Source organism: Anser anser (genome assembly GCF_964211835.1).
Source record: "Anser anser genome assembly, chromosome: 2".
In the NCBI taxonomy this organism is placed as follows: Eukaryota; Metazoa; Chordata; class Aves; order Anseriformes; family Anatidae; genus Anser; species Anser anser.
Genome location: NC_139721.1, coordinates 154164162 through 154308340, shown reverse-complemented (window position 1 = coordinate 154308340; position 144179 = coordinate 154164162). Strand labels below are relative to the sequence as shown.

The 144179-nt window shown below is 40.3% G+C and overlaps 1 protein-coding gene across 6 annotated transcripts; it reads left to right on the top strand.

Moving 5' to 3' along the window:
* The first annotated feature begins 43790 nt into the window (after positions 1–43790).
* Positions 43791–142987, top strand: RBM33 (RNA binding motif protein 33). 6 transcript variants are annotated; one of them, XM_083827364.1, is made up of 19 exons: positions 43794–44010; positions 53482–53560; positions 58480–58528; positions 60553–60629; positions 62714–63014; positions 64129–64236; positions 70586–70757; positions 77653–77861; positions 79870–80026; positions 85241–85299; positions 101011–101170; positions 102035–102366; positions 103244–103492; positions 104298–104585; positions 111938–112576; positions 126146–126355; positions 127745–127933; positions 139515–139603; positions 139790–142987. In XM_083827364.1, the coding sequence occupies exons 1-19, from the start codon at positions 43983–43985 to the stop codon at positions 139836–139838; spliced, it is 3444 nt and encodes a 1147-aa protein (XP_083683490.1). In that variant the 5' UTR covers positions 43794–43982; the 3' UTR covers positions 139839–142987. The 6 variants fall into 6 exon arrangements, with proteins under 6 accessions (XP_083683492.1, XP_083683490.1, XP_083683489.1 ...); XM_083827363.1 differs by having other exon boundaries at positions 79720–80026; positions 126149–126355; XM_083827362.1 differs by having other exon boundaries at positions 79720–80026; positions 139790–142727.
* Positions 142988–144179: the final 1192 nt, after the last annotated feature.

Sequence of the window (144179 nt, the reverse complement as noted above, 5' to 3'; positions counted from 1 at the left end):
TCGATAGTCAGTGCTAGAGATAAGGAAGCCACATGCACAAAGGACCTGATAAAGAGATCCAAACCTGTTATGTTACAGGGCTCATCACACTGCCACAACTACTTGGAACGAAGACTTTATTTTTATTAAAGCAACAGGTTTATCCCTATATGCTTTGATCCCGCTTGCAGGGTGACAGTGTCTGGTCCGTGCAGAACTGGGGCTGTAAAGCCTTTGCTGAGCGGTGGGGTAATGGCATCGAGCTGATCCATAGGCAGCTGTCTGGATGGGGAGCTATGCATTGCGCAGGAACTGCAAGCTACAGACTGGAGCAAGGAAGGGAAAATTGCAAAGCACATCTGTGTGATGCCTAGGGGTCATGGAAGAAATTTCATGCTGCCTGACCAGTTTGCTTTGCCATTTGAACAAATAAAGTTCCAGCTTGCAAGTGGAAGCAGGAAGCCTACTAGGGTTTTACTAGTCACCTCCAGTTTCACCTCTTATAAGGTATTTTTCTCTATGAACAAGGCCCAATTTCCTTTGAAATAAATGCAGTAATTCCACCGAACCCAGCAAGGGCTGAATCAGGACCCTGTCATCTTGACAACTGGCATTTCACCCATGGGAATGCTGCTAATGTCTCCACTGGAAAGAGGAATATAAACGTTCACTATCTCCTGGTTCCTTGCCCTGACCAGATGGATCCATCTAGATTAAAAACAAAATCTTCTCTTTCTTGAAGAGGGAAAGCTGTACAGAAGTGAAATATCTCTGCTGGCTTCAGACTTTTCACTAAAGAATCTCATATATTGGGGCACAGCACGAAATGCAAATATAACTTTTGAGTAAGGGGAAGGAGGGTTTGACAGCAGAGCCCTTCTGGAAACTCTTCCAGCAGAGGATTAGGAGCTGTGGATGGTATTTCCATAAGCCCTTGTTTTTGGCCTGACTTTGACTCCCAGAGAGGCTGATGGTAAATCCGCCATTGTATCCAAGAGGAACAGACTTGAGACAGCACTGAGCAAACGGAAGATCCCAGCCTTTGACTCAGTAGAGTAAATATTTTGCCTCTATAAGCAGAGATTAGTAAATTCAGGGCTGTTATTCAAAACACAATTTGGTGGCTGCTTCACTGAGCAGTACCCATACACACTGAGTATACTTATCTCTCGCGGCCTGAAAACTGCTTCGTGTCATTAAGAACAAGGACATAAATCACAAAGGCAACAGCAGTCGGTGTCGTGGGGGGTAATCTCAGCACAAAGGAGACAAATGGGTCTCAGATGCATTGTTCCCCTTGCACCCATGGTGAGGGCCCCCCAGAAGGGTGCGTGGCCAAAGGGATGGGTGCTAGGACATGTGGACGCTGCTCTTGGTTGGCACAGGGGCCTGATTCTGCTTGACGGCTACTAGCTCTGTTCCCACGTGTTCCCCATGTGCTATTGCTAACGAGGATGGAAGACAGCTGTGGGGAAGAAAGTAAATCCATGTGCATACTCAAAGTCAGAAATATTGTTGTGGATAGAGGAAGTTTAATCCACTCTGTAGAAAAGGCCCTGATTGAAAAGGTATCCAATAAAGATGTTCGGATCTGCTTAAGTGAGTCAGACAGTGGATTTTCTGCAGTTTTCTACTCAACGTGGGTAGCAAGGAACAATGTTCAGGAAATGGATGCAACTTGTCTTACCTTGTAGCTGTAGCAGAAGCCAGGGCAGTATTCACAGAAAAATATCCACAGAAATTGATTGCTTGTACCCACAAAATGCTTCAAGACCTCAGTGCTCAAGGATGAAATAACATTCAAGCCTGGCATTTTAGATCATCAGGAAAATGCGTTTGTGCTTTCCTGTAACATTTTTTTGAGTAAAGCAGCTTACAGATCCATACACTCTTCACGAGTGTGCTCTGCTTGAGGTAGGAAGCTCTCCTGCCTTATTACTAAGGGTTGGAATTTGGTCATTCGTTGAAGGATCTTAAGATATTTCTTGATTTTAAAGAATTTCTATAATTTTATATTTTGAGAGTCACGAGGACTCTCTATCTGTCTTAAAGTACAATAACAGGACTCAACAAAGTCAACTCAGAGAAAGTCCCTGATTTTAAGCACCAGTCTGAAGTCTCTACTGATATCCGAGGGACAGAAAGTAGAGGTCAACCCACACAGTAATGTCGGATACAGGATAGTGCCCAAAGGCATGGTCTGCAACTTTGTAGGGATAGAATAAAGGCTCTTTTTACATAACAACATTTTTAATTTTTTGAAGCAATCCAGTAGCATTGTAGCACAGAGTATTGGCACTTTTGCTCATATATTTTGCTCTTTATACCAGATCTGACCCTATGGTTGCATTTATCCCGCCTAGAATATTAGTTCGCCAATAAGCTTTCATGTCATGCTCTAGAATAAATCCTGAGAATTGAGTTTACTGAGTGCCCAAGACAGTATGAAGAAGTAAATCCATCTCTGTACGTTGATCTGATGAACTCTTGCCTCAGTGAGTTTTTGCAACAGAAATCTTTATTGAGAAAAACAATCAATCAAAAACAAGCAAACAAATAAACAAAAACAAAACAAAAACCTACAAACAAGCAGCCAAAAATCCAGAGCAAAGACAGCCAGCCAGAAAGAAATCATCAGAAAACGTATATAACAGAAAGGGAAGAACAGTAGCAGAGGTTTTCATCTGCAAGGCATTTATCTGAGAAATGACCCAAGCTTACGAGAGCTCATTTATTCTCATTCACCTTGGGTCTCGATGCATGGAGAGAAAATCTGCCAGCAACCCACCAAAGTGAATTACGTGAGCTGGGATAGCTGCTGCATTTAATTGATTTTAATGGAAGCATCAGTGACATCTGCCCTTGGCAGCAGTGCGTACCAGGAGAGCACCTGAGAAAAGGGAACTTCTTCCCTAAAACTGAGAAGTTGGTGTACCTGCCTGGGGCCGAGCTGACCTTCTTAGTGTGGCTGTACACTGCCCGCCAGACATGCTGACACCAACGGCCCAAAAAAGCCTGTCACACCCAGACTTGCCTCGGGATCTCCATGAATCCTTGATCCAGCTGCTGAGAGCCTTCTCATTATTCCGGAGAGAAATTCATGGCTGGAACTAGGACTTCAACCACAGCTGGCACCAGTGCCACAAGAATGTGTCTCTTCAACAAGTGGGATGCTCCACCCAGACTGCGGTGGGGGGAACAGACGAGGAAACTTCTCCCAACCCCATCTGTTGGCAGAGGGCAAGATGAGGAAGGGACAACAGGAACGGATGTAAAACCCTCACATGAATGTGGGATCAAACATACTCTGCAAGTTTCAATGAAAACTGGGTTTCTGTTTCTGTGAGGAGACTTGTTTTCCTGTACAGGTCACCACAATATCTGTTAACTTCCTTCTGAAGTGACACTTTGCATCCATTAGTGTTCATCTCAGATCCACTTCCTCGGCTCCATCTTCCCGTATTTAGAGAGAATTCAGGTTCCTCCAGAAACTGGTGTCTTGGCGCTTGCTCCAGCAGCCCTTTGAGTTGAAAACCCTGATTAAAATCCACAATAACTGCCCGATGACTTTCTCTCCCTTAAAACCTACTCAAATGCTGCCACGGACCAAAAAAAAAGAGAGGCGTTTGTCAGATCAGAGGGAGGGGGATCGGGGAAAGCTGCCCTCCAGATGCAGAGGGGAGGTGCCGCGGGAATGCGAACACAAGCCTCCTGTGGGAGCAGTGTGGGATGCGGAGCCCTGCTGCTCGTTCCCGATCCACACAGCTGGGGGCCGGACAGAAGAAGGATTGTGCTGCCTCGACCTGAAGCAGCTGAAGCAGGATTTCATTCACACCCCGGCATTTCCATGGATCGCTTGAGCACAGGAATGGCGAAGTTTTGTTGCATAACTCCGGAGGATAGCTTTCTGGACAACATCCAGTGGTGCTGGTCTGAATAAGCTTAAATGTAGCCGTTTTTCCCCAAATGGGAAAATAATCCTGCTCCAGCCCCTGGGTGTGATGTAGGGCAGGGCAGAGGTGCCTGGGGCCAAGTTCTGCACCCTCAGGCTTTGCATTTGACCTAGTTACCGCTTTATCCCCTCGCAGCTCAAAGACTGTCCATTTCCATATGGTTTGTATTCCTGCCAAGTACAGTAAGTTGATTTTCGTCTGATGTCTGATTAATCTCAGCTTTTGCTCTATGACTTTCTGCCTCCCAAGGAATTCCCCCTGTGTACTGGCACCAATGCCCGGTCAGAGGCATTGGCAACCTCCTGTCTTCTTCATCGTGTTGCCACCCTGCACACCACAATGGTGACAAATGCCATCCCTGGGATTTGTCCCCATCAGCCCACCTCAGGAGGGAGAAAGTGCAATTCTCTCCAAAATGATTCAAGTGACTATTCGTTTCCCTCATTTCCAGGACACTGAGCTTGTTCTCCTTCCCTAACACACATGGACCCTCTGGGGTTCAAAAAAGGACCCGGGGTTCCCCCCCACGGTTTGGGCATGCAGGGAAGGGACAGGAGAGGACAAAGAAGCTGGAATGGGATCACTGGGATGGGATCACTGGGATGGGATCAATGCCACTTGCTCTCTACCCTTTGGGGAGAAACGAAGCCGAAACTCGGCCGTGTGGATTTGGTGCCATCTTGGACAAGGTTTCTCCCACTGAAGTGGCAGCCAAGGGACTGGGACTGCCCTGGGAGCTGACTTGTCTGCTGTCTCTTCCACCCACAAAAATCAAGCCCAAGCAACCCATCCCACACTGCCATGGGACCAAACCAGAGGGCTAGCTTGGCCTGCCTCCCATAAGGAGAGCATCAAGCATAAAAATGTTTCCTTCTCCCTCTGCCCAACAGCCCAATTTTCTTTGTGAGCCCTGCAGGGGACCTGGTCATGATGTATACTTTGGTGGGAAAAGCCAAGGTAGACAGAACTTTACCTCAAAATATAAGCAATGCTCTGCCTTGTATTTGATAAAAGCTTGAGCTCAGATGTTAGAAGTTGAATTCTTTCCTCAGAAACAGTTTTACAGATTGAAACCCTGACCCAGTCTCCACCATGGTGGTTTGGATGATGGCCATCGGACTGGCCTCCAGACTTTGCTTGCCGGTAGCCCATGGTTTGATTGATGGCTGTGCTGTCATGCAAAATTTTGGCAAATGCAGCCAAACCAGAGGAGCTGGGAGGGGTGGGGGTTTGCTCCTGCCTCCAGCCTCCCCGGAGGCCACTGTAGGCAGTGTCTCTTGGCACAGGAGAGGCATCGTGCCCTTAGTCCTGCTTTAGATAAATAACGGCTACCAGCCTGCTGCTCATTCCGAGAGCAAAGGTTCAGTTTTAATAAAACCAGTGCTCAGCAACTCTGCCACAAAAGTGCAAATCTGCCTAAATCCCACCTAGTTCCCCTCTCTGCAAGGTGTGTGCATTGTGTTACCTTCAGCCTGCCAGAAAAACAGCTGGAAAAAGCATCCCTGAGCAACATTCCTTCCCGAGATGAGTCCGAACCTGTTCCCTCCTGCAGCATCGCCCGCCTCGTCACTGCTATTACCGCCAGAGTGAGTATGTTCAGAGTGCCACTGAAATGTATACCGGGTTGACTTCAAAGGGCCAAGCCAGTGCAAGTGTGATCAGCTGTGGTGAGTGAGCCCTGAGCACTCCTGGCTGGCTTTCCCCTCTGGCTTGGGCTGGGTGCGTGGATGAGGGTCTTATTCTCATTGTTTTCTGTTACAATAGGTCTCCTTTAGCTGATTCTTTTTTTTTTTTTTTTTTCTAACCTCCTCTGACATTTAGGGTTTGTCTATGCTGGGGATTTAATTCAAATTATTCGAGGATGTGAATTTAGAGAAGAATAATTATTCTTGATTAACTCCCCATGTGGACACGCTTGTTCCAAAATAAAAGTGCTTTATTTCAAATGGGTTTAAATGGCTCCAAGAAAATCTGGAGATTGTTCTCCCTCAGAAAAACAGAAATGGAGGAAACAAAAGAAGCAAACATTTTTTCCCCACTAATATTTGTGGAAAAATGCGAGGACTTCTGAACGTTATGAAAGTTTTAAGTGAAAATTGTTGTATGTTATTATGTATAATTTGCACCTTCAATAAACTGCACGCTGTTAAAACTATTGTTCCATGAAAATAATTACTCAGCAGCCAACATAATTAGACAAGCAACACAAAATCAGAGGCAGAAATGTAGGACGGGGCTGGGAGGCTATTTGTGGGAATGCTGCTGTGCATTGTGCTTTATCCTGTCCACACGCTCGCATCCAGCCTGATTTGCTGCAACCAGAACTGATTACAGAGTGTAATGAGCCTCACAAAAGCTTAATCAAAACAAGTTTCTTAGTTTTAAGATGTGATTTCTGCTCAAAACCAAGAAGAAAGGCAAATCCCAGAATGATCGATACTCCGCTGGGGAAGATCAGGGATCAGGGTGCCAAAAACTGTCAGGTCAGATACCCCCAGCCACGGAGGTGCTGCTGCTGCTGCTGCCTGTGGTACCTGAAAGGAGAGCCAGAGTCAGGAAAGGCTCCAGCTGCCAGTTATCGTAGGATCATTAGGGCTAGAAAAGACCTCCAAGATCATCTGGTCCAACCGTCCCCTTACCACCACTATCACCCACTAAACCATGTCCCTAAGAACCACGTCCAACCTTTCCTTGAACATCCCCAGCTGAACACCACCTAACTGCTTCTTTCTAAATAACTAATAACTTATAAATAACTCTAACTTATTTAGAAATAAATATATTTCTAAATAACTAATAACTACTTTCTAAATTCTTATTTCTAATAAGAAATAACTTTCTAAATATCTTTCTAAATAACTGCTCTGTCTAGGTGGCAATCCAGTGCTGGACATAAATGTCCTCCTGGAGCTAAATAAAAGTGTTTCTTTCCAGGGACAGGAAGCCACTTCCCACCCAGGTGCAATTTGCAGTGAAGGACGGAGAGGCAGCCCCATGAGCAGCCACCTGTCCAGGCTTAGCAGCTCTGATTTGGAGAACACATAGGGGCAAACAGGGATCATGATAACACTGCTGTCTATGGGACAGCTCATGCCCCTAAAAGCATGCATTGCTCTGCAGAAACAGCACCTAGAATTGAAATTCCTGCAATCACACCAGGAGAAGTGGGAATCTTAAAATTAAATCTTCCAGTGAAGGTTTTTTCTCTGCTTTCCTGGTACTGTTTTCAATATAAGGTTTTACTGCTCCCTTTGTGTTTCGTTGCCACAGTGGAAGAGAAATCAATAGATAAGAGACAATTATACCACTCTTTAAAAACCTATTCTACATTTTACATACTTAGCAGCTCAGCTGAGAGAAGATATCTTATATCCATCCATCCACTCTCTACATTCACTTTAAACACATTATGGACTCCTACTCACTCAAGTTGCCCAGGGAAGTAGTGGTGTTGCCATCCTTGGAGGTATTTAGGAGATATGTAGATGTGGTGCTTAAGGACATTAGTGGTGGGTTTGATAGTGTTAGGTTGATGTTTGGACTTGATTATCTTAAGGGTCTTTTTCAACCTAAATAATTTTATAATTCTTTACCAAGCCAAACCTTTCCCGTATTTTTGAAGAGCAATATTCTGATAAAAATGCTTTCCTCTAATTGTATAACCTGTAGGACCAAAATAGGGGCCATGGCCCAAAACCCTAGAAAGACTAATATTTTGAAAGCACTGCAGTAGGTTGAGCTTCCTAAACCTCACAACCATGGGACACATGGGTTGCATACAGTGAGGGCAGGTATGCTTTGCTGCACCCTTCCCTGTCCTGGTCACCTTCACCAGGTCCAGAGCAAATGCGAACAACTGCAGCCCTTTTCCAGCCTGCACACCCGCAGATCTTGATGGGAAGGAAGGTGATGGGTGCCCAGACCTTGCTGTAGGATGGGAAAGGGGTATGGCAGAGACATACCTCTGAACTCAGGAGCATGGGAAAGGTCTCTGATACAACACTTTAGATATAGCATTCGTAGCTTTGGAGACTTTCAGTAGAGCTTGGGCTCTTTGAGAACTGAGCCGTTCTGAAAATAGGACTTCCAGATGCTTTTGTAAATTGTAGTCAAGGTGAATTTATACTGAAGTCTAAATCCACAGTTAATTACAATGAAGTAGAAATTGTTCTGAAGAGATTAGGGATGAGCTTTTGAAGAAGGCCTCTGAATTTTAAGTAACTTGTTCTCATTGAAAGTCACTGGATTTGGGCATCTAACTGCCTTATTCACTTTTGAAGATCCAAACCGGGATATAAAACTCATTCTGTTAACAAGCCCGCCAAGATTTCTTTCCTGGGAAAGCATTCTTTTGATATCCCAAAATTAAGACAACAGAGGGCTACATTTCTTGTTTTATTCTCAAACGCTAATATTGAAACAATATAGAAATCAACGTGAAAAATAAACTACAGCGATTTAGATATTTAGTTTTCAAATCAGTTGACAGGCATAGCAAGGAAATGTTTTTGCCTCTGAAGAAATAAATGTAATAAAATACTGTTTAAATAATGTTTAAGTGATGTGGTGAAAGATGGGTTCGCGAACCCTCTGTTATGTTACCAATCACCAGTGTAGGACATGGATTTTGTTTAAGAAATGTGTACTGCTAATACTGGGGTCAACATATGAATAAACACGAATGGCAGTATGCACTACAGACAGACTTCATTAACGTGCTTAATTATCTGTACTGCTTTACTTCTTGCACCAATCCCAACTGCAGTCATCTCCCTTCTGTTCATAGGTGGTTGTGGACACCCATTTGTTCTCTTGCTCATGTTCAGGACATCATTTGTGCACTAGGACGACTTTCTTGCCCAAGGTGAGGGGAGACACACACACATATTAGCCCAGTACAGGAGTCTGACACCAGCCCAGGCTGTTGGAGGCAGCTGGACCCAAGGGTGCTGACCTGGGAGCACCCAGCAGCTCTCACTTGTTCTGCTACAGACTACCCGTGTGGTACCGGGCAAGTCACTGTGCCCTCCTTCCTCTTATCTGACCATAAGCTGGTCTCTTGCTGTTGGCCACGTTGCTGACTGCAATGGTACCCTGAGCCTGAAGATCTCACTGACAGTAAAGATAAACTTCTTGGAGTTACACTTGAGAAGACTCAGACATCTTGGACAGCTTCCAGCTCATCTTCTCTCCAGCTACTTTGTAAAGCTGTGGGCTCTTTCCAGACATATCGTCGGACAGCTTGGTCCTCAGTCCTTCTCGGTGATAGTTTGGGAATAGACGTGCAGAGCCAGGCCTGAGAAGTGTCATCTTGAGAAGGCTGCTGCCATTTACAAAGAAGCAGCTTTCATCTTTATTATGCATTAAATACTCTCTTAAGCCTGTTAATTTACAGACAGAGATGATGGAAAAGTCCTTTATCTGAGTCAACAACAATCCACTGAAATATTTGCTGAATGACCTAGCTCACCAAACACTTCCAGAGGCTTTTCTATTTATACGTCTCTAGTATGATCTGTATTTTCCATGCTGCAAATCACATAGAGTAAGACAAGCTCTGCTTCTGGAAGCTGGCAGCATGAGGCCTTGCTCCAGCAAAATGTTGACCACTCTCACTTCCCACCATGGGCAATGAAAGTTGAAGGTATCTGGCACCCATAAGAAGCCCATGGCTGTCGACAGGCACTACTCAGACTTCCATTGCAATGCCTCATTACATAAAAGCCTCTGTTCAGGTAGTATATGTATTTTCACCCTCCTATTCTCCCTTTTTCTTCCTCTGTCTCAATAATGTGTGTAGCTCTGATTTATTTTTTATCAAGATTAACAATGGAACAATACTGCTTCAAATATTAAAAAGGCAAAGAAATGTAGGTACTAAAAAGGAAGGAAAATACCTCAATTTCAAGCCTAAAGATTACTTTGGGTCCCAGAGGAAGCAGAAGCAATTTAGTGGCTGATACCCTTAGCAAGAAAAAAGGTTGTAAGATTAAGACCAACTGCTGTTTGGATAAGTGGTTGGTAATTGCACATATCAGCAATTATGTGCTGTCATATCATTTTTCTGCTACCTTACTCCTCTCTTGTGTCCCGTCAGGGTTTACTTGGAATGACCCTACATCCATGGCCCTCTTTGGATTCACCTTCTTAATGTCATACAGCAGCGCCTCACTAGTTCAAAGAGAAAAGAAGTCATTATTGCACGAGATGCCTGGTGGAGGTGCTCCTCCTCACTGATGTAGCTGGAGGCTACTTCTGTAATAACACGGCTTTAGGAAGAGAGATAGAAGAAGGCCTCCCTGACCTGCAGAAGGCCTCCTAGTCCTCCAGCCTCCTGTGGGAAGAGGTGTGTGGGGGGATAGTTTTAGCAGGGAGAGGACTGGCCCTGTGTGTGGTTCCTGTGGCCCAAGCTAGGTGCAAGGAGAAGGTCACCCACAGGACCCTGTGCTGAAAACATAGCCCCACGTGGAGATGGGTGCTTGGGTGATGCTGCTGGGGGTCCCAGCAGCAGTAGGACCCCAGGGCTTGCCTGGATCAGGACAGCACAGGCTAGTAGGGCCAACGAATCCTCTTCAGACATAAAGCAGGAGCCAGCCGCGGGTGTTTCAGGGCTTTCAGAGGTGATCCTTGAGCCAGCAGAGCTCTCTTCCACAGCCTGTCAGAGGCCTTGCGTCATTCAGAAGGGTGAATGCCATTACAACCACCTTTTGTCTCTCAGAAGTAGCTGATTTCCCCACAAAGTGTCAAAAGATAACAAAGTCTGTTAGAGCTAACCTCATCTGCTTATTGCCTGAGGGAAGCCTCCAGCTTATATGGCACTGGGTGCTCCCATGGAGCAGAAAATATTTTGCTCACTAGTCAGATTCGGGTAGGAGACGTAAGTGCTGTTGTCTGCACGGTGCTCGTGCTGTACCCAGAGAAAGCTGGAGGTTGTTGGCTTGCTGGTGGCTTGGTACTGACCCACGGCAATGCCCCTGAGGTCTGTGGCTTCACAAGGATGCACAGGAGGACAGAGTTGTGCACAGGGACCCTACTTCATATGGCAGAATGTGTCCCAGCACTGCAAGGGCCTCTGTGTTGAGCAGCTCTGGGAAGGACCAGAAAAGCCCTGGGTCAGGATTCGGGAGCCGAACGCCCATGTCTAAGCAGTGATAGCGAGGTGCCACGTCACGGCATGTAGAAGAGCTAATGCCCTTTGAAAAGCGGCTAAAAGATTCATCAGCACAGATGAAGATATGAGGGCTTAGGATTAGACAGCCTGTAGCTCCTGCCAAGAAATTGCGTGGAAGGTAGAAATTAATTTAAAAGGTTGAGTGGGGGCCAGCAAGTCAATAACTGAATAATCCCACCCAGATAGGAAACCAAAGCATAAACAAGAGTCTCCACATACTGACGAGTTAGCACTGGTTGCACTCTGGAAAGGATCCTAAAATAACAGAGATTCCTGGAGACAGAATAAACACATCTCTCAGTTGTCATCCCGAGCAGGGGTAATTGCCTGGATGTCTGATTGACTCGCTGCTAGAACCAAATATGTAGCTCTCTGACATGCTGTCACCCCGTCTCTGTACACTGGAGATTTTTCAGTAAAGCACATCAGGAATCAAAGCAAACGTCCACGAGAAGAGATGCACCTCGACCTTGAACTTTAATCACCAGCAAAAGGCTGAAAATGAAGTTAAAAAAAAAAAAAAAAAAAGAAGTGAAGTGACTGCATTCCTGAGAGCATTTAATCCCCAAATTCCCTGGGCTGGTGCATGTTCGATGCAGCCCCCAGGAGAGATGGGCATAAGGTTGCCTGCCTGAGGGCTGGGCAGTGACTGGGGGCCCTTAACACCCTGACACTGAGATATTCGTAGGGATTTTCCATCAGTCCTGGAGGTGCAGGGCATGGCAGGACTGCTAATGTCATTGGTTTTAAAAAGTTAAAGAATGACCTGGCTAAACTCCATGCTGGTCTGTGTCAGGGGAGAATGGCACAATGATTCACAGATCAATTAATAATGGACATGGAAAGTAATATGCTAAATTTAATGCAGTGTGAACTCACGGAGGTAACTTTGTTAACTTTAACAGGTAAGAGACTTCCATAAGTTAATTTAGACAGGACTCTGTGATAGCTCAGGTACTGGACTGAAAGGAAAATTCACTTGGCCCATCTTAAGTGAAAGGAAAATGTTAAATAACAAGTCTTTATATATATATATATATATATATATATATATATTAGATTAATATGGTTCTTGAAAAGTCCCAGTTTTCAGTCCTCCATCTTTCATATTATACATCATTTGAGGTAAAAAATATGATTACCATCAGCAGATTTCAAAGAAGGCACAGCCATTGGACATGTGATTCATTGTAAAAAGACGATCCATTGATGTGGAGGGATCTGTGTCACTGGGGAGTTGGGGTGGCCATCTGTGTGATCAGGCACCAAGCAATTCCTGGGCAAAGGAGGGATGTAGGAGAGGCTCCACACAGGCTTCACTGAAACCAGCTGGGAGCAAGAGCTCAGAAAGGAATAATAATAATTAAAAAAAAAAAAAGGAAAAATCTGGAAAAGGCAGAGGGGAGAAGAAGGGTTCTGTCACCTCCCACCGGGGATGGGTGAAACTACCCCCAGCTGGTACTCAAGCTGCCTTTTGCCCTCTTTCCTCCTCCGTCCCTCTCTTTGGGAAAAAGCAGCCTCCTACCTCCACCCACCCAAGGACACCTAATACCAAGAGCTTCTGCTCTGTCCCTGCATTTGAGGACTCATCCCAGTGTGACCCAACATCTAGGTCAGAGCCAGCTTGTGTGGCTGGTTTGTAAACCTGTCGCCTCCCCTCCATCCTGCACAAAAAAAAAAAAAAAAAAGTGGTCTCTAACAGAAAACGCAGCTGAGCTATCACTTTGTGAGCACTACAAATACCTGTATACAAAGCAACTTGTCTAATTTATGTTCAAGATAGAAGTTTGAGATGTCAGAGAGTTTTATCTGAAAGCACCAGGCATTCACGCACAAGAGGATAACTTCGAGCCTATCTGCCTATCTGCTCAGCTCTAAGCTCAGGGTAGATAGAGAAATCAAGCGGAAGGTAAAGTGGGCAGAAGAATGCAAAATGATTTCTGCAGGCAGAAAAGAACAGGATGTCCCTAGCAGTACTGCCAGACTGAGTTTTGGAGAGAAAAAGGGCAATTACATAGCCTGTACCTCCTGCCCTCACACGCACAAGGAGCTGAGTGATGCACCCAGCTGAGACAGACAAAACCTGCCCCGAGGGACAGGGATGGCACAGGGCTCTGCTTCAGCCCCTTCTTGCTCTACCACCACCATCTTTCTCTTCTCTTTCCCCACGGGAAGAATATTACAACAGCAGAGCGAAAAACAGACTGGGAGGTGTGTGAAATAGATAGGAGGAACCCAGCCCAAAGAGCAGAGCTCGGGTGCTGGTGGAGCCCTCCAATGTGGTCGGGGCTCATTCAAACCAGATCAGGATCTGGTCCCACTTCTGCAGTCCTCTTGGTCCAATATTGTGCTAGTGATGATTAGAAATAAGTGCACAGTGAATTCCTTTTTTTTTTTTTTTTCCCCAAATTATATATAGCATCAAGAATCTGTGCTCATGGAGACTGCAAAGCCAGAAGGCTCTCTGCATTCACTTACTTATTAAAACGCAACAGATGATGAATGAGGAGGAAATTTCTGGAGACCGGAATGGCAGTTTTTAAATTTATGTTTACTAATTTTCCTTTTGCCCAATGAAGTCAATGCTTAATTGCATACTGATTGTTTCAGATACCTTTGTAAGCGGTGCTTTACATCACCCTGTACTAATAGCTGGCACACTGACTTAAAGGGATTTAAAGCAGCCAAATGGATGAGATAACGCAACGTGAAGGGAGCCTGCAGGCAGCCCCACCGTTTCAGCCAGGCTGTGTCTGTCTGCCTGCTGGAGCAGAGCTCTGTCCAGGATCTGTGCAGCACCTCGAGGTAGCCTGAAGAGATGGGTGCTGCCCCCATGCCTGGCCAAACGGGGCTTCTCCTCTGTTTCCGCAGAGTGGGACAGGACACGCCATCCCTCTCTTCCCAGCTGCTGATGGGATGGGTGCTCTGTCTCCCCAAAATCCCTCTGCGCGGAAGTTGAATCCTGGGGATGATATTTTAAACTTTCATTTTCCCTTCAAGTGCCATTTGGATTTATTTTTTCTCTCTCCTACGTTGTATCATATTAAGTGCATTCAACTACAGGGAGTATCAGAAAATATTACCTAAGCTTGAGAATAGATTTGCTCTCAAGTGACATCTTCCAATACTACTGATTTATACCCTTTTCTTGCATTGATCTGTTGGGAGCCTTCATCAGCTATATCTGACATAAACACTGTATCATTCTGTATTGCCTTATACCCTAGAAATCCACTCAAATCCCTTTGCTCCTCAAATTAAAGCAAAATGCATTACAGTGTCCTGATTTCCTTCTATTCTTGCATTTGCATTTTTGTATCATGCTCTAGATTACTCACTCATATTTTGGCATAAGCATCTCCCTGTTCATTTAAGAATACTGCCTTTAATCTTTTTTACACCTCGAAGCACACAAAACCCCTGCCCGAAGTACAAGTGGCGACATTTGGTTCCCACAGTGGTTGAACTTCCAGGAAAGTTATTTACAGCAAAAGTCATGTTGCTCAGAAGCCTTCTTGCAGGGATGTCCCATGGACACCCAGGATGGTCTCACAGCTCCACACAGCACGTGAGGTTCATCTGCAACACTGCACTTTCGTGAAGGGACTTACCTGCACAGACTGCAGCTCTGTGGCCAAAAGGTTTTAGCGATGTGGCTGTGCTGGGATGCCTGGGCTTCTCAGCAGCTTACCCACTCTTTTTTTCTTTTTTTTTCTTTTTTTTTTCTTTTTTTTCTTTTCATTTGCCTGCAAGCAGCTTGCTGATGGCAGAAATAGAGCAGTAGCTGCAGGTTGTACTTTAGCTGCAAGAGATTGGGTGGATTCACTATGTTTTTCTTACTTACTTTGAGCATCTATTTCTTAAGAAATATAACAATACAAAAGTACACCTAATAATAATGCTAATAATTTGGTGGTTTGGGTGGGGTTGGACTTTTTGTTGTGTGTATCTACATTAATTCTCAATTTTATCCTATGCTGGGACTCCATGTAGGTCCCATGTTTGCCCCACCCAGATATTAATATGAGTATATTGGAAATGTATTCAGCCAGCCAGAGCCCCGATTCCAGTAAAACTACACAACATACATGGAAGGACAGAATTTTTCTTGAAAGAGGAGTTTCAAACTTTTCTGAGGTGGTATATGTCAGACATGGCGGTTCAGAACAGCTCCATTTGTTAGCCTGTCTAGATAACCTGGCATACTCTTTATTCTAGATTTTCCCACATTATTACATACACACACGTGTGCACACACACCCATCAACTGTTTGCTAAAGTAAAGCTGGTAGAAGACTTCTGTAATTTATGGACACATCATCCAATGGGTGGGAGGGAACAGAGAAGGTGTAGACTTTGTTCCAGTTAAGGCTGAGGCTGCCACATTCAGAAGTGACCCTATGATTGTTTACTCTGAAGTTCAAACAACCACCATAAGATATCTGAGACCTGACTCAAAGATCTGAGCACCACAGGCCCTAAAGGCAATCAGAGCACAGGGACACTAAAAATGCCCACTCATCTGGGCTCAGGACAGTCTCCCAAAAAACATCTTGAAAGCTGGAGTCCCAAAAAGCAGCAAGCAACCCGCATCACCAAGGGTATCACTGATGTACCCATGAGGAGAACATCTTCTGGAATCTCCCACAAAGTACCCCTTGCTGGCCAGATGGCATAGAAGAGTAAAAGATGTTATAGCTGTTAAAAAATAACAAAATTTTACATCCAGCCCAATCAGAAGGGTTCCATCCCTGCTAACATCCACTGGGAGAGGAGCACAGACAGACAGAAAGACAGAGGGATAACAAAAACATCTCCAGTGTGCCCATCAGAGCCAGCAAAATGCCATTGTATATTCATTACAATATTTTTTCTAAAGTTCAGAAAATTCCCTCCAGTAATATAATGGGTGATAATTCAATGTATTTATGTTTTTAAGGCATGAAGACTAGCTTTAACTTTCCTCATCTGCGCCTCTATTATTATTAATCTACTTATCTTCTATAAAGATCATCTAAACTACACTTCTATGGGGAATGTGATCTTTGGCCATGTAGGGCTTTGCAATTATCCAGTTCTGAATGAACTTGTTGTTAAAACATTTTTTAAGTCTAATGAAAACATTAGATCAATTCCTAGCAGTGATAGTTGTCATTAAATCAATAGCGTGGGTAAGTCCATTACACTGATATTTGACACGAACTGCTGAAGGTCTGCTAACAACGAGACCATACTGAAGTGTGTCCTCTGCTAAGCATATTTCCTACAAGATAAAAATCTGTTAAGTCTACAGTAACTGAAACTTTTCTTCTTTAACTAAAATAAACAGATATGTGAAATGTTACTGTAACTCACCCGAGGACCACCATGATCACACAGGTTTTGGAGCCAGTTCTTTTATCACACCTCTATCACAGCTGCGCTCCCAAATCAGTTACAAAGCCTTTTTGATTGTTTATCTGTATGGCTCACAAAGCATTTTCTAATGAAATTCTGCCAAGCATGGAAGACCCAACCCTACCCCCTCCAAAAGCAACGGCGCTGTCACTGGTTTCAGTGGCAGTGGGACCGTTCCTTGAGTGCCTGGGAAAGGAAAGGTCTTCACGAAGAGGAGGTATCTTTGCATACCCCTGTAGCGGCTTGCAGGGGAATGAAACAAAACCAGACCCATTTCCCCATACAGAATAGTAGGGTTTTTTTTTGTATGTACCATTATATTGCAAATGGGAAAGACTACTGAAAGATTTCTGGGCCTTTAAACATTTTTCCAGTGGCCTGCAAACACACTACGTACTCCTAACATGGGTGCCTCCAAAACAGTCTTGCTATCGACTCAGTGCTGCAAGAGTTTGACATCTGATGTACTTAATATATATTGGGACTGCTACCATGAAAGAAACAGAACACTTGAAAAATTAACTATTTGATGGGAATGCTGCAGTTCAGATAAGAGCCTTTCAGCATGACTTTTCTTACAATTTATAAAGCCAATAATTTTCCAGTAGTGGTATATGGCATTTGCTCACTGGCAAAGTTGCTGTGAGTACACAAATGTATACTCACAAATATACCAGGAAACAATGGTCATTGACAACTTTCTGGATTAAAAGGCCACTTTAAAATGAAAAATTAAACTATTTTATTTGAAAGATGCTAAATATTTACTGAGGGGTGGGCAGAGGATTAGTGAAACTTCAAACAATTTTAGGAAATTTTTGTCCTCAGAAATCGCTTTTTTTTTTTTTTTCTTCATAACAAATAAACTAATTGATAGGGAAAAAAAAAAAAATCACCTGGGACATTCTGTGAGACTTTGGCTTCTGCAATTCCTGCAGCAGGAAATCCCAGCCAGTGCAGAAGTGGGGGAAGTACCCAAGCAGAGGAGGGTCCTGCCCTGCTCTATGCTATGGCTCCCACTAATGGCAGCAAGGGAAAGCTCATTCCGTCCAAGCAGTAGAGAGAGAAAAAAAAGAAAAAAAAAAGAAAAAAAAAAAAAGGCTTTACAAAATATTCTTCACCCCATTTTTAGTTTTTATTTCTTAAATATCTAAAAATAGAGTTGCCAACCAGATGGTCCTGAATCGTTTCGGTGTTGAGAACGTAAGAGCTAAAGAGAAAACAATCTGAACGCCGGTCTCTTTGGGTGGGTTTTATCTCGCCCTCAGACATGTGCAACTTAGACTTCTGGAGCCGAGCCACCCCACTGCAGCCTGGGGGAGATTCGGGGGTGACTCCTGTTACAGTCCCACCTATTTCGGGCACGGGATGAGTCAGGCTCTGGATTTCACCGCCGGCTCCTGCCTGTCCTGTCCGTGGAGCTGGGGCGGCCACTTCCCGTGCCTGGGGGAGGTTGCCCCAGCGGGACCATGCAGGAGGCAAAGCCCTCCTGCTCCACCAGAGAGGAGGGTGGGGAATGAAAGCAGGGTGTTTGTAGGGATCCCCTTTAGGGAGTGTGGATCAGGGACTGGGAGGTTCTTGTGGGTCATGAATTGGGGACCGGGAGGTTCTTGTTTGCCTTTGAGGAGAGCTTCATCCTCTTCACGTGACGCTGGGGGATTTGTTTGTGTCTATGTTCCAGTTCTGTTGCAAGAGGGGAAAGTCCAAAAACCTCAGGTGAGAACCAGTAACTGCAGGAGCAGATGGACAAATGTGTTTGTCTTACATTTCAGTTCCGAGCACGACAGAGATTATCAAAACAGCTGAGTAATTTTCTGTCGGTAATGCCACGGAGATATCTCACCACAATCAGGCACTGAGACCAGGTGCAGGCTGTCCTTGGGTCCCACTTCTAAACCTCAGATACATTTTTATAAGGCCCCTGACTCAGGGAATAAACATGAGAGGATTACAGCTAATCAGATAAGTATGTCTTTATTTAACTGTAACATCAAAAATTAAGCTTGCGGTATGTTCTTAAGAGATAGAGTCTTCAATCTAACACAAAGATTATTTTAAAAGATTTTTTTTTCATTGTAATTAAATCGTGTTGATTTTATTTGACATTTGATTTCGAGAGAAGAGCCAGTGTTTCTCTCTGTCACTGTCTCTCATGTGTTCGTATGCAACTTGTCACAACCAAAAGGCTACAAAGCTCCTGTATTTTAGCTTCTCTGTGGGCTACTCCCATCCAGTTCAGCCACAAGCCTGTGTGCAGGTCAGCTACTCAACCATTTCCCTCGGAAGAGCTGGTTTTCTGCCTGACATGCAAATAGCATCATGCACTCAGAGCATGCATGCACTCATGGATGTGTACAAGCAGGGAACGTAGATCTACTTGTCCCTATGCACTGATCCATGACTGTGGGTGTATAGACAAGACTGGTGGCTGAGGGGAGGAAATATCCCTCCTTTTCTGCAGCTAGTGTATATTGTGATGTATTTTCTGGTTTATGGGTGAAGGCCTGGGTCACTTCTGTGGTCCGGCTCCCCACCGCTGCAGCACATCCCCACGCTGGTGGCACTGGAGGAGGTGGAAGAGCAGAGCTTGTCCTTGTGATGGCAACGTGCAGGGCTACAGTGGCATAGCTTCTCATGGTGCCCTTTGGGGACATCCTTCAAAACAAGCATGCATAACTGCAGAGTCCAAGAAGGAACTTGTAGAATTACTCCATATGTTAAAAAGGAGCATAAGCTCTTCAGAGACTTGGGCTGATGTGCCAAGCCATAAAAGAGCTAAATAAACAGTGCTGAGCTATACAGAAGCAATTACACAAATATATCAAGGTTGCAAATCAGGACCTCATAAACCAGAAAACACAGGCATTGATGTCGGCTGGGAAAGAGCCTGGTGTCTACTGAATTCCCCTCTCATTCCTTGCTGAATCTGGAAGCAACACAGTGAATGAGGCAGGAAATTTGAGGAGGAGAAAGAAGACATGATGAAGGCAGCTGAATGGTGTCCTGGGGAACTGGCTGCTATCTCTGTCCCTGCTGAAGAGTTTCTCTGAAATACTGCCAAGTCATCCAAGCCATACATCGAAAGCTTTGTCTCAGTAATTGTGTGGGTTTTATTTTCTGAATGCATAAATTAACGCCCCAAGTTCTGATTCACAAAACTGCTGAGCACTCGGTGCTGCGAAAGAAAACAAGGGCACTGTCCTTCCGGCGCATAAAGTGCTAGAGAACGTGAAGTGTTCTGCAAAATCAGGTCATTAGGCATGCAAATTGGGTCATCAAAATTAGTGGATCTTTTTGACATTAATCTCTCTAGACTTCTTCCTGGGAAAACAGGGAGATCCCATACCCTACAGGAGAGTTGTGAACTAAATTAATTTAATGTTTGTTTCCCCACCAGCTCCCACTCCATCTGATGCTGATGCTATTTGCATGTCAGGCAGGCTGTTTCCATTGCTTCCTCGTTTGCTGCAGTCACTGAGGACATGGTGGAGGTGTTGATAGTTGCTGTACTGGTGCGGAGCATCACCAGCCCCGGACAGGCTGGGATGGGGAGCCCTGCCCTGGCCCCACACCCACGCCAGGCACCAGCAGCAGGTGGGGCAGTCTAGGTGCTGAGCACAGCCATTTCCAGCTCCCAAATTTTCAAATGCGGTCATAGTTGAGCATTTTTTCACAGGCTCAGAGTATCGTGAAGGCCAAGATGACCTCCCCGCTGCCAAGCTTTGCTCCAAAAGGTAGAGCTCTTAGCAGCACAAGCAACCTTTGGATGCGCCTACTCCTCGAGGTGCTTCTGCCAGCTCTGTTTCCATTTAGACAAGCCCAAGTCTATTATCCCCAAAGTAAAACACTAAAACTCGCACCACAGATGTTTAAAGTAAGCAGTTCTTGGAACAAAGAGGTTATTCAGCTTGAAAAGACTTAATACCTACGGAGAAGTGCTAATGGCTCAGCTCCCCACTTCTCCAGTCGCTGGCATCTGCGGGCCGTCTCGGTGGCTGCTCAGCCTGCCGCCCCGAATCCTGCTGCTGGCGGAGGAGGCAGGGTGGGACCTCTCAAAACTGTTGGGCTTACATCACCCAAGGCTTTGTCAGGGGATTCGGGGAGGGAGGTATGGCTGCGTCTGAAGCCACGGCGTTCATCAGGGAGGACTTATTTCAATATGTTGTTGAAGCTATTTGATGTCAGGTTATGTGTCTCAGGGGGACACGTGTTTCTTGTAGTTTGTTATGCCATCTGTTAAGAAATGCAGCCACTTGTCTCTCTGCTGCACGACCACAGATGGGGAGTTTTTCCCCCTGTGTGCATTACTGTCAATATATGCCAAAGCCTTGTTATCTGGAGCCAGGTGGAATCACCACCAAGACGAGAGCGCCTTGGAAGAAGGGTGCTGCCGGGGTGCTCCTGGATACCAGGGCTCACAGCACACAGGCGAGCTTCGTGAACAAAGCCAGCCTACCACGGCTGGGTCAGATGTGTCTGCGAACCCTTCAGCCCACCCCCGAAATCCTTCCTGCTTGCACGGCTCCAGAAATGGAGCTTTAGGAGAAGGTCATGCATCTCCAGTGGGGAACGTGCAACATGGCGTGCAACCTCGCTGTTAGGTTTGGGTTGTGACTCTCCTGTGACCGGACAGTGCTTGCCCCAAATAACCATCTAACAGACCAGCAGTGGCAATCTCAGATTCACAGAAAACACAAAACTGTAGCTGCTGCCTCTGTGGAGATGGTGCAGCTCTCAATAAGCTCTTGGTGTGCGCTTAACTAAACATCACGTTTCCAGGCCTCCAGACTGCAGTACGCTGCTGCCTGACCCAGCGAGTCCTGCAGGGGAATAAGCAAACACAACGGGCACAGAAAGTCCCCCAATGGCCATAAGCAGCTATTGATTTAAGCATCAATACCACTCCTTTTCCAGGGTTGATTATCACACCTTTTAATATTGAGCTGACACTTTTCCAGCGTGACTGGATCTATTCCTGAGTCTGTGGGCTGCAATTTTTAAAGGGGAGCTTTACAGAAGGGGGACTGTAACTAAAAGTTTTATTGAAAACTGGAAGTTTTACAGAAAGGGGACTTTCATTAGGAATGAACGTTTTACAGAAAGGGGACTGCAAAGGCATCCAGTTGGGATCACCCTCGATTTGCTGATCTCTTTCATGTCCTTGGGGAAGGCACAAGGCAGCATCAGGAGCAGCAAAGTGCCTGAGCTCCTCTCCCTGGGGACAAGGAAGCACTCTGAGGCTGGTGGCCATACCAGAAAACTGTGGTCATGTCTGAAAGCTGAGCAAAAAGGTAATTTTTTTTTCCAACGGCATTAGACACATCTTCCCTCTCCATCCCCAGCTCAGTTCCCAGATGTGGCTCAGTACTTCAGAAATCTGGTGTACAAGCTGTGGCCTGGGATGATGATCAGGGATAGGGGGGTCCTGGAAATACCAAATCATGGAACCATAGAATCACAGAATCACGGAATGGTTTGGGTTGGAAGGGACCTTAAAGATCATCTAATCCCAGCTCCCTGCCATGGGCAGGGACCCCTTCCACCAGCCCAGGCTGCCCCCAGCCCCATCCAGCCTGGCCTTGGGCACTGCCAGGGATGGGGCAGCCACAGCTCCTCTGGGCAGCCTGGGCCAGGGCCTCACCGCCCTCATGGTAAAGAATTTCTTCCCAACATCTAATCTAAATCTACCCTCTTTCAATTTAAAGCCATTACCTCTTGTCCTATGACTACATACCCTCACAAACATTCTCTCTCCATCATTCTTCTAAGTCCACTTTAACTGCTGAGAGGCTGCAGTAAGGTCTACCTGGACATATACTTGTCCGTCCTGGATTTTTACAGACAAATGCAACTTTTGACTGATGGCTCCCGCAGTGGAAAGGCATGTGCTTTAGGCAAAGTTCCCACTGGAGCTCAAAGAGGATGTCAGGATCCATCCTCCCTTGTCACACTGCAAGGCTGGGGCTTAATTTACCAAATAACATAAACAAATCAAGGAGTTAAAACACTTTAATATAATACTGTGACTAATGGAAAGGACATCTTAATTTACAGATATCTTCTTTTTTTTTTTTTTCTGCCATAATTTAAATTCACACAGGCCCATATCAAAAAATAATACACAAAACCACAACATCTTTCAAGACAATTTTCACAAAACCAGGAAAAAAGTTACCTTCCAGCATACACGCATGTCTTGGAGGCACATAAAGCCCTGTACCTAGAGCAGCCTCCCGTGCTCTGCCTGCCGTGAGCTCTGAGCAGGGATTTCCCATACACATTTCTGGTGAGAGCCCACACACGGCACCTGCCCCTCTGCTGGCACTGCAAGGAGGCAGCTGGAGGATCCCCCAGCATGGGGAGGTTCAGCTGTGGGTCCGGACACCAAATTCAGCAGTTCTTACGTGAAGCCCCGCACAGCTGAAATTTTCCCCCGCGTCCCTTGCAGCTGGGAGGCTGCCAGCCCTACATCTGCCTCTACCAGCAAGGGTCCCCTAACAAGTATTTGGACTCCAAAAAAAAAATAAAAATCAGGGCCTTGGGAGAGAAAGGATTAGGCACAGCCCCCCCCCCCCAAAAAAAAAGTCTTTTTGTTTTAATATCCTCGCTCATATCTCTGGGGAGCTGCCCAGCTTTGCAGACAGTACTCGGGGAGGGGGGGACAGCCACGGGTCGCCTCACCATGGGGACAGCCTCTGGTGGAGGCTGAGGTGAGGCATGGGCCCTCCACCCCGAATCCATACAGCTCCCCAGACAGACCCAGGCTTCTGGGTTTTGTGGCTGCAAAAGCACCGTGCAGCAGCTGGAGGAGGCTGTGAGGGACATCTCTTCCAACATGTCACTGAAAAAAAGGAGGTAACATGGAAGAGAGAGAGTAAAAGCAGTGGGGAGGCCAGGATGGAGGAGGGGGGAATAGAAGTAGTGGGAAAGAAACATCAGCTTTCCATCCTGAAAATGAGTGATTTTGGAGAGAAATAATAATTTTGCTTTTACAAAATAAATAAATAAATAAAATAAAATAAAACAGCACACAACCAAATGGGGAAAAATACTAGGCCAACTAAAAGTCATCGCCTCCTCATTTTTTTAGGCAAATGAGCAGCAACACAGCAACTTCTGTGTATCGATCCTTAGGACACAGCACTGCCCCCATTCCTGTCAAAGGGGACAGGGGATTAGCTCAGGCGCTGAGGAGCTGACATAGGCAGGCCCTGCTGCTGGCAGATACAGGCCAGTTTATGACTGAGGCTGGAAAAACACGGATGAAAGCAAATTTGTAAGAAAGATGCTCTAATGAAGATGTATAGAAGGGTTGTAATGCCACGAAGCCTCCTGATAGCTAAGGCCCTGATCCTGCAAATTAAACTAAGCGGTGAAGTTAATCAGATGCATAAGCGTTTGCAACATCGGTGTTTTTTTCCCTTCCCCAAATGAGCTAAATTCAAAAAGGCTCAGTTCAAATTACGCGGAGATATTAGCCACGTCGGTTCTTTCTGAGAGGCGGTTTATTCATTCAGGGCGCACGGCGCGAAGCAGCACGCCTGGCATGGTTAGTGATGCATGAACCTGGAGGGGGAAAATTCCCTTTGCATTCTATTCACAGCCAAGTTTCAAAACAACCCAGGCTGCTGTCTCAGCAGCCAAATGGGCAATTTTCCAAGCCTAAAAGTCAGCAACAAACCAAAGTGTTAATGCAGCTTTGTTTTCCCTTGAAGCTGGCCGCATACACTTGGAGCGTTCCCTCGGATGATGCTTCCTCCTCTGCGTCTTCTCATCCTTGGCAGTCTCTTCCACTCCAAGAGCAAAACCATGATGTTGCATTTCCTTGCTCTCCACCCAGAAGCGAGGGGTGAAAACCTCAGGGTCGCCAGAGGAACGTTTGGTTCATAGCAAAGCTATAGGAGACAACAAAACTAAAGCAATGCACCTGTGGAAGAGGAGAAGGAAAAAAATTAAGGCTCTGTGACAGCTTATCTCCTATCTCTGGGGTAAGTGAAAGCCATGGCAGCGTGCAAATTTGTGTTAATGGCAGTCGTGGCAGGGAAAGTACAGGAGCCACCCTGTGCACATCTTTGCGGCAGGGAAGGAAATGTACTTCTTCCCTAGGTCAACACAAAAAACCCTGCTTGCGGTTTGTACACCTGAAAGCTGCTGCTGAAATCCTCCCCTTTGCACAACACAGGCTGTCGTGTTCAGACAAACTGGCAGAAGCTGAAAAGGCAAATGGGACTGAAAAGCGCTCTCTGGAGCAGGTAACGTTGATCTTAACACAATGTGAGCAAGGCTCCGAGGCCACGGGACCTCGCTGCCCCCATACGCAGCCATCAGTGTGCTGGTAAAACCTTCCACATGGATCACGCGAGTGGTGATGGTAGTTTCATGTTTCAGCAAATTTGTGCAGAGCACAGCAAAGCACCTGACCAGCATCCATTAGGTGAGCTGGTAAGGTGTGTGGGGTGTGATTAAGGGCTGTCTCCCCCAGCAAAATGCAGGCGATGTTGGGATGGGGTGGGTAAACTATGCTGTAATACACAGCAATGCATCAGGACTGCAATAAGGGGCAAAACTGTGTAAAACACTTTAGAAAAAAAAAGAAAAAAAAAAAGCATTTATTCAAACAAAAATACAACACCTGGGGCAAGAGGGATACAAAGAGAAGAAGTGAACAAGAGGCTCTTATTTTTTTCTACCATCTTTAAGTGGTTGAAATGAAAAATTTAAAACTTTTTTTTTTTTTTTGCAACTAATTTACAGTTTTTCTTGATATGAACCCTTTCCATTTTCTCCTGGTTCTTTGAAGATTCATTTCACATCCAAGCATTCTGGCAACTTCCTTGACTACTCCTGTCCATCTAGCAAATATTTCCATCACACACCAAAGCTGTACTTGGGTCTTTCACAGCCAGTCTGTGCTGAATGATTATAACACATTTAGACACTGAGAATGCCTATAAAAGTTTCACTGTGCATAACCTGAATTTAAGGGAAACCCCGCCAAAGTGGTCACCTGTGGTCACTCATGACTTAGATTTTGCAGCAGGAGCAAAGGATCTAAACTTGTCTTTGAACCTGGGTCCCATACCAGCCAAAGCAAGACAGCATTACTTGCATAGGTATCACTTCTGGTCCCCCAGCCACAAACCTTTGGAAAATACTTTCAGTAATGTAACTGCTCTTTTTCCCTTTGTTGGTCTTGGTTCTGTGTATCTTACTGTCAGTCTTGGAGGTAAATCCTGTGTTAGATGGACTCTTGTTCTGACACAACTTCTTGAATGGCTGTAGGACCAAGACCCAGCTTTTCAAAACTTCAGAGGTTTGGGAGCACTGCAAAGGGAAAAATAGAAAAGAAAAATAAATGCTATCAATCTAGAAATGTTTTTAAACTTTCTCCTTTTTTCCTTGTGCCATTTTTAATAACAGAAAAATATTAAGTAACTACAGAGCGGCAAGAGGAAAAGCAGATGGAAAGGGGAAAAGATAGCCCTAATATCTCATGTTAGCTCCTACAAGACAAAAAGAGGTGAAGTGAGTATGAACATTTTCTTAAGGAATGAAAAGAAATAAACGGCAAGAATGATTAGAAAACAAAATGCTGCCCTATTTCAAATTCACAAGAGGAGAACTGTTTTTTTTTTTCTTTTCTTAATTCATTAAACACAAATTAAATCAGTTCAGTGACTTCATGAGGTAACCTTTTCATTCCAGTCTAACCCCTCCGCATCACAGTGCCGGATGAAGGGGACATGGAAGGAAAGGAAGAGGGGGGGTTCCTGGAGTGCTTTGTGCCGAGGCTATTTTGGGTTGCATAGCAGCCTGTGGACAACCGTGGGCAGCAGCTATGAGCTATAGCAATGCGTGGGGTGACTGCTGGCAGGCACACCAGCCATTTTGCCCAGAAATGCAAAGACATCACGAAGCTGCTTTTGCCCCCGCGTCTCGCATTGAGCTCCTGGGAGGCACCAGACAAGACCTGGCACCGACTTGCTCCTTGGTCTCTATCAGCCGAAACTTCCACATCCAGAACTCAGAGACACCTGCCCCACGTACGTGTTTTGCATTCACAGAAACGGACCCACATTTTTCAGAGACTGCTCTTTTCTTACAGTCAGAATTACAGCAAATGCTGCTTGTACATCAGCACTTCATAACAGCCGCTGGACCAAGATCAAGTTGTTACGCAGGATGCTGAGTCCAGCAGGGCCTGGCTTTCAACCAGAAGTGTTCCTAGCTTGCAGCAGAAGACCCCTTTTGCTAAATTCAGGCACTAAGCAGCGCTGCCAACGCGCTTTGTTTGCATACTCTGAAAGCACCTCTTTAACACAACTTCCACACCTGCTAATGTAACTTTACGGGTTTGGGAAAGCACAGGCTTGGAAACTGGCTGGAACTTGTGCTATCAGTGCCTCAGATGCTTGTTCTTGAGTCAATTCATACTGACAATGCAAATATATAAATGAGCAGGCTCCAGGACATCCAATGCAAGGCAGTGCAGAGGAGGGCCCTGTGCAGGCAGCTGTGTTTTGTAGCTCAGCCCCCAGCCATCCCCAGCTCCACCAGCTGGAATTGCCACTTCACCCAGAGCCTCGGGATATCTCTGGCAAACCCAAATTGCTGGGGCTGGACTCAAAGTGCTGGTTGGTGAGAGGCTCAGCATCCTTCCTCCCAGGGATACCTGCAACTGGCACGAAGCAGCACTCGCTGGCCTGCTCCTGCTGATGGGAAGGGCCGGGAAGGCCGGTGCCCTGCCCGCGGGGCCCCAGGCAGGTAGCACAAGGGCGAGGCTGGGGCTGGAGTCACCATGGTGAACTACACGGAGAAGACCTCACAGGAGACTTCCTCCCTATGGGATTTCTGGGGAATGCAGGGTGAAGCTTATTTTGACGCTAATTTTGTGACAAGACTGTGGCGTGAGGCCTGTGGCAGCTGCTGAGGCCTGCTGGTGGCAGGGCTAGTGTCCTGCCCCTCAAGGACTGGGAATCCTCCTTTGGGTCACCAGCAAAAATAAAGTCTTACAGGTGCACTACCAAGACGTTTGGTGATGAGTGGTGTCCTTTTCACAACCTTACCCTGCATCAATCCTGTTCGTGATTTGACTTCCTCCAGTCTGTGTGTTTAAATACACCCTGAGCCCAAGGTCACATAAAAGACTTATTTCACACTCACTATCATTCATTTGCTTTATATTTTCTTGCCTAAATCTCTTACATTGGTTATTTCCCAGCTTTTCTTTCCATAGGTCTCCAAGATAGGAAGGGACTGTGACAATTATTTGATTTCATTTCCTCCATTAAACAGGCAACAGAATTTCGTCAAGTCCTCTGCCGAGTCTATTATTTCTGGCTAAGCTAGAAAATATCATTAAGTAAGCAACCTGTTTCTGATTTAATGACTTCTACTGGTGACGAAGCCACCACCTTGTTAGGTTAAAGCAAATACATACATTATGTGTGGACACATTTCTTTTTGAGATTACAGAATTTACAGATTTTCATATAGGAATGACCTAAGAACATCCAGTCCACGAAGGAATTGTAAGAGAAGCTTCTGGAGTTAACTGAAATAAATGGATGGAATATGGATCAAAAGCCCACTTCAGATCTTGCTCATGAAATAACTGGTGTCCTGGAGTGAGGGAGTGGGCTCCCATTTATGTTAATGACCACAGGTTGATCTGAATGGTCTGTTTGGGACTTAGCTACCAGCAGTGCTCCCAAGACAAACGCAGTCCCTTATTCTTGAGAGGTAGGTGCAGAATTGCTTCATAACATGCAAAAATAAAATAAAATAAAATAAAATAAAATAAAGCCAACTAACAACAAAAAAATCAAATGAGCTATGTTGCCCAGAACAATTTGGAGAGCTACAGAGGAGTGAGTAAAGGTTTCATCTATCTGATTTACTAGACCTAATTCAGTACTCTAGATTACTTAGTAACCTAGTTCCTGGTACCAGAAACAACAAGATCCATGAGATATGCAAAGAAGTCAAAGATGTTCTTACTGAAGAAGTAAAACATATGCGGCTATGGGAAGGTTAAGTGAGGGCTCACCTACAGAAGATGACCTGTGTCTTGTTTTTACAGGATTGCCCAGGTTTGGAGAGAAGGCCAAGCATGCAACCATTAAGGAAGCTAAAATGATGACCAAACCGCCACCTAAATGTTCTAAGTAGTTCGCCTCTGTACAAGTTTATCAACAGTTCAAATGAATGTCTCTGCATTGTTGACATGAAACTATTTGGTTGTAGCAGAGGTGGATTCTGTTGGGAAAAATATGCATTTTGGTTTCTGGAAAATACTGAGTTTATGCAACTGGGTTGGGTTCTCAGCACTACAACCTGTGCTAGCAAGTTGCTCTTCAGGACTGCAAGATCATAGATCGACAGGACAGGGCAAAAATCTCAAGTACACACTTGTAAGACATTCTTTTCCTTTTGAAAGTAGAGGGGTGCTGATTTCAGGACTTAAAATGACTTCCCTATCATCCAGCTTTAGGTGTCAGTTTGGTACCAAACTCTGAGAGTGAATAAACTATCTCAAAAATGGGCTGTCAGCAGAAATCACACCAGAAATGAAAGGAAGTCACTGGATCAATCTGGCTCGCCCCTCGTTAGTGATAGACGCTACTGCTAGATAGCCCTAAATGCTGCCAGCTTGTTCCCTGAATATTTCATCTTTAATATCTAGGAGATTGACGCCCACAAATCTATTGCCAGTGTTTGAGTTATATTGGAGGTGACATCACACTTCTTATAATCTGAAGCAAGCAACATTGCCACTTTAAGCCATTATTTCCTTTCCCATCTTTGTTTTACCCGTCAGATTGTCATTTTGTTAGGACAGGAACTGCCTTACCCCGAGCTTGTGCAGCACCTCATGAAATGGGATGATGCTATAGGTAAGCCTTTTGATTAACACTGGAATGTTAAGAATAACACAGAGAAAATGGAAATCTAATGTTAAGTGTTGAACACTTCATTTTTTCCCCTACTTTTGAAGGAAAGTTGAAGACTTCATTTCCCCCACCTTGGCTTCCCACCAAAGTCGAGTCAAAGGATGTTACCGCAGCTGCGAATCTGATAGCAGACCACACGAACAGCCACTGACCAAACAGCACACAGCCAGCTCTGCTCCTGTCCTAGGACTGCCCAGGGGTGCAAGGTATGGGTATTTGTCCCCCCAGGTCCCAGCCACCACTGCTCTCCCCTTATGGCATGGCATGAAGTCAGCATGCTGGACAGCAGGCGCTGCATAGTATAGTCATACAGTCTCCATATGGACACCTCTAATCCTCCAGTGGCTCTTAACTCATTCCTTTTTCTTCTTTAAGCAGATGAGAAATGTGTGTGTTTGCTTACCTAACAGGTAAAAATGAAGCTTGTTCCATACTCTTAAAATATTTTTTAACTGTCTTGCAGCTATTTAAAAGAATTTTCAAGGTATTTTGCTGTTTGAGGTTGAAAGCGTTCCTGTCTCGAAATATTTTGTCTAAGCTTAGTTTCTTTGTCTAACTAAATCAGTAAACTGATGTGTGACCCAAACATAATGACTGCATTCTTACATCAGTAAAACTTCAAAGGAGCACGTTCATTGCAGACTATAAAACTGTCCTAGAATATTCACTGACATACTCTACATCAGGAAACACATACATATTCATTAGTAGTTTTTATTTATCTTCAAAACACTACAGTAATTTGATTCTGAAAGAGCAAATCAACTAGTAGGCGAAAAAAAAAAAAAAAGCCTTTGTATTCAGCCAAGACTCTTCCAGAGCTTCTCAGGAAATGATTAGTATTACTGCAGTTGTACTGAGTAGACAGGATTATTAATTAAGACATATTGGTTTGCTCTGGTGCACTCTATCCTCAGCAGAAGATCTGTCAAGTTATTGTAGTTTGTACAAAAGTTTTCTGTGCACACTAATTCTCATTTTTCTAAAAAGAAAACTCACCTGAGGTCTTCACACTTTTAAAGATCTCAGGGCTATGTTCACTGAAAACAACAGCAAAATTCCTACTGACTGTAATCTGAACAGAGCCAATCCATAAGTATATTTGTTACAGGCTTGAAAGTATCTTGCTATCCCCCCAGTAGATAACCACAACAACTGTTTTAGGGTCCTTCAAGTCTGGGAAAAATTGCCATTAGTCTGTGAACTGTGGAGCAAGGGCCTTCAGGAGACTTATGTTTGATTTGCCATAGAAAGGAAACCTAACGTCCTAAAGAGAGGAGGAATGATTCCATGGTATTGTATAAGGCTGTGATGCAGGACTGTTCTCTTGTTTTTATTTATTTTATTTTATTTTATTTTATTTTGTTTTGTTTCATTTTGTTTTGTTTCGTTTTGTTTTGTTTTGTTTTGTTTTGTTTTGTTTTGTTTTTGTTTTGTTTTTGTTGCTTTTGTTTGTTTGTTTGTTTATTTTAAAATAATGATCGTATGTAACCAGTATGAGATTTTGCTTACTGAATAAATGGTCTGTGACTGTTTCAAAATTTCGGTACTTCCAGAAAGTATTGATGCCTAATAGATGGAAATTTCTATTTTCCCTACACCAAAGCTACAATGAATTGGAAGACAACTATTTATAACTTAAACAGATTTGACCCAGACTTTAATGATAGACAGTAAACAAGATATTTCTTCTGTTTCTTGAGCTACTTTTTCTAGTAGCTGCTCAGATTAAAAGTGCATCCTGATTCTTAACCTTCAAGCTTTGACCAGAGTGATGCTCTAATGAGGCATCTTGTATTTCAGTGCGCCTGGAGACTCTTATCAAGAAGTGGATCTGTATTTTCTTAGCCTTTGAGACTGTCCCTACCTCAAACACCTCACAATGTCAATGTACAATGCAAGACAACCAACATACTTAAAAAAACTGTCCTGAGGATTACAAAGCAACAGAGGGGTAATTAAGAAAGTTGAAATATTCAGTGTCTCAGCATGTTGACTCTACATAGTAAAGTGAGTTTTGTGCTTTATGACCTAAAGTAAGCACAGCCATTTCAGCATTCCTGAGAGGTACTCTTCTGAGATAAGCACAAGCCGTAGCAGGGTGAAACAGTAAATAATGGCCATCTCTCTCATTTTGGAGAGAATAAGGAGATGAGCCTCTACAGCTGACCACCTGCCTTCCCCTCAGCCCTTGCCTAGCCACTTGGTCGGACTACATCTTCTCAACATGAACCATTCTGGAGGCAGGGAGAAGGAAAGAATCCCTGAGAAAGAGGGGTCCCCTCATCTTGTGAGGTTTTCTGTGCACGTACTGGAGGTGACACCAGCACCTCCAATTCCCAGAGGGTTAGGGACCCGAGCCCACCATCTCACGGAGCTCCTCCAGTCCATTCTCAGGAGTTGCCTCCATCAAAGCACCAGCAAAAAGCTGGGGCCTGCACTGCCCAACACACACTGTTTTCTGAGGAGAAAGACTCGTATTATTTCTCATTTACTTTCACACCAGGGCACAACTAAGCCTTTGCATGTTGTGACCTGGCCCCTTGTGCAGTGATGCGCCTCTTCTTTTTTCAGCTAGAGATGAGAAGGTTCTGTTTTAGCTTTGGGGGCGAGAGCTAAAGCATGTTGCACTTGCACTCTCTGATTAGGCCTTGGTCTTCTGATAGATTTCTGCTTCTTTCACATTTACATCTTCACTTTATCATGTGTCTACTTTTTTGACTTGGTTTTTCCTTGTGCTGCTTGGAGATAGATCTTGCTGGTGTTGTTCCATCAGACTTTGTGTCCTCGCTTTTGCTGGAGCTGTTTACTGTGGTGTCATTTCAGTTGGACTGAAGTTCTGGTGATAAACTGATGTATCTGACAGCAAGAACTATTCTGTCACTTATGCACACACATTCTCTCAATGCTCAGTCCTTGGCACTTTATATATATATATATATATATATTCTTCCCTCAATGTTAGGAATAACGTACTTCTCTCAATGACAAATATCCATGCATTTAATTGATATTCTTATCTTTTCTCTGCTAGGTAGAAGTTACAGAATATACAACTCAAAACTCTGTGTCCAGCAAAAACCTCAGTTACCATCAGCAACCTGACAGGGCTATCTATGGTTTGAGTTCCATTGTGCTTAGCTGGAACTAACATCTCACTGCAGTTTTTATACTTCTTTATTACTATTATTATTACTATTATTATTATTATTATTATTATTATTATTTTACCTTCTTTACTCATAATTCTTTTGAGCATCTTTTTCTTTCTTTAGATTCTCCATAAGAGACTCCTCATAACCTGTAGTGCAAGGACATGCACAGAACTGCTGCGCTTTCAGCTAAACTGAGGCTCTGATCAGCGTGGAAGTTCCCTCTGCAATACTGGTGATCTTTGAAAAGTGAAAGCTTGAGCCTAGATGGATGGTGTAAAACACTCTGTGGAAAATATTATAACTCTTCCAATTAAGATGGGTAGCCTTCATACACTGTCTAGCAGAAGGAATAAGACTTTCTCTTCATCTTTATTGAAAGGTTCTTCGCAGGTCTGTGCTGAGATAATGTATTTTGTTTTTTCCTGCTTCAGCAGATTTAAGGTTAAGCCTTAAAAGCAGAGAGATATCCAAAGCAATGCAGGACTAATACAGAACCTTCTAGAGAGAACAGCCTGTTGGTTTCTTTTGGACTCCTCTTGGTGGTATGGTGTATGACTGGTGATAAAGATTTGCACAAACCAAAAATGAAACAAAACAAAGCAAACCAAAACCAAACAAAAAAATGTTGCTTTGAAATGATGAAAGTGTTTAAAATTCCTATGAATAATAATTCCACAAAGAGTTAACAACACACCCAAAGATGGGAAGGAACTGGAAGAACAGGGAGGTGTTGTGTCTTGAGGGATGTCACCCAGGAGGTCAGCAGCAAGACTAAGAACAGAAACCAGGCGTGTTGGTTGGGGCTTTAGGAGCAAGAATCATAGAATCATAGAATCATGGAGTCATGGAATTGTGGAATCATGGAATCATGGAATCACAGAGTGGTTTGGGTTGGAAGGGACCTTAAAGATCATCTAATCCCAGCTCCCTGCCATGGGCAGGGACCCCTCCCAGCAGCCCAGGCTGCCCCCAGCCCCATCCAGCCTGGCCTTGGGCACTGCCAGGGATGGGGCAGCCACAGCTCCTCTGGGCAAAAATCATGACCTCTCTTCTAATACAGTTCACTCACTCATCTTAGCATAACGTTGAAGTAACCACTGAGGGGACAGTGTATACCGAAGCATCAGATAGATATCTTTTCCAGGAAAGAAACTCCTAGAAAATTTGGCAGGTATGGAGTCAAATGATTTTTCTCCCTGGAACACAGCACCAACGTACAGTTGTGTCACTTTGAACCTCATGGCATTGTATCTGCAATGCCTGTCAATGTCTTTTGAAAAATTCCCTTGCATTAGATGGCACTTTCATATGCACCCAGCTTTGGAAGCAGTAATAACAAAATTAACAGCTATGGAGTCAGCCCTTACGGACTGGCCATTTTCTGCAGAACTGTTTTTAGAAGTAATTGCAGCCAGTGTTTTTCCTTCAACTCTTGTTTAAAGAGTAAAGGATTTTTTCCCTCATTATTTCCTTATATTATACAAGACATTCTAACAGCTGCTGGAAGTTGAATACCGTGTTAACAATACATAATTTAGTAAATATATTCCCAAATTGACACTGAAAGAAAACTTGAGATTGCACAACCGTACTGTGTGTTTTTATTATACTGTAAGTACAGTTTCAAACATAATAGGATTTATTCATAGCATATTTACTCCACTGAAGTGAGCATAAATATGGAAATGTCTAAGGCTTAGACTGGGAATTGCCTACTGCTGCTTTCAAGTCATGCAGCACTCTCTGCACTCTAAATGCAGGCTGACAGCAGAAAAGGCAGAACTGTACTTCCAAGGAAAGTATTACAGAAGGATCAAGCTTGCATATCATTACCTTACCCCTGAATTCTAATACAGAATGACAGTGGACACACAGTTGTAGCTTTCACACTACTCTAATGGAACAACTACACAGAGAGAGAGAGAGCGCAAACATTTCTGACTGGGGCAGCTCCCACTGGAGTGCGATTTGGAGGAATAAAAATCCCTGTTTATCTGAATATACCATTCAAATGCATGAAGGAAAATATTTCTGTGTCGAAATACATATAAATAAAGGGGGTTGGTTCTGTTCGCCTGGTGTTGGAAAGGAACAGGACAGCAGAGAGCCCGCGAGCAGCGCTCAGATAAAATCTTTTCTGAGTGAAATAAGCATGAAGTATGTGGTGGGAAAGTTATTCTGCTGAAGCTAGTTGATGCAGTTCTGTTGGCTGCTCTGCACTACGAGCCATCGGAGACCCGGTTCAGAGGCTAGCAGGCATGAGAGGCTACACGAAAGCGAGGCAACTCTGTATGGGGTACAGAAAGGTGAGGGACCGTGCTTATCGCTTTCTCCAAGGCAGAAAGCTCAGTCAGTTTTCAAAGTTGCAACTAAATAAATAAAAAGACACGGTAGAAAAATTGCTCACAAAGCAATTACCGAAGAGTAGTTGGAGCAAGAGAGAATAATCCCGGCTTCGCAGCTGGGATTTCGAGTCTAAGCAAATATCTGAGTAATCGTCTTTAGCTGTGTACACATTTTAATTCACACCTTCCCACTCACTTATTGCTTCTGTGCTAGATACTTTTAAAAAAGTGAATCAATTGCCCATAAACGGTGTCAGATTGTCAACAATGGAAATGAAATCCCCTGCTTACTGAACAAACAGACTCAGAGCAGCCCCACAAACTCCCACTCACCGCCTAGGCAATTTGCCTCTCGTGTAACCTGGAGGGTCTCATTATAACTGGTACTTGGTCCTGGCTTGAATTGCTCCGAGCACTTCTAATACAATCTGATCCCTTCAGACCCTGCTTTACTGCCCTTGTTCAAGCATGAAGAATTCAAGCTGGAACAGGTGCAGGGCAGGATGATTAATACAATCTGGGAACAGGGAGTCTTTCACAAGCAGAGCTGCCAACACTATCAATTTATGTGGTAGACAACTGCTTTGGGCAGTAACCTACTGGATTTCCAGTATCTGGCAGCTCTGGTTTTTGGACACTTGGAAATTCAGGAGAATTTCACAGAGCACTCACAAAGCAACTTGACATGGAATAAACAGTGAGCCTGGTACCTCCCAGGTCCCTGAAGTGGTACAGAGACAATTCGTGTTTGTCACTTTATGGACCCACAGACCCATACGAGGGCAGCTTGGATTCCGACACAGAGTAAAGGCTGACTGCTCTCCATGCTCTTCTTGGGATGGGAAGGAAGAAATGCCACTTATGCTAAGAGATAATGTCAGCACGTAACAGCTAACAAGGACGGATTGGCCTGGGATACAGTCACACTGCAAACTGGAAGATCTCACGTAACTGAGTATAAGGATGTTGCACCATAGCATTCCTGGAAGGGAGGGGGAGGTAACAGCCTTGATACTTCTAAAAAAAAAAAAAAAAAGTTTATGAAAGGATTATAAAAAAGTGTCTGTGACATTAGGCGTTAAATCTGATAAGTCCAAAGATCCTGTTCTGTTTTCAACCATGCAGTAGTCCTTAGGTGTCTTTGTCGTATAAACCTTCTCTTTTTTTTGTCTGGCATTTCCTCTGTGTTCTTACCCACCGAGCGTCAGCACTAGTATGACTATGTGTTTTCCACTGAATTTTTCTTATTTAAAAGTGTCCGGTGTTTTTATTAGCATTAATTTCTTTGTTTCCTGCTTATTATGTCTTCAAGTAACAAAAGTGAAAGACCACAGATCTTGGCATCATTCAGCTGAGCTGACAACATGACCATTGAAAGAACTGTCTTGAAATTAAAAGACTCTCTTCCCCATTTTCTTCTCTCGTGCAACCCTCATTTTTTCTAAACTTTACAACATAATCATAATTGTAGTGCTCTGAAATCAGCAATGAATTAATTTCTTTTGTGTCCATGACATCACAAAGTCACTGGAAAATCTCCTGCAGATCAGAGGCTAAATTTCCAATTGAGCTTTGAGCTGGTACACCGTGAATAAAAAAACACTATATAAATCCTATTAATTTCACCCTGTGAAGGCCACAGGTAATATTCTTTCCTGCTCCAGCCTCCCTTGTACAAGTACATTTGAATCTTTAATACTAAGCTATGAAGAAAAGACAACAACCTAGAACTTGAAAAGAAGGTCTTTTCAATTAACGATTTAGAAGCAGGGGAAGGAACCTTATGTACCTTTTTCTTATCTTTCAGATAAAGACCTCTTGGGTAAGCTTGGTAAATCCTTATCTGCTAGATAAAGGACCGCTACGATGGGCCTTATCGCTTAATTAAATCCTGGTACTATGTACAATGAAGTCAATAATTTGTTATACAAGATAGCACTTCCAACTGTGCCTACATTGGCTAATGCATCTCTATCGGTTCCCTGTACCACAGCATGCTGAAATGGGTCATGTTCCATAACCTGCTCCTGGCAGCAAGGAACTCATTACAGAAAAGGTGCCCAGCTTAGTTTGGACAGGCTGTGATAAATAAATCTGTTGGATCAGCTAGATAAACTGAGGTCCCAGGACGAAACTGATTTGATATGTAAGGCCTAATTCTGTCTGTGTAATTTCCTTGTAAGGAAATGAGTTGAATGTGAAAGACTTGTGGATTTTAGCCCAAATAAAATACTGATACCATAGATCACTGAAACAGAAATAAGGTATAACCAAATTTAACGTCAGAAGATCTTCTGAAACCTGTGGAACAAACTCTAGCAGAAAAACACATGATAAGGTCTAAATCCTGACCATCCTTTTACTCGTTAAGGTTCAGGTCACTTGATGCATTTACATCCACGCATATGGCCGTGAAAAAAGGAAAGTGGTCAATAACAGCTATAGCAGCTATCACCAGAGTTCACACTGGCAAGGTCTTGCTGAATACTAAACCCAGTCCAAATTTCCACACAGACAAACATTTGCATAAAGAAGTCTAATACATGCAATGCTTCATTTCAGTAATTGGCTTATTGGTAACTTGCTAGGATGATCTGTTCATGAGCTTCATTGGCAACAACAACTTTGTACATATGGATAATCCATAAAATGAGGTATATTGTACCTATGAGCCTCTGAAGGACTCTATTATAGCCTAAAACCATTACCCATTAGGCCCAGCAACACAAAAATGTTTTGGCCCTGCAATAAGGATTGAAGATCTGCAAGCCAGGAGTATTTTCCTGGTAAATATGGCAAATTTCAGACCTGAGATCTGCTACTGCCTTTAGTTTTACTCATCCCAATCAAAATATAGACTATGTGACTGGGATTTTTTTCCCTTCTCTTTCATCAAGACAAATCTCCCATAGCTAAGATTCACCACTTAGCCCATTTAAAGTAAAATGAGGCATCTAATGTTTAGACAGGTAGAGCTGGAGAACATTTATCTTTCCCTTGGGAAGAATCCCTGAGGAGTGCCTGAGCATGCAGCTGAAGCAGTGCTATGACACTGATGTCTGTCCACGAAGGATGGGACATGAAATTCTTGGGTGCTCAGCAAGACAAAGATCAAGACATGGATCTTGTTCATACCGAAGATGACAATAGCTTTGAAGTGTGTTATCTTTACTTATTTCTGCCAATGATATGCTCAGAACCACACTGTCGATGTTAAGCAGAGACAACTCCTGGCCATGGGAGTAACTTGCTACTGGGATAAAAAGGAGTAACCATGAAACGTCTCTAGATTATGCCAGTCAAACCTGTTAGGGCTACTCTGTAAACTTGGAGTAGCCTTTTATAAATCTGAGGGCAACAAAACCGCTTCCAGGAACCACTGGTATCAAGGGCGGTCTAAATACACTGTGAGTTGCTAGAGTCGTATTCAGGAGTGCTTGGATTTCACAGCTGGGTACTTCTAGCAAATTGTACTCCTTTCTATGTGTAGTCCCTAAGGATTTCCCCATAAATGCATAGACCCAGTTCTTGCATGTCTGGCAAACTCTTCCTGTATGCTTGCCAAGTTTTAAAGGGCAAAGAATCAACAGCTGATAATTTATGCCAGGAACCAACAATGATCCAAATTCACCCCCTGTGTAATTCTAGAAAAGCCAGTAGAGTTCCAGGGGAGAAATTGTTGGCTTAGCAAAGTAAATTTTCATTGACATTTGAGGAATACACAGTATCAATTAAAGCAGAGCTAATTATTGCTACTATTATTTGCATTGCAGTAGCTCCCGGAGGCCCTTAACAGGATTATAGCCTTCTGGTATGAGGAGTTTTTAGGAACATAAGCTGTGATCTGGAAGTTCACGTATTAGAGCTAACATTTGGTACCTATGCAGAATGTCTCTAAGTTCAAAGGGGCTCCAGACAGCACAGGGCTTTGATCACAGGTATGGGCCACAAGATCCTGGGCCACTAACACTTTTGTGATGCTTTGAGGTTTGCATGGAGTCATCATTTGTCTTTTCACTCCTTACCCAGGAGTGATGCAGGCCAGCTTGTGTCTGGAAAAAGAAAGTCCTTCCCAAAACTCAGCATTTGGGCAGGGCCAATGATGCCTTACATTGGCACCTTGTCAGGAAACCTCAAGAAACACTTATAACCTTCACTTATCCTGATGAGTTTATCATGGGGTACAGCTCTCTTGCCTAAGAATGGGACATTTTAGACATTTTACACTTTATTCTGAGTCATTCTTGTGAGGAAGGACTGCCTTACATGTGTCGGCTACACTCTGATTCACCTGCTGCCCCTGACACCAGATGGCTTCTGATGAAACAAGGCAAAGGCTTAGTCAGTAAGACTTTCGGGGTCCAAACTGAAAAAAAAAATACAAATAACATTCTATAATACATTTCACACCTAGGTTCCTCTGTAGTTTCTTGATTTCTTTTGTCTAGATCACTAAATATTGCAAAAACTGATGTCCAAAGCAATACCCACAACCCAGAGCCTAAACCTCCCTGTGGCTGCAGATGTCCTGCTGCACCTTCCCCTTTGGTTCACAGGGAATCAGCCAAGGGATGCATGTGACACAAATGTCACGCTGAGTTAAATTTGTGACTGTGCTTCTTGGATATCTAGAGGCCAGTATTACTTCACTCCCCTTCGCCTTGCTCGCTGGCTGCTGCTATCAAGCCCAGACTGTAATTTATGTCCTTCAGCCTGGGTTGGTGCTGGTAATAATTTATATATTTTACAGCCTACTTCAACAGTGCATTCATTCTGTTGAGATTTGGATCTTCGGTGGCTGACCAGCTTTCCAGGGACTCCACACAATACACATTAATAATACACTTGACAGACACATCGCTTGTTTAGACCATTTCTCAGCACAGAAGGCCTCCTATTCTCCTCCCTAGCAGCTGTTTCAGCAGTCCTTGGGTCATGTTGCTCTGAAGAAATCGTAACCAAAATAAGATGCGTCAAGTAGATCGCAGTCAACAAGGTAGACAAGCTGCAACAAGTGGGTGAATAAGTAACAACAAGGGGGAAAGAAAACAGTGAAAATTGCAGTGATAACAAAAGCTGATCTACATGAACACCGACTGCAGTTCCGAAACTAGGGTTAGTTTGCAGGATATGATACGCTTAAAATGATTTCTGTTCAAAATTTATCACAACTTTTTTTTCTTATATTTTCATTGTTTTAATCCTCATACTATTCTCCTTCATGAAGACATCTATGTGTTTTCAAAGTCCTTCCTATTTACATCTCTGCTTTTGCCCTTCTGCAGAGTATGTTCAAAGAAAAGACTTATTTCATCTGTGTATATCTTTGAGGAGGTACTGCAGGCTCTGAGGACTGCTGCCTTTGTCAATAGGTCTTACACGAGGAAGGCTCCTATAAGAGAGCAAATATGCTTTCACATCCCTTGTCTGAAAACTTTAAATGCAGAATTTCCTGTCAGGTGCAACAAAATATTTGCTTCGTTCAAGGACATTGCTGAAATAACCAAACATCGGTGTAATGTCTGATTTGGAAAAATGAGCCTGAAGACAGGCTTAACTTCACACAGAGAGAGGTGCCTCAGAGTTAGACACCCCTTTGAGAGGCAGGAGAGGCTCAGCACAAGAACACTACTACCCAACCCTACAAACCCATCCTGCCACGCTACGGAAACCAAGATGTGCAGCCTGGTTTTGCCAGACCGAGTGGGACTAGAATGACAGCTCATGAAGAGATCACTGTGGCAAAAGATAAGCCAGAAAGATATTTTCTCTAAGGAATTAGGAGCCATTTGCTGATGATAACATTGTTCTTACTTTCTTTATATTAAGCATTTAATGGAATTAAACTTGGAATTGTGCTTTACTACATTTCTGACTGATGGCTTTTTAACCACAAGCGTGCATGGAAAAAAAAAAAATAAAATAATTTATTTATTTAAAAATAATAATTTAAGTGAAAACCAAATAAACAGATCAAAAATAAAGCGTCCATTCCAAAAATAAGTTACTGAGTTTTGGAAAAAAAAAATAAAATCCCAAACTAATGTAAATAAAGCCAATAGCATCTACTGCAGTGGAAACAGCAGCTTAATACAGAGAAGTTAGAACACAAAAAATAATTGGGAAGATCTCAATCAGAAAAAAAAATAATTTGGCATTGTTCTCCCCATTTTTCAGAGGGAAATCTCTGATGAGATGCAGCAGATGAAAGGTAACATGCCCCAGTAATGCAGCATGCCAGTGCAGAGCTGGGGTTACAGGTTTCTTGAGTTCTGGCTCACTTGTTTACTTAATCCTGTTGCAAGACAGTCTGTAGGATTCCCAATCACAGCTGGAACTGCTTTGGAAGACATGCTGACAAACAAAAACTTTTATGCAGAACTTTCAGAAATATTTAATGAACTGACAATCAGTTCACATGAAGCCACTTTCATTCATGGATTTAAAACTTCCAGAAGGTGGCAAGAACGCCAACCCCCCCCATTACAGAAAGGACTCTGGCATACTTGCATTTCATAGCACAGGTTAGATAGTATTGAGTTGGAGTTTTTTAAGCAGAATTCAGAGCAATTATGGCACCTGGAATTTGAAAATTCACAGAGATGAAAGCCCTGAGTGAAGATGAGTAGAGCCACTATACTTCTTTTTGTCATTGTAGGTTGGGTCCCTGTTCCACATCTGCTGATCAAACATCTGGGAATGGACACTTTTTTTTGGTACCAGAGATGTACAAAATGATTTAAGGACCTATATACTAACAAACTGAGCTATAGTGAACTATCCTGTTATTCCTCTTTAATACTGAATAGCTGTGTTAAGCATATGCAAGGAAATACATGGTAACTTGATTTGCATTTGGATTGATAGTCACAAAAATCAAATCAGCTATTAAAATAAGCATAAATATAGAGCATTGAATACCTATCAAATATACTTTTACATATCTGAATGTCACTCAGATGCTCACTGTGCATACTGCTGACATTTAATATTTCATTTCCTATCCTCAGCCAGAAAGAACACAGAGAATTATGACAAGATAGTTGTGAATTGCAACAAATCTACTTCTGAGACTGGCTGATTCTTGCCATGCAGCCTTTAAAAAGATCACAAAACTCCCTCCCATGCCAGGAAATCCTTTTGTTTTGCAAAACAGATACCCAAAAGAAAAATGAATACCAAGATGTGATGACTGAAATACCAGTCCCACTGAAATCACCCTAGTTTTTACCACTGATAATAGTGTTCGCATTTCACTTACTACCTCCATGTAAGGCAGTCAGAGCTGGACAGATGGACTACGTATTAAATTACCAGCAACTACTGATGGTCTGTTTCCTAAATTAAAGTCAGAATTTGGCTGTGAGTTTGCAGTAATATATGAAGAATAAATCTCTAGCCGTACAGTTGTGAAGCAAAGCTAAAAAATGAGACCAAATGCAATGCAGAGATGAGTCTGCAGGGAGCCTGGAACAAAGTGACATGAGAACTTCTCTATTCTCATAGCGTGGGTTTAATCAGATAATGTTGATAATTTAAATACTAACATTGTTAATTATTTCCATGAGGACTTAGCCACCTGGGAAAGTTTTGCCGGTTACTTGAACTAGTCTTGTTACATGAGGCTCCATTAAATTGCTTTAGTTCAGATTGGGCTTCTTCACAAGTAGTATAAACTAAGTTTGTTGTGTACCAAGGCTCATTGTTATACTGTGTTTAGCGTGGCGTGTGGGTAATGCTGCAAGTTCTGTTCCCCCATTGGAAAGAAAATGAACAGCTCCTTTTGGTGAGTCAGTTTCCTTTGGGATTAGTGAGTTAGTTTCCTTTGGGATAGGTGAACTGATCTGCCCTGTTAGCACAGGAGCGCTAGGCCTTCAGAAAAGGGGAGCACATGGTTAAGCTAAGAGAAAAACAAGTACTTAATAGAAAGGGTGGTGGAAAAGGATGTTTAACCTGCAATGAAATTGGATGTAGCATGTTATGACATTGAACATGCAAAGTAAAAACATGTACAGAGGTGAGGTGTGAGGGTAGATGCAAGCAGGATCTACACAAATGATCAACTTGTTTAACCAAGCCTAGCTTCCCTATACACTCAAACCCTGGAAGACAGAGGGCCACTCATAATAGGAATTATTCCTTTTGGGGTTTATTTTAATCCTGTTGCTAATTATTTTTCTTCCTCGCGAAAGAGGCAGCTGAAGACGGGGTGTCATGCAGAACCTACAGCCTACCGAAGCACTGGTGTAACCTAACACGAACAGGGCACTTCAGCGATGCCCCGCACAGCCTGTACAGGCCCTTGTGCCACAGAGGCGTGTGAGGAGCGAGGTGCAGCACCTCTCCTCCCTGCCCTAACCCCACTGCTTGCCCTCTCAGCTCCAAGCACCGCAGCCAGCAGCAGGCTGAGAAGCCAAGGAAGGGGAAGCCGAGCCCAGGCACCTCAGAGGAGTGGCCACAAGGGCAGCAGGGCGGCCTGCAGGGACACCGAGCCGAGCAAGGCAGCGCCCAGCCCCATCCCCTCAGCCCTCCCCATGCTCTGTTGGCCCTCCGCGCCCCGCGGCCGCCATGACAACCGCCCAGCCCCTCCCCACACTGCGCATGCGCGCCCCCTCCCCTCCCCGATCTGCCTCTCCCCTCCTCTATACGCCCCCTCCCCTCTGCTCCCCCCTCCCATCTGCACATGCGCACTCCCACCTCCTCCACCCGGCCGGCTGAGCCGAGGGGAGGGAGCGAGGCGCATGCGCACAAGGCCCGGGCTGACCAACCAGCTGCGCCCACCGCCCTCCCCCCTTTCCCCGCGGGGGCGGGGCCGGTCCGCCGCCGTCCCGGCGTGCAGCGCGGCAGCGGCGACAGCGGCGGCGGTCGCCATGTTGTGGTAGTTTGTTGTTCTCCTGCGGCCGGGCCGCGCCGAGGGGCGGCCGCCGGGCGCTGAGGCCGGGCCCTTCCTCGGGGCCTTTCTCCGTCCCAGCGCTCCCGGGGGCGGCTCGGAGGAGGTGTCGGGAGCCGCCGGGGTGAGGCGAGGAGCCATGGCTGCTGCCCTGGGAGGAGGCGCAGGTGGGTGGCGGCGGGCCCGGGCCTCGCCTCGCCTCGCCTCACGGAGGGGTGAGGGGTGCTGAGGGGTGCGGGGCCCTCGTCTCCTTCCCCCTCATGAACGCTTTTCAGCCGCCTTTTTCGGCTCGGGACCGCCGGGTGGGTGGGTGGGTGGGTGGGATGTGTTTTAGGCTCCTGTTTATTTAGAGGTGAGTGGTACCGTGGTTTTACGCTCCCCGTGCGGGTGTCCTGATCGAATAATTGATTTCTGACCTAAGGAGTAACTAAAATTTTATTTCGCAGATGATCCTGAAGCAGAGCGTCTCGGTTGGAACGCGTAAAGCAAAATCAGTGCGTGGTCCTAGGGTTCTTGGGTGCGCCACTGCTCTTCCGTTTGGCTCCTACTTGCAGTATTTGAGTGACAGGCGAAAGCTAGGGCTGTTCTGGTTGGTGCGATAGGTAGACTTTAAAATTAAAACACTCGATCGAGTGATTTTAAAGAAAAAAAGACTTAGATCCCCTGTGTGACCTATCTTCAGGAGAGATGTAGTTCAGAGAAAGTATCTATTTCTGGTGTTCTGGGTCCTCCTTTCACAGGACTAACAGGTTAGTTAAACGCTTGTTAGGGTTAACAGTATCTTTCCTTGTCTGTACTAAAGTTTCTGATGATTTTAGTTAGTTTTTCTTGTCAGCAGCTGTTACAGAGAAGAGCGTGGCTGGTCCTCAGGATCCCTTGCCAGGGTGGTCAGTCTGCTACCAGTTAAGCAAACAGTGGTGAACAAAGCATGTAAATACAACTGCTGAAGGTAAACGTTGCGAGGAAATTCCCAAATTTCAAAATTGAAAACTTTGGGAAGAAGGCTAGAAAGGACAGCGCTAATTGGTAATATTCTGAGGATGTTGAGCGTTGGCTTAATGGTGTTAATTACATTGTAGTGTTAAAGTTATTTTACAAAAGTATTTGTGCTATTAACTGTGGTTCAGTTACTTTTGATGTGGAAGTAAACTTTGCATATATGTGCTATATCTGAAAGTTTTTTGCTAGTGCTATGAGGAAAGGGTATTTTAAAGGAAATGTCACTTTCTAAGCACTTGAATTCTTGTGTTTATAAATGCTGCAAGTTGAGTGAGCATGTTTTCATAGCGGAGGACTTGTGTTAGGCCAGAGGTTGGACTAGGTGATCTCAGAGGTCCGTTCCAACCTAGATGATTCTGTAAATGTGTATGCAGCAGACAGCCTTGAACCAAGGGCTGCGATTGTAGTTCCTAGTTTATTTTTTTGTGATGGAATACTGCTTATGTCTAACTGAATTAGGATCCTTTTGCACTAAATGGGTGCAAGCAGTTGTTTGTTCAGAGTTAATGCTGAGCTCATCAATAAAATAGCAGTCAATTAAATATGATCCTTGCCCCATATAAATAGTGGTGGTTTTAATCTGGGTGATCAGTGTGCAATGCTTTTCTAAATGAAGAGAACAGAGGTGTCACTTTATGTTAATCTGACTAGTCAAGTAAAATTCCTGATGGAAGTTGCTAAATACACTTCAAAAACCCACTAAAAAAAATGGCAGTTACAGTACAATGGTATATACGGCTGTACTTGGAAAGAGGCTGGTATCTAAAGTCAATAGTGGTAATAAATGGGGGGAAAAAATGGAATCCAGGAATATGTGATTACTGGGCTTAAATGTTTTTGGTCAGTTGAAGTCCTACCTTTAGGAGCTAATGTTTTCAATTTAGTTCTCAGGGTTTCTTGTTTCTGTTTTTTTTTGTTTGTTTGTTTTAGAATGGGCAAAGACTTTAAATTATCGACATAATAGCAATACAGAGCTTTCTTTTAAAAAATTGGCTTACAAACAATTGGTAAAGAAGTGCAGAATAAATGGAATGTTAATTTGACATAATTTCAAGGTAATAGTTGGCAAAGTAAGAGAGTTTTGTCGTTGAAGATACAGATTAAATTTTAAGTCTTCTGTAAAGAGATGATGCAGGGCTGAAAAATGGCTTTGTCTGCTGAACACTTTAAGTACATTTGATGGGATGGAAGGTGATTTGTCTGTAGGACAGTGTGTAGGCTTACTGGTCATTTATAATTTTTTTTTTTAAGTTCTTGGGAAGTACTGTCTTGATTCTTAATAACAGAGTACTCATATGTACCTCTGTATCTGTAACCAGATACTAAGAACGATGATTAAGACTATTGCAGTGATAGATTTCACAAACATAAACTGGAAAGTTTTCACGTGGTGGCCTGTGAGGTCTCTGGGAGTGATTCACAACTTCATATTAACTCGCAAGTTCCTTTGCCATGCGGCCTGATTCAACTTGCTGCCTATTCTGGAGTGTCCGTATCGAAACACGTACGTTCAGGATGCCTCTGCTAGTGGTGATGCGGAACTCTGAGGGCTGGTAGTTGCTCATAGTTGCAATCATCAGTTGATAACGGTTAAGGCAGTGATTCCCAAGCTTGATGCAAACTTGCGTGTAAAACCAGGACCAGAGCAAACATGTTGAGTGTTGAGTCCAACATCATCTGCGTATAATACACCAGCTGTGTTGTATAGCTGCTGAATTTCTTTCTTGATGTGTAAAATGTAGCTGTAAATTGATGGTAGTAATCTTACTCAGTGAGAGGTGGTTACAGCAGAACTAAACAACAAACCCTCAAAACAAGGAACGCTTCTTGATAGTCTGCCGTCTGATAGCACTGGAACCCATCCAGCATGAACCAGGGGAAGCATGAACCCTCCCTTACTGAGGTAAGGGAAAGCTGTTGTAACTTCTTTTCTGGTTGATTTGCTTCTGATGAACTTTACTCTAGAAAACTTTGAGTGCAGATATCTTTGGAGTGAATCCTGATGAGCTGGTATAGAGTGTGGGAGACAGAAACAGCTGAAGAGGGTCCCATCCATACGTGTCTATCCCATTTTCCTCAGAAGTCCTATACCAAGAGTAGCTGAATAGGTGCTTCTCTACCTCTGGGACTGTTATTTCTCCAGTTTGAACTCAAGCTGGCATTGTTTTAATTTCATTTAATTAATCTGAAGGCCGTTGTATTCTTAGCAATGAAGTGGCGTTAAAAACCTCTTGTGCTGCTGTTAATAAAAATTGTTAAAAAGCTAATATTGCTAGCACAGCAAGCAGCTTCCCCTGCATCGTGGAGTCACTATCCAATTTAAAGACAGTAAATATTCTGCAGTCTGAATGAAATTGAATTTGTTGTACTTCAGGCTACTTGACAGCAGCACTCAGGGACTGGAAACAAATTCTACATTTATGCCTGGATGAAAGTGGGTAGAGCGTTGGCCATGGTTGAGTTTCTGGATATTGCGCTCACTAGGTGGACTGATGCAACTGGCCACTATAACTTAAATTTGTATTGGAATGTACACACACAGACTCCAAAGTGACAAAGGCCTACACAGTTCGCAGTTTGTGAGGTACAAATACATGGACTTCTGTATCAGCTGAGGGCTAGTGCCAAAAAAAAAAAAATACTACTTGAGTGAGCTTGTGGCAGGCAGATTTGCTTTTAAACACAGCAATTTAAAACATTTTAGTGCTTCCTTGAAAAGCTTTCACGAAGAGCTACATTTTTTCTGAATATTATCTCACCAAAGGTCATTTAAATTAAACATAACCATAGCATCGCTTGGTTTTAATGAAAGACGAAACTGAACCATGCTTTATTGCATCAAATACTAAACCTCAGATCTTAGGTCTTACGCAACTTATTGTCTAGAATACTGAAGGTGGTGATTGTCACAGGCTCAACCCAAAAAACCTCCAGATAAGTAGTGGGTTTGGTCCTGTGTTGCATTTATTATGCTCTGCTGTTATGCAGCCTCAGTTCCAACTGTAACATTTGGTGGCTATGAAAGATGCTGGAGAGTAGATGTTTCTCATCAGTGTCCAAAGCCATTTGGGAATCGAGCTCATGTGGATTTCATTTAAACTCTTGGCCTTCATTTGCTGCTCAGTGTGCTTGTGAGGCAGGGAACCATGACACTTTTAAAACGTATTTCCAAAGCAAATATAGTTTCAAATCCAAGAGGGCTTTGGAAATGTTTTTTGTGTTTAGATGAAGTCCTTTTTTATTTCTTACTTTCCCTTTAAGATATTTTTTGCAAGCACTGAAGACAAAGACAACTTCAATTCCTAGTGGCACATCGTTGTTAGTTCTGTTCTTGCTTATAGTTAGTGACTTGTTTTCCATCATTACAAACTCTGAAACAGATTTTTAAGAAGGTAAAAACAACTTGTCTCCTGTAGAAATTCATTTTTCTACTTTATTTCTTTCAGAAACCAAAACAATATTCTATATGAATAATTTGGAAAGAACCCCTGAAATACAGTAGTGGAGGGCTGTGTTGTGCAATTACTATATTGTTACAAACACTTAGTCACTGAATACTTAAGGCTTGAATGAGTAATTGTTTACCAATATAAAGACTATATGATGGCTGTCCCAGAACACACAAACCAAAGTGTTGGTGTTTGTCTGGTGTATTTCTGCATGTGTTTTCTTGTGCACGAAGCGGTCCAAGTGAATATGTTTTTTATGATGCGGTAGTGAGCTGGATTCATAGCTTGCTTCAAAATGTTTGGCTTACATCACAGGCTTCAGTTCGGGAGTTCGTGTTATCTTGAGTTTTTACTGCTAGACATTGTTGTGATTAGTTACCACAAGTTTTTGTTCTACCGGTGTTAATAGAACAGTTACATCTCTGTCCCTTGTTGTAGACATTTCTCTATATGACATGGTGAGATACTGACGTTGGCTGTTAGGCTCTGCATTTAAATGGTGTACTCAGTTCCTGGAAATCTGGGCTTTACAATACCTGTGTATTGGGTAACATCTTGCAGTGCAATATGAAGAAAAATGCTCTGTACAAAAACTGTTGCATAAAGAAAAGCTGTTCTTAATATGGGGACTCGTGCTTGTAATGCTGTCGAGTGTTTTAAATAAGATGTTGGGGAATGGGATAGATCAAGATGAAATTACTGCATTCAGTGTTATATCTAGGCATAGAGAAGTGTTTTGCCATGTGGTAAATGACTTTTCCTTTTTTCATTTCTTTTTCCCCCTTCTTTTTAATAGCCCCCTTCTGTTCTGCCCAGAAGCAATACAGCATAGTTACTTTAAAAGACCTGTTGGGTAAGCAGCGCGTGATGCTTTTTTTTTTTTCCATTGAACTATTGGATCATTGTTGCAAGAAATAGCTTTTCTCCATCTTGTTTAGGTTAAGGAGACATTTTTGATGCTTTCTCAATGCCTAAAAGTAATGGTAAGTTCCATATTCATGGTAGTGAAATATTGAAGTGGACCAAAATACAAAATCTTGAGCTGCTAAGGAGGTTTACGAGGTGTAGTTAGTGTTCCAAAAAGCGTGCAGGTGTATTTGTAGCAAGAGCAGTGCAGTCATCAACTGTTTTTCCTAGTCGAGAAGTTTTGGCCATCTCATTGCAGTAAAATACTCCATCTTAGCAACAGTTGCTATGTGGGACTACCTTTTTAGGCTACGCTGGTACCATTTTAAGATGTGTAAGAGCTCTGCTCTGCAGTGTTCTTGCTGATTCACCTCCTACGCTTGTGAGACTTGACTGTGTAGCTAAGGCTTCCATTTTACATGGAAAATTATTAGCGTAAATTTTATTGAAAGGGAGACCAGAGAGCAGGAAACTGCCATCAGTATAGCCAAAGAAGAAATAATTCTGTGGATTTCTAGCGTGGATGAGCTGTTCTTTGTAAGCAGGGGAAAAAAATAAAACAGAACCAACAAAAAGCAGTTTTGGTCATACATCATAAAAGCAGAAAATAAGCTGTAGTACAGCTTACAGCACTGCTGTTGCTGCAGCAGGGTAAGTACAAAGCAAACAGAAACCTTCTTAGTGTAGGGAACCGAGTGTGTTTGGCACTCTTTGTACTTAGGTTTGCAGCTGCCCGGAGCCTGGGGAGGCAGGCGGGTCTAACAAAGCAGGCAGCATTGGTCAGTCTCTGTTCCAACTTTTCTGAAGCTTCTGAAACAGTGTTTTTCTTAGTACTGCAGTGAGGGAGAACCAAGTGTTGGATTATTTCTTTTGTTTTCCTGCATAACTGGTTTTTCCTGCTTCCTCGTTCATCTAGTGCTTTTTTGGTATGTGATAGGCCTTGGTTTTTTCCTTACAATGTTGCCTGGAAGTTGGGGGGGGGGGTGGGATCAGTGTATTTAGTGCTTGCCTGTTCGGATCTTCCTGGTGATACTCAGCTAATCCATGCACATCTTGGTGACCATGTTGAACTGAAACAAGGAGCCATAGGCATTGTACTGCAAGTCTCAGCAACAGCTGTGATGTACAACTACCTTCCTAGGCTGCAGTGGTACTACTGGAAGAAGTACAAAACATTTCACATCCAAAGATGGACATCTTCCTGCTTAAAAGGATTATGTGCATGGATTTCCCCCCTTCCCTTTTCTCACCTCCAACACAGTAGAACTGAGAATTAAAAAAAAAAAAGTGTTTGGCTGTTGCTCTCAGTGGTTTTGTGCTCTGACTGATGATGAGTTTTCTGAGCACTTAACCACGTGTGACACAAACGTTGAATTCTTCAAGGAGAAACATCCATACATGTTATGCTGATTGTCGATCGCTGGTATTTTCCAATGTTACTTCCTACACAGAAGAAAAATGTAGCTTCAGAAATGAAAAAAACCCTGTGCCTCCGTGAGGTTTTGTAGGTATCACATAGACACCAAGGCCTTACACCTGCGGTGCTGTTTTAGTGCTTGCTCTCTCACCACAAAGCTGGAACTGAATGCTCTTTGTAGACGCATGACTATTGTAACCTGCTTTTCTAAAGGACAGGTACGGCCTGCTTTGGGCTCTGTCAGTGCGCAAGGGCTTAATGGCATAATTTATAATGCTTGTTGTCAGCGTCAGCTGTCACAGAACAAATAAATACAAAGCCCCAAAAGAAAAGCTTTCTCCCTGTGACCCAAAGATCCTTGTGTTGTAAGTGGGTGATGAGACAGACGGCAGCAAGGAGGTGGCGGGGACGTATGTGAAGTGGTTCTTAGGAGCCCCACTCACTGCACACAGGCCAGTCAGTCATTTTGGAAGCCTTTGTTTGCATCCTGCCTGGGGTGGCTTGTAAGAAGGGCTTTGAAGGGATGTAATGCAGCTTCAGATTTTGTTAGGAATTGCTCTTAAATAAAGAGCAGAATGGGAGAATTTGGGACATGTTGTAAGAGATGGAGGGAGGGTGGAGGTTTGTGTTGCTGGCTGAGTAGGAGTCCAGATCTACACCAGGAATTTGGTCCCTCTTTTGGTATTGTTCTTTAACTGGTCGTAATAAGTTGAAGCACTTTTATGGCAGTGAAACTTAACTATCAGGACTGGAAAAGTTGTGTGAATTGTATTGAAGAGCGTTTCTTTCGCTGTAGAGAAATGTCAGCAGAGAATGAGGTTTTGGCTTGTAGCTTTGTCTAGATTTAAACCTGGCTGAAGGTTCATCTGTGTAAGAGTTTAGTGCTGAATTGAGTCACGGCAGAGCTAAGATACCATCCTCAAGTTGTACTGATTTATAATACACTGCTCTGCACTCCTAGTAGTGGTGCCTGGGATGCAAAATTGCAGTTTCTTGCCAAGGAGCAGGCAAAGTGTAAGAAGTTACTGCCTTGCAGGTGGTGATTGTTGTCTTGAGGTGTGTTAGTGTGCAAACACTCCTGCTTTGGGTTGCTGCAAACCCAGTCACGTTACCTTAAACCACCTTTAGAGGTGATTACATCAAGTCAGTGGTTACTGCAATTCGGCTGTAAGAACAACGACACTGCAGGATGTTTGTGCCCTTAAAACAGCAATACACTAATACAATCCCTGCAGCATGTTTTTGAGTGTAAGGAGAGCAATGTGGCATTTTTTACAGACCACAAGGCTGGATAATTTGGTGTTCAAGCGAAGATAGTAAGTGCTTGGGTGTCTGTCTGGCTTCTCCCTATGGTTGGAAAAGGAATAGGAATTGAGGGAGGTTGGGATATGTACATGTTTGCGCAGAGAAATGTGAGGTTACTGTTTGTTTCAGTGGCATTAGTCCATATAAAGTAGCGAACATATAGCAGCTTTGTGAAAATACAGAATTATCTACAGGGAGTAAGAGGGGAACCTGATGGAGGGGAATTGTTTTTATCTACTGTTCCAGAAGAAGCGAGTTGCCATACACGACTTGTATGGCATTATAATTCATATTGAGCAGTCTTATTTTTGTATCTACGTATGATTAAAAAAAAATCAGCTCTGGCAACATCGTTAAACCAACAGCTTTCAAAACAGAAATTTTAATTTTAATGTCTTTCTCTCCTTTTAATTTTCAGTTGCTCACAACACCTGTATTTTGCTTATATGAAGTGAATAGGTTTGTCATTGCATGTGAGGAATATTCATTAAAGGATGTTGCAGCTGAGCTTAAAGAACTGAAGGCTTTTTTTTTTTTTTAAAGCTCTTAAAAACACAAAAAAAGAAGTTTATCATTGGCATTGTATTTGGTCAAAGATTTAAGTGCATATTGAGCCAGGAGATTGACTGGATATATGGCATCTAAGAGTTCATCAATTCAGACTGGATGGCTGGAAGGGCTGGGTAGTTTGGCTTCCTGTATTTGGAGATCATTAAACTGCAGACAGTTTCTCTTTGTCTTGAGCATAACTTTTATTTGTCCATTTATTTGACTTTAACAAGTCATTAATTGCTGAAAAAACACTATTTCTAGTCTGCTTTCTCTGTTGGGCTGTAGTCAGAGGATGGGGGAGCGAGGGTTGAGGTTCCGAACGTTGTGTTGCCAGCGTGCAGATGATGTGTCATCTGGATGTCTGCGCAGAGCAGATGAACTTTGAATTTCTATTGCAGATAAATGGAAGATTTCATCTTTTTAAATAGTGAAATCGTCATTTAAAAACTAAGCTGCGTAAGAATAATTTGTGACCTGGCGGAGTAAACTGAGGTTACTTGGTGAGAGAAATATATGGAGCAGTAGTCTTGTTTTGGAAGGCACGTACAAACTTAGGTATACAGGGTGACCTGCTTCTAGGTTTTTTAAAGCCCCAGCTGAGGTATTGGTGGTGTTTTACACCTGACTTCCCTCTTCTTTTTGGGGGGTTCTGGTACCTCCCTGCCTTGTGCCGTTTCCCTGTCTGCTGCCATTTTCAAAGTACTCTTGCAAGAGCTCAGTGTGGACAGATAGGCTTGTTGCACCTAAGGTGAGCAGAGGACTGGCAAACTTAATTCCCTCCGTTTTCAAATGTACTTGAGCTTTATGAGCTTTTTTACACCATTTTTTTTTAATTATTGAAACAAGTCGGTATTTATCTGGTTCTCTCATTAAAATAGAAAGTGAAAAAATTATCGTTGCATCGTATGAAAAATCAAACAAAACCATACTGAAGTGGTTGCTTCAGAAACCTCCTTGAATTTCAATAAGGATTATTTCATGTAGTTGCCTTTATTTTTTTTCCCCTACAGATGACGACTTTGATCAATTTGATAAGCCTGGTGCAGAAAGGTCTTGGAGAAGAAGAGCTGGAGATGATGACTGGGACAGGTGGGTAGAATATTTTCATGTTTAGCTTCTGTATGACATTGCTGTGTTTTGCTGTTCTGGCATTTTGTATTCTAATATTTACAGTAGTGCACTTTCAGATACTAATGAAGATGTTGGTTGTTATGCATGTGTCAGCAGCTGCTAGACTGTGCCAAATGTATGTTTATCTTGAGGAATTTAGAGTGCTCTATGAAGAGATGCCATTTAAAATTAGATAAATATAAAGCATTTGTGGTATGTAATTAAATTTACAATAAAAGCCCTGTTTTTCCTCTAAGTCTTTAGCAGGGTCTTAATGGTTGGCTTAAATAGATTTTTTTTTTCTGGTACTTGAATTTGAGAGGTTTTAATGTTTAAATTCTTATTCTCAAAATATAAGAGTAATTGAGCTTACATACGGGCTGTTATTGAAAACACGACTGCTATAACGATTTAGAAGTATGCACGAACTTGGTTATTTTTGGGGAGAATAAGTGCATATCCTTTTATGTGAAGGCACTCTAACTGCAAAAGATGAGTCTAGCTGCTGGCTAAACTTGTCCTTTCTGGCAGGAAACTTTTCACTTGTTAAACTGCTTTATTGTTAGTCCTATTTAGTAGCAGAGAAGCTTGTTCAAACTTTGCCAGAGGTCAATGTGTTTCACTGTAAAAAGGGAAAAAAAATTGGAATAGAACTTGTCTTATCTAATAATCGCCCCCGTGACTCCGGTAAACAAATTGTACTGTAAGTAGTTTTCCACTGAGCTGAGCCCTGGGAGTGAACCAGCTACTGTATGCTTATTGTCATTCCAAAGGGATTAGTTTCCTCTTCCATGCTTTCCTGCTAGGTTAAATAGTTTTCACTGCTGTAGGAGGTGAGGAAGAATGAATAAGGAACTCAGACAATATCTTGAATGTACAGTTTGTTCTGCTGCTGTGAGGGATATCTGCTGCTTTGTCAAGCCAGCACAATTGTTTTGTTAAGTTGGATGGTGAAAACTGCATCAAGGAACTGATCTGCTTTGAGAATGCAATTAAAATAATTCGTTCAAGCTAGGTCACTGTACTGTGCTGCCTCCCAGCCCCAGAGCTGTGGTGTCATGCTTGAGGTAGCACAATGCACCCCAGAATACTAAAGCCTGTGTCACAGGCAAATGCTTTTGTATTAAAATACGATTTTCTGAACTTTTTGCCTGTACAACTGACTTCATGGGGTGAATAGGTGGGCTTTTAAATGTTGGTTAGTCCCATTATTTTTAGCTGCCCTACTCTTATTACCATGGAAAACGTGGAAGAGTCAAACAACTGTTCTTGGGGAACAGTTCTGCAGGGAAGAAGTTTTAAACTTACTGCTGGAGGTGAATGCCCTGTGACAAAGCTCTTTTTATAGGACTTGAAGGCTGTAGGGCATTTTCACCAAGTTGAGACTTTGAAGCACGCAGTTTTAGAAGAAAGTTCTTTCATTTATGTGCTTGTTTTTCTTGCTATTATTAGCTATGTGTAATTAGAAACGATGAATTATCATGTTTTGTTTGTTCTTGAGTGCAATTGTAAGGGAAGTGGTTTTAGGTGCACTGCTAGAGATTCCAGAGTTTCATCTTGCTGATCATTGGAGAGAATTTTTTTTTACAACTTTATCTGATAGAATATTATTTCATTTGCAAATGTGTTGGAATTATTGTTTTAGTGATGTTTCTTGCTAGATTGCAAAGCTATCTTTTGGATGTGTTAAGTTTTGTGGTTGCCTGGGCAGCTGTAAATGCCTTACCCCTGGGTATGTTGTTGCGTAATGTAGTTGAGTTTTTCTAACTACTGTCCTAGTTCAGTATAGGGCACAGGTTATTGAATATGGCAGGGGAAAAGAAGCTGAACGAACACAGTCGACTTTTTGGTCCCTCATGCTTTGTTTTGCAACCTAAATTGATTTTTTGGGGGATGAGGGTGAGGGAGTTACGCAGTTCGAAAAGAGTTGATCGCTGATACGTTGCTTTTTAACTGAGTCCTGTGTCCCAGACATATAAACCATTGTGGATTTCCAGATCTCTTACTGTTCCCAAACACTGGAGGGTGATAGCTGAGAGTTGGAAGGCCCCTGTTATTTTGGAGTACAAATGTAACATTGTTCTTGGAGAATTTTTCCCATTGCCCTTTTTTATTACAAATTCTTTTCCAAAACACTTGTTCCTGCTAATGCTCATGTTTAATGAGGCATGCTCATGAAATCGGGGGCCAGAAAGGGCCATATAGTCTGATGTGTTTATCACGGGCTGTTAACTTAAATATTTATCTCTCTAAGTAGCCCAAAGCTTGGGTTTGGGAAAAACGTGCTGTTCTGGTGCTATTCTGTGAGATGACAGGAGTGATTTAATAGTTGATTTTTGTAGAAATTTCTTTGTTCTGACTCTTCTCTGAGACAGTTCATTTCTCTATACTGACAGAAAACCTTTCCCTTTTTGTTGTTTCTTTTTTCATGTTATTTTCTCATCCTGATTTGATGAGCTGAGTTTATTCAGTGAGGGGAACATTGAATATTGGGAGGTGAGGAAGGGCAGGCAATGGGTCTGTCTTTTCTGAGAGCAGTGAACTAGATTATTTTAGCCCTGTTTTCCTAGAACTGCAGTGTTGGAAAGACCTTTGTGTCTTGGTGATAGTGAGGATTGGTTGCCTTTGAAACTGTCACAGATGTGTACTTTTATTCCAGTTTAATTTGTATTGTATGGCTCTGTGCGGTATTGGCTCCCAACCATCTGTTTTTCTCTGCTAACTGAAGATCTTCTAATATTTGTGTGTGTTTTTCCGTTTGTTTCTTTAAATAGATCTGGTAGTTCTGGTCCCTCTTTTCTGATATATAACTTCAGATTAAGCTATGTTAGAAGAAGCTTGAGATGATGTCTGCTTTACTGTTCAGGCTTTTCACTGTTACTTTGGTTCAAACAGTTACCAACATTGATTTTTCTTTTAAATTACCAGTGCAAATGGTGAATACCATTGTATGAAAAACCTTTGTTTCTGTTGTCATGGGCTTCATTTATGTGCTCATACACATTTTTTGGTCTGTCATGTAATAGGCCAAGGATTTAAAAACAGACAAAAAAACCTAGAATACGTATGCAATTACTTCTATTGACCAAATGTCTTAAAAAAAGAAAAAAATTGCATCAAGGATTTTTTTAGTTATATCCTGAATAGCCCTAATTATATTTAGATAATGAATTTAATTTTTCATTATCTCTATCATTCCTTCTGACTTGATCTTCTTCCTAGCTGAACTTGCATTTTGTCTTTGAATGTTGCTACAACACATGCTGTTGCTGTCTATTTGAATTTCTTTTGTGCACCTTTACTAAAAGCTGTCAGTGGTGGACCATGGTGCTGGGAAATCTTCTCAAATCTTTGTGCTTTTGTCAGATTACTGATTCCGTGCTGAAGAGATTAGTGCCTTTTTCCTACCTCAGGTGTGGCTAAAAACTCTTCCAGAACCAGTTCTGTTACATAGAATTTTCTGTCTCTGAAATAAAGGCCTTAAATGCTAACCATTTTACTCTTTGGGATATGTCTTATGTCCCAATTTTTGTTTAATATTGCAGTGAACACAGAGCAGTTGCTGGTTGTTAATGTTCAGACATTCCTGGAACTGTTTGAGATCAGTATGGAGAAATACTGTGTGCTGCTGATAACATCCTGTTCAGTGATGATGTGGAATACAAGCAGTTCTCTCAGACGATTTTCTTCATGCATTATCTGTACATTAGCTAGGTCTTAAAGACATGTACCTATCAATGTCTAGCACTAATTTCTGTCTTGGGATTGACTACCTCAGTTATTCCTCTGTCATTCCAGGTATTCCAGTGTCATCCTAAAGACCTCTTACACATAATTACTGCAGTATGAATTTCCTCTCAGCTGCTATAAAAGAGTAGCAAATATGCCTTTTCTTGTAGGTTCAGGTATGACGAAACCTTAACTTTAGTTCCCATTCTCACTTTGGGGTATTTATTTTTATGTAATATCCAAGGCCCATGTTGTTTTTCTTTTTTAAGGTCTGCCAAGACATGCAGGTTAAAATAGGTTCCCATTCTTGAATTACAGCTCATATTTCAAATCACTGCCATCTTATTTTAGTATTGGGATGTGTGCGTTCTGATAGGAGCATTTGTCAGTAATAAATATTTTCTATAGAAGGGGGAATCTCTTTATTCCTGGCACGGGGCTGAAGGCAGAATGAAATTAAGTAATTAAGATCTTAAATAGTGAGACTGTAGTTCTTTGTGTTGCATCTTCTTTACGGAAGAGACTGTATGTGATGGAAGAAGTTTAGTAATAGTATGCCGGGTATTTTTGTTTCCTGAATTGTTAGTCGCTCTCAAAGAGGTAGTGAGCCATATATTTGATTTCTGTAGCCCAGCAAATGTCTGTTTGACTGACCTGACTTTTCCTGTTCCTGAATTCGGGGGCATTTATGAAAGATCTGGGCCTTACCACCTCCCAAGCCAGGTGGTCTCTGTGCGCCTCCTTCCTGAAATGCAGCTGGGACCACGTGGTGGCCTGTAGGCTGAGTTGTGCCTACAGCATGTCACTGTCCTACCTGCTGCTTCTGTACGGAAGTAGGAAACAATAATTTGGACAGTGTGCTCAAATGGCCCTGACGAGGAGGATCTAGCTGTGTCTTATATGTCTGCACTTTGTCTAGGTCTGTGTACTGTATCATAATTGGAGGGATATGGAAAGGAGATGGTCTGAAAATGAAGTGTTTGCACAACAGCAGTATTTGTGTTTTGTCTGATGCATTTAACATCTTTTTCAGCTTGCTAAATGCTTTGTTAAAAGGAAAGCTTTGTGTGGAGTCTGTGACAAATCTCAAGTTAGTTTTTTAAGGCACATATGGTGCTTATTTCTGTTTTCTAAGGTTCAACTTTTTAAAATTTGTTAATATTTTCCAGTGAACTTGATGATGATTTGCTTGGAGAGGATTTGCTCGCTGGCAAAAAGGTAAGAGAGATGTATTAAAGTGAATTGTTACGGATATTGAAATGTGAATCTTGTTCAGCTCATCCACTCCAGTTATTTGATACGGCCTTTTACGTATCATACGGTCACCTCCCTGAAGCCTGAGAGCCACATTGCTCAGGTATCTGATCTGCTGTCTTGCCAGAGCACTTTCAACCCAAAGCTCTGCTGCTTTTGTGAAATACTTCCAAGTCTGGTGATTTTAATAAAATTTGAGTACATTTTTTCCTGAGGTAACATTTCTCCTTGTAACACACAGTTCAAAAGAAAAAAGAGATGTCTCTCAAAATCAATTTATCTGAAGCTCAGATTGACGGAATTAAAATATATATATATATATATATATGCATGTATATATGCTTTCTGCAGCTGGTCAGGATTCTTGAGAATTCATTTCAACTGCCAGTTTCCTGGCTATTAAAAGCTATTTGTCAAAATACCAGTAGTGTTTTGCTGCTCACTCCCAGCAGTGTTATACAGAGATCTGTTTGAGGTGCTCTGGTACATTCTGGATGGTGAGTGATTTTAAAAAAAAAAAAAAAAAAAAAAAAGGCAGTCAGTGGTGTCTATTAAAGATCCACCCACTGCACTTCATTTGCTGCTACTTTACATAACAAGTAGGCAGAGGATTTTCCTTTCTACAGTAAAGGAAGGATGTGGGAAGAGCTAGTGTTGGAGAACATAAATGAGCTTCCTTATGACTGCTCTAGACTCTTCACTCTGTGGTATGTGTTTCCAAAATGGAACTGCACGAAAGATTGGATTGCCTGTTTGGATTTGCCTGATACCTGCAAGAAGAGGCAGGGCTTCTGTTTGGGAAATCAAAACTGGCTGGTCACTTCTTTCTCCTCTTTATTTGCTAAATGAGTTCAATTAGAAAATAGTTCTTAAAGTTGTAGCTGGAGATTAATAGGTTTAAGAAGCACAGATCTGGTGAAAGTTGAGTTTTAATTGATGTAGCTTCACACTCTAAATGTTAGAAGCTAGCTTTGTGAAATTGTTCTGTAAGTAATCCCCGTTAAAGATAGGAAACCCTGTGACTAGTTTGCTGGTTATGAAAAATGTAAGCACTTAACATTAAATCTTTGTAGTTGAAATAAAGTTGATAAAGCTACTCACTAAAATTTGTCTGTATGAATATAAATTGATACTAGATTTCTCCAATGTATTACGTGTTCTTTTGCTTTCTTAGTCTTATTTTCAGTTTTCCAGAGCTCTCAGCAGTATCTCTGGGTATGGACTTATATGGTGGAGTAATAATAGGTTTCTCAGGAAGTTTTCCCTGAGCTATTTAGGCTAAACTTGCTTCTACTTAATCTCATCCAAGTACTTTTAGATAAGTCTACCCTTGTGTAACCTTTCTGCCCCCATTACTTCAGGGGGATGGAAATAATGTTGCTGAGCAAAACTGTAGTTATCTCTTTTACAGTGTAATTATTTAAAACAAAATAAAACAAAATAAATGCATGAAGCAACTGAAAATATGATCGACAAATTAGGAGGAGTTCAGAAAAGGCACAATATTGTTTTTAATTCACTTGAAAACTACTTTGTTTTTCATATCATATATAAACATTTTGTCAATGTTCTTAATATCATTATATCATTTTTCCAGGCTCCTAAGTATCTGCTCATTAAAAAGAAGAGCAATTCAGTGTTTTTTTTTGACTTGCCTAATGTATCAGGGTCACAGGGCAGTTAAATAATGCTAACCTTTCTCTCATCCTGGTATTTCTTTAAGTGAATGGTCATTTTTGGCTATATTTGGAAATACCTCAGTGAATAGTCTTGATAGCTGGGCAGATTTGAGTTTTGGAAGTTTCTGTTCAACCATCAAACATTTATTTACAGATTTGTTATCTTGAGTGGTATATTTTTTCTTGTGGAGCTGGGCAATTTTGTTGAAGATCCTCATTTAAAAAAACAAACAAACTTCTGAACACTAAGTAGTTTCTATAGTTTGTATCCATATTTTATGCTCATGATTGACTTTTTCTGAAACCTAGAATCAGTCAGACTTGTCAGATGAGGAGTTGAACGACGATCTTCTGCAAAGTGACAATGAAGAGGAACAAGAATTTGGGTATCTTTTCTAAATCCAGTGTTTTGAATAACTATTACGCTATATGTATAACCTATAAGTTTTTGACGACTACTACTGATAATAACTCAGTTTAGTAGTTACTAGTTACATACGTTAAGTAGTTTTGCTTCTTATTCGATCAACTACTTTCTATGTGTATATATGTGTTCAGTGGCATTGTTAACGTGTCAGTAAAACAATGCTTATTTATTTGAATCTAATAAAATGAACATAACCCAAAACTATAAAAAATATCCAGAAAGCTTAAAGAAGAAACCATATCATTTCCTATGCTATTTAGAACTGTTTGCAAGTACTTACAGAGCTCTTGTTCTGTGCTTTTTCTATTGTTGTAGGCTTTCATCTCTTGTTTTTTTTGCTGCCATCCTGCTTTTAAAAATGTATCTTACCTCCTGAGACCTTGAGGAGGGGATCTCCGTGGTTTCTAAAGCATGAAATGTGGCTTAAATATTTGTGTACAGTACACAGCAGGAAATTTGTACGGGGTCTGTACAGTTGAGCAGGGTTTTACTTCCATGGGAGTTTGGTGAGGAACCTGCCCTGTGAATACTCTGTGTTGATACGGATCCAGCACTTAATTATGGGTGCTACAAATCAAAACAAAAGTCCTGATAGTTTCACTTTTCAAGCTGGACTAAAAGGGATTACAAGATGCTTGTGATGGAGAAGTGATGTAGTATCACTGCTGCATTTAATGCTCTCTGTCTTTCCTGGCTGCTTTTCCTTGATGTCGTGCTGTGCAGGTGTATGTTCTGAAGGGGTATATTCATGTTGCTCCGAGATCTCTGTTCTATCCTTGGCCTGGATTAGGACGAGGGACATCTCCCTGTATTGGATTGATGAAGGCAGGGTGAAATACCTCACCATTGAGACCATCAATCTCTTTACTGGCTGCTGTTCTCTTCCCTGGAGGAGTGAGAGTTTGAGTGTTCCCTTCAACGTGGGGAGTCCCAGTTAGTCCTTGCTGTTTCTGCTCTGGATTTCCTCTTTGTGGGCCATGGGCAGCAGGGATAGCCGTATGACTGCACTAGTGCTGAGGAAGTACCAGGAGTGTGATAATATTACCCAGTAGAAGCAGATCTCTGCATTTTTAGCAGCTTTATTGCCAGGATATGAAAGCCTTGGTCCGCTCCTCTCCCTTTGTTTCCATTGAAACTCATCTGTATATTCCTCTGTAGTTGGGAGGATAATGATAATCCTGCATAATGTTTTGGTTATTGTATTACATCTTCTCCATCTGATAGATGCAAATTGCTCAAAGCTGCCTGGAACTTGTGCCCCCAGACTTATGAAAATAGTAAATAATAGGAATGTAATTTAAAAAACAACAAAAAACAATCTTTGTTTTCCTTGTACCCAGAACTCTCAAATCAATAAGAGCTTTTTCTCCCTGCTTTTATAACTAGTCTGCAGTTGGTGAGTCACTCTTTTATGTGTTGATGACAGTAGCTATTGTAAACAGTAAATTCTGAGTTTTGCTTTTTCTCCAGATAATAATCTTTGTTTTTCATTTCGATTGCTTTTTTCATTGTCTCTGCCAGTGCTGTTACTAATTTAAAGTCTTACGCATACATATATATTTGTAAATTTGACTATATATTTTACATAAAGTAGAACATGAAATCTGTCATAAAATGTAAGTTTGGATTCAAGGTAATGAAGAAGGAGCGATATTAATGCATTTAATAAAAAACTAATTCACCAGTTTATTTTGAGAGATTGGGAAAACAGATGCAATTGTAGTAATTTTGTGGATTTTTTTGTTAGTCTTGGAATTAAAATTAAATCCAGCCTGCTTTGGTTACTGAGCAGGACTTTTGCCAGTTTGACCTGTTAAACCATCTGGTTGGTTTGATTCCCCTGGTCAAATAGCCTGCAGTTCGTGATAAGCTGCAAGACAGTATGCGTTATGAAAGTATGGCATGGAGTCAAATAGTGTGTGAGGTATAATTTTGTCTACCAACTTAGAGAATGTGTGTCTGTTGGCTTTGTTTTGCTAAGTCTTTGTGAGTACACTTGACTGTTATATTTCAACCTTTGAATCTTTTTCCCCTATGCTGTAGTTCCCAAGGTGTCACAGTTAGCCTCGACGCTACATCTGGCTTACTTACATCCTACGAACTCTCTGAGACCATCAATGATGAATCAATAGAACATGAGTCTGAGTATGACCAAGGGGAAGATGAAATTGGTTACGACAAATCTGAAGCACCTGAAGAGTATGCTTCAGAGTATGCAGAGGAAGGACATTATGAAGGCAACGATCCTGAACTGACAGAAGACCAAATAGAATATGGGGAAGAGCCTGGAGAAGATGATGAAGTGCTAGACCTTGAAATCAATGAACCCCTAGATGAATTTCCAGTGAGTTTCTTTCTATTGTATCTTCAAAGATAACGTTGCTTCATGTGCATAGGGTTTCAGACTGATTTGAAATCTGTTTACCTCCCTAGGGAGTAGGGGAAATTAGACCTATTATCACTGTCTGCCAGTTTCTTTATCTAGGCTGTGACAAAGTTTGTGTTGACAGCTTGTTTGGCGGTAGGTAATGCTCCTTTGTCATGCTGGAAGGCAGTTGAGAATCATGACCTTGAGGATTGTATCCTTAAGGAAGAAAACAGCTTTGTGTGGTGGAGATACACTGCCAATTGTTAGAAGTACTTAATGCAAAAGCTTTTATCCAGGCTTTAGACAAGATCTGATAAAGTCCTTCGAAGGTGAAAAGATTATTGACCTGCTAAAGACATCTTTAAGGTGCTAATATCCCAAAGTGATTGATGTCCTGCTTGTTCATCCTTTTTGTAAGTGAGAACTGTCTAAACCTGAATAAAGAGATTGGAGGTTAGTTGAGAAAATGTCACCTGCATAATTTGGAATAATTTAAACTGTATATTAGAGAACACATGGTGCCTTTAATTGCTAGTTAAATGATTCAATTTTAATTAAAACTGTATGTGATCAGTGAGATTCCTTAAAATCTCAGCAAACTTTTTCTCTACTTTATTGTTGAGAATTGTAGAGAGTTGCTCAGGATTGTGCAGAATGTAACTCAAATAATTAGAGAATCTTGTAAGCATATTTACATTTTTGATGAGCTGAAACCTGATATTAACATATACGTGCTATAGGTGCATATTTCTTTTAGAAAGAAATTACTGCAGTTTTTGGTTCTTGAATTTGTAATCAAAATGAAATACAGAAGTAGATGGGCTAAGCAGTAATAGACAGGATCTTTGTGATGCCATTGCTGGGATATAAAAATGTTTTGGTTATAATTTTGGTAATATTGAAATTGTCCAGTTAAAAGCCGTGGTAATGGTATATAATCTGTCACTTATAATTGAGAATTCTGATAGATACAATACCTCTCTTCCAGTTCTGGTAACAATAACAATGCATACAGACACCTTTTCTTGACAGGTTTGTGTTGCTGTAAAGTTTGCCTATGTCTTTTCATCTTCTTGCATTATTCCTTTAGGACGAAGATTACATGCAGTCATATAATGAGCAAGCAATGGAAGAACAAGAATATACAGCTGATGAGGAGCTGGAAGAACCCCAGACAATAACAAATGAATCAGAAGAGGTATGTGGTGAATTTAGTGGACAATCAAATTAATGATTTTTCAGAATTTGAATTTCTGGAATTGTGAATATTGGTGGGTAAGAGCTGATGCAGCTTTGCCAATGTTGGATTATCAGTGGCATTAGTGTTTATGTAGGATGAGTTGCAATAGCATCTGTATTGTCAGATATTAAAAAAAATGAAAAAAAAAAGTCTGCCCCTTGGGCTGAAAATCATAAGGGAGAGTTCAAAGTGACAATGTTTCATCTTGGCTTCAGCACTAGAAACTTCAGGGATGCTTTTCGGTAGGAGAATGATAGTAACGCTATGTCATATTTAGGTTGTCTGTTAAAATCTCAGGTAGTTACGGTGCATTGTTTTCCAGACAGATAATTCACTGCTGTTGAGAGTGTATAGCTCTCAGGTAGCCCATTTTGAGGAGTGTGAACATGAAATGTTCTGTATGTCAGAACGGCAAAGTTCCGTTGTCAGAAACGCAAAGACCAGATTGTTGTTTTGAAAGAAGTTGTATTGGGACAGAATTTTTTATGAAGTTTATTTTAATTCTTCGATTGGGAAAGAAAATAAGTTCCATCATTTGTGAGAAGAAAGCTTATGCCAAAAGCTGTCAAGTATATGTTCACTCGTTATAGCCTGAAACAGTGGTATCATACCTGTTCATAATTTGCAGCAAGCTTTTGGTGTGGATTGCAAAGGGATTTTTTTTCCTTTCCCCACCAGGAATCCGTTTTCATATTACTTTTATCCAGTTCTTAATTAAATAGGATTGAGTGTAATACCTGCTGAGAAGTGTAGTCAGAGTGTGTTCCCTCTTTGGAGCCTGAGCTCATCAGAAAATTAATTCCTCAAAGACAAAGCAGCATTCTTCTGTAAGGTTCTAACAAATGGGTGTGCTGTGATATTCTTCAGTTGCATCAAAATGGTAATAAACCAGCATTCTTTGGCAGAGGAACAGAGACACATTGAAAGGAACCCACCTATGTTGTTCACTCTTTTTCTGTGCAGTCGTAACAGTCTATACCAAATATACCTTAAACATAGTTTATTTCCTAAAAATTAAATCTACTCTTCCAAAAACCTTTACAGCATTTAGAGATCTATTTTTTTGTCCATTCACTGGATAAATGGTTTCCTCCTGGTGTTTTATAAGCAGTCTGATGCACTTGTCCTGTCTGCAGCCACAGGCTGAGAGCATGGTACATTATGTAAAATTAAGTACATAGCTGTTCTTCACTGTCAAACTGACTGCTCTAAAAAAACACGGCTTCGTTTTTAGACAATAAACTAGTCAGTTCTGTAATAAATGTTGTCTAAATTTGTCTAATTCAGAGTTAAATTCCTTTCATTTGAAAGGCACCATTAATGCGTTTTTAATTGACTTCGTTAATAGAACTTTTAGAGAACTTGTTTGTCATACAATGGCAGTGTGCTAGCTTCATCTTTATTCTGTTGATCTCCATTCTGACTTCATTCTTACACCTTGCAGATTTCCACAGTTTTATTTCCAAAACAGTACTATCTTTTAATTCCTGTATTATTCCAGATGTATCGTATTTACCCTTGTTTTTAGGCTATCAGTTGGAATCTTCCGATGAGGATACCACAAAGAGAACCTTTGCAAAGTATGCGCTCTCGTATGTGACACTTAGGGCTCCAACGCCAATTTTTTTTATTTGAATGTTACATAACAGGCACTCTTCATTAAATCTCGTAACATTCACATTTTGTAAACAAGGGTAATTGTTGGCATTCTCCTGTAGAAAATACAGGGCAAGAACAAAGCTGTAGTAGATGAGGTTACAAATAGCATTGTTACTTTTTTGACTGAGATTTGGCATCTGAATAATGGGGAGAGAGCTGATAGAGAAAAGTGTTCTGCAGCGTTGTATTTTAAGCAGTTTCCACATTACAGAAATAGACAATTCCATTATACTTCATGAAGAATTTTTTTTTAAGTCAGAAAAGCTGGCTGGCCATAGGATTGGAACTTGTTGGGGGAAACTGATGAAGCAGGAAAGGGAGAGACCTGTTAGGGGCACTCAGGTGGGAGGTGGGAGAGAGGGGCAGGAAAAATTTATCCTTGTCTAGATCAGTTTCAGGGCATAGTTTTTCACTTGATATTTCATTTGAAAAGGTGCTTAGAACTTGGATTTTGAATTAATAAGAGTCTTCGTGGAGCTTCCTTGAAAACCCTAGCAGTGCTTCAGAAGATGTTTTTGCCTTTGTAAGGTACAAAGGAAATCTCAACACCAAGATGTTTCAGCAGCAAATAGATTTGGTAAAACTGTCAGTTACATGAGTTATCATGTCCTAAATACTTCTTAGAAGAATGATATCACTAATGATTTCTATGAAATATTCATAAAAATGTGACCTCCTAAAATCAAATTCATATTTTCTTTGTCATTTTAGTATTGGAACTAATCTCCTGTGAAGTCTATGATGGTGGTTTCTCATTGTATAAATTTAAACCATGTCTTGGCTTGTGCTGATAAGAAATGACGAGGACTTTGATCAGGAACATATTTCATGAAGAAACGCTGCACGCTTGTTTTCTTTTTATAAAATGTAGACCAAAAAAAGCCAATGTCTGTGTTTGTCATAAGATTGTCCCATCTGTGTTTAACCAAAACTCTTGCATTTTGGTTCTTTTGTTGAAGTTTGAAGATAAAATCTTTCAGCCTGGAAGTAAATGATGAAAAAGTGCAAATCAGAACAGTCAAATTTTGAAGGTTCAGAAAAATATTTAGAAACTCTTTGGTTTGTTTGTTATTCCCATTTTGCATCTGTGAAATGGACTTTTCCTTGGAATAGATGTAACATCATCTTATCTGCTCTGTTTATCTCTCAATCCCTTAGGATTGAACAACTGCTGCTGCCTCAGTGTTAGCAAACAACCGGGGGCTACCATAGGCCAGTGATGTCAAAAATGTTTTTGTTTCTGATTTGTAATGTTCCATGTGGAAGGGATCTGGTTTAACCTTATGACACTCAGCCTGGTTTATGCATCTTAGCACTCTGGCAAAAACTTGCCAATCCCATGCTTAGGATCCTGTGCTAAGATGAGCATTTATCACACTGATTAGCGTTTGCTCCTGCTTTCCTTGGGCTTTCTACGTCTGTTATCAGTCCTGCAGCTGCATGGTAAACTGGGCAGGAGCACTCGTTCTTGCTCTGTAGCAGATCGTAACCCAGCATGGGGAGTTCTGGTGAATGACTGGGATTTATGGCATAATTATCTAATGAGTGTGGCAGAAAACTTTGACCTTGTGATAGGGGAAAGGTCACTGCTTTTTCCTCATAATGAAAAATCAGTAAAGCTCTTTGATAGCTTAGTACAAGGTGTCATAATGGGAAATGTTAAGCTCCCTTTGAGGAGAACTGCTAAGAAGCCTTGGCTGACTAGTCCAGTCAAGTGACCTCAAGTGGCTGTTCAAGGACTGTTGATGTACATGCAGAGATATTCATGATTAGCTAGTATTAAATAGAATCCTTCAAGTGCTATTAATTCTGTGCCTGTGCTTGTGTCCTTTCCTGAATGAATTTCTTCTGAAATTCTATATGTCTATATTACTGTAATATTGGGAAAATAACTCCTATTATGCTGAATGATAGAAAAGATGATCAAAAGAAGTCTTGTATGCTACAACTATTGTACAAATCGCAGGGGAAGGGGTGTATGCTCCTACACAGCTCAGATAACCTTTCCTGTAGCTATATGTAGAGAACATATGGTTGGCTGTCAGGCATGTTTGTGTCTCCATCGCAGCTAATATAAATCCCTCAATAATACGTATAATCAGACTTGGACATGGGTCAGTTAGCGTTCTCAGCGTTGCCTTTCCTTGGTGCTTGTTTTTTCATTAGCTCCTTTGATTTTTTGTCTTTGATATTTAATGCCTGCGTGGTTGTTGTTTGGTAATAGGTGGTGAATAATGTGAGGTACACCCGAAAGACTACAGAATTGGTATAAATGGCTAAGAAGAATAAAGTTATACTGGTGCAGGAAAGTTGAATAAATATTTTCTTAATGTTGCACAGGAAAGAAGTTATCTTGTACTCTGTTACAACTTGCATTTTTTTCAGAATGTTTTTTTTTCCCTCCAGAATAAATAAATAGTGAAAGGCAGCAGTTTCCACAGGTATTCTCTGTAGCATTTCATTAGACCACGTCAAGATTTCTCAGGACAGTGCAGACCACGTTAATCATTCTGTAGTCTGAGCTACACATAGAGCCTTGCACGAGTAAGTTTTGCACTCATAGAGGAAATTATGTAACTGAGACCTGGCTTTGAGGAATGAAAAGTGTAATCCCAGCACAGCCTTAAAGAGGCACGAAGGTAGAAAATGGATGTGTCTGGGGTTTATGTTCTAAAGTAAAAGCAGGAGGCTCAGAGCAGCGAGAGCTTGTTTCACAAAACAGCTGCTTCGATTCAGACTCCCAAATTGAGATCCTGAAGGGAGAGACCTTAAAGACGAGCATTGGAACAGTGAAATTACAGGTTTTATGATAGTTTAAAACATAGATTTGATGGAGGTTTTGCTACTCCTTTCCCTTCTGGGAGTCCCTCTTTTGAAAGTAAAATTCTAACTCTCTCTCTCCCCCTCTTTAATTATTGTTTAATAAAAACAAACAACGTTAACATCTCTTCCCTTTCTAACATGACTCCTTTGTTCCACAAGTTTCAACTGCCTTTCCTCTGAGGTGCTTTGATTTTCCATGGATATGTTAATCAGACCAGTTGTTCTCAATTTGGGTTTGCTTTTGAGGCTTGCATTTCTTTCAGTCTTGAAGGATTTTCTTTGCCTGCGATCCTATCTGTTGTTTTTAACTGTGCTATTTGATGATAAAGTGTGTTTATAAAATATCTCTTAACAGATATAAGGCTTAAAGCTTTGTGTAAATGTAGACTGTTACGTTAGCTATATCTTTAAACATTTTTAGTCAGGAAGTACAATGCTTGAATATGTGCTTAGAATGGATAAAATACAATCTGAGATAAAGAGATGGCAGGTTGAAAACAAGGTGGGATCAGTAGCCCATTGAAGACTGGTAACTGAGCATACAGATTGTGTCTTCACCTGGTGGAAGCTGCTGAAGCTTTGAGCTTGAGTTCTTAGTGTGTCGCCTTTTACAGTTGAGACTGTCTTGCCAGATCCTGTCTCTTCTTGTATCTTGTTTCCTGTGTTTTTGTGAGGAAATTTGCAGTCTCTTCTACTATTCTGCTATTTATTCTCTTTCTTGGTGTTTGACTTAATATCTGTCTACATGACTGACACGCTTTGCCTTTTTCATATAAATTACTGCACTGATCTGGTTAATTAGAAGATTAAACCATTTCTCGCGTGTTACATTTCACTCACTTCTTAACTGTCCTCAAGCAGCATAGAAGTTGTGATCTGTTTAGCAGCTTTACAAAGAATTAGATTGCATGTGCTGGCTCTAAGAAATGAGCAAGTAGGCTTCTACAAAAAAAAAAAAGCCAAATCTACAGTAACCAAATATTTTATGGAAAACCATACTGTTTTAGAACATTTCTAATTTTCAATTCTGGAAATCAAATATAACTTGTGTAACGTTCGGAGCATTAATTTTATCTTGCCAGCACAGGGCAATGACATTTATTTATATATTTTAATTTGAAGGTGAGGAATCCATTTTCATTTGGGAATTTTCATCTGAATAAATGTTCTCCGTTACAGAGAGAATTGGAAAGTAAATGAGGACAAGGGAATAGCATTCCAATATACAAGTTTACTATATTCAAATTTTATGCAATCCTTTTCTCCGTTCTCTTCATCATTTGCTGAATTAAAACTCGGAAATAGTCAAGGAGTGGAAAAAGTAAAGACAAGTACAATTATGTGTACCTGGAGGAATAAAATTGAGAAATGTGAGGTTATCTATATTTTTCTACAACATGCTACTTGCAGTTGTTAGCAAATCTAAAAAAAAAAAAAGATTTAGTGTTTGGATTCCGTGAATCTGGTTGTATCCCAGGCTTGCATCTTAGTCAATTCAGTGATGGAATGTCACTCTGTGTGCAAAAACAGCTACTAATCAGGTGGTGGTTCTAATTGGAGATTCCACCTGCCCTAGAGCATTGTATCAAAGTAAGTTTTCTTGGTAGATGTTACACAGATGCAGAACATATAATAAATTGTGTGTGTGTATATATATATATATTTAAATTGCTAAAGCTTTAATATTCATTGAGTTTCTATAATATATAATACCAGTAAAATTTGTACAAAGGGACTTTTAAAAAAATGCATTGTCTTCTGAATCTCACTGATCACAAGAAAGTAGATTTTTCAGTTTGCATATCCTCTGTATTTTGTGATTCAGGCAGCTATTGAATCTCTGGAACTTCAAGATGAGACAAAAGAGGAATCTGATGAAGAGGAGGATGATGATGAAGAATCTGGACGATTACGTTTCAAAACTGAACGGAAAGAAGGAACGATAATTAGGCTCTCAGATGTGACAAGAGAAAGGAGAAACATTCCAGAAACTCTAGGTGAGATTCTGTGGCAATGGACTATATTGAAGAGCTATAATATAAAATAAAATAAAAGAGGCTTTCTAGAACTTTTAGGAATGAGTTTGGCAAAAGATAGAACAGCCTTTTTCTAACTTATACTGGCATAAATGCAAATTATCCAAAGTCATTTGTAGTGTCTGTCTCCTTGGTGGTAATGTTTAAGCTTACAATATTTTGAAAACTAGCACAATGCTTGTTCCCTGACACTTTTGTGGTGTCTTTAAAACCTTTCATGTTTTCAAGCAGCGGCCATCTGGTCTTTGTTTCACTGCTTATTGTGGTGCAGTGCAATTTAAGGAATTCCTTTAGACTTTATTGCCTGGAAGATTTACACTTTATAACACAGATCTTGTTACTTCTGTTCTGTCAAATACCTGTATTTTTTGCAATGTTTCCCCTTAGGAATGTGAGTGTGTTACGAACCTATCGTGTTCCCCCTGTTGGTTTGGCCTAGAGAAGTTCTAACTTGCTGATCTGCAAATGTACTTACAGTGTTAGAAAAATATAGAACCCCCATCTTCTCTTTTCAGGTTTTCTAAGGTGGAACTATGGGAGTGTCTCCTACTGACTTGATTCTATTAGGCAGCATCTAAAAGAGTAGTTTTTCTTCATAGGGGAGTGGTGTAACATAAGCTCCATGTGGCTAATGAATTTGACACTTATTTCCAGAAGAAGCAGTAGATATGCAACTGTCTTACAACTGCCAATTTAGTTTGTAAATAGAATGATACTGGTTTGTTTTTTGAGAGCTCAAGACTTTCCGAGAGTTCAAGACCGGCTGTGTGTCTTGGGTACTTGAGTATTTGATCCTTGAGTTTTAAAAACTCTGACATGTTCTGTCCTACTGGGGATACCCATACTGCCCTTCATGATGTGCTTACAGTGGTGGTAATGCTCAAAAAAAAAAAAGTTAAAATGGTGATAGTGAGATGGGTAGAAGTTAACTTTTGCTTTCAGAGGGGTATGCTATTCTCATAGTTTCGGTGTTGAACCAAAGTATCAATTTAAAAGGTCAGATCTTTTGAAGAGAATCAAGGTATGCAAGAGAGAGAGTTGAACTGGTAATGAAGGCAAATTGTCACTTCGTTTTGGCTAATTGCCAGATATCACTGGGAGAAGATATCTTTTGATGGTATTTATAAGTTTTGCCAGGCTGTAGGCATGAATTCCTCATGCAGGATTGCTGTAAGATGGGTCCCACACAGCCCAAACTTGGTAGCTGGGTGCTTCTGCTTTCTTTCCAGGTGAGACAGTGTCTTTGGGGCAACAGGGCATTTTGAAATTTCATTTCTGGAGCGCCTATTTAAATTGCTAGGACCTGTCCTGATTAAATTTTCCTTTTCCTTTAAAAGGCTTGCCTTAAAAAGGGAGTCAGTTCTAGGGATTTTTCTCTGAGCTGCTCCTCCTTCTCCTCCTATAATATGCTTGCACAGTTTGGGCTTTTACTGTGCACGTGAAAAATGAGAAGCCTTACGTCTAGAATAAAGGTGTTGTGGCTATGAGGACTTATTCATGAGCAACAAGGAGTCAGCTGCAAAGGCTGAACCGGCCTTTCACAGTAGTATTCCTGTTGTGCTCTGAGACATCAGCGCGTGACTTTGAATCAAGGTCTTTTTAATCTGTTGTTTGTATTTATTGTATAGTTTTTACAGTTTCAGGCAAAGTGTGTATTGTAGGCCTTTATTTAACTTTTTTTTATAAGCAGGTGTTGATATTGACTAAAATAAGCCTTAAGGGAACCATCTAGAAGGGTTCAGACACAAAAGTAATATATAGGGGCAAGGGATATTTTAGCTGAGGTGTATTCAAAATGTGTTTTCAACCATAAAACCGTACAGGCCGTATCCCATTTATACAAAAGGTGCTGGTAGTCTTACAAAACAGGATCATCTCAAGGTAAGAATACACTGGAATAGCCAAATCTCAGCATGTAATTACAAGGTAAATGACAGTTCCATGCATTTTTATATATCTATGGGTTTACTCAGTAGTGTAACGTAAAAACAAGACTAGCCAAGGAGAAGAAACTCTGTAGTAGAGCTCAGCTGTTAAAAGAACAGTGATCAGAACAAGACTGACTTCTGTGGGTGATCAGGGATGTTGCTCTGATGTAAAAGGTGATGCAAATGTACGTGAATCTGTAAACAGCTTTTTTTAACTGGTCCTTGCAAAAATATAATCTTGCTGTTGTGAAAAGATTTCTATTTAGTCTAGTTTTTTGTTATTTTGTTGATAAGAGACCAAATGCCTGGTGGAAGGTTAAACAGCAAAAATGCCTTGCCTATAAATATCAGCTTTTGAGATTATAGAACAGGTTTTTAGACACTACTGGTTTAAAAATGAAACTTCATTGGAGAGCTACATCTCCTTACTTTAAAATCTGAACATAGTTGAGAAAACACTTATAGAGAAATTAACATTTCAGTTGAAGTTACAAACGTAATTTCCATCCTGTCACATTTTGGTGACCTTTTGTGACAGCTTGTCTCTATTGGAGGAGTGCATTCTTACTTGCTGATTAAAGATGTCATTTGAAACCATTTTATTACCAGGGATAGTGAAATTAATCTTGACACTTAGAGACACTAGAAAAATAATTGCTGATTCACTGCATTAAATATGTGCATGTGAGAGAACTGTACAGTCAAGATTAGAGCAAGTGTGTGCTAGTAAAACCATGCAAAAATACAGTGTATTCGCATAAATGTAGCTGAGATTTTTCCTAAATATTTTGTTATCCAAGATACAGGAGTGCTATAAAAAGTTTAAAGGAGAGGTTTTGTTGGACAACTGTTAAATTGATTTTTCTAGAGGTGCTGAGTTTATCATTTTTGACGAGAATCAAATAACTTACAGTGGATGTGATTGAATTGTTGTCGAGTTGGTGTTGTAATTATGCTGTGGATCTACTCATAAAGAAATATGAAGAAAAAGAAGAGACTTTGGCATTGCCAAACTGAATTGTTCTCTCTACAGCTAATTAAAAACAAAAAAGCAAACAAACCCCTACACTTATGCAGACTCCCTTGCAGGCTGATAACAATGGTTTATATATGTGGAATTACTTCCTGTTATGTTCTGCTTCGTTTTTGTTTGCTGATACCTACTGGCTGAGATTTCAGGCAAGACTAGGAAATTAAGATGAGTGGTTTCACTGTCACTCTGTTGCACTGTGTGCAGAAGAACAAGGTGTAATCACATTACAAGTCTGCATGATGGGGAGAAAAATAAATAAAATGGGAGAAGAGTCCCTCTCTCTCTGAATCCCTCTTGATTCAGATGGTACATGTGCATGTATATATAAATACGTGTATTTTTTTTATGGCTGTTGTGGAATGGGATTTGTGCTATAAATCTGTACATTACCCAGAACAACAGGGGTTCTGGGGTTCTGAAGCCTGGGCATCTGAATTGAGAGCTGTCCAAGGCAGGTGTAGCAGCAGAGACCTTTGTTCAGGGCTGATGCAGGCAAGAGCTGGTGGCTGGGGGGGGGACAGGGCTGTGTCCAGCCTGGCCCAGCATGTGTTGATGACGATGCACACAAGCTCACAACCAGGGAGAAGCAGTGGCCTTTTCACAGGAATCCCTGGGTGTGCTTTAGAAGAGACTGGGGAGGGAACGATGATCTTCTCTTCGTCTGCGTCTGACTTCCTTTCGGGGCAAACGTCTTAATTTTTTCAAGGAAGACATTTCCCTGCTCCCCTCCCCGCAAAATCTTCTTCCATGCTATTTTTTCTCTTAGGTCTTTGCATGTGTGGCACAGTGCTCTGCAATGGGATAAACTGCCCACCTCACAGTTGAGCGGTCTGTGCTTTGCTGCATGGTGATAGATAGCAATGTGAAGAGCTTGGGGTGTTCATGGGGAATGAGTTTAGTTTTCACTTTTGTAGCCTGTCTCTGAGGCTCTAAACCTGCAGTTGTGTGTGAACAAAATTCTTTACAGGTACGCTGTTTTCTTCAGCAGCACATTGTGGAAGATGTATTCTTGATGTGTTAATGTAATTTTATATTCCTTTGTCTCCCAGTCAAGTGGTTATAATGTACTTCTGTGGTCAGAGGTGTGGTGTGTATGTAATGGTGCTTACTGTAATGAATTCGTGGGGGTTATGTTTTGGGTTGGATGTTTTTTTCCAGGTTCAGAGTTTCATCTGTCAGAGTGAAATTGTGTGCAAAACTGAAACTGTGTGCAAAACTGGATACAGTGCCTCTGATTTAAAGACACTGCCTTTAAAAGTTTTTGAGAACTTTTGTGTAAAGTGAGAAGGGAAATAATTTATTAGTCTTCATCTTGAAGAGAGTGAAATGTACATACATGTTTAAGGTCATCAAGACTGACTTTGACCAGGATGCTTTCATCCCTTCCCAGAGCATAATCACCATAGCTCTCTGAAGTCATTTTGTTAGGGGAAACCCATCCTTCCTTCTAACATTGTTTCTACGCAGTGTCCTCCAGTGCCTGCTAAAGAGGTTGAGAGACTCAGACATGGTCTTGTAGGAAGCCTAGCTGCCTTCCTGGGTTTTTGCTTTCCTCACGTGTGACTTTTAAGCTGTTTAACAGGAAACAGTGTTTTGAATGAATATCCGTGATAGGTACTTGCTGCAATGACTGAGCATTGCTTTCCAAACTAACTTGCTGAGTTCAGGGTTGTAGAGCGGAAAATAGCAGGAAAAAAATGTCCTGCTTGTCCTGTTTTTGACGAAATAAGAGAAAACTTTCCAACTGGCAGCATGCCCAGGGTGGCTCTGCAGGATTTGGATCCCCTCTGGTTCAAGGAAGGGGAGCTGTTGCTTTGCAGTGTAGTGGCATTATTTCTGACTAAGTATGTGGTAGTCAGCGAGCGTTCTTTCCTGCAGACCAACTAAAAGCCAGTGTCAGCCCTTTCACACTTGTAAACCTGTGAAGTTGCTTCAGGCATGGACAGAAAGGAGGTTTGGAATGAGAGCTGTTTTTTCCATTAAACCAGCTTTTTCCATCCTTGACAGCAGAGGATGGATAGGGTGACTGTTTTAGGCACATCTAATGCTTTAGATTGCATTGGATGAGAGGATGGTTGTCTTAATTTTCCTTGCTAATACACAGTGTGCACATTTAATACCATACAAAGACTTTAGGAGTGTGATTCACTGCCCCTTATCTAAGCATGCTAAGAGATTTTGCTGATCAGCTGGGGCTCTGCTGATCTCCTGAGGTGGTACTAGGGCAGAAGTAGCATCTTGTAAGAACATCTGATGCAGTTGTAACTTGAGCTTTTGTGTCACGTAATTCCAGTGTCAGAGAGGGGAAATGAAAGGAGGCAGACAAACCACCAACATGCAGAAATGGAATAGCAAACTATAGGACAGATTCTGGGATTTTAGGCAGTCTGTCGTGTTTGCTGTGTTTTTGGACTGTCAGCAAGTTCTAAGCTTTTCTTCTAAGAACCGAGAAGCACCAGTTTTCTGCAGGTGTTGAATACCTCTGAAAATTGGGACATGCAAATTGACAGCCTTTGTAGCTCCATTGTGCTGGTAGTACCTGCAGGTAGCCAGGTAAGGACAACTGCGGCAGCAGGACTATGCTGTTCTTACCCTTCCGTGCCCTTTTGTCAATCCTCAACTTCACAAACTGACTGAGATTGCTTATAAAGATGTTTAAGGTGGTGATTCAGTAGCTTTGGCTATTGCACTGGCAAGAAACGTTAATAGTTCTCTAGGTCCTTAATGATATATTCCTGATGGAGGATATGTAGCTGTGCAGAGGTTTTATTATAGTGTCTTATAGCTGCTTTAAGAGCGCTGTGAAATGAGAAATATTTCTATTCTGATCTTGAGATACTGCAGCTTTTACTTGTAGTATTAGCAAGTAACCAATTTCTCCTGAAAAATTGGTCTCTATACCCGGGTTCCTTTAAGAGCAGACTTCATTTTAATAGAAAAATGGAATTCTTGCACTACTTGTTATTCATATGAATTCAAAATATGTTTTTATAGGTCAGGAATGTGTTTCTTGTAGACTAGTTTAATTTTTCACTGTTAAGTGCAAAAGTCAGTTTCAGAGGTAATGAGAGATGTGACTGGCACATGGCAAAATGCTCAGCTGCAAGTCTGGGTTCAATGTTATTCCCCTTAAATAACCAAAACCTGGTGAGTGGCACTGCTGCTAGTGTCACAGTGTGCTTGCTGAATTCTGTTTTGGATTTTCTTTCCAAATAACTTGATTACCCGGGTCTGTAACTGCATAGTTTTCTCTTAATTTTATCAGCATTGTCCCAGATTTCCAACAAACTTGGCAGTTTTTGTTGAGTGCCATCTGTTCTCTGGTGTCTGCCTGTCGGGTGGATTGGGTGGGTGTTAGCAGTGGTTATGTATTTGGCTTGAGCTGAGCACACAATTTAAAGTGTGCTCCAAGTGGCATTATCACTTGTGAAGCACAGTTGGTTCTTCAGCCATGTACAAGAAATAAAATAAGCAGTTACTTACTGCAAAAAAACACCTCATCGACCAGAAATGGAATACGCCCATGTGCAAAACATTCTGGTGGGTAAAATCTGTTCTTATGGAAGACTCAACATATCCTTGATAGTAGAGTTTGCTTGGGCATTCATTTTGCTGCCTGACATTTCTGTGGCTAAGTGAGAGGAAAAACAAACCTTTTTGTTCATGTTTGTTTCATTCACCTGCCAGTTTTTGCCTGTGCACCAGACACAAGTATCTGTGTGTTTTTTGCTGCTGAAGGTGTCTTTAATGAAATGTTAACATGCCACCTAAAGGAGATCAAAGTGCCTGCAAATTTTGTCAAGTTGTGGGGATGCTTCTGTAGTTTTAGTGTTTTTCATGGTATTTTGTGTGTTTTCAGCTTGAAGCTAAAATATTTTTCTCTTTTTTTTAACAGAACTTTCTGCAGAAGCCAAAGCAGCATTACTTGAATTTGAAGAAAGGGAAAGGCAGCTTAAACAAGGACGGTATGGCTCAAGGAGAGGAGGGCGAAGAGGAGGCTCAGTCATGTGCCATGGAATGGGAGAACAAAGGAGAGACAATAACGATAGGGGAAGAATGAAGGATCATAGGCCTGCACTGCTGCCAAACCAGCCATCGACAATGGTACCTTTTAACCCTTAGTATTCTTTGAATGTACTTGCAAGGAATTATGATGAAAGGCATTCTAAATTTGAATCTTTATGAAGGTGGAATATAGGTATTCCTACACACACATTTTACTCTTTCAGGGCACTGTTAGGCAAGGTGGGCTTTGCATAAGGTGGTGATCATAAAAGTATGGGATTAGTCCTGCTACCAGCCTCAACCTGAGGAATCTCAAGGCCTCCAAATGAAAAGCAGATTTTGACTCATGCGCATGTAATCAGGCTTTTTACTGCCTTGCATATGCGTGGAGGAGTAAGCTAATTCCTTTGAGAAGTCCTCTACATGCAACATGGGAACATGTTCAGTCCCACATTACTAAATTAGTTAAAAAAAAAAAAAAAAAGAATCTGTGAAATAATTCTTGAGTTTTTTGAAACTGATTTTTTTTGCTGCCACTTCTTTAATTTTTTAATTTTTAAAAAATCTGTTTATTCCTACCATACTACTGTGGAGGCAAATATAAATGAAGGAAAGTAATCACCACTAGATAAATCAGTTTCTGAGGCTTTCAGATGAAATTTAACTTTGTTACTATTTTTTTTTCTGCCTGTGCTTTGTATGACAGAATAGAAGACTACTTTTTCCATCCCAAAACACAGTAGGTTTAAGATCCAGAGGTATCCCAGATTCACTTTTTTTAACTGTTTTACAGTGTACTGGAAGCTGAGATTGTAGAACAAAGCTTGTGAATGCCTTTGCAGGACAAGGTCATCCGTATTAAACAAAGGGGACTTTTTCCAACAGCAGTAACTCTAGGTGCTGATCGCTAGCAGGAGTTGGTGGCTGGCTCAGTGATTGAGAGCCCTGCAGTGGAATGTTTTAAAACAGTGAAGGTGGAATTGTTTTTTCTATATTGCTGCAGTCTTTGCTACTTATTTTAATCTTAAATGTTGTAAACATTTCTGTGCTCATCATAATATCTTGTGCATGCTTTGTAGCTGCTTTGCTTGATGTATGTGGCTGCTGGGGAAAAAAACCAAACAGATGTCACATCTTTGTTACTAAAAGGTTGTGTGCTTGGGACTCTTCGTGCGCTACGATTTGAAAGTTACTGGCCTAGGGCTGACCCATAGTATCAGTGAGTTTAGAAGTAGAAAAATGAATGTCTGAAGAAAAACTTGATTTATTTTATTATAAAAGATTTTGGCTACTTGTGTTTGAGAGTGCTGAACAGAGACTTTCTTTTTGTTATGAAAAATACCTTTCAAGGTGTCTGTAAAGCAGTTTAATGTTTTTTTCTTTCAAGCAGTATGGATAGATGGGCAGCACTGATATCTTAATATAGCTTAACTTGTACTTTGACTTTTCTTCCTACTGTTAGGTCAGTCTTCTCTCTAAGGCAGAGAGGAAGAGAGAGGCGCTCCTATACATGAGGCGAAAGTTAGGGGATTTGCTTTGATATTGGGCCTCATATTTCAGTGCATCGTATTGCAGCCGATGGCAGTTTCAGCGGCATATGCAGAACCCTAACCTATGAGATTAGGAAGTTTCACTGTTAAAAATACATGAACAAATGAATGTGTTCTGGTAACGTTCTCTGTGTGCATCCTAGGCATTACTGATGCTCAGTTGCAAATTTTGTCTTTTTCTTGCCCTTTGCCACCCTCTTCACATTAATGTCCCTGATTGATTGTTCCTTTGCTTTCCTGTGCTGATGGATCTTAACAGTTCCACTTGATTTGATGTTATAGGAAAGGTGTTTTTTTCCATTCATACTTGGCCTTAGTTCTCCAAAGGTGTCTTAATTTTGTTCTGGTTTATGTCAGGTTATATGAACTTTAAAGCCTATTGACTTTATTCTTTTGTCTGACTTTAGACTCATTCACAGAGGTTAATTCCAACACACCAGCAACCTGTTAGGAGTCTGTTCCAGCACCAGCAGCAGCAACAACAACAGCAGCAGCAACAGCAGCAACAACAACAGCAGCAGCAGCAGCAACAGTTACAATCTCTGCTTCCTTTACAGCATCAGCATCATTCTTCTCCTCCTCCAGGGCTACATATGCCCCCTCAGATAGAAACACCTAGAATAATGATGACTCCACCACCAGTGACACCTCAGCAACCGAAGAACATACACATAAACCCACATTTCAAGGGGACGGTAGTGACACCTGTACAAGGTGAGCTTTCTGAGCTTCCTAGTCATTAGCATATGAGGCATCTTGCTCTTTGCCAGGGAAGCAACAGTTTACTTGTTTATCTCTTGATGGAAATGTGCTTCGGGCTGATATTTTTTTTTCCTTAAATATTTTGCCTGAAGTAAGATGTGAAAAAGAAACTCATACAAAAAAAAAGACAGTGATACACTTCTGTTGTTGGATTGTGGCCGGCTGAAGTAGTAAAGTCTTTTCCACTTTTTTATCATGTTTACTGTTTGAAAGCCTTCAAAGAGCAATAAAACTGGAACAAGAATGTTTTTAAAAGTAGCGAATATTGGTTTTTAATAGTAGGTTTAGAATCAATACTGCAGTTTAGAATTTCCCACATCATTCTAGGTTCAGCCAAGCAGTCACAGAATGACCGCCCACCTATTTCAGTGAGAATACACAAAGGCAGTCCTTGAACTGTAAATGCCGTGTGAAAGGTACAAGCTGCAGTCCTCACTTGACAAGATACATGCTTTCAGTTCTCCTTTCAGTTCCACATGTATGATTATTTGATTCAAAGCCTGCAAGTACATGCTCTTTCTGTAACTCAATACCAAGCACCCTTTGGGCTACAGTTCTTAGAGCAGCTCTCAGCAAACAGAGCTGTTAATATTACTCCTTATTTGGGAAGTGTTTAATCCCCAAGAGGGTAAAGAAAAAGCACCTATATATCTCTGACTCGTGATTCAGTTGGAACTAGACAAAGCAAAACAAACGTATATGTATTCACCATTACGTTTTCTGTATTTTTTCCCTCCTTTGAATCAGCAAAACTCCAAGCCAGTGTTATCTTTGCTTCATTTATTTGCCCACTGAAAGGTAGGAATTTGGCAGGGTAGGATATTGCCAGTTGATAGAAATCTGTTAGGCTTCTCACAGATGGATTCACAGTAGCTGCTTTTTAGAGATTATTTCACTCTTTCCTGTCTAATAAAATCAGTGCTTCCCATCAAATTATGCATCAGGACAGATTATCTGGAAGCAGTCCAAAAGATTCTTTAGTCTTGGATGTATGCCTTCTGTGCATTTGACTAACATTTCGAAAGCAACAGTTCTTGGTTTATGAAAAGCAAAAATAGCTTTTTTAGACTATTCTAGATGCTCCTCCTCTGTCCGTGTGAAACAGTTAATACGTCTGCATCTATGTGAGCAGATTTCCTCCTCATGTTAGTAATGGCTACTGGGATTTTTGGTTTTGCCTGATGTCAGAAGTAAGACAGTGTATCTTCTTTCTTTTGTATGAGTTGCTTTTTCACGTAATTAAGGTGCTTCAGGCTTGTCTCAGCCTTACCACAGTGTCCGTGGTACCTTTGGCATTCTAGGGACCTTGCTTTATCTTGAGCGTAGTCTTTTCTTCCTCTCTTGTTGCTCCTAATTTTAACCAAGTTGCATACCTGCATGTTAGGAGATCTTCAGTACTGGATTTGTAGTCTGTTGTGTGGCTTTTTTCTTCTTTTTAAAACTTGCTGACTTTTTGTGCACATACTTTACCTGACTGGTAGCCGTCCTCTCAGAAGGAGCAGCCCCAGAGTGATCTGTTTTTCAATGGTAGAAGACCTGTATGGCAGTGAGAAAGATCTTTGCCCTGTTAATGGCAATGGGTTCATATGAAATAACTTAGTGCCATCTGTTTTATTGAAAGGATTCTCTGCAAGACTACTGAATATTTCTGCTGCTAGGTGTGCAGCATACTGTTAAGTGCAATTGTTAAAATTGTAGTGATTTAAATCGAGCTTCTTAATAAGTGAGCAGTCAGTCTTGTGCACTGGCTGTTAGAAGTGGCCATCTCAGCATACAGCAGTAGACTTATGATAAATGAAAGTATACATTTACACACCTAAGGAAAATATGTAGGGCATCAGGTATATTCTTCAGGGAAGATGAGCGTAATTTTAAAATTATCGTAGTCAGATGAATCTTTAAGCATTTTCAGTGTAGGCATGCAAATGGTAGACAGAAATTCCAGTGTAGGGATGACCGTTCTAAACTTCCTTTTAAAAAATCTTGCTCAGTTCAGTGCCTCTGCTTGGGGTTCCAGCAGGGAGAGCCTGGTAGCTGACAACACTACTATGTTTGTCACGCAGCAGCAATTATTTAAGGGTAGCAGGAACTATGAAAGAGATGAGAGTAATTTCATGTTCTTGATGATGTCCTGCCCCTTCTCAACTGAATCTATTTCCAGATACGAGGCTTTTTTACATATCAGAGAATAGAGTCAGACACAAAGTTTATTTTGATTCTGTTTAAAATGCGATGCCTGGAAGTCAGAATGCCATGTCTGGAAGTGCATGATACACACACGTAGACTCCCGTATTTTTAATGGTGTGCTATCATGTTTTCATGTAGACTGACATTTTTTTACCTCTGTAATTTTGTGGAAGGAATAAGCCCACATACTTTCAATTGTCTGCACCAAGGGCATTTGTTCTAACTTGCAAATCATAGAAATGTTCATTCTCAACATCCTTTTGGCCTGAGTTCATCTTGAAATGCATTCAGTATATCAGTATTTTCTAAAATAGACTAAAACATGTAAATTGTCATGAAATTTTCATTTGAATACAACAGCATATATAAGGTCTTCTGTAGCCAGCTACTTCAGCCTGAAAGTGAGTTGAAGCACTCTTGAAGAATCCTTTCATTGGCTTATTTCTTTACCATTGAGACAAATCTCCTTGTATCTAGGTTAAAAAAAAAATAAAAAAAAATCCAGCAGTTGCTTCTGTCAAGTCAGTTTTTTCAAACAAATTTCTAATATTTTTTTAGTCTTCGAAGCTTCATAAATGATTAAGAAGGACTCAGTCTGTCAGAAACCTTAATGGTTATATGAGTGTCTGTTCACACCTGCTGCGGATAGTGTTCAGTTAGTGTTCAGTTGTGCCTTTTGTGGCATTTGAATCCCATGTCTTTCTGTTGATTACCTGTCATAATTTTCTCTTTTCTGTGTGTCCCATTTTGTAAATTAGTTTTGAGTTGTAAGAGGAGATTTTTTGGCTGAATGCATGTCCAAATTTGAGTCGGATCAATTTACAAATACTGGAGGACTATAAAGTACAAGTAGACACACTATGAACTACTAGTTCAGCCTGTGATTTAGGTATTCAATGTTTTTTCCCCTTGATGTTTACACCACAAATAACTATTTCAAGGGTACTGTGGTGCTGCCAAAATTGACAGGAGCTACTGATGAGCAGTTTGTGGCAGCTCGGTGGATTAGTGTGCCATTTACCTTTTTAAAAACTAGTGTCCTGGGAAAAATTATAATTCTTCTAAATCATTAATATGGGAATTGCTGCTTCATCTTTTCAGGTATAGCCTTGAAATTTACAGCTAAAAGCAAATTAATCCTCTTAAAATAGCATCTAACAACATGTTGTGTTTGAAACGTACCTTTCAAATCTGTGGAAGATTTCATGTTGAGGAAATGAATGCTTATTTGAGAATTCTTTGCTGCTTCAGCAGGTGTCCAAGGACTGACTGAAAGGATGCTGAGTTTGAACTATCTTTCATGAGTATTAAATTAATTTGTTTAAAAATATATATAACTCTGTATATGTTCCTGCCAGAGGCAGGATACTGAAATAGACACGAGTGTGCTGTACAGATGAAGTTTCTCTGCATTTCCCACCTTATGTGATTTTTCTCAGACTTGCCTCTCTGACCTGAGCTATTTTAGTCCTTGGTCTGTCAAGAGCATGCTGTCAATTTTTTTTTTAAGTGGTCATGGCTGTGCAATACTGACAGATGTTTTTTAGAAACCACGATGAGACTGACTCATTTTCTCATGTAACCTGATCATAAGCTTGCACAGAGTCCTTCAGAGCTGAAAGATTGGTGCACGTAGTTTACCCTTTCAGCCCATGAAGCAGTAAACTGCAGGTAATTAACAGTGGATGGAAGGCAGACGTGGACATGAACTAAAAATAGTTGCTAATGCATTAGCTCTTGTGCCTGTATTACTGAAGAAAAAGGAATTTTTTGAGGCATGTTAGAAAACTGTGCTGTGAAATGGAGCTAGTTTAAGGGAGAAGGGTGCATTTCTTAACACCTTTCCTGCTCTCAAGTGTCACACAGTTGTCTACAAAGTTGATGTTTAACCCTGTGTGGGAAACATTTTCCCTATCATTTTCAAATGCTAAGCACAAATTGAAGGAAAATAGCCTTACTTACAAGTTTTTGGTAAATGAGCAAACGCATTTGGTGCTGTTTAATTGAAATGCTTTATTTAACTTCTCTAGACCTTTTGTCTAATATTGACATATTTGTACTTTTAACCATTTAGACAATCCGAGGAGGAGGAAAAAAAAAAAAGGAAAAATGGGAAATCTGTTATTAGACTTTGTGCTGGGGATTCACATAAAGATTGAGTTCCTGAGGTGATCCGGCTGTAATTACTTTATGCATTTTGCCATCATTTTAAGTGGATGTTTTGGGACATTGAATTTCAAGAAAACAGATAGAAAAAAGTTATGTGAAGAAGTCATCCATGTTAGTCCCCGAACTCCTAATTTTGGAGAAGTTATTTTTCAGGAAGAGGGTCGTATTATTTTATTTATTTTTTTGGTGACTCTATGAAATATGAGTCTGAGATCAGCAGTTGTGATTACACAAACTATGACTACGGTTGCATATGCCATATTAAGAAAAAAGCCACATTAAGAAGTTCTTGCTTGCTCTTAATTGCTGCTACCTGCCTCATTTTACCCTTCCATGAACAGTGATTTATGCCAGCTAGCTTTTCTGATGCCAGTGTTTGCTATGGGAAGTGGGTGGTGAGACTGGGAGATACATAGGAAACGAGGGGCGCTAAGTTGAGAAGGTGAGTTAATTACGTGTCCTTCTGTTTGAAACATGAGATTATTGTTAAGAGTCCGTGTCAGCTTTGTCTGAGACATACCTTTGGCTGAATACATATTCTGTTTTTTTTTTTCCTTCATGGAGCAAGGAGCAATCTCATTCTGGAGAATGCAGAATCAAATTATGTAAATGAACGAGGAGAATCCTAATTGCCCTGTTGCATGTTGCGGGGGAGGGAATGGTTGCTTAAAGTTAATTGTAGGAGCTGTGACATGCGAGGGTAAATGTAGCAGATTTTAATCATGGCTTCTTATTGCAACCACTTTTGGAAATAACAGCAACAACTGTTAGGTAAAACAAATGGTGTTAAAAGGTGCTTCTTGTTTCAGTGCCCTTGCTGCCAGTTCCAGCCCAGCCAAGACCTGCCGTAGGACCCCAGAGATTTCCTGTGAGTAGCAGCTGTTTCTTCTTCTTTGATATGGATAAGCATACATTTGCAAGGAAATATTAATACAGCAAATAAAGGCTGTTCTAGTGAAATATAATTTTAAGAATTTGTAAATATTGACAGTACACTCTGCAGTTGAAAATGTTTGTTAAAAGCTTAAGGTCAATGGATTTTTGAGAGTAGAATTAATTCTGTTTAACTGTAAAATTGTTGAACCAATCTCTCCAGTGGGAGAGGCGTGAATGCATCTTGTCTTAAGGAATATGGGCTCCATTTTATTACTTGGGTCTTTCTGCATAAATAGAATCCTTACTTTATTTGATATAATAAAGGCTATTTGGAAAAAAATCCCTAAGCTTAAAAAGTAGCATATATTTTATTGTAAAAATCGGCAAAATTGTATTTTTATCATTACTTCAGGCATTTAAATGCCTTCATATTTTTGTATCAAGAAATGAGAATGACCTTGTTTTTTGTATGTTTCTAACTTGCAAAACAAACAGGGCATCAAACTGTTTCACAAGAATTATTTTACTTGTTTTTGTAATTCTAATAATGTAGAGAAGCACCTTTCTAGATAATTTTTCAATATTTCACAATTCCGTTGTCCTGAATTTTTAATTCAGATGGTTTGCAAATAATCAAAATAAGCAAAAAATACATATATTTGTGCAATATTGCCTGAAGTATTTTCAAGTAACAACTTGTGTATTATTTCCCAAATACATAAACCACAAAAATTACCCTCTGTTAATGCTTACAGTGTTGAAGGGGGAAAGTAGGTTTTTGTGAACATCTGTGTGGTATCACACAGTAAATTATTTGCATAGAGGTCAGATGTGTTTGGAAAAAGCAGAGTTTGGAAACCTGCTGTGACTTTTGATTGCCATGTGCATACCTGGCTGATTTTGATGCAGAATATTTGTTAAAGATATCTAGCTAAGCAGTTGATGTCCGTGTTTGGTACAGTAGCTGAGTTCTTAAATTGCCACATTTCTTCTATGAAGTGTAAAAAGGTTAAACAATATAACTGCAGTTTCATCAACTAAATTTATGTAATTTTTTGCCAGTATTTAAACACGAGATATTTTCTTGTTTAAAATTATTGTGGGTTTAAGGGCAAGAGTTCTCTTCAACAGCCTTTAGTATTAGGTAGAAACCTTATTAACATTTTAAAAGTAACTATTTAAAAAGCACAAGTATCTCATGTATGGTTTCCTTTGACGTGAACTTGCTTGTGCCAATAAACACAATTTGGGATTGAAAAGACACAGGAGGACAAGGAATATCTGTAAAGGCATTGTAATTGACATCTTTGAAGTGTGTTTACATCAGCGTAGAAAAATTGGAAATTATTTTTTTAAATTGACTGTGAAATTAGATTTTAATTCTGTTCACTTTTGTTTTTACAAGTCAAGAAGTACTGCAAACCTAGCTAATCCTGTATGCAACAGTTTTTTAAACGGAATAAAATGGATTGAACATTTTTGTTAGGACTGCTCCTTTTGCCTGAAGGAAAACACTGAGTGCTTGCTGCCTTTTTATGTAAGCAATGTACTAGCAAAGAGTCATCTTTTTTTTTTTTCATTAAGAGAAGGAAGGCCGTCTTAACTAAGAGGATGCAGTACTGTGATTTGGCTGCCCTGAGTGTTTTTTTCCACTTCAGCTAGTTACCTGCTCTATGACCCTGAGAAAGGTGCTTAATCTTTCCCTGACTCAATAATTTGTAAAATGGGTATAATATGGTCTTCCCTTATGAAGCACTTTATAAATTTTGCATAGGTTATCAGATATATTAGGATTAGGAATTAAATGTCACTGTGTACACATCGCGTGTTTGTTTTATTAAATGTAGTATGTTAGCTTTTGAGCTGAAGACAAATTTACTTTCTGACTTGAACGTTTTATCTTGCGGAGCTACCTTTTCTTGCTTTGTTACACGTCAAATGCCTCTGCGCTGTTAGAATTCACTTGTTTATGTATAAATGTTGACTTATAGCGGTATAGCAATGGTTGGACAACTTTGCTGACAAGCCATTTGAAAAAGGTCAAAGAAGTATTCCCGACCATGGTACATTCTTCCTTTTTCTCATTATAAAAGGAATCTGTGGATATGTGAAAACTTGACTTCTGTTTTTAGGATCACCTGATCTTAGCATAGGAGTCAATCAGTCTTCTGTTTGCTTCGTTTCTTAAAAACTCCGGGGTTAAAAATACTTTTAGGTTGCTTTCCCCTGTGACTTTGAACTGGATGGCTTATTTTGCTTGAATGTGGCAGAGGTGCACAAACATTAAAGGTAATGACGTTCTCATGAGGGAGAGACCTACATGTGGCTAGTGACCTAGCTAAAAGAAAAACTGCCTCTGAGTTACTGTCTCATCTAGCAGAGACTTCTCAACACAAAGAGCCCCTGCGTGTTACAATTGTGAGAAGAGCTTCAATCAGAGCTAATCAATTGCAAGTCATAAATCCATTGGAAACCAGGTGTTATTAATTTAGGGCTAATGAAGTGACTTGTAACCATGTAATGGTTAATTCTTACAACCTTTTGCAGAAGGATGTAATTGAAGAGTTGAACAAAGTTGTAATGAGCATGTTAGCATATTGGTTTCAGTTCTAAATTATAAGAAATAATGTAGTATTAAATCAGGGTAATGTTGATCAGGATCCAGTCTGCTTGGATTTGGGACTGATTAAATTCAGTTAACAGCCCTGGATGTAAATGTTAATGTTTCAGGGTAGTTATTTCTTATTTCTGAATTATTTCTTACTTAAAGCTTAACCCCTTAAGTGTTTAGAGAAGAAGTACTAGAAAGGATCTAGCAGAATTTATCCATTTGTATTCCCTATTTGAAGTTATTTGAACATTTAGAGGAATTTTGAAGCAAGAAAGGAAGTTGTCTATTTCTTACTCTGTAGTCATTTGAGGTGACTTAGTGGGAATAATATTTGAGAGGTGTGGTCAGCTAATTAGGACTGAATTAATGGTGGATCTGAGGGTTGTTAGTAGCTGGGGAAACATGATAAACTTGTGCTAACTGGAAGTTAAAGCCTCAAGTTGTGCAAAGGCTCATCTAAGTGAGTATTCTTCAGGTGGTTGTGTTTAATAATAATTCAGTCCTCAACTGTAGTTGAGCTAGTGTTTTTCCAGGTACTGGAATTTACCGGGAACTGTTCAAGTGCCGACTGAGTCTTTAGAAAAAACTAAGTTGTTTGAAGAGGAGATAGGTTAACATCTTTGGGTCCTTCTGGAGGTCTAGCTTTACGTATCACCTGCATTCAATGTAAAGTGGTTAAAATGCCTTTCTCTGAGTTACTGTCACAGTGTTTCACAAACAAGACTTTCGGGGGGACTAATCTGTTTGAAGGAAAGTGATTGGAGGTTTATTTACGGGCTGGTTGTGTGGATCTCCTGAATTTTTACAAAAGGGACAGTTGTGCTTCCTGTCTTGTGGTGTTTATCTAGGCTAGCTTCTCCTTTAAAAATAAAAGGGAAACAGAAGAGGTGTTTCTAAACACTCCATATTTAGGTTGCTACTAACTGCCTACTGCAGAGGCCAGACTTCTAATGCGAAACAAAACCATTTGCTTTCAAATGGCAATTTTCGTGAGCTGAGTTGATGGTCCAAATCTCTTCATCCCTTATGTGGTTTCACCAGCGTGTTCTGTGTTTGAAATATTTCAGCATTTTTTTGCCTGAAGGAAAGGTGAAGACCTTTTACTTCAAACATTACTTAATTTTATTTAACACCAAGGAAATTTTCACAAGTGGCACAATTGTGTGGGATTTTTTAAGGACATGAGAAAGTGGAGCAAGTGTTGTCATACCTGTTCTGAGAGAGTGCCACAGCGTTTTCCTTGTCAAAAACTCTTCAGACAGAAATAGGGGATCCCTGGCATATCCCAGTCTAAGTCTGGAACAAGATGTTTTGTGTGAAGAGGGAGTTGCAGAGAACCTTCCTTACACTGCTTGAGGCAGAAGAGAGGAATAGCTTCCTCTGGCTCAGGGCCCTTCATTCCCTTTCTATCTCTGTTATGGTTTGTCCTCTGAAACTGCTACAGAGAGAGCGGATGCTGGCAGTGTATCTGTATTCCTTTTGCCAGGAGAATTTTCAGGGAAGTTGGATGAAAACCAGTTTATCTGTTGTCCTTAACCTAACATCCTTGGTGTCCCACAGACAAATTTTCTTAATTTTGGTCCTCTTGAGTTTCAGAGCTGAAACTAAGAATAGTCTGAAGTGGCATGAAGCAAAAAAGGAAGCAGCGCTAGTGTCTGACCAGCTTGTGCCAGGAAGGCTTTGAGATGCACAAAGCTTTCCTCCTTTGATAGGACACCTGTTAGTGCACTGGGTGCCTTTCAGGTAACTGTAGAATTCAAATCTAAAGTTGAATTGCATGATGTATAAATTGTTTTATTCAGTATAAAAATAAGACCTTAGTCGAGCAACTTGTCCTCAGGCAACTCAGAATATTCTTGTGAATATTCTACATCGTGTCTTTTCAATTCTCAGGAGTGGTTTTTTAACATAATTTGGGTTTGGAATTTACCTTAAAATTTCTTTTCAAAATGGTCCTTATCCCAAAAGAATACTTGAAGGTTTTTTTCTGCAAAACCTTACTGAACTTTCTTTAGAGTCTCATTCAACATTCTTCAACTTCATCTCCAGGATATCAGCTGTTGTTGTAAATGGGTGCTGTGAGAGTGAATTGATTAATTTTGATTCTGTTTTTCAGTCATTTCTGAAATCTCTAGTTTGACAAACCTTGAGCTTTGAAGTATTGTTTGAAATTCAGATACTTTAAAAGCACTGCTTTATGTTTTAGGCTGTGAGAGGTTTTTGAGTAAGTGCCCAGCTGTTGCTCAGATCATAGGTCACTGTCCTTCATTTTTGCCCCTGGCTTGAAACATGTCCTTTACAAAAAAAAAAAAAAGTATTAACGCTAAATTAAATTGTAAAAGGTATATTGAAATATAATTTATTTTTTTTTTTCCCTGAAGTGGTCCTTGGGCTGACTTGGATAGACCTATAACACCACTTCTGCGAACTTGGATCAGTTTAATGGATTTTACAATGTACTTGGGCCTGGGGGTGTGTCTTTGCATAAACACCTCTTGCAGTCTGTGAAAGCAGAAATTTGCAGTGCTTTTGTAAATAAAACTCGTTGCAATACTGTTTCCTGATCATTGTGGAAAATGTAAATAAGGAGGTTTTTTTTCCAAAATTCCTAATTCCATTAGGAATTGCTATAAGTAAGGGTTTCAGCAACCCTTTCTAAGGTCTTGGCTCATGTTTTCCAGTGCCTACAGTAAGGACAATTTTAAGCAGTTCTGCATCTGAGAATATTCAGTCCTTTTAAACTGATATTTAGCAAATAATGAGATAGTAACTAGTACATGCTTGCAGCAGTGTTTATGTAGGAGACAAACTGTTAATGGAAATAGAAAGTCACTTGTGAAAATGATTCTCCTACTTCCTCACAATTACTCTGCTTTAGCTATGGCTTTACTATAATGAGTAACAGTAAATGAAATTTTCACTCTATTACTGTGTCGCGGTAGCAGATCACAGGTAGTGTAGAAAGCATTTTGTTTTCATTTAACAGGATACATGGTATCAGGTGGTGTTGATTGACATTTCTTGGATAGTGCTTTATACAGCATTTCATGCAAATCATGTTTGAATGAGACTGCTGCATCAAATTACATTTCTTTCAGATTATAGCCCTTGCAGATGTGAGACGGAGCTTGTTCAGCAGCTAGCAAAAAGCTTTCGTTTTGAACACTTACTGTTTTCACAACTTGACTGCAAAGCCCTGTAATTACAGCACTTAAGGTAGTGAAGGAATGATGGGCACTTTCTCTTATCAGATCTATAAGTAGTTGCAAGCAGATGCAGCATGAGATCCCTCCAGCTGTCAAATATTGTCAGGCTGGCATAGAGGGAATGCAGTTTAAAATGCAGGTGACATAATACCCAACATCCTTCATTTGCTAGTGGGCTTCTGATTAATCACGATTACCATACATTATCATACCATCAAATTTAATCATATCAATGAATTCCCATTTGCAGGAGGAGCAGCAGCAGCTAAACATGATGGTAACAGCTATTAAATAAGAGAGAAATAGATGGCTTCTAAATGTAGTAACCCTTTAACTTGTCCTGCTAGCTCCAGTGTGCGCATGCTCTGTAGAAATTAAAATCAAACAGAAAACTTGTGCGCTTATATTCCATAGTTTTAACTTTAAGTAATTGCTATTTAGGACTGCTAAGAAAAAAACAGAGTTGAAGAATTTTTTTTGTGTGTGCGTCTTATTGACAATAAAATTTCTACAGTTCAGTATCTGGTTTAGTACCTGCTAAGTGCAGAGTCACAAAACGGTGAGAGGTTGGAAGGCACCACTGGAGGTTGTCTTTCAACCCTCCTGCTGAAGCAGGACCACCTCGAGCTGCGTGTCCAGGAACATGTGCAGATGGCTTTTGAATATCTCCAAGGAGGAGACTCTGCAACCTCTCTAAGCAACTTGTGCCAGTGCTCCATCACCTGCACAGCTACAAAGTTTTGGTTTGGGTATATTTTTATATGTGTATATTTTATATGCAGGCACACATGCACCTATATATACACACATAAAAATACTGTATTTACATATTTCTACACGTAATCATATTTCTATTATATCTATTATTTATATATAACATGTAATGATCTATGTGTATATGTACATATAAATGATTAGATATAAAATAGATTGATATATTTGTATGAATGAAGTTTGAACTTTTTAAGCTACATGAGCAAACGATAAATTTTTATTAAGCACACACAAACAAGTATTAAGTGTATGGCTGCATAGCCATTAATTAGGCAGTTAGAGATATTTTGCAGATGTCAAGACTCCTCTTACAAAGAAATCCAATTACAGTGTACAATTGACTTCTTACTACAATGCAGTAAGACTAATCTAGTGCTTAAATACTGAATGCAGAGCTAAAATATACTTGTTATAATCTAGTCCTAGATGATAGTATAGTTCTCAAGCTGTTTTCACTAAGCTGTGAAACATCCTTCTGAAAAACAGTATATTTGTCATCACAGTAAAAAAAAAAAAATCTTATAAATAAACAGATATTTATACACCTTTTGTACCTTGAGTTCTTGCTGTTCAGTATGTGAAATGAAAAAAACACGCTTCATGATAAAATACTAAATTGTACTACTGATTACAGTAAACTGAATTACAGTAATATTAAGTGTTGAATATGGAATACTCCAAAACACAAGTATATTCAGGCCTTCATACTCAACATGCGAGTAGAACTTGCAAGTACATTGGTAGCCCTGGGTGTGTAAAGTTCTTGCATCAAAGTGTTTGCGAGGTCAGAGGTACAGAATATCTCCAAAATGAAATTTCTGTACAGAAAATAAGGAATCTTATAATTTAACTACTAAATAGATCTGAAATGTCACATATCAAAGTCCACTTTAACAGCAATCATAGTATTTGTCTTCTGTAAAGATATCTTTTCTTTCCCCCCGTTTTTTTGTGGCCATCTGAGTATTTTTAGTTGAAGGGAGAAGCATCGTCCCCAAGTCACATCTTTTTGGTTCTCACATTGTTTTGAAATTAACTGTAAGTTCACTGTTGAACTTGGAGTGTAATGTAGAAATCCTGAATTTGATATTCTATTTGATATCCATCTGAGTTTTGATTGTAATCGTAGGTGACATGCAGGTCACCAAAATATGCTAGGTCAATAAACATTCTAATAATATTTCCATATAATGGTCTCTAGCCTCAGGATAAGGTGAGACTATTTTTATAATATATTTTTATAGGCGTTTTATGTCAATAGTTGTGAAAGCAGAAGAGATACAAAATGTGCCATTCTTTTGGGTCCCTACTAATATACCTATTCCTAGTAAACTATTAGCTTTGAACACAAAAATATGCAGGAGGATTTTTCGTGTTTGAAATTAAAAAAAAAGTAAAATTTTCTTCTTTCACAAGAGAGTTCCTTGTTCTGGCACTAATGTCTGTTACACTCTTTGTCCATGTTCAGGGCATTTTCTGAGAATTGTTTATGGATGGGACCACTGGTCCTGCAGATTTCCATCTTCTAACTTGCAGACCTCAGTGGTAGAACAGGTGGGAGTCCAAGAAACCAATCTGTAACGTTATCCTTCAGAGTAGCATTGGTTAGCTTAAGTAACGAGGGATTCATGTGTCTCCCTCCTTGCTTGTACTGGTTTTCTGTGAAGGTTGAATTCCATTTTGGGACCTTAAACAGTGTCATTGGACATCAGTTATTTTTCATGCAAATCTTTTATGTACAAGATCTGGTCAGATCACAGGACTTGTACTTAAACATCCCAGTGTGGTTTACCTCCTGTAGCTGTGCAGTGGCAAAGAGAAGCTTGTCCAAGTTACATGGTACATTTCAATATTACGAATTATTTTTGGCTTGGTTTAGGGAAATAGCAACCTGTTCTTTCTCAAACTGAATCTGCCTTAATGCTAGGATCTACATACATGAACTAGCAGTTACTAGTCTTTTCCTTACATTTCCTTATGTTCCTTTTCCTTGCATTTTCCCCTTAGAAAATGCATTCCAGAAATATTGAAGACGCATGTACGGGTAGAATACATTAGTTCTCTCGAGTTTCATGATCTCTCTGAACTTTAATTTTTGTCTCTCTTGACTGAAATGTATTAAAGGCATAAACTTTTACATAAGGCCTTTTTATAACATTGAATCCATTGGTAATATTTCAGTACCTGTTAGGTTTTAGCTGACCTTGATGGAATTATTGTTGTCAAGAGACATCGCAGGGAGCCTACAGGTTCATTTAGACTGTATTTGAGAAAATTCCAAGGAAGTTTTATTCCAGAATTTCAGAGAACCATTTGCTTTCTGTATGCTGTGCACAATAAATGAAAATACTGTGAAACTGGCTTGTAAGGACCCATGTTTTGTGAGATGTATACATTTCTACCTGAAAAATTTTAAACCATATTTAAGTTATATGAAAAAGGGCTTCTTACACAAAAGGATGAAAAGTCACTTCCTTGCACTGGAAGGTTGGCATTTTAGGAAAGCTTTTCAAAAAGTCTAGTAGCTACTGAAATAAGAGGATTAACATCTTGTGACAGATGGCTATAGTTTTAATTGTCATAGGTTATAGTGGTCATTATTCTTTGCATTTAAACCATATAAGAAGAATTAACTGAGTGGCCCTGCTTAACTGTCAATGGGGTTCTCCTAGCTCTTTGCATTTTAAGTGAGATTAATAAATGAAAACATGTTGTGGAGGCAGGGTGTAATTTATTGAAAGATTCATGAAGTTTCAATGACATTGTTAAGGTATTTAATTAGTCTCGTGGAAAAAAAAAGTAGAGTGACCCTTTTAGAGAAGCTGATAAGTCATATAATAGCTGTTAGATCCTCTTTATTCCTTGCTTTATAAGATTAACTGTGTGCTAAGCAATTTATGCTAAGTTTTCCCTTTTATTGGTAACCAAAGTTATCTATGCTTCATGAATAGATTATTGGAGATAACATCATGTAATTAACAAGAGATGCGGAAAAGTAAAAGTACAATTTGTGTAAGAATTGTATGAGAGAATGTTAATTTCTTAACTAGGAAGGATATTTAAAGGGATAAAAGGAAGGCAAAATAGTGCAGTTCTTTGAAAGGATTAAAGTAACCTTATCTCGTGTTCTTTCAGAAGGTAGGATTGCCTGAGTGTGTGAAAGTCGTGTTCAATGAGCTATTCACAACTCTAATGAATTGTAGACACAAGTTTGCAATGCGTGGTTTTTTTTTTTGCAAAAGTGATTGATAACATGTAAGTTAATTGAATAATGGAAGTTAGCAAAAGGGGACGTTGTGTAAGCTGCATACATGTGGAATTGTTTAGAAATGTCAGCCCGTGGTGCTGTAAACTATAGCATGTGGGGGAGAAAGTGTGGAGAGACTTTTTTTTGTCAGGGTAAACTTGTTAAAAATGAATATTTAAGAGAGTGAAATACCTGTCAGTAGCACTTCAGTGTGTGTTTATCATCTCCTTTGAAGTATTTCTAGAATGCCTGTGGTTGTGGTCTCTTTGGAAATCCACCCAGAACCCCACTTCCAGTGTAATTTCTGTGTAGACCTAAGTGTATTCAGAAAGGTGATATCTCAAAATTTTCAAAGTAAAATTACACTAGGATAAATTGATAGAAATCAACATTTGTATTCCTTAAAAATACAGGAAAAAGTACAGCACGTCTTTGGCAGTTTGAGAAAAATCTTGATGTTCAGTACCTTGTTATCGTTGTTTGGGGATTGACATATGTTATAGTTTGCACAAAAGATTAGAAAGAATGGCCTGAGTTGAGTTTCCACAGCCTGCAGAGTCCTACTGAGAGGCTCGAAGCCCTTTCTGCACTGGATGTGAGCCCTCAAGTTTTCAAAAATAACAATTTCTCTCTCAGGTCTTTGAAGTACTCATTAATGCCAGGGCTGCAGCTCGTGGTTTAGAAGGAACTGCACAGCACTGAGTATTGGGAGCAGTTTTGTAAGGGGTAAGTGTAGGTCGGTTTATGGCTTCCAGGCCATACGTAGTGTGATATGATGGGTGAGTCTGCTCCAGGTCAGGTGCTGTTTTCTGATTCCGACCTCTTTTTGCAACTAGTTTTAAGTATAGCTAAAAGATCCATCTTAGGAGTCTTCCCTTCCAGTTTGGTGCACTTTATCAAATTGATTATTTAGTAAATGACACTAAATTATCAATGATAATGATGCTAAATCAATGATAAAGAATCCGATAATGATGAAAAAGGGAGAAGACTCTTCCAGAAAGTTGTGTTATGTGCTCTTCTGGGTCTTTCTCATACAGATGCTTGGTAACTCAATCTTCCGAACCACTGTCTATGAATCTGAGCCAGCCTTGCGGGGGTCTTGCTGGAAAGGCACATAAATAATTTTGTCCCTTCCCCCCAGTGTCACAATTGGCCCCAGTCTGGGACTAAAAGTTAGAATCTTACAGCCTTGGCTGACTATGAATTTGCAGTTCTCCTTTTTGTTCACTTGAAACTCGTTAACTTGAAAATAGGTGTTCTGGAGAGTGTGAGATTTATTAAGTAGAGAAGTTTCCGAAGAGGTATAACAATGGTGAAGGAATAGTTAAAATGTCTTTTTGTAGGGAGTCTCGGTTGATGTGTGAACTGAATAGTTGGTTGTAATTTGAAACTGTCCGGTTAGGAAAACCATGAAAAATGGAAGTAACCACTGTGCATATAAAGATTTATTATGCATCTATGTTACAGTATGCTTATTTTATCAAAATAGACCATTATGAAAACTGGCTTTTGCACCTGCTCTTCATTAATTTTTGAAGTTAAATAGCTCTGCGTGGTCTTTTCTACTAAATAACAGAAGGCACTTGGCAGTTATCAGTAGCAAATGTTTGCTGAATGTAGAGTTTAGCAATAATGATAAAATAATCCACTCCTGGAATTACAGTTTGACTGCAGTGAAGAAGGGGGAGAGGGGGGAGTTAAACCTTAAGTAATAGAAAACTGTTACATTACTCTGTACTATTTTTAGGACAATTAGAATTTGGCATAAGAAAAAGTCAAAGCTGTGGTATTAGTGTATTCCTGGGGATGGGGTGAGTATATTTCAGAATAATAGATGAGTATCTGGTAATTCAGAAAAACATCCACCATATTGTGCATGTTTTATTAAAAAGCAAGTTCATTTGTGCCTAGAAGTAATAACTCTGGTTGAAACTTAGTTTCACACGTACTATGTTAAATTAATCATTTTGATTATTAAATCATTAATAAAATAATCAAATTTATGTTGGAGCTTTCCTGAAAGCTTTTTTCAGAAGGAAAGTTTCAGCACTGTAAAACCTGGATATATGAGCTTCTCCCCGTCCGTATTACAGTAATTTATGGGTAGAGTTTTATTTCACTTTTGGGGGAAGCAGAAGCAAAACTGGTTTAGAAAAAAACGAGAGGTCAGTCTTTTTCACTGATATGAGAAGGAAGAGAATCAAACTCATTTGTTTTTTTAGAAGCAAATATTGGTAATTCATTTTTCTGCAAATAGCAAATGACTTTGCAATTAACTTTGCATGATTGGCCTTTGGTTATCAGCCAAGAAATGTGATTAGTCATATTTCACTAGCTCTTCAAAATGCCATATACATAAGTTAAGATCCGTTAATGATCAAATAAGTGGATATTTGTTAATGACACTCAGTTGTCTGTATAGTATGTTGCTTTACTGTGGTATGTTTTATATCAGCCATACTTCTGTAACTTTCAAAACTTCCAGATTTAATACAAAACAAAAAACCACAACCCTCAGTTTCATTGTGCTTGGGATAAGTGCTCAGGCCAGGAAGGGTCATTGTTTTAGTAACCATATATGCAACAATTCAGCGCTAATGAATTCTGACAGACACAACTTCTGTTCACTGAAGAATATAAAAAGGCTCCTCATGTTATTTTTTAAATGTAAAAAGGAGAAGGAGTTGGATTTAGGATTCAGAAATGTTTCTTGTCTTTGAAAACTTAATAGCTTCAAAGTTTAACTAGAATCTAAAAAAAAAAAAGCAGTAAAATACATTGCTGATTTTTTTTGGGGTGGTGGTGGTGGTGATTTTGTTGTTGTTTTGTTTTGTTTTGGAAAGTGGGACTTAAATTCCAGAACTGACTGAAGTTATTTTACCAAAGCTTATTTCATAAAGGTTTAAAGTTTCCCTATGACAGCAAATACAAGTCTGCTCTCAGTGTGTGTGGTCTCAAACCAGATGATTTGAGTGAATATATTCTGCTGGTTGCCTGCCTCAATTTAAATCAGTTTGGTTGAAGCTTTGGGATGAGGTAGATCTGGGTGTAATAATGAAGGTATGGGGTGGCAGGAGAGGGAAAACTTTATTTAAAATACAATTATAGAAACACACACCATTTTTTTTCTCAGTTGCTTCTCCTTAAGGAGAAAACTAAGACTAACTGAAAAATGAATTAATATTGAGGAAGATGCTTGAGATTTGGTTACAGATGTCAGGAGTAGGAGTGGAGGCACCTGCTTGTTTTGTAACCTGTGTCTAACTAGAGCTTGGGAGTGACGAGGAGCGACTGAAAAGGATCTGTGACCTTCACTAGGGCAGAATATGTTGAGTTTGGAAGAAGGAAGTACAGATTATCATCACTGTGACACCATTTGGTGCTTGGAAACAAGCCCAGCCAGGTTATTACTGCTGCCAGTTCTTCAGCTCAGGCGGCAAATATGTGGTACTCACCATTTTTCTACCTATGTGTCAGTATGTTTCCATGTCATGTTTTTCACTGGCCACTTTAGAAATAAGTAAGTTTTATGTAGGCATGTATTAATGTTGAGAACTAGGAGAGCTTCAGAGTTTCAAAGTTAAACACTCCAAAAAATAAATAAATTAATTAAAAGCAGCTTACCTGCCTGGACTTCCTTCTCTCCCCAGGTGACATATGCTCATGTGACGATGTGCTGTAAATAAGATGTAAGGTAACCACCTTGTTTGAAAACTGCCCTGATGAACTGGTTTTTCCCCTGCCTCCATTGGCAGTGACCTCATGCGTTATACAGTGACAAACGACTACCTAAATAGTTAAGTAGCTAAACATGGGGCGGTTTGCTGGGTGCGTCCCTTGAGGCTGCGTGGCTTGCGGAAGCCCTGTGTGTTCCCCAGGGTGACCGATGGCCGTAAGAGCTGCTCTTTAATAGGCTTTTATCACCCAGGCTTCCAGGATGAAGGGATGCTTTTAACCTTAGTTTGAAAGTACCTCTGGCAGCTCCTACGCGGGTTGATGGTACAGGTGCATTTGGGGAACGAAGGGTCAGGATCCTCAATGTTTGTGTTCAGTTCTGCTTTGGCAGGCAGCCAGCACTGTCCTGTTCTGCACCGGGGAAGGGCAGTGCGGTTGAACAGCCTAGTTCAGCTAAACCTGAACGGATTTTGATGGGACGAATCAATGTCATTTTCTCCACCCCAAATATCTCCCTCTTCCTCTAAGTGCCATTGGTTGCAGACAGCATTGAAAGTCAAAGGTCTTGGCGTCTTCTGAGGTGGCAAGAATATTTTGTGTTGGTAACTGTCAGCTTAGAGAGAAGTATAGCAGTTCTTCCTGTAAATAGTATGTATGTTATGAAGACTGTCATGCTTGAGTGTAAAATAATGTCTTTTCTCTAAATGAAATACCCACAGGAGACTGGCTGACTAGGAAGGAGCACTGGCAACAGGATATAGAACCTTTAATCTCTGAGCGATGAAGTATTTGCAGTTGATGGCTGTATAATGACATGAAATACATAGTCACAGTCTCGCTTCCAAATGAGAGGTCTTAGTTTCTCAGATAGCCCATTTAGGTGTGTCCGAGAAGGCCACAGATTTAGTAATGGCTTTGAGCCTCAGTGGCTTGCTCTCATCTACCTTTTCGGTTCTTGCAAATCCCATCTGTAGCTTGGTAGTAGAAAGGTGTGAAGCAGCTTTGTCTTGTGCTGCTTTGATAGTGAACGCACATCAGTTGCCAGAGCAAATACCTGGTTTTGCTGTGTGAGAAATTCTTTTTTATGAAAATACTAAGATTTTTGCTATACAAGTAGGATAGGGTGACACTACATATGTTGTTGGTGTTAGGGTAGCCCCACGGATAAATGATAACCTTTTGCTGATGGCCATAGTTCAGTTTAGCAGGGAGTGTGTGTTCTGAAATCTGTTTTGAAAAGCTTGTCTTCAGCAATGGCAAGTGTAAGCTTTTAGGTGAACACCAGATGTAGATGAAAAAGATGCCACCACTAATTTCAAAATTTCTATGAAGTGGAAAACAAGAATATTCCTAGATTATTTTCATTACTTATTTGATCTACTCATATATAATAAGGAAATGTTTGTGAATATAATGATTTATTTTAGGCTTAGTTTCTCTTGGTTAGTTATCAGAGGTTGCCAACATACTTTGTCAACTTGTGTTATAAAAGAAATGGTAATAGCGTGAATTACTGACTTAAGTGTGTCTTCTGCAAATTTCTGCTTTTGGATTGGTATTCCACTTTCTGCAACACGTAAGGGCTCAGTTTACATTTTAAAAGAACTTAATGGAGAAAAGGTAATTTTGTAGTCTGCCTTATAATGCTTCAGATGTTTGTGTTCTGAATAGACAGAAACATTACTCTCCTTTTTTATTTTTTGAAATATGATTTCTTTAATTTTCAGACGCCATAAATTGTCGTGTCGTCGTGTCCTGTCCCCCATCCCTCCCCCAAGCAGAGCTACTTCACTTCAGTGTGCTATGCTATACTGAATTGATGGCACAGAATAGCATGGTTTAAGAAGATAAATGTCAGGAATATCTTCTAAAGTAGACATTCAGATTTTGGGGGGATTAATGGGAAAGAAGGTCAATAATTGCATGGATTTCAATAAGCTTGAGAATAAATGGCATTCCTGTAGTGCTAGTGATTATTAAAACATTGTGAATTCATTTCAAAGTGCTGTGCTCAGGTTTAATACCCCTTCCATTTTGAAAGGATGACTCAGTAAGAGCTGCCAATTTGTAGAGATTATAGGAGGTAACTCCATAAATCAATTACATTTTTAAGAGAAAAAAGTTATAGCAGACAATGGATAATTTTCTGGCTGGTAGTCTTAATCTTAGTTTTGTCTTATTAAATAGGTTCCTCCAGACTTCCAGCAGCATGCACCTGGACCAGTTCCTACAAACTTCTCACAGGCCCCAAGGCTGCCAATCCAGGACCAGTGGAGGGGGCCACCACCACCGCCACCACCCCTCCCTCCTCCACCTCCTCAGGAAAGAGATCCCTTTTTTATAGGAGGTAAGCATTTTCATTTCAATTAACGTAAAATGTAGTTTTTGTAAAGTGAATGTGGAGTTTAAGTATGTATCATGTGACGTGATATGTTCAGAAGAACCTGGAGACCAGAAGGTAGTATTTGATGTAACCTGATGAGTTACAATGCCAGAAATGCCAGTGGTATCTTTTCTCCTGTTCTGATGTAGTCTTCTGTCTACACGTTTAGCTACCATAAATCTGTGAATTTATACAAATGCAAAATAAAATTAGTATGTAAGTAATTGCTGCAGTAAAATTGTTGTAATTTGTTACATTTTACGTAATGCACTCCCCATACATTTTAGTTTCTGATAGTAACACCATAAACTGTCTGGACTATAAGAAATCTGTTAACGTTAGCTGAAATGCTACAGCATAGCAAACAAAGGTTAGTTTGTGTGTATATATAGATATGTTTATACCAAATGTATGAAATATATATATGATGCATGTGTTATTCGTGAGTACAGGTAAAATGTATATGCAAAGTTGCTGAGTATCTGGTTAGCAAATGGTATCAAAGTTTTGTGAGTTGTTGTATACTTTAAGCACTAATCCCTGTAATCCTTCACTGATTTCAGTAGAGTAGAATTTCTAAAAGATATTCCTAATTCTAGGTAACGTTCAGTTCTGTTGGTCTTTCAAGTATCAATTCCTTTTAAACACAAGTGGCACAAGCAAGAGAAATGTAACGTTGAGGATAGCTCTTAAAATTAAAACACCTCATAGTTTTGCTTTCTACAAATTTCAAGTTACTTTTCTAAATCAAAACAGAGCTTTGCGTTTGATAAGCATGTTTGTTTCCCACGGAGCCTGTCATTTAATGACTTTTTCTGATTCCCACAGATCCAAGATTTCCAAGCCATCACTTGTTTGAGCAGCGGAGCCCCCCTCCACCACCACCTCCCCCGCTTCTTAACAGCGCGCATCCTGTCCCTACACAAAGCCCCATGCCCTTCAGTCAGCCCGGGCCAGCCTTCAGCCAGCAGGGGCAACAGCCGGTGTTTCCCAGGGAGAGGCCGGTGAGGCCGAACATACAGCCTCAAGGCCCGGTGGGAATTCTCCACTTCAACCAGCCGGGTGCAGCAAATCCACGGCCCTTCATTCCTCCGAGACAGCAGTTCCTACAAGCCCCGGGACAGCCCTTCCTCGCCGCACATACGCAGCCTAACATGCAGGTACGGATCTACAACAGGGAGCAGTCATACAAGAGGTGTTTGTAGTGGAACAGAAATGCACTGTAGCTCTGTTGAGTTATAGGAGTAATGTGAATAAAATGGAGTTATTCGAGATTACAGGTATGAGGCAGATTTATATATAGTGCTTATTACTCTGTCGGAAAAAGTGATTTTTTTTTTCTTCGGTGGCCAGCACTAACTCATTTCCAACAGCAGTCTGTACCCCAGCCATGTCTCTACAATAGACTTACAAAAAGCACTTTACAGTTAATGGAATCAGAAGTTTCAATGTCACATAACTCCTTAAGTTGCTTTAGCTCCGCGGAGGCAGGGAGCTGTCCCGCTGCCCCGCTGGTCGGGGCCACCGGCAGGGCCGGAGCGCCCTCTGCTGCTCAGCCGCAGGGCTCAGCGGGGAGCTGGGGCCTCCTGCTGCCCGGGGGGAAGCTGGGCTGCTTGCTTGAAGTGGGTAAATGTTCTGGGGTTGTGCCGAGTGATGGAGAGGGCCCTGCATGATTGGGTGTTCGGGGTCTTTTCATGGTGTCTAGGTTTTGAATGTGGGGAAGCCATAAAGACTTCTATGTGCTTCTGTGTTTGGGGGGAGGAAGAGAAAGAACAGTGTTTAAGTCATTAAACAGAAAAGAAAGAGAGCAGAAGGCCTTTCGTTTGCCATTTTCCCAATTCAGCTGTTGTCTTACTCAGGCGTAAGCACAGAACTACCTTGTGCAGCTTCTGTTAATCTGTTTTTTAATCAGTGTGTTTTTGGTTTAGCCTGATCGATAGCTGCTCACAAATGTTTTGAGGACTTGCGAGACTGGAGCTACATTTGCAGAGATTACTACCTTGAAACTAAAAACAAATAATCTTTCTTGATACAAAGGGTCCTTTGCATCCACCGTTGCAACCTCAGCCACAGCCTCAGCCTCAGCAGCACCATCACCAGCAGCAGCAACAGCACCATCACCAGCAGCAGCAGCAGCAACACCACCATCATCTCCAAGGACCACCACAGCCCTTGATGCCCATGAACCAGCCACAGTTCAGGCCTCACATGCAGGCCACGCAGCAGCAGCCAAATAACAACAGGATGCAGTGTCAGCAGCGGCAGGGTCCAATGAAGCCAAGACATGTGAGTACCACCTCCATCAGCGTTGTCTCTCTTAGCTCTGCATGGGTAATAAGCTTGTAAACACGTGTTTCAAAACTTACCACCACAGTTTTTCAGCCTCCTTATTCCTTTTCTGCTTTGTCCTTTTCTTTCATCATTTTTTGCTTCTTTTTCTACTTTGCTCATTTTGTAACTATATCAATAAATAGTGCATTTATATATTTTTTTTCTAGTCCAGTTCTCATTGTGGTTTTTTTTGTGATCCGACTCCAATACGAGATGACAGTTGCCCAAGAACTAACAGTAAAGGGTTTGGGAGGGAGGGGAGGGCGGTTGCATGATCATATTTAAAACTGCTGGTAGTCTGTGACTGTGTAGGAGCCCAGTTCTCTGACACCATCCTTCAATCTGAAGGCCTCTCAGTAGCACTGTGAATAAGCATTCTGGTTAAGATGGTATCACTCACGTCTTGTGAATTTGCTCCAGTCCAGCACGTTCTGCCACTAGGCAGGTTGGGGTGGCACAACAGTCCATGGCAGTGCTCAAGTCAATGTGACTAGTTCAGAAGAATCATTTTAATTAGGAAAATAAATCACAGTGAAGCCAATTTCTGAGAAGGATGTTAAACCAATGAGATTCAGTTTTGCTGTAAATTAAAAAAAAAAAAAGTTAATGTTTTTATTTTTATACTTACATTGAAAACACAGTGCCTCTTTGAAAAGTGTTTTTTTTTGTTGGCAAACAAGTCATGAAAATCTGAAACAGGGAACACTTCAGTCTGGTTTGGGGTAGAAATATCTGCGTTTTTTTCCTTTCTGCTTTTCAGAACACACCCTCACAAAATATTGTCAAGCGTCCAAATCAGCAGCTACAGCCAACTGCTCCAAGAAATAGTAACTTGCGGGAGTTGCCAATAGCACCGTCACATGCTCTGGAAGTGAGCAACAACAGGCGAACCTCTACCCCAGCTGCTCAGGTCAAACCCATTACCAGCACAGTGTCTGCCACCAAGACTGTAGCTGGTGTTGGAAACTCACAGGGACGGACTGAGATGAAAGCTAAAGCGATCACACCAGTGGCCCAAGCAAAACCAGAAGTCAAATCTGAACCAGAGGTAAGGCTTTTTTTGCCATTTTTTAAAAGAAAACCCGTTTAAAATTTTTTTTGTCTGACTTGTGAACTGTAAATGTAGCTAACATACTATTCACCCAATATTTTTTGCTGCCACTAGAGGCCTCCCTTCTGAGTTGTGCTCTCAGACAGTTTCCATTGACCAAAATAAAAAAAAAAATGAACTCTGAAAGGTTGTCAGGGCCCTGGTGATCCTGTTTTGCAGGTGTAGGAATCATTCCTACTGTGACAAGGCAGAGGTTGCATGAACTTCATCAATGATACAAGTCTCTGAGATACCCATTGTGCCCATTTTGTATCTTGCAGGTTTACGATCGGTTGGCTTGTGTTGTTTTTTTTGTCTGTTTGTTTTTTTCTTCCCCTTCCGGGTAAGTACTTCTTTCTGGGTTAGAAAACCTCTTCTCTTCCATTTTCTGTGTTGCTATATGCCGTATACCTCCCTAAATAGCCATTTTTTCTTCCTCATGCTGTTTTCCCTTAGACTGCCTACTCTACTCTAGGGTCTTGAGCATTCCTGAAGGAAACTGCAGCTGTATTGCCCATGGAATTTCTTCTTGAAGAAGAAAATCTTTCTTTCGTATACCCTTTTTGCATGAAAAAAATAGGAGATGCTCTCAGATTTTCCATTTTGGACAAAAAGATGCTGTTTGCTCTGCTAGTACTCTGCACAATCAGAAAATGAGATACAGGTTTTTGGGCTCCAGTGGGTCATGCATGGTGAACAGGGGACATTTTATTGCACAGATTCTCCTGGAAGCTAGAGAAGACTTGCCATGAGCACTGTTAGTGTGTGAGAGAGAGTAGGTAGGATTGCACTGACGATATTGTTAATAGTGAATCTCAGGAAGTGCCAGAGGAACGTGATGGTTAAATGCACCCTGTACAATTCCTGAATGTGAGGTTATCCGGAACAAAACTGTAAATCTTTATAGTTCAGTTGCCCATGAAACTTGTCTCAAGGACCAGGTTTCCTTCAACAACTTTTGAAAGCTTTAATTGTGGTAATACTTTCTTCCCCTTAAGCTGCTGGCGATTAGCTTCTCATCTCGTTCTTGAATTATTATGACCATCCCTAATTTTCGCAAATGTGGCACAAAAGAAACCCATAGCTGGCAGTGCTTGATCTCTTCTGGACTTGCTTCTCAGTGGGAATATAAAAAAAAAAAACTTTTAATTGTGATCTTTTCTAAAAAAAAAAAAAAAATTGCTTAAGTAATCTCCTTCACCTCAGTTCAGTCTCTTGGAATAATCCAAGTCAATCTGTCTTTCAGGCCAACAGTAAAGGTAAGTTTTGAAGGCCTATGCAAAGCAGTTACAGGCCTCCCCATCTAAAGCATTTTATAGTTTTTTCATGTTTCAGCCATTTGGAACTTAAGACATTAGTCCTGAAATATCTCTGTCACGTGTCTGGAAAAATGAACTATTTTTCACTTCTGTTAATCAAATGGAATAAAATAACCAGTGCAGTTATCTTGTTCTTTCCATTTTAAATATTACACATATCCTAACAAACCTGTAACTTTAAGACCATCTAATCCAACTCATGTGATTTCTTGGTTCTACAAGTCAAGCTTTCTTTTCATTTCCATGGTAAAACTGCTATCTTTGAAAGGAGTTTGTGATACCTATTTCACACAAGTTGCTTTTTCGTAAAACAGGTGGAAAAGAAAGTTGCCCTTGAAAAACTGATGTGTCTCTGTAGTGTTTCCTATTGATAACCATAAAAGTAAAGCCTTTGTAGGTACACTTGGCAAGTACTTATGTGAATGTGCATGCACAGATTAGAACGCTTCTGTTTTCAAAGTTGACCCAAAAGAGAGCCTTGTGCTACAGTGCAGTAACATTGTCCCTTTTCAGCTGTGCCACTGTGGTAGTCGTGTTCACTGGTGACACTCACCCTCAGTTTACAAACTGAGGATTGCTGTACTAGTAGCTCTCATTTCCAAGCACTTAATTATTTTCTCTGCTATTTTTGTAATGTAGGTTATTACATCCCCTCCTTAAGGCAAATTGTAATGTTTTCCAGTCTTTTGTGTATTTTTCTTCTAATTACCAAACTTTGTGCTGTTTTAGGCTTTCTGTGAAGGTGAAAGAGTTAAATTCTGCCATTTTTTCTAGCTGTCTGGCTCATAACTGAATTGGGCAGGTTATTTTGCAAGTGTCTTCAACTGGAAAATTAAGACTTTTTTTCTGCATCCATCTTCCTTAAGAGCCAATGGCCACGTTTATGAATGCCCTATCATTCAGGAAGCACAAAAAATAGCAATATTGGCTGTTAAAGGTTTTCCCTCATCTTCCAAATAGATACATAAAGGATTGCAACCTGAGAGACTAGAAGACTGAAAACTGTGTGAACTTTCTGAATAGTATGCTTGTTCCTATGCAGCTGGAAAATATCGACCTTTAAGTGCCTCTGTCAGAATGATTTTTCAGACTGAGGACATGGAAGTTTACATCTGGGAGGATAACAAAGAGACAATGAAATTGAGAGAAATGGGTAGTGACTGCGGGTCTCGTTCTGCTCATGTTGAGGTCAGTTTAGGATGAGAGGAATTAAGGCAACATTAAGCATTTTTAAGTTTAAAAAAAGGGCAGGAAAAATGTAGAAAGGTGATGTGAAGCTTTTTAGAAGAAATGAGTTATTGGATCTCGGAACAGGAGAGATATTGGTAAACCATTGCACAATCAGAGGTTTGCTGATATCACCACTTATATTGCAGATAACATCCCTGGTATCCTTAAAGGCAACCCTTCTGTTCTTCCAAATCCAGTAAAATTTGGAGTTGGATTTTTGTTGGGTCTTATGTTGTTTTTTTATAAGACTTGGAGTATAGAAAATATTCAATATTGGGCAAATTCAGGTGATTTTTAAGAAAATGTTTCTAAATCTGCTTTTTTGGAAGTTAATTACCTGAAAAAAATGTATGTTTTAATTTGTTTTCTCCAGCTTGAGTAGGTTTGACTTCCAGCTTTTAAAAATAATGCCTCCTGTCTTTGTGCTTTGTGATTCTTTCCAGCGGTATTTTTCCAGATAGAAGATCATAAGAGGGCAGTGTGCTTTTCAAAGTTATATATAATCTCATTCTTAATTTTCTGTTTTTCTGAGATGTACTCTGCCTGTGTTTTGTGGGATGATTCATACCTTCATAGGGTTTAGGAGCCTCTGTCATTAGTAATGTGTGACGTTTATTTAACTGTCTTTATTGAACCCCGGCAGCCAAATGATGTAATTTGGATCTGTCCTTACCTTTTATGAAGAATTGTTACAAATTTTTGGACAAGTGCTTCTAGCCTATTTTGTTTCTAATATTATAACTGATGGGGAAAAAATAACCTCTTGAATAAACAGATTTGTGTATATGCTGCAGTTCAAACAATTTTGATTGTGCCAGTTTTACTGAGGGAAACAAGTGAGCCTGGCTGCATGATTTTTTTTTTGTTCCTTCATCCATTGCAAGCGAGAGGACTTCAGTATCCAGCTCTTACAGCTCTGCATTTAACTCTAACAACTAAAAAAAAAAACCACCAAAAACCAAAAGAACACCAACCCACAACCACAAAAGTGATTGTTTTGAATTCACTATATGAGAAGCAAGCTACTGGTATGAGGACTTGAGACGTTATACTTTCTATTGTAATTTGTTTTAGAGCATGTCTTTGCTGTCTTTTCCTCAACAGTGCCATTCTGAGTTATCCTACAAAAGCCTGCTGCTTTTCTTACTGCTGCTCTTGAGCTAGACTCAGAATGGCAGCCTACAACTTATTCTTTTGGCACTTTCCATTAAAACCTATGAACCTTTAAGGCAGAAGAAAAACCTATAGCTAAGGCTTGGTCTTCCCTCCAAACCACAATTAAATATATTGTGCTCAAGAACTTTTCAGACAGATGAGAATCAGCATTTAACAACAGCAAAAACAAATGAACAGAGAAAAAAAAAACACAATAAAGATAACACTAAAGGAACTGCTTTGCTTCTCTGGCTTTGTGCTTGTACTTTTTGTTCTTTTACTTTGTATTCCACCTGGCTCCTTTTTTGTACACCATTTCTTCATGTTGTAGAATTTTCCACAGGAAAAGGGTGACACATCTGGTTTATCTAGAGAAAAGGCCGCTCCAAGTTTTTCTGCTTCTCCTACAGATAATGTTGCTTTTGGTATTAAACCTCCAAATACGAGCTGTGAAATTCATGATATCTTTGACGGATGTCTACTTTCTCCCAGTTGCTATTTTTTTGGCAAAATGTTTGTATTTTTTTTTCTTTTGGCAGTGCAACTGCTTGTGAAGAAGTCTGTGCTGGGGTTATTAAACTAATAGGATGAAAATCATTAGCAGCAGTCACTGCATACCATTTCCATCTTGATTCAGTATACTGTCTTGCTTGTTCTGTCTGATGAAGCCACTTACAATGTAGGGGAAGAGATTCTTTTAGAGCCAAGAGGCAGAGGATTTAACTACCCCTATTTTTATCCTGGGGAGGAGTTTGCTACCCATTCTGAATCCGTGCTGTTGGGTCATTCCCCAACTAATAACAATTAGAACTGACTCCCAATGCAAATACTTTGCTAATGATCACAGGGTCGTTATATCGTGCGGTCTTCCTCTAGCTGCAAGGGCATTTTACTGAGAACATAACAGTAATAGCAACTCATTTATGGAGATAAAGGATTTAGGCCTGTCTGTAGCCTATTGAGCATCTGATTTGCAATTGTCATAAAACCTCAGAGCTCTTGGCCCTTCATTTCAAAGCTCACCTTTTAAGAAGAGAATGACTTCGTATTGACTTTGTAGAAACCTTACTAACTTACCAAATATTAAGCTCCTGAAAGGAATAATTCGGATGATGTTTGAGATAGAATAGCCTGAAGATTCTACTGAGCATTCATCAAACTTCTTATGTGTTGGTAATAGAGTTTGCCACTTGTCTTCTGTGTTTAATGCTAGTGCAGTTGAAATCTGCCCACAGGGTTCTGCGCGAACATGTTGATCAGAGTCCCTCAGGATGTCCGTTCTTGTCTGCTGGCAAGACCCATTTAAATGGACCGTAAAACACACATCTCTGCGCTGCTTACGTGTAGCCTTTGAGTTGGTGTTTTGTACTTACCAGATCGGGATCTGTATCTTCCAAGGCTTTCAGAACTTGTTAGATGATAATACAAGCAGATAGTTCCCTGATGATAAAGGACAGCTGATAGAAAAGCCCCATCTTATGCAGGCTTTTGCTAGTATTGACACCCTCAGTTGATCATAAAGAGAAAAAAAATGCAGTGCTACCTCCAGAGGTACACTTGGTACTGGCTCACTGGCATCTGTCAGACCCATTTAGATAAAATACAGAATGCTCTGATCTAAAGCAAAGCGAGTGAATAAAATAATTCATTAAGTGGAACAGGTTTTCTGTTTGGACGATTTGAACAGCATATTTACTGTCTCCGAAACAGACTGAAAACTTCATAACATCAGGTTCTGCATAACAGCACATCGTCCTCCTATCTGGAGCTTATCTTATTTTTCTCATCCTATGCAAGATATACTTAAGAGTCTTATCTTTTTTCTCTGTCTCTTAAGGGTCACGTGGATTTTTTGTTGTTGTTTTTGGTGTTTAAGACTATAATCCAGCACCTCCAGCTTTCAGTACAAGATTAACTACTTGACTTCCCTCCACGTTTTAATTTGTAGAAGTGTGTTCCTGTTGCCATCTATCAACAAAGACCTGTAATCTAGTCGTTGCAGTGATCAGTCATTTATTACTGCAATCATACTCTGAAAAGTATTGAGGAAGATCAGAACCTTGTGGTTTATGAAGCATTGTCCTAAAAAGGATGGTGTTCGGACTCCTCCCAAAACTATAGCACATATTTATAAATAAATCTGTTTTTGTTGAAGTCTTATTTTAGTCATTGTTTAGGCTAGACTTGTACTCTGAGACATGCAGCTACTTAGGAAAGGAGCAGTTATATCTGGAGGAGACGAGCGTTCAGGATTTGTGGACCTGGATTCTATGAATACAAACGCTACCGGGCTTTTATATCTGCGGATCAACTTTATGGTTGGATCTGTTCTGCTGTTTGTTCCTTTGCGTTGGAGATTCTGTGATGTACCGGAGATAAAAGCCCTCAAACACCAAAATTTATTATTGTACACTTGGGTATGCATGTGTTTAAAAAGGAAAACAAAAAAAGCCATTTGTACTGACAAGATATTGCACCCCAGTTACTGCAACATAAATAACTGTAAATCACAGATTCAGATTTTGAGAAGTGTTCTAATGTTGTTGATGCTGTAACTTACCAAAATGCAAAGTATTATTACTCTGAGAGCCTGTTAGGGGTGATTAATGGATCTTATCAAAAGAATTTTGTGCTCATTAGCATTTGTAAGTGGTCTCTAAAAGTCTCTAACTTAATATCTTAAACTGTTGAAAATAAAATGCATCTAATGAAAAGGTATGTTTTGTAACGTTAAAAAATGCATATATTTGTATCATAAGCAGCTTGATTTCTTTTCCAGGATGATGAGAATTTACATTTTCTTGGCTCTTGTCTATTTTTTTTATAGCTTTTCGTAAGAACCCGTTGCGCCAAAGTTGACTAATCTTTAGAAAGGTTATTTAACAATGTATAAGACTTTCAGAAGGGTCTAGGGATGGAATATTAAAGGCATTCTCTATATACCATTAATATTCCAACGCTGCTTTTGGCAACATTTTGATTCTGAAGAGAGTGCATGAGTTCAAGGTCAGAGAGATTGACTTGTGCTGTTCATTATAACCAATTATTGTGTGACAAATGAGTTTGAGATCAGGCTGAAAATTCTGTGAGAAAAATCAATAGTTCTAATCAGGGCCTTTCAGGTCATTTACCACCCTACCTTTTGTTAGTTTGTCAGAAAAGAGCAAGATAAAACCTGTGTGACAGTGGGTTGCCTTCGTATTGTTACTTTCCATTTGAAACATATTTTGATATCTCAAATTATATTAATAGTTTAATTGGTTTTAGAAACTTCTAAATGAGTTCTAATTTGTAAGACTTCATTTTTAGTATTATGATAAGATTTCTTAACTGGTATTATAGCTTTTATTTTTTTTAACTGTCTAGGAAGTAGTATATCTAAGTCCTAAACCTGATTTGAGTTGTTTGCCTCTAATGAATAGCAAATAAGTCATATTTGTGGATATGCTCTGCTGATAGCCTTTGCTTGGTGTCAGGGATAATTTCAGAAGCTCTACAGAGAGTTAGGCCATTATCACATCTTCTAAAACAACAAAATAATGTTATTTTGACCGAACTGGGCATATAGTGAGAATTTTGTGAATTAATCTGTGTTTCCCTTTGTAGTATCCAGATGAAGATGAAGAAACTAGATTGTACCGTTTGAAGATAGAAGAGCAGAAACGTTTAAGAGAAGAAATTCTGAAACAAAAGGAGTTGAGACGGCAGCAGCAGGCTGGTGCTAGGAAGAGAGAACTGCTTGAAAGACTGGCGCAGCAGCAGCAGCAGCAACCTTCTACGCAGCAATCCTACATGCAGCAGGAGGACGACTCTTCTGAGTTCCCCACCAACGGCAGCCCTTACATACCCCACTCTGGCTTACAGACCAGGCAAAATGTGAAAAACAGACTCCTTGTTAAAAAGCAAGATATGGTAGTTCCAAATGTCCAGCCCAAACACACAGATTACCCACAGGTTGGGAGCAATATGCAGTATCAAGGACAGCAGCTGAAACCAGTGAAACAACTGAGGCAGACCAGAACAGTACCTCCCAGTCAGCCTCAGGCAGCGCAGAAAATATCCCAGACAAAACCTGCTGCAGCACCGCTGCCCTCACCACAGACTGCTAGAGTGGCTTCGGTACAAGCAAGGCCCCAGGAACTGAAACCTGGCGTGAAAAGGACTGTCATGCAGCGGACAAACAGTGGTAGTGGAGATGGGCCCCATGTCGGCAGCAAAGTCAGGGTGATTAAGTTGTCAGGAGGGGTAAGTTTCCAAGGCTCGTCTTGTGTGTGTCTGTCGTCATGGTTTGTTTTTGTGTGTTTCATTCTGTGTAATCCCAAAATAAAAAATGGGCCCAAAATGAAGAGGGAAGTAGCAGATTTAGGAGACTTCACAATCCGTATTTTAGTTTTTCAGAACTGTAAGTTATCAGCTATTCAGAAGTGTATGTTTTCTTTAATGCTTTACTGCCAGGCAGTTATCACTATCACATTGTTATCTAAAATAACACTCCTTTCTTTTAAATTCTTTGTAACTTGAGTCTCGGGGACTCCTCAACTCAGTTCATTTTGCTTCAGGTTGGTAAGTCTAATAGTGGGTTAGCAGAAAGGACTTGTGGACCTGTTTTCTAGGCTCAGTTAAAAAGCTAAGCGCTGCTTATTCGTTAGTTGAAGCCACACAATTAAGTTGTGTGCCAGCACTGGCATTGGTGTGGTTTCTGTACCCAAGGGAAGATTGGCTTTATTTTCTTGGGAAGCGTGTTGTGAAACTAACTTAAGCAGTATGTTGGAGAGGGATGTTTTCTGTGAGAGGCTGGGTTTAAAACATCACCATTTCATTTCTGCATCTAAATGAGATTTCCTTATCTTTTGATGAGGAATCTATTATTTGTAGAGTGTCCCCTGAGCACCAGTGTTGTGGATGACTCTCAATGCTGGTCTTGATGGCAGCGTGCATACTTAAGATCTGGGGGGTTGGTTAGAAAGTATCTAGACCAGATCTCTTCTGTCTTAATGGAAAAGACAGGTTAATTTGGTAGGGCTCTGAAGAAACCAATGCGAAGGGATGCAGTGAGGTGATGGTTGCCAGTGTGCAATCTGTCTTTGGGTTCTGTGCTGAGGAGGAAAGAAGGATGTGATATGTTTAATGCTGTGATACATTGGGGGGGGGGGGGGGGGGGAAGTTTCTTAAATAATTAAGAACATTAATTAGGGGAACTTGCAGAACTGCTATAAGTCTGTAATGAAGTGAACATACTGTGTTAATGGGCTCAAGAAAGCCTCATTGGTAAGCTTTAATCTATAGAAATACGGAGGAAATCAAAATGCCAAAGCCTGGATTACTTTTTATAAATATTTTTCTACAGCTCATAAAACAAATATGCTTAAAATTTTGAATTGCATAATGACCATGTGATCTTTCAAAATACTAACATAAAGGACCTTGTTGACTAAGTAGAGTGACAACAACCTTACTTGGAGGATGTGTAATTCCTCTGACATGGTAACAAGTGCAGAAGAAAGTTCAAAAGGTTTAAAAAGAATTTTTCTCGTGGGCTGAAAATAGTTACACATAGATATGTCTGCAGGAATCCCAGTGCTCTGTGAGAGGTACAGCAGGTTTGTTATTCCAATTAAATAAAGCAATCGTGCACAACTTCTTCTATTATGTGGTGAAATAAAACAATGCCAGTCACCACTGTATACAGCTCTTCGTAACAAAGGTTATCAGTGCCCAAACTGGCATTTGTAATGCAATAGTTTTTATTATAACGCTCTGTTTCAGGAAACCGTAAATGATTTATTTCAGATGAGTCTCTTGGTAAGCAAGAGCAATTAGCTTCGCTAAATGCACGTGGAACCTCTCTTTTGGTGTATATTCAAGCAGATTTGTTCTGTCCTTAACTTTCTGCCACTGAGGTGTTATTACCGAGGTAAAGCAGGTTCTTTACATGTAGCCTTTTCTGCTTTTTTTCATATAGTCATGAAAATTTTTCTTCCAACTATGGAAGAATAAGAGCAAGCATTGCAATTAGCTGTTTAACATTGATCAAGATAGTTGGTTAATTTTTAATCATTTAGTGACAGGCTGAATCTATATGACTTCATTTCTGAACCACACAAGGAAAAAAAACAGGGAGGATGTGCAATCTTGTCTATTTTGACAGGATATTAAAGAAGAATTAAAAGCTGTGGACTCTGCCATAAAGATCACATCACATTTAGTTTTGCGCTCTCGTGTTTAGCTTTGCCACCTGCTTCCTTTTCCCTCAACCCTAAATGTAAAGGAAAAGCCAAATCTCTTTTTCCTAGCTATTTTCCTTAGCATTTGTTTGTGTTTCCTATAATTCCCTTCCTTTGGCCGAAGGAATGCTTGGTATCTCTTATCTATATGCATTGACTTGTTCCTGCAGTTGAGCAGCCCTGCTGTTGCTCTCGAGTCTAATTACTTGTACGTTTTTTCCTTTCTAGAGCTCTTTTGTGCAGCACAGTTTTTAAGAGCCATGTCCAAGTGAGATGGTTTGTGATTAGACACAATGCAGGTCCTTTTCTGAAGCTCTTCATTCAGGCTGGTACAGACTTAGAAGGTCCCTTCTCTTTCAGCCTGCCGGCCATGGTACAGCACGATAGTAGAGCTGTCAGCAGAGGAGCTGGTCGGTTTGATGCCAGACCCATACAGACTGTCCTAGGCCAAATTAACCTAAAACAGGAGCTGGTGGCAAGGAGGTTTCCCCAGGATTCAGTAGGACCATCAGTAGAGCAGGATCAAATGATGATTTGTTGCTGGCACCTTGTTATTTAACAGGTAGGGAGATGTACTAAGTACACTGGTGTGACATTTACGGTGTACAAATTCTGTACACCAGAAGAGAAGGGTTTATTATGTGGCAAAATGGTTTATTTTCTTAAAGGCAGTATCTTTCCCAGTCTAAGCTTCTAATTATACCTACTTGTATTGCTGGACATTGCAGTACTGTTGAGGATCTCTGACCTCCAGATAAAAATAATCCTTGTTACTTAAGGTAAAAAAGCTTCTAATCTCTTCCTATGATATTCTCTCTTGAGAGGATTTTATTTTAAGTATTTTTACTTAATTGTAAGAATTACTAATTAAATCCTAAGAAATATGTTAATTTCTCCAGTTTATCTGATGCATAAGATACCTTCATTTTTGGTTCCTTTACTTAAAGAAAAGGGAGGTAGAAAATGATTCAGAATTTCCTTTATGTCAGACTAAATCCACATATCAAGGTGATACATGTTAGGTACCATACTTGATTTTTTTTAACAATTTGCCTTTTTTCTCCAGGAAAAACAAAAGCCAACCACCAGATATGCCCATCCCTTTCTAGTACTTCTTTAATTCATGCAGGAAAGGCAGTACAGTGAATAGTTTACCATATTAATTACTCCTTTAAATGTTATACTCCCGGAAAAAAGAGTTCAGCAGATGAATTCTGATTTTGTTTTTTCATGGAAGCCCCAAAGTCTTTTGATAGATCCGATCTGCTTTATGGTTGCTGTGTAGCCTGTCTTCCAATTCATCCTTTCCAGAAATCGTTCAGCATACGTGCTGAGTATTGATACTAGCATGTTTTACTAAGAAAGTCTGAGATATGCTTGGCTTCTTGGAAAGGAGCCTGAACTCAGTCCTAAGGATCTGCATAAGAATAAACTAAATGAGGTTGTAGGATGTTTTTCATCAGGAAGAGACACCCTAATAAATCTTTTTACAGAAAATAGGGATGAAAGGACCAGAGAAATAATTTGTTCCGCCTTGAAGGGGGGTGAACTTCATAGCACTCCTGATGGATCTGTCCAACCTTTTTTTTCTGAGGCCTCATCTATGGAGATTTCTTGGGCCATCTACTTCAGTGGGTAATGTGTATGGTTAGGAGATTTTTCTTAGTGACCAAGCCATGTTTTTTGCTGCAATTTGAATTTATGACTATTAGCATTTTACCTCAAGAGACATGGGGAAAAAATATTTCTCTCTTTGTGGCTGTTTCTCATTTTGAAGATCTCCTAACTGTTTTTGAACAGTCATACCCATCACTACCTGTGGATAGGTCAGGTTTTCTGACACCTTGGCTGTTGTGGTGGTCTCCTTTGGGCTTTGCAACCAGTCCGTTGGCAAATAGTTCCAGTACGAAGTGCAGCTGAATTCCCAAAGTCAGTATATTAGGAGTGTCTTTAGTCCCGGAAGAACAGGTTTGTACCAAATACGACCTTAAATATCTGAAGGTTTTATGGAGTGGATGCTGAACATACTTTTCATTTTGTTTGAGGTTCTTTGGGAAACGGTAATAAAGTCTTAAAATCTCTGTATCTTACAGTCATCTTATGTTGTTGTTGGATGATTTTTCTCTAGCCAGAAAATGCTCTGCCATGGTTAAAGTGATATATGTCTGTCCCAAAGGCCTGAAAATGCTGATTTCTTACGCTGCAACAAGAACACACCAATCTTTGTCTCTGTGGAAAGCCGCACAATGAGCTTGTTTCATATATCTGTAAACTACATAAAAATCTCAGTGTTCCCTGTCGGATTAAAAGCAACATTATCTTATTAGTGATCTTAATCATGAAAACCTGAGATGCTTCATCTGAAAAGCTTGAAGAAAGTATTGGCAAGTCTTGTTTGAAAAGTCTGTTACAAAATTGTCCTTGGATTGTAAAAAGAAAAATGGGAATGGAAGATAGACAACTTAATTCTTATTTCAAGTAACTGAGAAGTGAAATAGATCAATGTGGAGTTCTAAATATGGACGAAGACACTGATTTAGGTGATTCTTGTTTAATAATGTAACCGTTATCAACCACCTTCACTTAATGTTTGTACCTGTGTTTGCATGCATGTGTATGTTTCAAGTTCAATTAAAAATATTTGACTTGAAAGCTCTATAGCGCCTTTCCTCTAAATATGTCAGGAATTACAAACATCAAGATTTTTTATGTTTGCGTTACAAGTTCTGGAGAGAGCTCTGCCCTTCCTACCAGCTGTGAGAAACAGAACACAGGAACTGGCACCGCACACAGTGCAATTAATTTTTAAGAAACTAGAGAATGGCAATGCAGTTCATTCGCATCCCACTATTTGAAGGAGCTGTGGATAATGTCCATATTGGAAGCAGACAGAAGGAGCTGTAGAAGCCATCATGTCTGAATGTCCAGATAGCACTTAGAGTGTGTCAGAATGGGCATGACCTCTGCAGCAGTACTAATTCAAGTGTCATTGAAAAAGGACTCTGCCTGCCGCAGCCTGCGAGATAGCTCTCTAGAAATATTTCACAAATGGACATGGATTTCTTATTTCCACCTCCAAATATCAGGGGGAAAAAAAAGGAAGTCAGGTAGTATTCCTGTTATGAAAAAGGCATAGTATTTTTATGAAATACTTCAAAACAGACAAACTGTCCTCCTAGACCTTCAATGAGGATGGTCCCTACAGAGACAGAATACTTAGTGGCTCGGGGGCAGTTCTGTACTTAGAAGCAAGTCCCTTGTGCTGTTTGGGATATTCTCAGTTACTGGGCAAGTGAAATGTAAGGGCACGTGTGGACACACTCAGCAACTAGAGGGACTTGAGGTGACAGCCAAACCAGATGCAGGCAGTACTTTTTATGGATTTGTAATAAAATCCGCAAAAGGGGGAAAGATACCTAACTGAATTGAATTTAGCTTTGCTGTGGTTAACTTGGAACTGAAGTGCAATAAAATATTTCCTATTGAAGGCTGGAGAACAAGTTTGTCCTTTTCCTCAGGAGACTTTTAAATTGTATGTTGAAGAAGAGCGGCGTCCTCCTGAATACCCTGAAAGCAAGGCATTTGGTATTGCTTGCCACTGTTGTTAAGTCTCAAAGGAGAGTTTTTCTGCCACTGTAAGTGTTATAGTGTGAAATTCATATTGATACGATGTTGGTGTTATGGAGTGTCTCCTTTCCTGAAGGGAAATGACTAAAGGCAACTGGTAACACCGTTGAACTACATAAGAAAGAGCTAGCTTTCAAATGAAAATTACTTGAATGCAATCTATGAATTTGGTGGGGAGAAATGCAGATTTGTCCGGTTTAATAGTTCAAGAAGTAACAAATGTCTTTTAAATGGCATTTCAGGTTTGACAGTTTGGAATAGACCTTTAATACAGAGACGGCTCTGAGTCGGGAGGATCCTGATGCTGTTGGTGGTTGGAGATGGAGGGAATGTAGAGTTTGTCCCTGCCAAGACTGAAGGAAGCCTAGGGCAACATGCAGGGAGGATTGCCATTAGGTTTAAGCTTCAGGGAGCATGAAGTAGGGAACCTAGAAAGGAACCTGGAAATGAGGGAAGCTCCCTTTGTACTGATTTCTGATAGCCAGTACTGGTGTTCTCTAACATACTTGGTGTCCAGCTCGAAAGTGCTCATTGAGGAGCTATGGGCAGCTTTGGAATCGCTGGTATTTTCAAACAGAAGTGGTTTCTCTTGGTAATTTCTCTGCCTGTTCAGTTTTCAGTGTAATAGTGTGGACACGAATACTGACAACTGCATAGGGGCACAGGAAGCTTAGTTCAAAAACATATTTTTGATATCTACATTATGGTGCTATATTTTGTGGACGGAAATGTAAAAATGAAGGTGGTGCTTAGGGTAAAATACATGACCAGCCCAGAATCCTCGAATGGCTTGGGTTGGAAGGGACCTTATGAACTCCAACCCCACTGCCATGGGCAGGGATGCCACGCTCTAGACCAGGTTGCCCAGGGCCTCGTCCAGCTTGGTCTTGAACACCTCCAGGGATGGGGCATCCACGACCTCTATTGTCTTTGCTGCAGCTTTGGAACAGCATTTATATTTTTGTAATGGGCTGGAGGATGTTTGTACTAGAAAAACACATCATGATTCAGCATCTTATCAGTTGTGTTTCTGTTACCGCTGGTGAAACCAGCATAGCACAGCTGGGTTTCTCTGCCTTTTGGCCAGTCCTCCTCCATATCTTAGTTCTCTCAGACACAGGAGGAAATACTTAAAGGTAAGAAGTCTGTTAGTACATGGGATTAAATGGAATTAGCTGCTTTTTTTTTTTTGAGGCGTTTTCTTCTGCTGTTCTGACTCTCCATACACCATTAGGCACCATTAGAAGAGAAGATTGTCATCAAATCATGGTTGACTGAAGCAGCTTAACGGCGTCTCGTTCATTTTTTTGATGGGAGGGGAACTGAACCACTTCTGGATTTTATTTACTGCTTAGTCTGAGTGCTGTTGTTTGAGGTAAGTTTGCCTCGTGCCAAAGTTTTTGGCCGGGAAAAATAAACCACAGCTCATTGGTCAGCACCAAAAGTGATATTTTTCTGGTGTGAATGGGGAGGCTTTGGTAGTTCTGCCAGTTCTGTAGGCTGATGCAGGTACTCGTACGTCAAAACCATACCATTAGTGTGTCTTAAATCAGTCATTAATAATGAGTCTATTAATTGAGGAGCATATTGCAGCCTGGCTGGAGAGCAGGAGGGTTTTTTTTTTTTAGTACTGCAGATCTTGAATTAAAAAAAAAAACAACTTTAAAAGCCTTCTAAGACCTTTCAGTGAAGAGTTTCCAGGTGTTTCTTATTGGCATTTGACAGGCAAAATAGATTTTTTAGCTGTTCAGAAACAGTGCGTGTTCATGTTACTGGTTTGTGGGGTATTTGACAAATGGTTAGGCTTTATGGTCCCCGTTCCCCGGTCTTGTCAATTGGCAGTATCACAGTGGTAAAATATTTGGAACACTAGTTGAAGAGAAACAGCTAATTATTAGGAATTTCCCTTTAATATACGTTTCTGATTATTGTAATGAGAAATTATTCACATATATTTCATGGCAGTCTTTGCTTTCTGTGGTTTTTAGCTGTACTACTTTTATCTGTTATGTGGTGATCACAGCTGTCTGTGTAGATGTCTATTTGACGATAATCAATTGCAGTACAGTAAAAAAAAAAAGTTTACGTATGAAAATCTATATAGCTGATGAAAGAAAACAGTAATTTGTTCTTGTCCTTGAAGTGAAGATGAGTTTAGTAACCTAGTAGGTGCTTTTTCCTCTTAACTACTGCGATACTGTAGAAGTAGTCATTTCTAGAAATATTGACTCAAACTGGTAGCAGATGAGGGGTTTTTCATAGAGGAAATCAATTACAAGACATTTCTGGATTGAGATTTTCCTGCAAGATTCATGCCTTCATCATGTTACAGAGAATGTGATTTATAGTACGTCTGGGAAAAGATGAAAATATTTTCCTTCTCTGGGTTATTTTTACACAAATCACCCGGAGTTTATTTCCTTTAAGTGCTTTATCCGGCATGCACATCCCTTTTCCTATTGGGTGATTTTTTGAATTAGCTTTATAAAGATTACACGGATAGACACGGCATTGTCGTAGTTAATAGAAACCTGTGCAGTGAGGTCTATGGGCTGCAAGATCCCTAACAGTGCCGATGACAGTGAAGTATGGCCTTATCGAGAGGAGAATTCATAAGAGGCTGCCCTGGGACACCGCACCACTGTCCTTCTGTGTATCCTGACAATGTTATCTGTCCTCTCAGTACGGAGTATCAAATGTCTGTCACGAGTACAGAAATTAATTTAATGTCACCTGAAGACATGCAATTAATCTTTTCGAGGTTTTCATAATACCTTTACAGAAAGAGTTGCCAGTTTGGCGGATTTGGATTTTGGGGTTTAGCAGAAGATAAGGAAAATTAATTTTTCATCAGGGTTAATACAAGCTAGCAGGGCCACAAAGGCTGAGAAAAATGGTTTGGGAATTTGTCAAGTGTTGTCACTCTAGAATAATGCTGCTTAACGTCTGATAGGTGTAATCAAGAGTTGAGATTTCTATAGAGGGGGATTAATCAATTTGCTCACTACAGAATGCAGGTTGGTGATACCATTCCTTCGTGGGGTTTAAGAATGAAAATAAGATTTGATCTGTCAAATTGCAGGAAGCTCTGACACTATCAATAGGCAGTTTTATCAGTACATTTTAAGGCGTTTGTTATAAATAAATTTGTCCTGCTAATGTTGGTGGCAAATAAACTTCGTCTTCATTACAAAACTGTCATAATGATTATGATGGAGTGCAGGGCTTCAGCTTGCTAAATTCGGGCAGGATCAGAAAATTCTGGGGTTAGGATTCGTGATCTCATATTTGGCAGAATGGTCTTTATGTTTCTGAATGCACAGCGCTGACAAGCGAGAGAGAGAGAGTGTCAATATTGGAAAGCAGCCCCGATTACTATCGGGGAACTGGTTCTAAAATTCATGTCCTTCAAATGGCATAACTTCTCTTTTTCGTTAGTTTGCAGTTTCATCAAATGGCGCAGAATGGCAATCACGGTAAAGTTTGAAAAATGTTCACTGTATAGATCAAATACTTTCATCTAGATCTTTTGAATAGTGTTTAATTATATGCGGTATTTGAAATTAACTTGTAGTTTTGGCACTGCTAGCAATCTTGTGGTATTTTCAATTTGAAAGACAGCTTTTGTGATTTCCCCTGAACAGTACTCCCCTCCCTTACTAAAGGTATTTCTATTACTCCTGAATTAGGCTAGTAACTATGAAGTTTCATTCAGGAGAACTCTTTCCTAGCTTCATGTTAATTTAGGAAGGTAGACCTTTTACAGAAGTTGGGAATTCAGAGCTTGCAGGTCAAAATGGTTTGTAATGCAGGAATTAAGCAGTAGGCAATAACTGAAAAACATTTTCCCTTTATTGGTTTGCAGACACAGGATGAAATTCACCTATCTGTAGAGGACTTCAGAGGAAATTTGCATTATAAAATCAGAAATTGTAACAATGGGTCTCAGGTCTTAGCATAGGACTGTGGTAGGCTGAGAATTGTTCTACCTTGTTTCAGCACTTCCAGTGCATCAGGTTGTATGAAGCAGGCCATGATGATGAACAGATTCATTGCTGAAGGATTTAGGGTTGCCCAGTACATCCCAAAAGGGTAGAGAAAAAAAAAAAGAAAGAAAGAAAAATGTGCTTTATCAAGACTTAAAATAGACTTAAAATTCTATTTCTACATGTTTAAGTCTGGGGGGAAGAGGGGATGTAAGCTAATGAAAAATTATCATTAGATAAATCATTTTCCTAAGAAAAAGTGGATTTCAAATGAGGTAGGAGTGGGATGTTTGAAGCAGAGGAGACGCTGGCAGTTCAGTTCCTATCACTTAGATGTCATACTGGGTAGCTTCTGCACTACCAGTTTGCTCTGCTTGCCTCCCTACCTGTAGCTTTGCCATGTGTTTAATTAGCCTAATGGGTGCCGGCCTGGTGTTTGCCTCAGGAGCGAAAGTCGGGAGTGAACGTACAAACAGCGTTATTTACAGTCGTGCATCTCTTCCTCTCAGGTGTTAATATTCTCATATGGATGTGTGGCCCGTAAGCAACGTTGTGAGGTTTTGTAGCTTTAAGACCAGGCATTAAAGCTCTTTATGCTTTATTTTTGCTTGAGACTTAGTTCTTTATTTGCATTCCTGAAGAAGCCAGCAATTACCTTGCATGTAAGAAGTTTAAAGGATGATATCGATGGTGAGAGCCATGTTCTAATTTGCCACTAAATAGCACTATGCAGATTTAGTTCCTTTTGGCTCCAGCAGTGCTGGTCCTTGCACTGACATGTCTTTGGCACCAATTCTTTTTTCAGCTGGTTAAAATTTGTTACCTGAGACTTGGTTGTTTTGCTTGTTAAGTGCATATTGACCTAGGAGCTGTGCTTGTTTTTCATTTCCTTAAGAAAAACACCAACGTTGCCTTCAGTTGAAGGCAGGACTAGCTGTACAGTGCTGCAACGTCTTGCTGACGGTCCATGAGCAGGGAGCCCTCTGTCCTTGCCAGCTCCGGTCATCTCCAGTGGCAGGAGGCGTTCAGAGAGGCATTACAGAGTTTTGATCCAGTTGTCCTGTTTTCCTTTCTTGTTACAGGAGCCAGCTCCTCCATTTCTTACCTCGTGGACTTCCTTTGCTGTTCTGTACAGGTTATCATATTTCTAAAATGTATTAACTCATAAAAAGTCCAGGGATGCTTCCACCTTTTCAGACTAGATCAGCATCCCAGGGAATTGTCAGGAACCTCATGCTAGTGCTTGAAATCCACAGACTGAGTCTCAACCCACTATAGACCCCAGCAGGGAAAATGTCCCATTAGATTTTCCATGAATCTGAACCAATATTGTGTGTTTGCATTTGGCTCTGTTCGAGTTTTGTGTGATTGTGTTTCCTGCATTAATTTTTACAGTTTTATTTGGTGATAATTGGGCCTGCAAGTCAAATACTGCGTGGCTGTTGACTGTCCTCACCTCTTACGGCAAATGATTATTTGCTTCTGAAGTTTCAGTAATGAGCATGTGCAATGTTTTGTACTTGAGGGCCTCGCTCTCATGCTCTTTGTATGGGCTGGAATCGTTTTTTGGTTTAGAAACAAATGCTTGCAAATACTTACGGCTGTTTTTCACAGCAGGCATGTTGCATAGTTCAGATTTTAACTCCCCATTCTTCCATTTAAATTCCTCCTAGGAGTTTTTGTTCGTTTTTGTTTCATAATCTTCCAGCTGCTGTAAGGTTGAATAAAGGAAATTATCTGACCAGAGCATAAGGCTTATGCTGATGCTCATGGTGGAATTAATACTAAAATGGAGAGGATTTAATATTGGGTTCTTGCTAAGGTTTTGTTTGTGTGCATATGTTTGTTTGCTTGTTTTTGTGTTTTTTTTTTCAGAAGAGGAGAGCTGCTGCTTCTTTTTTTTTTTTTCGTTTTGAGCAGCAGTTGAAGAGAAAACTTTAGTCTTTCTTTCTGGTTACTGAGCTCAAAGGTTTATGTACGAAATTTTCTGTGAAGCCTCATTCAGCATGGAGCCGTTCAGTTTAGCACAGAAAAAGAGAATTTGTTTAGAAGTAGAAAAAACAGATGCAGTTTTCTCTTGCTTTCTCACTGTGGGTACTGTGGCAGAAAGCCCTTAAGTAGGAAGAGCTTCAAGGTTTTCCCTGTGACAGATTGTGCTTTTGAAATGTAGATGGTGCAAGGCAGTGATGAAGCCAATTTTTTTTTGGGGGGGGGGGGGGGGGGGGGGGTTAACTTGTCTGGGATTTAAGTAGTTGAGTTCTTGAGAAGTTGTTGCCTGCATCTACTTGATAAAACAGAGTGTGGTTTAGGGATTTGAACTGTGCACTAGTGAACTTGAAAACGTGAGAATATCATAGATACTGCCTGTACTGGACTACTTTTCTTCAAATAATAGTGAAGAGGTTTAGTAACAAGCAGTCTTCAGTAGGTGTTCCTTTTGCTTTTGTGTAATCTTGGTAGGGGTGTAATGATTTGTTTTCTCAATCGAGATAATCTCACTTTTGGACCGTAAACATGTTCCTTCTGCAGCCTTGTGTTTTGTCGTCTTGCCCCCAAGAAACGTGCCAGTTAATATGAACCTCTCTGGTTAGCGACATCTGGTATGGATGCAGAAGGACTTTTGACTTGTCAATATTTAAGCAAAAGGAAATAAACTACATAAATAGAGATGCTTTCATAATTATTACTTCTTACTCAGACACACCTTCTATTCGAGGGCTTTTGCAAGGTTACCTGAGGTTTGTCATGGGCTTAAATAAAGCCTGCAGTCCTGTCTTTGTTTATTCAGCCTGACTCTCAGGTGTTGCACTGGTGTGACTGGGGATTAATGACCCTCTTCCACTGCCTGGCTCCCCAGTGGCAGTAGGTGCTGGGGGGCTTCCCTCTGGTCCTGCAGCTGTGCGGTCGGGTCACTGGTGGGTGCCCAGGCAGTGAGCATCGGTATTTTTTGAGCATGTAAAAAAAAAAAAAGAACAAACAATGTTGACTAATATTAGCAGATTGGAGTTGTAAAGTTGGAGTCCAGCTAATAATATAAATTTTGCTGTCAAAACCATGCAGAAAGCATGCGATGATTTGAAGCAATTTATAGATGCTGGTTTTCAGTATCTGATCTGGAAAGCTAGACACAAATTTGAGAATCTCTCCTGTGTTTGAACAAAGCCAAACTGCTTGGGTAGAGGCAGTGGAAGTGAATCACTCATCCATCTCCTAGTGCCTTCACCTCACATTTATGCTGTGTGCTCAGTGAGAGATGTAGTGGAAAGAGTTAGGGGTCGTTGGATCACAGAGGGCATTGTTTATTTGTGCTTGTGAGTATAAATATTTACAATAAGAGCATTATAAACTAAACCAAACAAACAAAAAAAAAAAAAACCTTGGGGAAGAACTGTTCTAACTGTTCCAAACATGGACGGTGCTTGGGGATAAAGATAGCTTAAAAGGTTGTTGGTATGGAAGCAGGCAGCATAAATATGCACTTCAAAAGAAATACTAATTTCTAATTAAAGAGAGATTCAACTTTGAAAGACGAGCAGAGTACTTGTGTGGTTCTTCCAGCCTTCACAGTTCTCTGTAAGGTGTACGTCTCTACGGGGGAAAAAAAAAATCCACCACCACCAAAAAGCAATAAACATAGTTCATGTGTAACTCTGGAAGGAAGAATAATTTGGAAAGAAGTGATTTGGATTTGATCACCTCGCTGATATGGATTTGAAAAGATGTTACTGAACATAGTAATTGATAATCAACTTCAAACAAAATAAGCTGGACTTAGATACTGTGGGTTTGTTTTAGACTATAGCGTAATTTCCAGGCTGAGCCCTTACACACTTCTGTAACAGCCACTGGTTTGTTTTAATAGGCAAATCGATGAGTGCTTGCTGTGCTCTAACCGAGCTGGATGTCACAGGAGGTTTCTCAGGGCGAGTGTTTGCACTGCGTAGACATTGAGCCGCGTGTTGTGTTGTTGATTTCAGCAGGGGGGAGAGGATGCTGGCTTTTTTCACCCAGAGGGCCAGCCCCAGCGGCCTCAACAACCTCTGGAGCCGAAACAGCAGCCAGTGCGGAAGGTCACATTGACAAAGGGAATGCAACAGCAGCAGCACCAACAGCAGCAGCAGGCACAGATCCATTCACCAGCTCCTCAAGGAGTCAAAAACATCCAGGGAATCCATCAACCTAAAAAGGTGATTTTTAGATGCATATCGCTGCTAGAAGTTTCACTGTCTAGCTGTGTTGCTATATTAATAACTAGCATTCTGTTTGTCAATTACTAGCACAGGGCTGCATGACCCAGGAGATGCATAATTGCATATAAAGCATTTAATCTATAGAGGCCTGTTTGTATCCAGCACAGAGTGGTCATGCCTGCAAGTTGTTTCATCTGATGACTTTCTGGCCAGCACAGTATTCCTGATGGGAAATGCGTGCGTCTCAAGATAGCTACTAGAGGAACGGCATCCAACGTGCTTTCTGGCTTAAAACCCAAGAGTTATTCTGAAGTTGTGCTTAAGCTTGTATTCAGGCTGTTTCCTGCACACGTAGGAGCACGCAGCAGCTGTTTCAGGATGCTCTTTGGTTGGTTCTCAAAGTTGGTGTTGCTCTGAACAGTCGGTGAGCTCAGAATGAGGCTTTCTCACTGATCATTCACTGGGAGGAGGCAGGGAAAGCGTTCAGGTTGCACTGGTGTGTGCTTTCTGTTCATCTTCAAACTGAGATGCTCCCTGAAAATAACTGGGATTTTGGCTTTTAAGTTAATGGTTGGTTGTGAACTGTTAGCAGTAACCTTCCAGCTTCATGGCAAGCTAAGATCTCCTTGCTGGTGCAGATAGGAAAAGGCTTCCCAAGTAGGAATCCTACTGAAGAAGAGAAAGTGTTGAGTGTTATCTCAATGTTAAGTGTCAATTGTTCAATGTTTGTTACTGTTTCATTGTTGATTTTGCTCTCCCCAACTGTTCAAACTTTAATTTACAAGAATGACTACGTATTGCCTGCACCGGAGAGTATTGTGGTTCCAGATCCTACAGGATTTGGGGGAAAGGAACTTTAAGACAATTTTTTTCCACTATACATAAATACTCCATCCTGATAACAGGCTAATGGTTGCAAGCAGCAGCGACTGGAGGCACTTGGAGCAGTTTGCTGATCGTGTGCATACATCAAATTTATCTGTGGGTTAAGAAGAAAAAAGGGAAAGATCACTTTGGATTTTTTTTAACCAGCCTCAAAATGTGGGAGCTAAATACATGCCTGATAATGTGATCAGTGTTGAAAACTAGGTTATACATTTCGATCTGGGACCTTCCATTGCTTGGCTGATCTGTGCTAAGGCTGAGGCTTTAGCCTCAATACCATGTCTAACTTGCTGTCCCTTTAAAATAGGTTTATATAAGCAGTATAGAGATATGTTAATGTGTGGCCTTTCAAATAAGCTAACAGCAACAAGCTGTTTTAAATCAACATGTACTTTAATCAAATCTTTAAGTAAATTGCTAACTTTTGTATCATCTGTCAAATGCAGTTAGCAGAAACACTAGGTAAGTAAATCAAAATACTGTTACTTTTGTTGTTGGCAGGTCATTATGCATGGGAGAGGCAGAGGAGTAGCAGGCCAGATGGGCCGAGGACGCTTGATGCCAAATAAACAGAACCTGCGAGTGGTGGAGTGCAAACCTCAGCCCTGTATTGTGTCAGTTGAAGGGCTTTCTTCATCAACTACTGATGTCCAACTGAAAAACCTGCTGATGTCAGTGGGACCCATTCAGGTAGGTCAACCTTGGTTTATAATTTTTGTGCCAAAAGTCTTTCATTCCGGAAAGCTCAATTAATTCCCTGACACTAAATACAATGTGTGTTTATTGGTAATTTATGTTTGAAGGCACCCCCACCCACACGCACCACACCTGATAGCAGAGACAAGCACGATTACATTGCGGCACAGGAGATGCAGTAGAATTTTGCTGTCACATTTGTGCTGCAGAAGAGCCTCCTTCATTTTGGAGTTCTTGTACGATCTCTATTACTTCCATATAGAATACAAGCACGTCCATTCTGTGAGGTTTTGTTAAAGCTGAATTATCATATCAAAGCAAATGTGTTTTTGTTGCTGTTTTTATTGTTGGCTTGCACCTACACTCTTTTTTTGATTCCTGTCATTGCTGTCCTGGGGTATTTAATGAACAGTATTCATTTGAGGTTTTATACCATGTAGCACTATCTGCTTTTTCAAATGAAAACATATTCTGCTTTGAAGGATTTTTAATTTATTTTCTAGAAGGTTCTCTTTAGGAGGGGCCTGTGAGCAAGGTTATGACATATGTGCTGGTATATCTGCTGCAAAGCTTCTGTTCTAAAACTGCCTCCTGGAATTGGTGTATCAGTTAAACTGGCTTTAAGCAAAACAGGAGGCTTTCAAAGCACCAAAAGGCTTAGGAGGCCATGTCTGAATTATTGTTAGTACATTTGAAAGTATCAGTCAACGGATAATGAAACATACAGATTATGATGATTTTTTTCCTTGAATTTTTCAGTTTGGGGCGCTGATTTTGACAGGATCAACATTTTCAGACAAATGCAATGCATTAATTGGAGCTATTTTGTGGCTTGGAGACTTGTTTATGAATAGGATTATCTCTCTGTTGTAGAACACAGTGCTTTCCTAAAGATGTGCGCTCTGCCTCACTTTTTCCCAATTTAATAAATGGAATAATGCTGAATTATTTATGTCGTCAATTCAGAGAGGTTTAATTTGTTTGTGAAGGCAAAAATACTCTTCACAAAATACTTTGTCCCTTCGTGTTCTGTTGTACTCGAGGAAATTATTCATGCAGTTCCAGAGCACATTTAGGCAGTGTTTACTTGTTAAATCTTGCATGAGAATATTAGGAGGAGATTAATAGAAATCCTGCTAGGAAATATTCATGATTGAGAGAAGTTACTGAGAATGTGCTAAAAAATTTATTCAGTACTTGCTGTTTCTTAGCAGACTCCAAACGGTAGTATCTTAATGTAGCGTCACAGACCAGTTTAGAAAGTATGCTTATAGGAAGAAACTTGTGACTAATTTTCCAGTGGGATTTGATATATGCCTGTCCCTTGTGTTCTTGCAGCTCAACAGTGTCAGCTGTACCCTTGGAAAGTTGTAAATCATCTGCTTTCACCTCACCAGCTATCTAGAAGTAGTACTTGAAAGAGATGGTTGAATTTAGCTAATGATGCAGAAGGCTTTTGTGCTAATTTTACCCTTGAATTTCAATTCGGGCTTGTAGAAGGCTAGAAATTTCTTGGCTTGTTTGAGACTAAACAATGTTTCGGAAGTGTGGATAGTGGCATGTACAGGGGAGAAGTAGTCTGCTTATAATGGTCTTTTATACATCATTTTCTCATTCTTCCTTTAAAACGCACTTCACGTAAGTAATTTGCAATGAGGAGTACAGAAGTGAGCCACTGGAAGAGATCTGAGTAGTGAAAGGAAGGGTTCCTTGCCAGGTGGGTTTGGCAGATCTAATGCATCAGGTAATGGTAATGACCTGAGCAGAGAGCAACTTTGGTAGTGCAGTTCTGATCTTTTAAGATGAAATAAAAGTGTTGAAACTTGATGAACTGAAAAAGGAGGAATGCAGAAAGAAAAAAAAGTTCTTACTTCCAAGAAAAGGGCGGAGTCAGAAGTTCTAGCTGCTTTTTCAAAAATGACTTTAAGAAAGCTCAGGTTTTTAGCTTACTCAGGCGGAAGTCCAGAAGCAGTAGGAGAACAGAAAGATGCATTGGGGATAAAGGAGGTTACACTTTTTCTGGATGCAAAAGGTTTGGATTTTTACTTTTGCCTTTTTCTTGTGTCATTGAGGTATCATTACCTTGCACAAAACTGTCTTGAAGGGAAGTTCAAAAATTCCTTCAATTCATGATGTTCAGTGCTCCTAGCTTTGCAATCAGTTTGCATTGAGGTGATGGTTCTGTAAGTTGTAATGTGGGAACAGCTGGGCACTCAAAGGATGAAGGAGATTTTTTTTACAGTCGAGAAGCGGGAAGTCCACAATTTTTCCTTTCCATCCCCTAGAAATGGAGAAAATTGTCTTTTCCTTGTATGAACTTCGAAAAGTATACTCTGTTGACTATCACTGTAGACTCCTTACTTCTAATCCTTGATTCATTAAAGCTCCTTTGTTACTAGAACAAGAGAAAAAAACACTATTAAGATTCTCAAGATACTGAAGAAAATTTTCCAGGCTTCCGGAACAGCCCATTAGTCACAGCTGCATCTTCCAACTCAAACATGATTAAATTACCAGGAAAACCACTTCCTTTCAGCATATGGCTTGCTGTTGTCCTCCTTCTGGATAAGATATAGATACAAATAACGTCCATGAAGTAAAATCTGAGTGATAAATGTAAAATAATTATATACTATAAATAAAATCATGCATTCCAAAATGCATTTGAAAGTACGGGAGCTTTCTGAGCACACCATTGAAATACAGCCTCCTGGGGACTGCACTGGAGCAGTGACATTCAGTACACATCTGTCCAGAACCACTTCCTGAAGGAGATTACTAATAATCATAGAATATCCCAAGCTGGGAGGGACCCACAGGGATCATTGTATCCAACTCCTGCCTCCACACAGAACCAGCCCAAAACCAGCCCCTGTGTCTGAGGGTGTTGTCCACACGCTCCTTGAACTCCTGCAGCTCGGTGCCGTGCCCACAGCCCTGGGCAGCCTGTCCCAGTGCCCGACCACCTCTGGGTGCAGAACCTTTCCCTAACACCCTGCCTGACCCTCCCCTGTCCCAGCTCCATGCCGTTCCCTCGGGTCCTGTCGCTGTCCCCAGAGAGCAGAGCTCAGCGCCTGCCCCTCCGCTCCCCTCGTGAGGGAGCTGCAGGCCGCCATGAGGCCTCCCCTCGGCCTGCTCTGCTCTGGGCTGAGCAAACCCAGGGACCTCAGCTGCTCCTCACACATCTTCCCCTCTAGACCCTTCTCTGTCTTTATAGCCCTCCTTTGGACACTCTAATAATTTTGTCTTTCATAATAAGTTACAAAAGTCATTAAAAACTTAGCTCTTTTTTTTTGTGTGCTCTTGAATCCGGGTTTAATGTTCATGCTGTCTTGTACTGTCTGCAGAGGTTTGTGTGCAGCTAAGTTATCACCACCTTTCTATGTTTTCTTAAGGTTGGTGGCAGGTATAGCGGATCGTTTTCTAGGTTTTCAGGTGATGTGACTACTGCGTGATCATCCTGTGAAGTTGCTCCATAATTGTCTTAAACCATATTTTAGATGTTTCCAAACATAAAATAACAGTGCAAATTCCCAGTGTTGCTTTAAAAAGATTTAAGGTCGTGAATTCTGATGTTAAAAAAGGAGGGGGGCAGGGAGCCACTGTTATATATTAGAGGTGATTAAAATGCTGCAACTGTATTTTGAGTGCATTTATGAATATGAGTTATACTCTGAGAAGAGTCGTTCCCTTTCCAGTCTCGGAAAGGGAAAACAATCGCCTTGTCGATGTGCTTCTCTTTGCTTTCTTAGAGTGATGGTGCTACCTAGTGCCGACTTAGGGTAAAGACAGTGTCTGCACTAACACTATACCTAAAGTTGATGATTTTATTTTTAGCGTAAAGGCTTATCAGTGGAAATGACAAGCACATGTAGATGAGCACGCCCAGAACAAGAGCGCTCTTCCAGGATCAGCAGGGTTCTTCTCCGTGTGACATGGCACACGGGGTGCGCAGCGCCGGTTTGGTGACCTGTTTGTTCTTCCTGCCTGTAAAAACATTTTCAGCTCTCGCAGCTGAGAGTCTCACCATTGACTGTGGAAGAAAGCATGGTCAGTCCTGCCCTGTCCTTGGGCTGGGGGAGAGGAGAGCAACTCTATAATGAGCCTGTCCAGTTCAGCTGTGCTACGGAGCAGTGTGTGAGCTAGAGAAGCTCATCTCAACGATAGGAAATTATCCCTTTTTCTCATCTCATCTTGCATGTGGAAGCTGAAAGTGGAGCACTTTTAAAGCATAAAAGCCAGAAGGAAGGGCAGGAGGGGCGAAGTCATATGCAAAAGCTGAGGGTACAATAAATACATTCTGTTCCAGCCTCTGTGCCTGTCAGCAGTGGCTATGAAGTGTCACCTACAGAAAAGATGCTTCAGGTGTCAGGGAACTGTGAGAACAATAAAAATGTATCTGCATGTATCGATGGGATGGAAGAACAAATAGAATCTGATCTTTCTTTTTAGAAAGTACCTGCCGTGCTGCTCTTCATACTGCTGGAGAGCAGATTGAGTCACACACTAGTAATGTCATTGTTTATGACAATTTACAGTTTGTTATTGCACAGACCCTTTTTAGCAGCTGCATATGGACTGTCACCCTCTAATCCTAAATTCACCAATGAACTGAACGTACAGCCTATTATTTAGGAAGGAGGAAACTTTTATTTCCCATGTGTCTACTATAATTGAAATGAGTGCTTGCTCCAGTCTCACACCCTGCCTGCTTGGTTTCCGTCTCTCAGTACTCTCATTACCTCCCTTTTAACTTCCTCCTCTCTGTGTAACCTCTGAGAGCTTTGGTGTCAAAGATACTTGGTTTCTGCAAGAGATCTCTTGCTTTCTACTCTTGGTTGTCCTGTTGCTTGTGTGAAGGTAGTGTTTTTGAGTGAAGCTTAACTAGATATTGTGCTGCTGTTATCATACAGGTTATTTCAACATTATTTTTTTATTGATATTGGAAAAATGTAGATGTAAGGACAAAGCATGTGTAAAGGACAAATTTGAGCCCAGTGTAGGTCTCAGTGCCTGCAGAGGGAATGGTCTTTTTACGATGTTCATTCTTTAGTCACTGGTAATAGTTCAGTTGCAGAAAATGTCAGACCTTCTGATTTTTTTTTAAAGATGTTGAATTTAATAGTGTTTTAAAACAGTTGTAGGCTAGCTCTTAACCAAAAGCATGAGTGTTCATGAAATCCTGTTGTGTTTTTTTTTTTTCGCAACTGTTGCATTTTCCATTCTACAAAAGGTACAAATCTTCTCATGGCAGCACCTAAAGAAGCAGAAAAAGGAAATAAGATCAGTATGAGCCCTATGCTTCCAAAATCACCTTCGTATAAAATACTTCTCCCCAGCATAAAACAATTATTCTTTTTTTTTTTTTTTTAATGCTGAGACTGTATCAGGATGTAATCTCTCTTCTGTTACCCCAGAGTCGATTGGGAAAATGCATAGAATACCTCTGATCTCCAGGAAGAACTGTATGGTAGATCTGTATGCCCTAATCTGTAAAGTAACAAGTCAATGAAATCCCCTGGAAGTTATTGCATTGTCAATCCTTTACACCTGAGTGGGTCCGGGAAGGGGTTTTCATCCTCTGGTGAACGTCTGACTAGGTCAACTTAAAGAGGAAATGTGAATGAAGTTGTTTTTTCAGAGCTGTGACGGTTGGAAGGATTGTGATATTTCAGTTTAGGAATTGCTGATAGAAGGAGATTCTTGTGGAGTGCAGTGTGGCAGAAATCTTCTGTTGAGGAAACTTCAGTGTCCCTGCATTATATGAGAAGTCAAGTAACTCTTGGTAGAACGAGCGCATCTCCAAAAGCAATGCTGGGTGCTTGGTCCTTACCCAGCCTCCCTTGACTCTCCTTTGGTATCCTACAAAATCGGTACCTACTGGAATAATACTAAATTCAGATCAGATTCATAGGGAGGCATGATATTTTGTCAAAGATAGACTCGTTTTTATTGTTGTAATGGAGACCATAAAGCTAAGGATCATTTTGTGCTATTTGTTCTTTGAAAATGGGAGAACAGATGTCACTGGTAGCATATGAAGGCCTGCCTGTCTGATGGTCTCGGCTTCTTTTTGATACTACCTCAGCTCTAAAACCATTTTTCTTCCATAAATGTCATTCATCTGTGGTACTTGTGTAGTGTCTGAACATTATTGAAAGAAGCATTTAATATAGATTTGAATGTGTCTAAGCAACATACAGTTATGCATTTATTAGCATGTTACTCACAATTTAGAGTATAAACCAAAACTCATGTAGAGTTTCTAAGAAGAAAAAGTCTTACCACTAATAGCATGCAACACATTTATTTTATGGCAGCCTGGTATCAGCCATAGCGCTAGTCACTGGCATAGTTGTGATCACTGTGATGTTTTTGGAAATGTGGTGTTCCTGGAGGGCTAGCACTTCTTACAAAGGACTGGTATTTTTGCCGAGACTTGCAGTTGGTCCAGCTGATTAAATGTAACAGCATTCTAGGAGGTTATTTTGAAATGACCTTGTGGTGAATGTGCAAGCACTTGGACTATACTGAGAACGTTACAGATGCTAGAATACTGAATTTTATCACTGAAAATAATGACTGCCCAATTATTTTAAAAAGGTGACAAAAATAGGGGTCTTAAAATAGCAAGGTAGTGTGATTAAGTTATGCAGAATTAATTAATTTTGTGTGTAATTTCCTAGCATGTAGGAAAAACTGGTAAAGTACATAAGATAATGCCTTGAAAAAAATGTTGAGATGATAAAATTCCACAGGTTGCATGCCCAATCTGTTTCTGCAGAATATTGCTGTTAACATCACCTAAGTGCAGGATCAACTCTTAACTACATATCATCTGGAATTCAAGGAGACAGAAATAATCCAGTAGGATGAATATGCAGTTCTTTTATTTCAGGTTTCCACTGAAGTGGAACACTTGTTTGTATTCCCAGCCGATAGCCCATCTGTTCAGGCTCAGGATAGCAGCAGGTCAGGACCTACACACTCCGGCAAAAATGTACTGACTTGTTCTGTGCCTGACAGTCAGCCTTGTTGTTCTCTTAACAGTGTAAGCATGAAGTTCAGGGTTTATACGGTAGCGCAGGTAAATGTATATTGTCTCAAAATAACAGTAGACATTTTCAAGAGACTTCTGATAGCAAGCTAAATGCTCATATTCACAAGTTATCAGTAATGATTTGTTTGAAAACGCAAAGTAGATCATGTCTCATGTTGTGATATTGTAAGTGTTTGTCAGCAAAGGTATTTGTGGTGGCATTTCAGGCTATGGTGTTCATATAGTTAAAGTAAATTAGCTTAGTAATTGTCTTATTTCTTGTTAAAACAAGACATTTGTTTTTATATCTAAACAAGGCAAACATGATTCTGCACCATTTTCATGACCATGGTTTGAGTGTAGTGAAGGTTGAGAAATTGTATTAAAGCTGTTTAATTGGAACTTTTGGACAGTTCTCAGTTGGAGGAGTATCATTTGTGTAGCGTTAGTTTATCCTTTTGTTGTAAGGTCCTTAATTCTCTCTTGCTAAATCACAGGAGCACGTAACTGCAGTAGTTGAGAAGATTGATGCTAGAAGTGATTGTCCTACTGCTGGGCTCTTGAGAGTGAGTTACATGGAGTCTGTTCAGCAAAAGATCAGATGGATTGACTTATTGCAGCCAGTGGAGATCCAGTGCAGCATGCCGATCTATGCTGCTACGGTGGCTCCCATCTGGATGCATTAGCCAGATGACTGCGGGAAAATTTTGATTGTTAGAATTGATGTTGAGGCTTTGAAATATAAAATATTGTTGGGGAAACTGAATAAACTGAGAATTTTCAAGTAAGTTCAGACCGAGTATAAATGGTTGCTGCTTCCTTTGAAAATCATTCAAAAACATTTTACTTTGTTTCACCATATTGACAAATGAAATTGAATATTAAGGTGCTTTTCAATAGGCTTATCCAAGAATAGATGCTTTGTTGCCAAAACAACTGAGTATTAAAAATAAAATGTATATCAGAAATGTTCTGATTGCATTTTTTTGCTTTGGAAAATATGACAATAATACAACATAAAGATGAGCAGGCAGTGATATATCCAAACTAGTCAGTCAGTAAGCTTTATTAATTCGTGTGAAAGCACAAATATGTTGTCTACAGTAAGATTTAGATACTTTGCCTTTCTAATTTCACTAATAAGCCTGCACTACGCCAGAATGTCTTTCTTTAGTCAATCTTGTATGCTAATTACTGAGCGGCTTCTTAAAAATTTTATCACTACAAGTGTATGAGCTGCAAAATCAAATTTTGCTTTTCTGCATCTCAAGCATACTGAAGTCGTAATTTATCAAGTATTGGAAAAAAAAAAAGCACAGTTTCTCTTTTATAAAACATCCTGTGATAGTTGGGAGAGACCTAATGTGAGTATCAGTTGTTAGCAGGAGAACTAAAGACAGCTCAGGAAAGGGGGGAGAGAAAGAGGTGACAGTAGGACTTGCAGGGTACTTGCTCTTGTCCAAATGCTCTCTGAAATATTTGTCCTTTCAGTGATTCAGATAGGTTTTTCTTATATTTCTTATAATTTAATATTATAAGAAATATTAATATTTAATATTTCTTACATTAATTGTTTCAGGTTCTTTGGGTTGTGACAAAGGAACCAGATTTACTTCTCTTGATTTTTTTAAAATCACATTTCTTCTTCTTAACTCTTACAAGTGTCTTTTTTTAAACATTTTACTTGATGGCTGTAATTAGTTTTTAGTCTTTAAAACTTATTCTTTAGTCTAGACTGAAAAAGTGGTATCAAGAGAATACAGTTCTGTAAGTTATAATAAAGGGACATCTGTATAGGAGAACACAAACATCAGTACCTCCCTCATCCAATCCAGCAGATTTATATACGTACAGGAGAACTGAGCTTTTTTCCAAGTTCATTCTTTGGTGCTTTGTACAACTAGATAGTATTCATGTTGGTAAACTGTGCTTAACCTTGTAAAGATCTTTCTAATTAAAAAATAGACATCTTCCTAGTTGTTTGTTGGTTTTGTTTTTTTTTTAGATAAATCCTATTGCTGCTAGCTCAGAAAAGAACAAATTGTAGTTACTTAGCTAAATCTTTCCCTTATAGCAAGATTTCCAAAAACTGTACAGTGCAAATCAACCAGCTGGAACTTTTCTGCTGGTTACTTTGCTCACCCTTTTCTCAGTTATTTCAAATTTGAAGCTGATAATTTCCTCATCTTTTCCTCCGCTTTCACTTTAAAATTGTCGGAGTAATGGAAATATTAAACTTCTGTGATTTTCATAGTGAAAGGGAAGTTTCCTGTCAATTACAAGGTAGTGCAAGGTAGCCAGTGCCAAAATTAATGACTTCAAAATCCACAGATGGGTAAGCTACAGAAAGAGCCTAAAGCTGAATTGTCAGGCTTAAAGATGAAGAAATACGACTATCAGGTACCACAGCTCTTGTTAAATAAATGCGTTCTCAACTAGAGTCTTACCTGCTCCAAAAAAGATGTAAGTAGGCAATTTTAATAGCAAATTTCATCCTGACATTTGACATCTTGCTTAAAATGCTGCATGAGATTGAGCGAGCAGTACACACAGTAGTTGGATAAAAATTCTGTCACTGAGACATCTCAAAGCATGTTACCCTTTAAAAATGCATTGAGTGTGGTTGTTTGTGGTTTCCCAAGGAATAGTTACTTGTCTAAAGATGTTTGGTATTTCTTCAATAGATGATAAGGAGTTTTTGCAGGTGAAATTTAAAATCTTGGAGACTGACCTAGAGAAGGCTAGAGTCACTGAAGAGTGTGGGGATGCTGCTAAGTGCAGGCGATACGCAGGGACAGAAAATTAAATTTATACTTGACCACCAGGAAATTATAAGGAAATCTGTAAAAACTTTTGAGGTGACTTAATATAAATTAAGCTCAGTACAAAATTGGATTGACTTTATGTAGAAACTTAGGCATAGAAAGCAGGAATGTTAATAATTTTGTATGCAAAGCCATGAGAATGATGGGGAGCTGGAAGCTGAATGAGGACAGTTGTCTTTAATGTTCTGCAGCATAGGCGATTAAACTTCAGAAACTTATCGTGAGATACTGGAATCACTGTGACATTGAGCTTCAAAATTATGATTGAAACTTTCAGAAGATGTGTTTTAACCTAGTTACTGTAAAATCCCTGTGGCCTGCGTTCAAACAGTGGCATCGCAGGATATTTCCTTGCTGAATGTTCTGTCATGAGGAGAATACCTATTGCATGCTCTCACTGATTGTTGGTAGTGCACATATTTAATTTGTAAAACTTCATTTTCTTGTATTTCTGAAGTGTCTTTTTAGGAGAAAAAAAAAAAGAATAAAAAGGCTGTTCTAACCCAAAGCATCAACTTTAACCTTAGTAAGGCTGGTAACTTCTCATCACTTGGTTTGTGAGACTGAGGGGAGGCCTCATGGCGGCCTGCAGCTCCCTCACGAGGGGAGCGGAGGGGCAGGCGCTGAGCTCTGCTCTCTGGGGACAGCGACAGGACCCGAGGGAACGGCATGGAGCTGGGACAGGGGAGGGTCAGGCTGGGTGTTGGGGAAAGGTTCTGCACCCAGAGGTGGTCGGGCACTGGGACAGGCTGCCCAGGGCTGTGGTCATGGCACCGAGCTGCAGGAGTTCAAGGAGCGTGTGGACAGTGCTCTCAGACACAGGGTCTGGTTTTGGGGTGGTCCTTTGGGGACCCAGGAGTTGGATTCCATGACCCTGGTGGGTCCTTTCAACTCAGGATGTTCTTTGATTCTATGACTACAAAGACCACAGGACCACCTTGGCATTTCCTGCTGCGACAGGGAACAGGGACATGAGTTTTCCAGCTCCCTGGCTGAGGCGTTTTCTAGTTCTGGAGGCCTCAATACTACATATGTTTTGTTGATTGTTACAGCATTGTGAAATACTGCTTTCTCAGTAAGAGAAGCATATATCTCATGGACTTTTGCAGGTAAATGTGTTGCATTGTTTCCCATTACTGGGACTTGGAAATTTAAATTTGTGTCCTAAATCATCTCATCAAGGTCACAGGATTATTAGTGTCTGTCAAAAGCTAGCCATTTGTATTGAAATAACGTGAGGATATACAATCTAGAGATCAAAACTTACAACTTTTTGCAACCACTTTTTTTCCCGTTTCTGCTCTGTTTTGACCCGTGAAATGCTGTGATCCATTAATGTAGGTTAGGTGAGCGAATCCAGGTGCTTGTGTGCAAAGTGAAACTGTGCCCATTTGAATGCTTCTCAGTCAGTTGGTGGAAGTCTGGCTGCAGGGTTTGGTTCATCTGTATGGATCAGATTGAAGAATTGTAGTCTTTGCTTAACCAGCAATAGTCCAGGTTTTCCCTTTGGCACAGTTGCTTAATGCACCAGCTTTCAGCTAGGTCCCTGACCGCAATCTCAGAAGTCTGTTTCCATTCCATAAACACCAATAAGTGTTTCTGAGAAAAGAAATATAACAGAATTTCAACAGGTTTGATGCAAAATGAGTTTTCTTTTAACCGGAATTTTAGTTGAGTAATAAAAATATGTTTTGACTTTTTGTCTCTACAGAGTTTACAGATGCTTCCTCAACAACGGAAAGCCATAGCAAAATTTAAGGAGCCAGCACATGCTTTAGCATTTCAACAGAAATTCCACAGGTAAGTAAGCACTGCTGCAACCTTTGGTTCACTCCCTCCCTTCAAAAGATGAAATTAGTCTCCTCTGATCAATGTTTCTCTTAATCCATTCAAGCATCTGTTTATTGGCGACCTTCATAGAACCTTCTTGTCTGATCTCTATCCCTAGAATAAGCTTGAGTACGAGTTTTACGTTTCTTTTAACAGGCACATGATAGATCTGTCCCACATAAATGTGGCACTGATAGTTGAGTGATGTCTGCTGAGAAATACATACACTAACAGAAGCCTATTGTGGAGCGACACGAGACACAGTGGCACAACCATCGGGTTCTGAAGCCTTTCAGCTTAACAGTCTTTAATTGCCATGTTGAACTACAGAAAGCAGCGAGATGTCCTCAAGAAGAACTGAACTTGAGAGGGATCTGCAAAGGTGGAATTTCTGTTCAGTTTGTTCATGTTCTGTTGTAACCACATGGAACTACAGATTTTTTTCAAAATGCTTACAGTGCATGCAGACACTGTTCTTCAAGATACTACTGTGTGACCACAGTGACTTGACAGAGAACGTTTACACCGAAAGATCTAAAAACTTTCTTCATAGCAAAGAATATTTGATAATGGTTGCTCTTATCTTCAACGCAAGGTATTTGAATGAGAACTCACTTTTCTAAACAAAACACGTTAGTTACGTTGTATATCTGAGAGCATAGAAAGTATTCTTGCGTAGATTTAAACGTGGTCTACTTCACTGAATAGCAGTAAGCTGAGAAGCTTCGGAGGTGACACTGGAAAACTGTAGTTTCTATCTTTGTAAATATGTTAAGTCTGTCTCTGCATTTTCTATTCCAACACAGACTTCCACCTTCTCCTTCCAACTCCACTTGTTCCATAAAACACTGTGTAGGAATAACATTGCTGTATTTTCCCTTGGATTTTAAAAACAAGGATCTTTGCCCTTCAGTAGCATCCTGGGGTAGTTAAATCCAACTTGTAACTAAGTTGTTTTAAATGATGTTGCCAGATACAAGGAAAAAGAAGTATTTAGTGGCTCACTTAAAAAAAAGTTACACAGGAAGAGCGGTGCATTCCTAATAGTTCTTTTGGGCTAGTGTTTCATAATCGCCTTATGCTTTATTTTGATTAGTTTTTTTTTTTCCTTTGAGATTTACTTTGACTAATGCTGAACCATAAGAAACCCATAACTGAAAGGATTTAGTTTGATGTGTTGTTCCCAATACATACAGGACTATAAGGACGTTGTGAATCTGCTGGTGAACGTGGCAGTTCCCCAAAATTATGTGCAAACATTAAGGAGCTTATATTTTATTCAAAGTAAAATTCATAATATTTCCTTTTGGTTAGAACCATTTAGATGGTATTGCCAAAGGAACAATTTTTTTCAGTTACTTCTGAATAAACTTATTAAAATGTCATCTTTATATTGGATTGAAGTTTTTATGAACATTTCCTTAGTTTTTAGACTGTGAGCTTTTGCTTCATCCTTTATTTTAGGAATACTATTAAGCCTTCCACCTACTATTGAATGGGGGGACTTAAAGTTTGTAGATTTGTTACCTGAGCAACCACAGAAGAACACCATTGGTATGTAATGGAACAGCTGTGAATGGGGGCCAAAACAGAAGGATGAACTAAGCAAGTTTAAGTTTATAGTAGCATAGATTTTTTTTAAAGGTTTAATGGTAACTAAGTCATAGAGACCCATCTGGCTTTCTTACAGAAAGATTGGTCCAGGCTTTCAATTAAGTAAAAGTTGCTTAAAAAAATAATAATGATTAATAAATACTGTTGAGTCTTCTAGGTAAAACTGCTTTTGTTCACTGAAATAATACAGAGTAATGTGGTACTTTGAAAATAATTGCACTTATTATTATTTTATTAAATTATAAATGTCTTATTATTAAATTATAAAGAGTGCTGTAAGCCCATTTACAACAAACATAGTGACAAGATGCAATAACATCATGAGACTGTTAATGTGGAAGTGAGTTTTATACCTGTCTGTATAGTTCCCCATTTAAGCATATTTCTTAATTACATTCAGCACATACAGTGCTGTTAGTGCTTCAGATAGGCCTAAGCCCAGGACAAAGAACGAGTCTCAGGTAGGAAGTGCCCGGTGGAAGCTGACTCTGAAGACCAATGCCAGGTGATGGCGGTGACTGGCTCTGCCAAGGGCGGTGTAGTTCCTCACTTCCATGAGCACTAGGACTGCTGTGCTACCTCCTCAGGTTATGTCATTTTTATTTTTAAAATAAATTCTTATCTTTAAAATGAGTCATTAAACAGTTATTCACCCCACTGTTAGGAAGCAGCTTCTCTGTGCTGAGAAGGATGGGAAGACATCTAGGAATGGAGCACTAATAGTGTGTGTCTGGAAATCTGGGCTAGATGCGAGTGCCAGACAGGCCAGCAGCTGAGTTCAGCAGTAGGAACATCTGCAGTTGATCAGCTGTCCTGTCATAAGCATGTGTTATTGGGGTTAGAGGGTTTCTTGGAGCCTGAGAATATGGGTTTGATTCAAAAGTCAAAGAAGTTTGTAGAAACGCTCCTGCTTTGGGTTTTGAATCTATCCCAAAGAGGCTGAGGTTCAGCCAACTTAAACAAGTTTTAAGAATTTTTATTCAGTTGGGGTTTTAAAAAAAAAAAAAAAAGGTCAAAAATGGGTGGCTTTGAAACAAAGAAGTGAAATTGCCTCAGATCTATTTAAATGTAGGAGGCAATGTAAACAATGCCTGTTTAATGACTAGATGGATCCTCTTTAAAGGTGGTTGCAGTAGATTGTTGCTTGTGCATAGACAATGTACAGCGCATTGCTGGTTATTTTAGCTGCTTACTGCAGTAGCTGGGTATCAGAACCACGTGTAACCGTACTACATGTATGTATGTCTATATGCATTTTATTATACACATACATACATATGCACACCCTGTATTGTCACCATATATTTCTAATACCTTAAACTCAGTAGCAAAAGTAGCAATTAGGTGAGTCACTTGTGAAAATGCTTGTGTTTTTGTTAGTTCTCAAATTCTACCTTAAAACTGGATCTGTTGGCAATGATCAGTTTGAGTGATACATCTCTTCTAGTTCTATTTGTTGTCTCCTCCCCCCTCCCCCCCCTCCCCCCCCCCCCAAAAAAAAAAAGGAAGTAGAGGTAAAGCTAGATGAACGTGTTATATCCATGTTCTCTTTCAGCACGTAGTTAAATCTGAACATCTTAACTTTCTTGGAAGATCTGTTGCAACCATTATCTTGTTCTTTCTTGATCATGCATTCAAAATACAATGCAAAAAAAAAAAAAAGGAGCATTTAATGTAGTATGTAAATATTGAACTTTTAAAATTAAAATGTTACTCAAAGTGCTTACAGTCAAACACATCTTAGCTACTTGTTAGTTTTTTGTGTTGTCTTATCTAAGTTTAATGGATACAGTTCCATAAATGTTGATGTGTTTTTTGTGTATATCTTCAAATTTTTATAAAGATGCTAGTAAGTCAATACATACATCCTGATCTGTGTATTATTTGTTCACAATTTTTATTAGCATAATTTTATAATGATTTTAATAGGCAACTCCAGTAGGTGATTATATTGAGCCATCTTTTTTTTTTTGGAATTATTTTGTTTTCATCTGTAGCACTGGAGAATTCACTTCATAACTAATCATATTTTGCTTTGACTGAAAGATTGGATTGGCCATATGATCTGTGGTATTTAAGTAAAATGTTCTACATAAAAAAAGGAAAGGTTTTTAAAAAGCTCAACGTTAAAGGGAAAACAGAGTACACTGTCAGACTAAGGCATGGGTTTCTAGGTCTGTTCGGTTCTGCTGTACAAGTACAGATAGGTCTGCTTTGTAATACTGTTCTCAAAAGTTTGGGCTATTTTCGTTTTACACATAATTCAAGTTGGTCTTGTAAAACTTGCTTTCATCACAGTGTTAGCAATTGATGTGGCACATAATGTACGATGAAACAATTTGGAGTGTTTGAAAAGCTCAGTACAATTGTTGCTAGGTAGGAGGAAGATGGGTCCGTAGCATTTTCACAGCTGAAGGAGCTGCCATGCAAATGTTTTTCCTCTAAGTAGTGGTAGGAGTAAATTTAGACAGGGTAATTGTTCTTGGTCCACCTATATATCACCAGTATGACTTCAAGAAGAATATTGGCATCCCATCTGTAAAGTATCTTCAAGATACGTAGCTTATTCCCCAGTTTAATTCTGGAAATTAACTTCAGATTTCCAAATTTCTGTTTAAAAAATAAAAATAAGGCCACTGAAATGCCAGGTAGACTGAGCATTTTAGTTTTTTGATGTTAGGTTTCCACTGCAAGTGTTTAGACAAGACTTTTTATAAAACTAGGTGATTTGAGAACATGTGCCTTGAGGGTCTTTGTAGTTTTTTTTTTCTCAACATAATCTAGCTACTTGGGATAAGAAAAATTTTTTACTTTTCAGATTTTTTTAATATATTTTTTAGATACAGTATCCTCTGTTTAGCTTCATATTGTGCAGTTACCTGAGAAACTGCTGTATGCATTTTCCATGGTTACAGAAAGTAACTGTGTGTAT

Coding starts and splice junctions, on each gene's coding strand:
- RBM33 (XM_083827362.1), top strand. CDS start 43,983: ATGGCTGCTGCCCTGGGAGGAGGCGCAG. Junction 77,862..79,719: donor CAAACCAGCCATCGACAATG/GTACCTTTTAAC, acceptor GTCTGACTTTAG/ACTCATTCACAGAGGTTAAT. Junction 126,356..127,744: donor GAATCCATCAACCTAAAAAG/GTGATTTTTAGA, acceptor TGTTGTTGGCAG/GTCATTATGCATGGGAGAGG.